General features: G+C 47.2%; 3 protein-coding genes across 17 annotated transcripts; 1 reads left to right on the forward strand and 2 right to left on the reverse strand.

The window, feature by feature from the left end:
• The first annotated feature begins 317 nt into the window (after window positions 1-317).
• Window positions 318-20,498, forward strand: SPG21 (SPG21 abhydrolase domain containing, maspardin). Of its 7 annotated transcripts, none has more exons than XM_045449444.1 (10): window positions 343-601; window positions 2,603-2,976; window positions 4,124-4,210; window positions 6,925-7,086; window positions 11,281-11,361; window positions 12,627-12,772; window positions 15,220-15,343; window positions 16,157-16,264; window positions 18,325-18,465; window positions 19,800-20,498. In XM_045449444.1, exons 3-10 carry the CDS (start codon window positions 4,148-4,150, stop codon window positions 19,914-19,916), a joined length of 942 nt encoding a protein of 313 aa, XP_045305400.1. In that variant the 5' UTR covers window positions 343-601; window positions 2,603-2,976; window positions 4,124-4,147; the 3' UTR covers window positions 19,917-20,498. The 7 variants fall into 7 exon arrangements, with proteins under 7 accessions (XP_045305404.1, XP_045305400.1, XP_045305399.1 ...); XM_045449443.1 differs by having other exon boundaries at window positions 2,722-2,976; XM_045449447.1 differs by lacking the exon at window positions 2,603-2,976 and adding an exon at window positions 1,210-1,366 and having other exon boundaries at window positions 346-601; window positions 15,235-15,343.
• Window positions 20,499-24,375: 3,877 nt separating this feature from the next.
• ANKDD1A (ankyrin repeat and death domain containing 1A) lies at window positions 24,376-62,566 on the reverse strand. 9 transcript variants are annotated; one of them, XM_045449451.1, is made up of 15 exons: window positions 62,484-62,566; window positions 58,741-58,844; window positions 56,605-56,703; window positions 53,160-53,258; window positions 48,019-48,123; window positions 47,188-47,286; window positions 42,416-42,514; window positions 41,926-42,024; window positions 39,825-39,923; window positions 32,928-33,026; window positions 31,804-31,902; window positions 30,677-30,772; window positions 28,286-28,490; window positions 26,020-26,151; window positions 24,376-25,060 (listed from the first exon to the last, which is right to left on the reverse strand). In XM_045449451.1, exons 1-15 carry the CDS (start codon window positions 62,515-62,517, stop codon window positions 24,999-25,001), a joined length of 1,530 nt encoding a protein of 509 aa, XP_045305407.1. In that variant the 5' UTR covers window positions 62,518-62,566; the 3' UTR covers window positions 24,376-24,998. The 9 variants fall into 9 exon arrangements, with proteins under 9 accessions (XP_045305407.1, XP_045305406.1, XP_045305408.1 ...); XM_045449450.1 differs by having other exon boundaries at window positions 32,928-33,023; window positions 42,416-42,532; XM_045449452.1 differs by having other exon boundaries at window positions 26,083-26,151; window positions 42,416-42,532.
• A 42,344-nt stretch (window positions 62,567-104,910) lies between these two features.
• On the reverse strand, window positions 104,911-128,861 carry PLEKHO2 (pleckstrin homology domain containing O2). The gene is made up of 6 exons (XM_045449458.1): window positions 128,725-128,861; window positions 122,375-122,524; window positions 118,016-118,132; window positions 111,809-111,913; window positions 110,164-110,262; window positions 104,911-107,861 (listed from the first exon to the last, which is right to left on the reverse strand). The coding sequence occupies exons 1-6, from the start codon at window positions 128,734-128,736 to the stop codon at window positions 106,857-106,859; spliced, it is 1,488 nt and encodes a 495-aa protein (XP_045305414.1). The 5' UTR covers window positions 128,737-128,861; the 3' UTR covers window positions 104,911-106,856.
• Between the last annotated feature and the right edge of the window lie 3,932 nt (window positions 128,862-132,793).

Here is a 132,793-nt window from a genome sequence, read left to right on the forward strand (position 1 = left end):
TAGCGGAGAGAAAATGGTCCGCACCTGCTTCCTCCAGGAGGGCGCGAACTGAAGGCAGAGGGAGGTCCCAAGGGGCCAGGCGTCCCCTTCTGCCACTCGCACAATCTCTCCCTCGGTGCCCACATCAAATGGGTGACCTAGAGCTGACCCAAAGGGAACTCGAACCTCCTCCCCGCGCCCTCCACCACCTCCAGGGCGGACGCCGACTCCCAACCGGCAGGATGTACCGAGCCGGCCGGGAGTGTCTCACCTTGGTCTCCATCCCTCGCTGTCGTCATGGTGACCGCCGGAGCCACGCAGCCCCGCCCCTTCCTCATGACGTGGCCCCGCCTCCTCCGAACCCGGAAGCGCGAGGCTCGCGCCCACTGTGCGAACCGTTCGGGAGGGGGGAGAGCGGTAGCTGAGGCTCGCCGGGCCGCGCGCCCCGCCCCTTGGAGGCCCGCCCTCCAGCTCGCCCCCACAGCCCGCTGTGCCTGCGGGTGCTGAGCGCTCCGGCAGCCGGCGGTGACCCGGACCCAGCCGCCTCCCCGGCCCGCGCCCCTACTGGAGGGAAGAGCCGCCTTGGGGAGGAGGGAAAGGGACGTGGGGGAGGCCACGGCAGGTGAGGGGTGGGCGAGGCCCTGGAAGCGGGGTGTGGGTGTGTGGTGTGTATAGGTTTGCAGGTGGGTGTGTATGTACTGTGTGCGGCTGCCTCTGTTGGTGTGACTTTGTTAGTGTGGCCCCTAGTGGGCCGGTCCATGTGATCATGCACGTGACCGCATGTCCCTCTGTGTATGTGTATCTGTCTGAGGTCAAGTTTGACTTCCTGAGGTGGCCGTTGTACTGTGACCCTGCCTTGTTGTGGCTTTCACAGGCGGGACTGGGAAAGGGTGGGGTCTGTGTGGATCATCTGGGGTTGGGGGTGCGGGTCTCTTGACCAGGGCATACTATTGTAATCTGGTCCCGGGGATACACTGTTGCAGCCCAGGAATATGTTTTTCAACTTTTAAGAACTCTGAGCAGAAGCTAGTTATTTTGAAGATTGCACCTCACTCAGCCTGAAAGTGACAAATGTCTTTGTCATTGCTCAGTACCTGGTGTGAGACTTGTGAATGGGGGATGAGGAAAGTAACAGGACTAGAGTGCTTTGCTTTCCTTCTTCTGGCTTTCCTAGGGAGTTATAAATTCTGCATTTATGCTGCTGCTTTGTCTCCTTGTACAATGTTCCAGCTCCTGTTAGCAGCATGATTCAAGAGACCGAGGAGTAACTTAATAGCTGTGTGCAAATTTCCAAGAGCTTTTATACCAAGACAGTACAAGATGAGGTGTCACAGAAGAAATGTCAAGTTGGCAGCTTTTCCTCCCATGAGGTTTAGACAATAATGGAGTAAGTTCCTGAAGAAAAGAGGGATAAATGTTCCCCTAAAGAAATCTGGAGGAAGAAAGGATAGCTGTGTACTGGTGTGGTGAGCTGTTGAGATTTGCATTAAAAAAGCCAACTGCATTGCCTAGAGACTCTCAGGTCCTAATATTTAGTTACTGCTGGCATTAATAATCACAGACTGTCCATATGTGGATCAACTACAGATTGAGATAAAGGATCCAAAAACCTGTGACTAGTTAATCTGGTTATGTGACTTAAACATTTTTAAAGATGATTTCATTGACTGTAAACTGGCAGGTTCTGTTGAATCCCTGAGGGGTAAGTGCATGTAATTCCTGATGCACACTCACAATTGGCAATTTTATTGTCTAGCACCACAGGGCCAGAGAGGACTGACTGTCCAAAGTACTCCCTGAGGAGGGATTTCTTTAGGCAAGATTAAGGTTGATCTCTGTAGCCCTTTTCCCACCAGCATGAACAGGTGCTTTTGTTTTTGCGAAGAATTGAATTGTGAGAGATCAGATCAGTGTTGAGCTCCTGGTAGGCATTCTTTCTTATTTAATACTGACCAGTTTGGTCACAATCTCAGTTAACCTTTTTTTGCCATATACAGAATGTTCCTCTCATGACTTGGAAAAGTATACCCCTTTAGTGAATGAAAGAGAGCTCAGAGAACAGACTTCCTTTTCATACCACTCACAGCTGCTTTCTCTTTGCAGCAGTGAGTTTTTTTGTTGTTGTTTTTTTTTTTAACTTAGATGTCAGTTGGTCAGATGCAACATTTGGTATCTATCTTACCTTTCATGTATTGCCAAACTAACACAAGTGTTAAAATCACTTGCCGCTACAAAAGTTTAGTCACAGTTGGGTGGAATCTCTCCATCCAGTGAGATTAGTTATAAAATGTTATACTGAGGTGGTTGTGAATAATGCTGAGGACTGTGGTAAGGCACATCTTTCTACTTGTTGCTCTGGGAAGAAGTGGATGTCAGTGAATGTGTGTGCCTGTGTATGATCTGTATGTCTATGATAGTTTGGTTTGCACCTTGCAGCTGATTCCAAAACTGAATTAATTTATCCCAAGTCTGGCAAATCTAGAAGCTACCTTTCTGGCTTTAAGTAGCTTAGATGTTTTATAAACCTACTGAGTAGATTCCAGTGGCTTAGATTTTTTTTTTTAACATGTTAATATTCGTTAAGAGAAAATGGATATGCAAAGAACGATTTTCTTTATTCCAGGATGAATTATAACTACATCTGTGCACACTGATTTCAGCATGAGACTGGCTAATGATATTCTTGGTACTTTTGAGAACAGCTTATGATTTTAACAAACTTTTCTAAAATTACCATCCTAGCCTTGAGGGAACAGACCATTATTGCAATGTCAAGGTTGTAAATCAAGTTTAATAATGGATGCCTACGTCTCCCATCTCCTTGGGGTTTAGTAACCCCCCCAAGATTAGAGGTAACTGTTATGATTGCTAAGTTCCCTGAACTCCTGAGTTGGCAGATGTGGAGGGCCAAAAAGGAGTCCCCAGCTCCTGGCCAGTCCAGAGAACTGCACCCGCTGACCAACCACTCAAAATAACAATTCAGAGTCAGCCCAGGAGGTAAGTGTTATGGTCTTGAACACATCCTAGCCTTGTTAGGAAATCCAGACTTGCTCTGGGGGTAGAGGACAGGATACACAGCAAGTATTTGAATCCTTCCAAACCAGGGGGTGGAAGTTCCTCGTTTGGCAATAAGAATCTGCAACAGGGAGCTATAATTTCAAGTTCCTGTTACGACAATACAGATGCCTGAGCAAGGAGGGGCAGCCTTTCCCTTGAAGATGCCCAGCCATTCCAAAGCTGTTAGATCCCTGGGTCGAAAGAGACTCTAGGATTGCCTGATCCAGTCTCCTTAGGACATAGTCATCCATTTAGTCAACAGATAATGCCTGTTCTGTGCCAAGCACTGTTCTAGGCTTTGAAAATACAGTGGTGAAACAGTCATAGATGGGAAAGCAAGCTCAAAGAAGGTCAGTGACTCTTCCAAGGTCACGCAGCTATAAAAGCTAAAAATCACTAATCTCACCACAAGAGACTGCGTATTTCTTCTAAAGACCCATGTTTTGTTGCTGGTTATAGTGCCTTCAAGCCTGTCCTGGTATTTGATCATAGATCTTTCAGAGGAGGGTATATCACATTTAATCACATCAAGAACTGCATTAAGAACTACATGTGAGGTTCTGAAACTATGTTCTGCTAGAGTTAGATTTATGGCATTTTGTGACTTGATCAGGATGCAGGCTTCTATTACCCCCTTTCTCTAGTGTGGACTGTTCCCTGAAACTCTATCAGACATCTTTGTTAAAATGGATTCTTAAGATACTGTCAACACAGAGGCGATGGTACTGCAGTTTGGAATCATTTACCTAGGACAGGCATTCTGGTGTCAGAACACACTGTCCTACCTCTGGTCCTAGCTCTGCAATAGACAGGAGATCGCTGGTAAGTCATTTAAGTTTTCTAGACCAGGTTCTTCATCCGGAGGAACTAAGAAAGTAATTATCTCTCAGGGCCCCCTCCTGCTCTGTGACTATAGGACTTCACCAAATTGTTTTCTGTAGTTTAAGTATATACTGACAAGGTAAAATAGCCCATTTCTTTGGTTTTACCATTTAAAGTATTGTTTTTATAGCTAGACCAGACTCTACATTTGGTTCTGATGTAAACATGAATTCTTGACATGAAACATCACATGCTTTTATTTCAGGGTTAACCTCCATTTCAGCTAATCATGGGAGAGATTAAAGTCTCTCCTGATTATAACTGGTTTAGAAGTACAGTTCCCCTTAAAAAGGTATGTATGGTTTTCCTACACCTCTTATTTGCAAAATCTTTTATTGTTTTTGTTTGTGACTTAGATGTTATGCCTTAACAGTGTTTGAGAGTAAAGGTTATTGCCAAATATCAGGAGTCTGGGTTGTAGGGCATAAAGTTCACCCCTTCTTTGTCAAGTGCAGTGAACACTTGAGACGCATTCAAGAGTAAAAGTGGGTATAACTGTACTCATTATTTTATAATTGCTTTTGTGTATTCAAGCAAACAGGAATATGTGTACTCTGTAGATAGTGGAAAGCTTGCCGCAACAGCAACTATATAGTACGTGCAGTCAGATTCGATTATAAAGCCTTTTCCTGTTCCTCAGATTTAAGATTTTCAATGGGCCACATTATAGATCCTCTGTAATGGTAGCCATTTTCAGGAAATCTTATTTGCCTGAGATGTCATTCACAGTGAAGTTTGACTGTCGACTCTGAGTCCCTAATTAATCCCAAATGTTTGGGGATCGTACTGAACAAAAGCTAGTTAAGTCATAGAGCAAAGTCTTTGCTGATCCCTTTGCAAAAGTATGAGATGAAAATCATCTATGTCTCTGTTATAGTTATTTTTTCAGGGTAGACATCTGTGGAAGTGCCATGCAGGTTTGAATTAACAACAGAACTATTCTCCATATAGAGATTTGAGATACAGTTCTCCAAGTGTAAACAGAGTATCTGCTAGACAACTGGCACTGTTGTAGGAGGTCAGCAGATACCTTATTTAATTCTTAACAGTTGAACAAAGCTGGTAGTGATGTGCCCCTGTTGCAGATAAGAAAACCAAGGTCCAGAGAGGTTAACATGTTAAAGGTCACTCAGCCTGGTAGAGTCTGCCCATTAAAATCAAATTAATCTGACTTCAGAGTCAGAAGTACTTGACTGCTTACCAAAGGGAGCTGCCCTTCCTTCTTGTTCCCTGGGAAACTCCTGCCCATACTAAATGATAATTGTGTCTTGCAGTCCCTCTACCTTGTCCCATCCCCTCAAATAATTCATGTGCGCTCATCTTGATAGCTCACTTTCTCAGCAAGCTGATCACCAGACCCCAAACAACCCACACTTCTCTCAATATTCTTAGAAGTAGTTATAGGAGGTAGTATGGTTGATGTGATTTTCTCCAGTTGTGAGATCAGTTTGGTCCACAAGTCATGATAAGTTTGCTTGAAATTTCGTGGTGCTAGATTTTAAATTATCAGGTAGATATTGCATCTTCTAAGGGATTTCTGACAAAATTGCCATTCAGAGAACTCTGAGAAAATTGAAGTGATAAACAGCTTTTAAGTATTTATGGCTTATATTCAGAACATACTATGTCAATTATATCTCAGTAAAGGGGGGGAGAGAACATGCTATTTTTGTTACTTTTCTCCCAAATAGATTATTGAAATAACTTCCTGGAAAATTTCAGAGATCTAAATATTCTTACCTCATATTAGTTTTATTATTACAAGATTGGGATTTACTGTGTGCACTGTCAAAAGCCATTAAGAGATTTTTACCACAATCATAGCCTCCCAAAATAAAATCAGAGCAAAATTGTGTGTGGCAAGATGCCAAGGGCAGAAACATGAGTATGAGATATTACTGTCATCATCTGTGACCTGGGGATGTCTAAAAGGGAATTGTTAGGTTACTCTGGACTGTGCCTTGCCCCGTTTGTCTGCTCCCAGTGATACCAGTGATCCCAGTCAGTGTGTTTCCATCCACAGTGACACCAGGGGCCCACAGCACTGCCAGCTAGGAGCTCTCAGAAAATAGAACCTGGAGGCCTTGAATTTTTTAATGTAAAAGTAGGATAAATAATTGATTTGCACTGGCAAAAGTTCAGGAAGTTCAGGTACTTTTCCAAATATCACGAAAAAGTCAGCCACAGAAGACAAAAAGTAAACTATCATGCAGTGAATAATACTAATATCTAACACTCACTGAAACTCTCACTGCCAAACTCCACGCTGAGCCCTTGACTTGTCTCAGCTCACTTAATGCTCATCTTTTTTCCCTTTGGGTTAAGAACTACTAATTCAGGAAGGTTTCTGATGCCCTTCCTCCTCCCAACCCTCTTTTCTCAAGAAAACCAGTTTTTTCCTGTACCCATTCCCTACACCTGGCTGACTGATTTGAAACATTCTTCCAGAACAGGGACACCTACACCTGCTGTGTCCTTCCTCTTTAGCAAAAGTCTCCCCCTCAAAGACGTGGTGTAGATCAGGTTCCAGAACCATCTCCTGAGTGGTACCATCTCTCCCTAGTTTGTCCCTAGAGCCTGGAGTCTTTCCTCCCCTCCGGACAGCACTGGAGAATGACTCTGCAAATTGCCTCCTACACACACACAAAGCCAGAAGTATGGGGAAGAAGTAAGATGCCAATTACAGGGTTTACTGTTTAATGGTAAACAAAACAGGCTTTTATAATCATGGATGGGAAGGAAAATGAAAAACTGATTTTAAAAAAAGCTTTATAGTCTTTGGAAGGATATAAGGCAATTCTGTACAGTATGTTAGCACATAGAAGAAGGAAAAAGAGACCAAAGCAATTTATTTATTATACACGCTAGTCTGGTGTGATCCCCATGGTACCTTGTAACAACCAAGGCGGTGGCATTAAAATTGTCACAGAAATTATAGTGTAAAGTAACAATATCAAACCAAATCCATAAGGTTTTCCATTTTTTTTCTTACAACTTTCCCTCCAGATTATCGTGGATGATGATGATAGTAAAATATGGTCGCTGTATGATGCAGGCCCCAGAAATATCAGGTGTCCTCTGATATTTCTTCCCCCTGTCAGCGGAACTGCAGATGTATTTTTCCGGCAGATTTTGGCTTTGACTGGATGGGGTTACCGGGTTATAGCTGTAAGTATTATTGATTCAGTATTACAGTTCAAGTCCACATTTTTTGGGTTTGGTTGTGGTTTTTTTTTTTTTTTTTTTTTTTTTTTTTTGTATGTGGGTACTTCTGTTCCTGATTAACTATCATAATGGGCTTTTTTTTTTTTTTTTTAGTTGAGGTAAGATTGTTTTCCTTCTTTAAAATGTGAAATGAAGCCTTTCGAAGGAAGGCGGTGTAGTACACGGACATACAGAGATGCAGAGGGTACAAACTTCTATGGAAACCTCAGTGCCCAGCTTTTATGTACATTCTCTTAACTCTGAATGGTAGGAAGCATTGTCCTTGTTTATAGATGAGGAAATGGAGGTCCAGCCATTTTGGTGATCGTGGCAGGGCATGACCACTAGGTGGTGGAAGGAGAACCAGTCTGAGTCTTCTGACTCCATTTCCACTCCTGGTTCATTACACCACTGCCTGCAAGGGAGCTGAATGTGCAATATTATACAGCAGAGGGGTCTGCTGACATTCAGCTGACTGAAAGCTTGCTTTAATGTAAGTCTTTGACTATTGGGATGGCTCTTATTATAGCCCATACTCTCAGCATTTACTTAAGAAGTTTTTTGTTTCTAATTGTTATTTTATCACTGAGTTTGGTCTAAATCTAGTTTCCCATTGGTCATTCTTGAATCTCTTCTGGAAGAACAGTGTAGGTGAGGAAGGCACCGTTGTTCATGACGCCTCGACTGTGTAACAACGGAGGCTGGCCAGGGGCTCCTGGGTGGCTCAGTCGGTTGAGTGTACAACTCTTGATTTCTGCTCAGGTTTGTGAGATCAAACCTGATCTCACAATCTGCCTCTCTGTCTCTCTCTCTCTCTCTCTCAATAATAAATAAATAAACTTTAAAAACGAAAAGTATTGGAGGCTGGTCTCCTTACTTCTCAGGAAGGAGAGACTCTTGGGCTTTGGAGTTGGCACTTGTTTCCGGGAGCCAGAACAGTAACATGTAAAACGGGTCTCCCTGTGGGAATATTGCTGTTACCGTACATTTTATTTACTATCTGAAGGAGAGAAAATGTGGACCAGATCTCTTTTCTCGGAAGGTAACTTAAAGTTTTACTGGGTTTACCACCAACTGGGGCCACATGGAACAAATCCAGTTCTTCCTCCTGACAGCCCTTCTCGAGAAAACTAGTTATTGTCAGCTTGCGGCCTTCCCCCCAGGTCTTTTCTTTCAGGAGAAATTCTCCACATTCTTTGATCATTCTTCATGTGGCATGTTTTGAGTCTCTGCAACATAATCCTCCCTTGTTCTGGGTTTTCATAATTCCTCTTGGTTGACGGCATTTCAGGAAAGCGGGGTGGCAAGCACACTCATCCCAGCCCTCCACAGCCTAATACACGACAGTACCTTTCCTGGTAGCCTCTGTTGATCAGCCGGGGAGGGGAAACTGAGCGGCCACAGACGTCTCTCCCACTTCAGAGCACTGTCTGAAGTTGACTGTGTGTTTTTTGCTCCAAGCTGGCAAGTCCAAATTGCTTTGCCTTTTGGCTGGATATTTCTTCTTGCCCTCAAGCTTCTTGATGTGGGATTTCCTTATTTCATTAGCTAGATAATGAATCAAGAAAGGGCCAGGGGCACCTGGCTGGCTCAGCTGGTGTAGCGTGTAACCCTTGATCTCAGGGTTGTGGGTTTGAGTCCCATATTGGGTGCAGAGATTACTTAAAAATAAAACTTAAAAAAGAAAAGGCCAGTGATGTCTTCAAAGTTACTTTGTCCTTATGTGCCTAACCCCACGAGGTTTGTTTTATTTATGTAGTTATTAAAATGTATGTATTCATTTTTGAGAGAGTGAGAAAGGGGCAGAGAGGGAGGGAGGGAGAGAGAGAGAATCCCAAGCAGTCTCCACACTGTCAGCAAGGAGCCCAGTGAGGGGCTTGAACCCATGAACCGTGAGATCATGACCTGACCCAAAACATGTCTGTTTTGGCTAACCAACTGAGCCACCCAGGTGCCCCTACCTCACAAGATTTTAAAACTTATTACATACTTATCTAGCAGTTGAAAGGTACCAGTCCTTTTGTCATTTACGTTTTTATTGAGATCATTATAGGTTCACCTGTAGTTTTCAGAAATGATACAGAGATATCCCTTTTATACTTTGCCCAGTTTCTCTCAATAGTAACATTTTACAAAACTGTAGTAGGATATTGTAACCAGGGTATGATATTAATACAATCCACCAATCTTAGATTTCCAGTTTTACTTGTACTCAGTGTGTGTGTGTGTGTGTGTGTGTGTAAGTTGTGTACAGTTTTATCCCCTATCTTGGGCATAGATATTTTTAAATTAAAGGCTTCATAAAAAAAATATTTTTACAATATAGGTTTCTTTTCCTTTTTTGTTTTGTTTTTAATGTTTGTTTATTTTTGAGAGAGAGAGAGAGCACAATTGGGGGTCGGGTAGAGAGAGAGGGAGACAGAGAATCCGAAGCAGGCTCCAGGCTCCAAGCTGTCAGCATAGAGCCTGACGCGGGGTTCGATCCCACAAACCGAGAGAGCACAATTGGGGGTCAGGTAGAGAGAGAGGGAGACAGAGAATCCGAAGCAGGCTCCAGGCTCCAAGCTGTCAGCATAGAGCCTGACGCGGGGTTCGATCCCACAAACCGAGATAGCATGACCTGAACCAAAGTCAGACACTTAACTGATTGAGCCACCCAGATGCCCTATAATAGCTTTCTTTTCTACCATCCGACTCCAGTTCTCAGATTATCTGCTAGGGAGCAGCTGTTCTTCATCCTGTCAGAATAGTGGAATCTCATCCACAAGTGAAATTTTTAATAGTAAAAGTAACATAATTAGAGCAAATCTAAAGTTATCCTATTATATACATGATAGTATCAATTCCAGCAACTTGTTAATGACAAAAGGAATCTAAGTTCTTAAAACAACTAGCCTGTCAGACAGGTTTTGCTTATTATTAAAGAGCGTGGAATTCTTTGGTGACAAACTGGAGTCCTCTAGAAAGGAGGTAGTAACTTGTATTTCTTTTCCTCCTCCTCCTCAGCTTTTATAGGCTACTTAAGGTCAAGCACCATACTTTTTTGGCCACAAATAAAGGTACAAGAAATCAGATATAATGTCTGAGTCAATTAAGAAAAGAGGAACAATTTTATTGAATACACACTTCAAGCAATGCTGCCAAAAAGAGAGGGAATTCTCCTTAGGATTTTATTTCGAGTTCTCCTGAGCCATACTTTTAGAATTAAATTGGATTAAAGGGAAAACAGTATTTTTTTACTTGAAAGGGTTCTGCTCCTATTCACCCTTGAACCTCAGAGTTTCTTAGCTATTTGGAAAGGAAACAGACATGAATTGAAATTATTATTCACATAATATCTCTTGTGTGCTATTCTTTTTTTAAATTGGTCTGTTAGGGGGGCACCTGGGAGGCTCATTCGGTTGAACAGCAGACTTCAGTTTAGGTCTTGATCTTGCCGTTCATGGGTTCAAGCCTCACATGGGGCTTGCTGCTTTCAGTGCGGAGCCTGCTTCAGATCCTCTGTCCCCCACTCTCTCTGCCCTTGCCCTACTTACCCTCTCTCTCTCAAAAAATAAATAAAACATTGAAAAAATAATAATAAAATAAATTGGTCTAGGGGCACCTGGGTGGCTTAGTTGGTTAAGCGTTTGAATTCAGCTCAGGTCATGATCTCATGGTTCATGGGTGTGAGCCCTGCATTGGGCTCTGTGCTGTCAGCTCAGAGCCTGGAGCCTGCTTCAGATTGTGTGTCTCCCTCTCTCTCTGCCCGTCCCCTGCTCATGCTGTGTGTGTGTGTGTGTGTGTGTGTGTGTGTGTGTGTGTGTCTCTCTCTCTCTCTCTCTCTCTCTCTCTCTCTCTTTCTCAAAAATAAAAGGAGCAGAGCTTGAGCAATTGAGAAATGCTATTATGGGAGTCCTAAATTTTGCATATATATATTTTTTTTAATTTTTTAAATATTTATTTTTGAGAGACAGAGTGCAAGTGTGGGAGGGGCAGAGAGGGAGACACAGAGTCCGAAGCAGGCTCCAGGCTCTGAGCTGTCAGCACAATGCCTGACATGGGGCTCAAATTCACCAGCTGTGAGATCTTGACCTGAGCCAAAGTCAGACGCTTGAATTGACTGAGCCACCCAGGCTCCCCTATATTTATTATTAATTAATAATGTTATTATTTCAGTTGCAGTATCCAGTTTATTGGGACCATCTTGAATTCTGTGATGGATTTAGAAAACTTTTAGATCATTTACAACTGGATAAAGTGAGTACCCTAAAACTAAATATTTACATGTGATTTTAATGCAGCATTTACATTGTAAAGCCTGGTATTGTCTTTGTTTTGTTTTTAAATGATACTTCTTTTGAGATATAATTCACATACCATTCAATTTATCCTTTTCAAGTGTGTGAGTATGGTTTTTAATATATTCATAGATAGGTGCGATATATATTTATATGTAAACATAAATATATTTTATATATAAATAAATATAATATATTCACAAATAGGGTCAATTTTAGGTCATTTTTTTCACCCCAAAAAGAAACCGCATATTCATTACTAGTGACTCCTCACCTTTCTTCTCCTACCCCTGGCAACTTAATCTCCTTTCTGCCTGTGTAGATGTACCCATTCTAGGTATTTTATATAAATGGAATCATGCAGTATTCATCTTTTTTTTTTAATTTTCTTAGTGTTCATCTTTTCTAACTGACTTCTTTCATTTAGCATAATGTTTGCAAGGCCCGTCTATGTTGTAGCGTGTATCAGTACTCCACCTTTTTATTGTCAAATAATATCCCACTATATAGGTGTACCCCATTTTATTTATCCCTTTTTCAGTTGATGCACATTTGGATTGTTGCCATTGTTTGGCTATTAGAAGTAACACTGCTGTGGGGTGTCTGGGTGGCTCAGTTGGTTAAGCATCTGACTTCGACTCAGGTCATGATCTCACAGCTTGCAAGTTTGAGCCCTGCATCAGGGTCTGTGCTGACAGCTCAGAGCCTGGAGCCTGCTTCAGATTCTGTGTCTCCCTGTCTCTTTGCCCCTCCGCTTCACTCTGTCTCTCTCTCTCTCTCTCTCTCAAAAATAAAAAATAAAACATTTTTAAAAATTAAAAAAAAAAAAAGAAATAACACTGCTGTGAACATTCGTGGACACACGAACGTGGACATGTGTTTTCAGTTCTTTTGAGTTTGTACCTAGGAGTAGAATTACCAAATCATAGTTTTCTTAAATATAAATTACTGAGTGGTTTCATTTTCTAGTGTAATCTGTAGATAATATTTTCTTACTTGTATTTGCATGCACAGATTGTTTTCTTGACGGGATGTATAAATTGTACTTAAGTGCAGTGTTTCCTAAATGTTGAACTGCTATTGATATTTTCATCTAAGGACTATGATGACATTATGTATTCTGTGGTTGGTGAGAAGTAAAACTACTTTTTTTTTTTTTTTTTTGTATTTATGTTCAGGATTGATTGTTGTTGTACTATTCTTCTTGTGTTTGTTTGCAATTAGGTTCACCTGTTTGGGGCTTCTTTGGGAGGCTTTTTGGCCCAGAAATTTGCTGAATACACACACACATCTCCCAGAGTCCATTCCCTCATCCTCTGCAATTCTTTCAGTGACACCTCCATCTTCAACCAAACTTGGACTGCAAACAGGTAAGAACATGAACATTTGGCCAAAATTCTTAGGATTTTCATTCAGTGGAATTTTGACAATGTTGGCTTGGCAGGGGGCGGGGGGTTGTTGCACTAAGCGGTGGGGGTGTGGGGGTGGAAAGGGCTTGTATCTACCTCTGTCTTCTGAAACTGTCCTGGCTTTTAAAACTAGAAACAATCACCTTTGCCAAAGAAAAGAATGGAATGAACTCTGAATTTAGCTATTTCTATTACTCTGAATTATGGGTTAGCTTTGTTTAATATACATTCATGTGATCCTAACAGGTCCTCTTCAGTTGCATATGTAACTAATACGGTGTTCTGCTTGTTCCGCCTACTATGTTGTTAAACAGTTCTGTATACTGACTGACACAGTGTTTTTAGGCATTTTGTCTTCCCCCAATTTTTCATCATGTTCTGCAAATCATTGTACACGTTGCTTTTTTCCTTCCCTTTCTGGGTTATTTCCTTGAAATGCGTTTCCAAAAACAGAGAATACATTTCGTCTGCCAGCACATCTTGCACATCATGACACTTTAGTGTTAGTCTGCTTTCAGAAAGATGGAAATGGTGGCCTGCTTCGTGGGGCCACCCATGGGGCGCTTGTTTCCTCTGAGTCATCCTTTCATTGAAGATTCCACTTTAGGAGTGCCTGGGTGCCTCACTCAGTTGAGTGTCCGACTCTTGATTTTGACTCAGGTCATAATCTCACAGTTTGTGGGATTGAGCCCTGTGTCAGGCTCTGGTCTGACAGTGTGGAGCCTGCTTGGGATTCTCTTTCTCTTCCTATCCCCCTCCCCCTCCCCCCACTGGAAAAAGAAAAGTTATTGAAGATAACATTTTGTTTATTTTTAATTTTTTTCAATGTTTATTCATTTTTTTAAGAGACAGAGACCTAGCATGAGCGGGGGAGGGGCAGAGAGAGAGAGAGAGAGGGAGGGAGACAGATACAGAATCCAAAGTAGGCTCCAGGCTCTGAGCTATCGGTAGAGAGCCTGACACGGAGCTCGAACCCACAGACCTCAAGATCATGACCTGAGCTAAAGTCGAATGCTTAACCGACTGAGCCACCCAGGCACCCTGAAGATAACATTTTAAGTAATTTGATAAGTATCTAATAGTACCTTAAAGCTAATTTAATGTGATTTTTTTTCATTGCTAGCAAGGCTAGACTCTACCCTAAAAGACAAAGCTCCATGAGTAAACATACCTGTATGATCAGGTTGATTTTTCACAGAATTCTCTAGGTAAACATTGTGTTTGTTATTTTCACATTTCTTTAAAATTGTAGATGGAGCATGCAACTCTTGATCTCTGGATCATGAGTTTGAGCACCACATTGGGTGTATAGCTTACTCAAAAATAAGTTGTACTCTGTTCTCTTTAAAAATGTTTTCTGGTGTTATCTCAGTAGTTTACTCAGCATTTGTGCAACAATTTCTTACATACATTAGCTACAAATGGTTCATGTCCGGACAATGCACTAAAGCTCATTGATTATTTTTGATGATTTTTAATGTTGTTTTAACTGTCACAAGCCAAGACTGCCCCTACTTTGTTTGTGCCCCTGCATATGAGCTACATTTTATCAAATATCTGAGTGTTTACTTTGTGCCACACATTGAGGCTACAGGGGCAAGCAAAGCCAACAGGGTCTACCCCTCACAGAGGGTACCTAGGCAACATCACCTTGAGAAAATAAGGAAACCCATGGGCGGGATGGAGAAAGTTAACTGAAAGAGGGCCCACTGGCCTTGTGAGGGAAGCTCAACTTCCAACAAGCCAGTCCATTGAGAACACGCATCAGAAGGTGGTCTGCACTTTTTATAAGTCATTTCATAGGTTTAAAGAAAGTAGTGTTTACCGTATATAATGGCTCTCAATTCTTGTAATTAATGGAATAAATATCAACTAAGAATCACTTACAGAAATCCATAGATTGAATTGCCTTGAATTAGCCTAATTGAATCTACTAGGAGAAAACTTTGGCAGTATAACAGCTCCTTCATTTTGCTGTTTTGAAATATCAATCAATCAAGGTGATATAAACCTGAAGGTTGGGATCTTAATTTTTCAGTTTTCTAAAGGAAATAGTTTAGCCATTGGAAATAAAGCCAAATAGTAAAAAAAGAAAAAAAAATAGTAATAATAATAATAATGATAAATAATAAATCCTCAGTATTATCAAAATGTCTACCTTGGCAAAGAAACTTGAAATACCACTTATAATTATTCTAAATTCTCAAATAAAACTTTAATCATATTAAACCGTATCTCTTTGGGAGCTCGGGAAAATGTATATAAAAACAAGATGCTTTAAAGCTAGCTCTTTGGAAGAAGAGATAGGTCTTTTTATCTCTAGATCCCAAGAACATAGCTAATACAAAGCTTCAATATTGAATGAATATTTGCTACTTTTGTGTAACCTTGCAAATTTAAATTATCAGGTCCTTGTTTTACAGCTTTTGGCTGATGCCATCATTTATGCTCAAAAAAATAGTTCTTGGAAACTTTTCATCTGGCCCAGTGGACCCTTTGATGGCTGATGCTATTGATTTCATGGTGGACAGGGTAAGGATCATGGCGTTGGGGTGGGGACACCTTGTACTAGAAATTTTTGTGTCTCCTTGCTTCCTGATGATATATCTGTCTCATTGAGTATGTATTAGAGATGTTTGCTAAACAGCCTTCCATATTAACTTTAACACAGCCACACAGATTATTACTGTTGGTAAGTAATTCAACAGAGTCACTTGGGGGAAGCTTTTAAAAATACAGATTCCAGGGGCACCTGACTGGCTCAGTCAGTATAGCGTGGGACTCTTGATCTGGGGATCATGAGTTCGAGCCCCATGTTGGGCATGGAGCCTACATTAAAAAAAAAAAAAAAAAAAAAAAAAAACAAAAACAGATTCCAAGGCCTCTCCAGCCCATTGGACTGGAATCCCTGGGTGTGGGAACTGGGAACCTGTATTTTTACTCTGTTCCCCCTCTTTCTCCTTGAGGTGAATCTGAAGTAGCAGGTCTACAGACTTGGATTTAGGGACTACGGGGCTAGATGGTTTTTCTGAGGTCTCTTCCAGCTCCAAAATCTCTTAAAAATGTTTATCTGTCACTTGTGAGTTATAGGAAGTGGCTTGCTGCCCACAGGTACCTGGTTGAAGAAGCAATTCATGTTGAGGGCTATGGATGCCAGGTTCCCACAGTAGAAAACTGCCACCACCTGGGAGGCCCATGGTCTCACAGATACATTATATTTCCTCCTTGGTGATCTTTCTGGACCCACCACACGTGATACCGCCTTTATAAGCACAAATATTACACTTAATGGAAATGTGGGAAACAAAATTAATTCAAAACCTTTGCCTGTGTTTCTTCCTACAGCTGGAAAGTTTGGGTCAGAGTGAACTGGCTTCCAGACTGACCCTGAATTGTCAAAATTCTTATGTGGAACCTCATAAAATTCGGGACATCCCTGTAACCATTATGGATGTAAGCTTCCTTTTAAGTCAAATAGATGCTTTACCGTTTTAACTGTATATATCAAAATCCTCATAATTATTTTATAATTTTTCAGTGTACCTCTTCCAACGCTGCCTTGGATTTTTTTTACACCCTCCCCCCACCCACTTTTTCAGTTCTAAAACAATCAACGTATTGCTTACCCTATTTTTTTCCTGATAGGAATAACACCATTGAAGTAGGAATAAACATAAACAAACGTGGTAGTCCTTACCCATTCTGATATATTTTTGCTACAGTCATCAACAGATATTGCACTTTAGCTATTACACATCTATGTAGCAAAGAAAAGTTGCCTCATGGAGGCAGAGAATCAAGAATTCCATAAAATCTAATTAGCACAAAAGCTTGCTTCTTATATGCTCGAGTTGTGGTAAAATACATGTTACAAAATTTACCATTTTAACCATTTTTAAGTGTACATTAAGTAAACTTAAGTGGCATTAAGTACATTTACAGTGTTGTGCAATCATCACCATCATCCATTTCCAGAACTTTTCATCATCCCAAACTGAAGCTCTGTACCCATTAAACACTAGCTCGCCATTCCCCCTCCTTCCAGACCCTGGTACCCAACATTATACTTTCTGTCTCTATGTATTTGACTATTCTATGTACCTCACGTAAGGTACATAGACTATAAGGAATCACATAATATCTGTACTTCTGTGTCTGGCTGAATTCACTTAGCAGAATGTTTTCAAAGTCTATTCATGTCATGGCGTGTATTAAACGCTGAATAATACTCTCTTGTATGCAGGTACCACATTTGGTTTATCCAGCATCTGTTGATGGACATTTGGGTTATTCCACCTCTGGGCTATTGTGAATAATGCTGCTGTGAGCATTGGTGTACAAATATCTGTTTGAGTACCTACTTTCACATCTTGTGGGTATATACGGAGAAGTGGAATTGCTGAGCCATATGTAATTCTGTGTTTAACTTTTTGAGAAACCATGATACCATCTTCCACAGTGGTTGTACCATTTTACATTCCCACCAGCAATACACAAGGGTTCGAATTGTTCCACATCCTCCCCAACACTTGTTATTTTCTGTTTTTTGATAATGGTGATTCTAATGGATGTGAAGTGGTATTTCATTGTGGTTTGGCTTATTTTTTTTTAAATCATGTAACTATTTTGCCTCATAAACGGGTTTATTCCTAGATTCAAATAATGTTTTTTAAGAATTGATTTTTGTCCAGAAATTTACAAGCATGTAAATAATAACTTCTCATTCTTCACTGTAATCTCTACATTCCGACATTGACCATGACACAGAACAAGCTTTTCAGTACTGTTGGTAAAATATTTGGTCCTCACAGTGCGTTTGCTCTGTTTGCCCATCTTTCAAAGCTGAGCTCATGTACCCAAAGCTTGGGTCACTGGAAACTGTTTAAGCTTTGGCAAGTTGGAAGTGCTGTGTGTGTGTGTGTGTGCGTGCGTGCGCGCGCGATTAAAAAAATTACTTTTTGAAAAAAAATTACTTTCTGAAAACTTGCTTGAATGTGTGTGTAAACATAAGTTTATGTGGGCAGTAAATGATGTCTAGAATCATACACTCCAAACTGTTAACAGTAGTTCCCCCAGGAAAGGATCTGGACTTTTTCTTATACTCTTAAAAATTTTGTTTTTTGTTTTTGTTTTTGTTTTTCACTAAGCATATAGTATTTATGTAACTGTTTTTAAGTAGTAATAAAATTTACACGTTCTTTTGGGATTTTAGTGATCTTTTTGAAATTAACTGGCATTTTCAATAATGATTGTTCACTATTAATATTCTTTTAATTCAGTTAACTCTGTTTGAGGGGAAAAAATTCATGGTAGACTTTTCTCCCAAAGAATGCAACAACAAATTCTGTAGCTTATGTTAGAAATCACCAGGGATCAGTAGGAGGAGGTGGCCGAGGCTGGCCAAGGTTCAGCAGCATCTCTTCACAAGAAAGAAATGCTTTGGGAAGCATTTTCCATGATGTGGAAAGAACATATTAAAATACCAGTAGGTTTCAGCCTTTTTTTTTTTAAAGGTATTTGACCAGAGTGCACTTTCAACCGAAGCTAAAGAAGAAATGTACAAACTGTATCCTAATGCCCGGAGGGCTCACCTTAAAACAGGAGGCAATTTCCCATACCTGTGCAGAAGTGCAGAGGTGAATCTTTATGTACAGGTAAGTCCCAGCTTGGAAGCCAGGGCACTTTGAACCCACAGTGTATAGTTTGAAACACAAAGCTTGTTTTTTTTTTAATGGTGGAATAGGAGAACTACAGAATTCTCTGTAAGAATGAGGCACTTGCTTGATAAAAGTGGTTTACATTAATAATTTAAAGCAGAATTCAAGCAGGTGTGTTAGAGACAGGTGTCTCTCTGCCTACCATCTCTTTTCTAAGAACAGCAGGCCTATATCCACATACCTAGAAGTAGCCATTTGGTATGATGTGACCTTGCCTCCTGGATACAATGAATTCAATCAGAACAGGATACCAGATTCATGAAGCAACTTCCTGATCCATTTTTAGTGCATTAAAATAATACACGCAAAAACTGACAAAAACTGCCACTTTGTCCTCTACCTTAAATGGATATTAAAATAGCAGTGAGGGGGTGTGTGGGTGGCTCAGTCGGCTAAACGTCCAACTTGGGCTCAGGTCATGATCTCATGGTTCATGGGTTCAAACCCTGCATAGGGCTCTGTGCCAACAGCTTGGAGCCTGGAGCCTGTTTCAGATTCTGTGTCTCCCTCTCTCTCTGCCCCTCCCCCACTTGTGTTCCCTCTCTCTTTCTCAAAAATAAATAAACATTAAAAAAAAATTTTTTTTTTTTTTTTAAGTTTAAATAGCAATGAGAAATTACTGCTTTGGCAGTTTGGCAAGAAGTATCAAGAACTTCAAAAAACAGTCATGTCCTTTGGTCCTGTCATCCACTTGTGGCAGTGGATCCTAAGTAGAGGACCCTAAATTCAGAAAAACTTGATGCCTGGAGCCCTTCGTGATGATCTTGCTCTGAACAGCAGAGGATGGGAAAGACCTGAGTCACAGCAGCAGGACAGGAGGGTAAACAACAACTTATGGAGTGGTGTGCCACCATTTAAGATGATGAAATTTATAGGAACTTGGGAGAGACCTGTTACATGTTAAATAAGGAACAAAGATCCCAAATTGTGGGTGTTATTTTTTAATGCTTATTTATTTTGAGAGAGGGGATCGGGAGGAGCAGAGAGAGAGGAAAAGAGAATCCCAAATGGGCTCTGCTCTGTCAGCACAGAACCTGACGCAGAACTTGAACTCAAGAACTGCAAGATCATGACCCAGGCCCAAAATCAAGAATCAGATGCCTAACTGACTGAGCCACCCAGGCGTCCCTCAAATTGTGGTTTTTAAAAATACTTGTTTGACTTCTCTGTGTTTTCCAATTTGTCTCTTATTAGTACATATTACTGTGTAATTTTAGAAGTATAAAATATGCCATAGTGACATTTAAAAGAACAATTCTGTGTTTCTACAGATACATTTGCTGCAATTCCATGGAACCAAATACGCGGCCATTGATCCGTCGATGGTCAGTGCTGAGGAACTTGAGGTGCAGAAAGGCAGCCTCAGCGTCAGTCAGGAGGAGCAATAGTTGTGGTGTTCGTTGTTAATGATGCGTGATCCAGAGAGTTCTTGTACAATCATGGCGTCAGTGCCCGCCCGGCGGCCTCTCCATTCGGCTGTCAGGTTCACCGGTTATCACTGTGTTTGGAAGTAGGACTGATTGTCGTCTTTGTGACAGGCGGCAGCTCTTCTAAGCCAGTGTAACTGTTCCCTCTTCGGTTTTTTTAGCTTTTGAATTTGAGGAAGTACTTTTGAAGACTCCCATTTTAAGAATTGTGAAAATTTTGCTACCAAAAGTCATCACCACTGTGTTCTTAAGCGAATATTAGTTTCTGAAGTTTGGGATTTTGTGAGGGTTTGTTTCCTTTCTTTTCTTTCTTTTTATGTTATTTGCTGTAAATGCTGCACATCCAGATTGTGTATCAGAAGGACATCAGTTATTTTTATGAATTCTTGGTTATTGCCGTTATCAAGTGCCAAGCTGTCACCCTACTGTGTGCTCCCTGCCACATCAACTACTTCTACTTTCCAGTTATGCAGAATCATTTTCAGTTTTATCTGTTGTCTTTCTAGCCATTACAGTCATTTGGAATAAAAACTCACTTTCAGCAAATGGCTTTGGTGATTATTGTAGCTGCCCAACTGGGCTACATAGACATAGGACTTTCTGACAAGAAACCGTGGTGGTGTTGGCCAATTTGGTATGACATTACAGAAGTTACTTAATCTCTCTAAGTTGCAGTTTGCTCATTGTAAAGTAACAGTAGGTCTCATTTATTGAGCTGTTACTATGTGCCAGTTACTTTTCATACCTTCTTTCTTCCCCCTCAATGGGAATGTGTCTTAAATCTCTTTTAATTTTTTTTTTTTTACATTTTTTTAAAGTAGGTTCCATGCCCAACTTGGAGCTTGAATTCATGACCCTGAGATTGAGAGTTGCATGCTGCACCTACTGAACCAGCCAACTGCCCCAAATCTCTTTCAAACTATATATTCCTTTTTTTTTTTTTTTCTTGCCATTAATTTGTTGAAGAAATAGGCTCTTATGCTCTATGGAATTCCCCACGATCTAGATTTGGCTGATTGCAGCCTCATGGTGTCCTTTAACTTGTTTCTGTGTCCCTGGTATTTCCCATAAGCTGGTACATACATCTAGAGGGTCAGTCAGGCTCAAATTCAGTCTTTTTGGCAGGAATGCTTCATAGGGCTGCATGCTTCCCATTATGTCACTCAGGAGGCACATAACATCTGGTGGTTTCTAAGTGGTTAACATGATGGTTTAGCTGCCCCTGCTTATCACGGCACAGATGTGTTGTTTCATTGGAGGATGCAAAACAGTGACGATAACTCTAATTTTTATCATTCCATTTATTAACTAGAGTTCTCTGATTTAAAAACAAAAATCTTCCCTCATCAATTATTTGGTTTCTCTGAGGTACAAGTGAGACAGAAAAATCATCATGAATGCTTCTTTCCCTTTAAGTTTTAAGAATATTGAGTTAGCCATCCTATTTCTGACTTAATCCCCACCACAACCCTGATTAAACTGATTTTTACAGGTGAGGTCATGGAGACTGGGAGGAGCCAAGAGACTTGCTCATCATCACACAGGAAAGGGCAGAGCTGGGATGTTAACTTGGATCTGACCATCACAAAACCAAGGATCTTTCCACGTAGGCCAGTGTCTGCTCTGACTGTCTTGTGACTCGAGAACAGTCGTGAGTTATGGGAAGCACTTGGGAAGCCATGAAGGTAGGAGCTTAATGTTTTTAACTATTAGTATCTGAGACTACTTCCCAACCAACAGGAACTCCTGTGGGCAGAGCCAGGCCACACATGGCCAGTAGCCCCTTCCTCTCCTGGTATAGCAATGAACTGTGAGACTGCCCTCTGCTTTCTTTTCACATTCTCCCCGTGGGAGCCATTTTCCCCTAACAGCTTTAACTACTCCCTGGTTCTATGCCCTGAGGACTGCCATTTCCAGCCCCAACGGATTCTGAGCTGGCCTTGAATGCCTGTACATCAGGCCAGCCTTCTACAGGCACACCAGACTCCACCTGGCAAAAGCCACACCCATGACCCCACTGCCCAAATCTAACCCTTCTCTCCATAACCCCCCTCCCCAACTCCCAGCATCACTGTTCCCCAGATGCCCCAGCTAGAAACAGCCATCTTGGATCCCACCCCATCCCCAAGTCTCAAGGTGAAGCAGATACCAAGATGAAACTTTGGGAGCAAGATGGTTATTTAGGGTCAAAGAGAAGAGGTTGTGAAGGGAAGTGGATTGGGCAGGGGAGAAGCTGAGCTGTGACACAGGCGTCCCCAAGCACCGGCTAACCACATAGAGGACTCTTGAGCTAAGAGTGCCCATTGGAATAGTCTCCCGAGGGGCTGAAATAGCCAGGCCCTCCTGCCTCTCCAGCTCCTCTCTCCTCCTCTTTCCATGCTTCCTGTGTTCCAACCACACCATCCCCCAAATAGATACATCACACCTCCTCGCCATCACGCAGACTGGTTTTTTTGCTTGGAATGTGCTTCCCCCCACTTCTGCCTTCTCTGTGAGCTTCTCAGACCTTCCTCTCCTTTCCCTTCCCCTTCTCCTTCCTCTTTCCCTTTCTCTTCCCCTTTCCCTTCCCCGAGGAAGAACAAATCCCACAGTTTTCTGTATACACCCAACACATGATAGTACATTATTGTTGTCCCAGCCCCCCCTCACCCCATCACAAGGTCTCAGAGGGCAGGAACCGTGGCTACTCAGCTCTGCAGCCCAGCTCCCAGCAGACTGCCCGGCATGGAACACACTCAGTAAATATTGACTGGTGGTAGTGAGTTGAGTGGTGTGGTTACAGAGAACCAATCCACAACAGCTTGTCTGACTTGAAATTTTGCCATACTTCTCCCAAACAAAAAAACCATATTGAATGTGAAAGATGTATTTCAACATTTCAATTTTATTTTCTTTAAGAACTTGCTTTTTGGTCTCAAAACACAAAATCCATTTCACAAAATTCATCCAGATAAACAGTCTAAATCCCATGTGGTACAAAATACATTTCCTAAATGGAATATATAGAAGAGAAGGTTTCTCCCCCTCAACACAGCACTTGAAGAGGAAGGGCTTAGAGGCCACATGCTGCACTGGGGATCCAAATCATGCTGTGACTGTGCAGCCTCAGTCCTATAGGTGATTGTGTGTAAAATAGGTTGGTTTCAAAGCCTCTTTTTCTTTCTTTTCATAAGCCTCAGGTATTCTTTAAAAATTGTTAATAGGCTTTATTTTTAAAAACAGTTAAAAATAAAACCTGAGCAGGGATACCTGGGTGGCTCAGTCACTTAAGTGTCCAACTTCAGCTCAGGTCATGATCTCATGGTTTGTGGGTTTGAGCCTCGCGTTGGGCCCTGTGCTGACAGCTCAGACCTTAAAGCCTGCTTTGGATTCTGTGTCTTCTCTCTCTGCCCCTCCCCCACTCACGCTCTGTCTCTCAAAAATTTTAATAGTAAAAATAAAAATTTGAGCAGATAGCACAGAGTTCCCATACACCGCTCTGCCCAGCAATTTCTGCCATATTAACTTGCATTGGTCTTGGTATCTAATGTTTGCAGGTTTATCTGTAGGATAAATTCCTCCACGTGGGATTGCTGGGTCAAAGGGCAAATGCATTTGTAATTTTGGTAGATATAATGCCGCCTGCCTTTCAGAGGATTGTTCCACTCTGACCTCCCACTGGCCATGTGTGACGGTTGAAGCCCCTTTCAGCTCTTAACAGTTTTTATTCTGTCTCTCCCTCCTGAGACTCAGACCCAGTGGATAACTCTGTGGGGAGTTTTTCTAAGACAGGTGTCCCTGGGGCACCTGGGTAGCTCAGTTGATTAAGCATCCAGCTCTTGATCTTGGCTCAGGTCTTGAATTTAGGAGTTCAAGCCCTGCATCAGGCTCTGCGGTGAGGGTGTGGAGACTGCTTGGAATTCTGTCTCTCCCTCTCTCTCTGCCCCTCCCACCCTGTGCACACGCAGTCTGTCTTTTAAAATAAATAAACTTAAAAAAAAAAAAAAAAAAAAGAATGACAACTAAATGCAAGGTGTGATTCTGGACTGGATCCTGGTCCAGAAAAAGGACATGAACGGTTCAACTAACAAAATTGGAATAAGGTCTGAAGATGAGTTGATAGTATGGTATCAGTGTTAATTTCCTGGTTTTGAAAATTATACTGTGATTACGTAAGATGGTAATATTTGGGGAAGCTGTATTGTGAAGCATATTCAGAAATTCTTCATACTGTTTCTGCAATGTTTTTGTAAGTCTGAAATGATTTCAAAATAAAATTTTAAAGTTAAAAATAATTCTAGGGGTGCCTGGGTGGCTTAGTCGGTTAAGCATCCAACTCTTGATTTCAGCTCAGATCATGATCTTAGTCGTAGGATTGAGCCCCACGTGGGGCTGTGCACCGAGCATGGAACCTGCTTGGGATTCTCTCTCTCCCTCTCTCCCATGCATGCGCGTGCTCTCTCTCTCTCTCTCTCTCTCTCTCTCAAAAAAATAATAAAAATAAATTTTTAAAATTAAATTTCTAAACAAAATGGGAAAAAAAGAATGTGTGTACCTCTTAGAACTGTCAAAGCATATAAATAAGCTTGTGAACAGAAACACTGTTTTTGTAAGCACAGCATTCATTAAAAGCCAGTGAATGAGTTAAAGGAGGTCCGTTTTGTAAGTGACAGTTGGAGTCCTTTTGCCAGGTTGGGGAGACAGGAATGCTGGGTTTGGCACCTGACCCCAACAGCCGATTAGCTGCTTATCCATTCTGAGCCTCAGTGTCCTTTCTGAAAAGATGGCCCTTGAATCTCAGGGGACTGCTGTGATGCTCCAAGAACTGCAAAGGACTGCACCTGTGGGAGGGGATTACCTGCAAAACCTGAACTGGCCCCTGGACTAACCCCTGTGAAAGAGATTACAAACAGTGCCTGCTGGTCCTGCAGGGCTGGGTGTTTCAGTACAAGCAGCTGGAGGTCTGTTAACAGTGATTTTTTAAAAGCCCTTAAATGGTGGTCCTCTTCTGTTCAGGGGCCCCCATTCTGAGTCTCCATGCCCCTGAAGGTCTGGCCTCTCCAGTTACATGGCTGTACACCTCCTGGGGGTACCCGGGTCAGCATTTGCTTTCTTCCTGATGCTTTCTGCAAGACAGAAGAATCCTATTGCTTCATGTTGCCTAAGCTCTGCCTCACAGAGCTGGTTTTAAAAATGTTTTAATTGCCTGCCAGAGTTTGTGTTAAAAAAAGATAGAGCAATAATATTTAAGAACGTTTTGAAAAAGAAAAAGTCATCCCTAATTCCTCCACTCTGAAGTGACTGTTTCCCACTTTGCCTGCAGCAGCTGTGAGATACTACAAAGGGGGGCTTTCCTTTTTCCTCTCAATAACATGCTACCCATGTTTTTACTGTTGGTGCGTGACTAACCTAGCCTTCGTTATTATTGGTGACCGCCTAACACCCTGTCCTGTGGTAGCCCCGTAATGCACCAGGCCAGGGACGTGTATTACAGTATTTAAGGTTCTTTCATCATGAGATGATTTTGTTTTTAATGAGGGATTAGTACTGAACCTTTTATCTCGCTTGCCTGATGATTCCACAGGGTGCCATGAATCTCAAACCAGGCTTTTGGAATTGACAGACTCAAAAGGTCGTGATGGCCTCAGATATTTTATTTATTTGACCAGCTCTGACTGGTTCAACTCATATTAAGCTACTTCTGGCCTATATATATTACTGCTTGTGAAAAAAGAAGTCTATAGGCTGTTCCAGCCTTATTTTAAACTAGAAACAAAAACAAAAATCAAAGTACGGAGGGCCAGAGATGATAACACCAGTGGCTTTGGGGCTGTGAAAGTTGCAGGCATCATCTGAGCCCAAACCCTCATGGCACAGATGGGGAAATGGGGGCCAGGAGGTACTGTGGTTTGCTCAGGGCTCTGCCTGAATTCCAGTAGACAAGGCTAGGACCAGCAATCTGGAAGGTGCTGCCCCACAGCATTATGGCCTGGGCAGAACTTTGGGGACCCTGTCACACTCCAAGGTGGGCCATGCAGCTCTGACTCTGGGGCCCAGTATTGCCCTGAGCAGAGGACACTCTTACCAGCCAGGTCCCTCCTGCCAATGGCCACGAGGCCCTCGAACAGTGCTTTGTTGGGGTTCTCACCAGCTATGGCCACACCATGCAGCCAGATAAGCAGCATCCGGTGGCCATGCTCCTGGTAGCTCTTGATGCCTGAGGACCATGAGGAGAGAAAGAGAAGGAGCCAAGTCTGAGCAGATGTCTGTAATACACATGTCCAGGTGGGAAAGAGCCAAGAGGACCTTTTCCAAGCTCCGGTGGAGCTCAGCCCAGAGATGGGGAGAGGAGGGAAGAGACAGCCTCAGATGGGGTGAGGGTGGAGGTTTTGTATCCTAGGACGTCCCCAACCCCAGGCTTTCTCCTGAGCATGCACCATGCATCCTGTTGGTGTTGCTCTGAAGAGAGAAAGATTTGGCACTTATTGTTGTGATTCCATGATGCACATGACTGTTCCCTTCATCTCTGGCTGCTCATCTGTGCCTTGCACGCTAGCGGCCCTATTTTACAGATGAGAAAACCAGCATAGTGCGAGACACAGGTGGCCATGTTCTCTCCCCTGCACCAGTGATTCTTAGCTGTAACTGCTCATTGGAAACCCTTGGGAAGTCTTAGAAAACAGTGACACCTGGGTTCCATTACCCTCCCCAGAGATTCCAACCTACTTGGGTCTGGGTGCAGCCTGGGCGCTAAGCAGTGTTACATCTTCCCAGGTAATTCCAATGTACAGCCAGGTTTGAAAATAATTGCCCACACTCTTCAGTGCCGGAGGAGGGCGTTAACTTGTTACTAAACTCTGTGACAAGATCTGCTCTCCCAGTCGGGGACACACATGTTTGGGCACAGCCATCAGGGCCGAATCAGTCCATTCACTGGCACATTCAGCAGGCACTTCCTCATGGTGCTGCCCTTGGTGTAGCTGTTTCATTTGACCCATTTATTCACTATTCCTTGCCCCAGCCCCATAATTTACCAGTACTCCTTTATCATCTGTGAAAGTTCTTATCCATCATAGATGCTACTTTTGGACTCCCTGCTCTATTTCACTAACTGGTGTGCATATTTTTATGTTTGGGAAAACATATGTCGGGTATCTGTCTATGCTTTATTGGAGCTTTATAAAAGGTTGGGTCTGGTTGGATTAGACCTTCTTCACTTTTCCCCCCAGAATATTCATTTAAATATTCCCTCTTTATTCTCTCAAGTGAACTCTAGAATCCTTTAGTCAAGTTTCAAAAACTTTCTATTTTGATTTGATTTGATTAAAACAATCAATTTTGGGGACACCTGGGTGGTGGCTCAGTCGGTTAAGCATCTCTTGATTTTGGCTAAGGTCATGATCTCATAGTTTCATGAGTTTGAGCCCCACATTGGGCTCTGTGCTGACAGTGCAGAGCCTGCTTGGGATTCTCTCTCTCCTCTCTCTCTCTGCCCCTACCCTGCTTGCTCACTCTTTCAAAATAAATAAATGAACTTAATTTAAAAGTTTTAAAAATAAAGTAAAATATACAAACATTAAAAAAAACTTTTTAAAAAACTGATTCAAATTTTTAATCTAGTTTGGGAAAAATCAATGTCTACCTGACACTTTCTAGCCAAGAATACAGAATGTCATTCCACTTACCCAAGTCTTTTTTTAATAGTTGAACTAATTTTTACTGTTTTACTCATATGCCATTCATACTTATTTTTAGAAACACTATTGTAAATGGAATATCTTTTCAAAAATACCCCTATATATTTTTCCCCACTTACTGAGAGTACATAGGAATACTATGGTGTTTGTATACTTTATCATATCTTTAGCCATTTCACTGAATTATTTTATGCTAAGTTTTTCAGCTGATTCTTCTGGACTGCTCATGTATAGGATTATAGCACCTGAAGTTAGTAAATCTCTCTTCCTTTCCAATATTTTCAGTCTTTATTTCTGTTTCTGTTTTCTCCCTTAGTACCAGAGCCAACATTTCCAAGTAGAAGGTAAATACTGGTGGCAAGAGCTGGTCCTCTACTTTTTATGGAGAGTGCCTTTAGTTTGTGTGAATGATGAGCTCATTCACAAAGAATGTGAGGTTCACAGGTCAAGGGAGAGGGAGAGGCAGAGGGCTCAGCCTGAGCAAAGGCCTGGAAGGATGGAGGAGCACACGGGATGTTGGCAATGACATGTGGCTTGCCATCCAACTTTGCCAGGTTGCACTGGCTTTTCCCCCAGAAATGCAGAAAACTGAACACACAAGTGCCCCCCTTCCACCCACTGGTTGCTCTGGGGTGGGGAGAGGCCGGGTGGTACCTGTCCACTGCTGCTCGATGGCATGGACGTGGGCCTCGGTGAACTCCCAGCAATACGCAAGCTTCTTCCACTCTTGAGGCCGCAGATGCCTGGAAGCCAGTCGCCACAGCACAGAGTGGAATTGCTGCGTTTCCTGCCGATGGTCCTGCTTAAAGGTCAAGTTCTTCCCAGAGGGATCCCTGGGGTCCCTGCACAACACGTGATCCTGTGGGGCAGATCCCAAAAGTGCAGCTGCCACCCGGGGGGACATCCCTGCCAGGCTCTCCCTCAGGAGCCTGGATGGGGTACTGGCATCATCACAGGCCTGGGGTTTCTGGTTTCTCACTCTGTGCCTTGCTTTGACCTCTACAACCCCAGCTGCTCACATTGTTCCTCCATCCAGAACTCCTTTTCTCACCTCCCTGTCCCTCAACCCCATCGCCACAGTCAAGAGACCATCTACATGCCATCTCTTCCAGGCAGCCTTCCCAATTCCTCTCTTTTCTCTGTGTGCTCACAGCACAAGTGCCAGCAGAAGGACTCAGCAGCTGTGGCTAACACCAGTCAAGCCAAGGATCAGGTACTTAAGCAGATTTGCAGAATCTCAACAAGTAGTGAAGGGCGGGGTTACAGAATTCTTCTATGCAAAGCAGGTGATAAAATGAGAAGTTATAAAAGAAGTATGTGATAGCATCAGTTAAACCCACAAAAGCCTAAGTAAGCCCCTCTAAAGGATGCGGATACAGAGTTCTGGTTGTTAAAAAGCTCAGGTGAGTTCTGGTGTCTGCAGCTGCAAATCTTACATCCTGGTCAACAATGTTCAGTCACCTATGACATGGTGACCAGGGAGACTGGTTCTCATGTGGGTGGTTCCTCAGAGCAGTGTTCTTAGCCGCATCTGTACATTGGGATCATCCAGGAGCTTTAAGAACTACTGATGCTTGGTTCCCACACCAGAGATTCTGAATGAACTGGCCTTAGGGTGAGAGTGGGGGGCAGGCTGGGATTCTCACCACCCCACCACCTTGACGTTGAGAACTTTTGAAGTCTGAGGTGTTAGAATTACGCACAGAGATGAATCAATTAATCACACCCTTGGTATTAATATTTTGGGGTTACATTGAGGAGTAACCCGTTAGACATAAAGGGGCTATAATGTTTTTGAGAATCTAGCATGTCCATGAAAGAGAATATCTTATGATTGCTATTGAAATGTGTTATTAACTAATTTTGGAATAGTGATTTTTTTTTTTTTTAATTTGAGAGGTATAAGAGAAGTTTACTCAGTTTGCAAACAATATTGAAATATTTAAGATATTTGAGACTCACTTTATTTATAGGTTTAATTTACTGGATATACTAGGATAACTTAAGAATTTAGGAAGCATTCAAAGTACTTTTAAAAATCTATTATTCACTCAGTTTAGAATGTTTAAGATAGTTTAAGTTTAAACATGGATCCAAACATTAATCAAAAGGCTTCCTTGAAAGTGGAAATTCCTAAAATTCCTAAAATATAGTAGCTGTATAAATGGAATAAGATTTATAAAATGAGGGGTGCCTGGGGGGCTCAGTCTGTTGAGCATCCGACTGCGGCTCAGGTCATGATCTCACGGTCCGTGAGTTCGAGCCCCGCATCGGGCTCTGTGCTGACAGCTCAGAGCCTGGAGCCTGCTTCAGATTCTGTATCTCCCTCTCTCTGCCCCTTCCCCACTCTCATTCTGTTTCCGTCTCTCTCAAAAATAAATACACATTAAAAAAAAAAAAGATTTATAAAATGATTTTAAAAGTTTAAGGACAACTAGGTTTTAAAATTCATAATAAATTTAGTATTAATTTTTAAAACTCAAGTAAATGCAAAAATTGTTTTCTGTATACAAAAACGACCTTCAAAGATGTCAAAAAAAACCCCACCCCACCCCCATTTCCTGAGGACTGGAAAAGCATAGCCTTAACACCTGCTACTCTTCCCCAATTCTTCGGCAGACATCACTAATTAATCCCAGCACACTTTCCTTCTGGGCTCAGAAAGTTGCCTGAATAGAACACCCCGAACAGCAATTCCAATCACCTGAAGATGGCAGTGAGCTAAAACCAACTTGCCATCTCTTTATTCATGCATGCCGGCATGCACACATGAATCCATCAACCAGGGGCTGTAACAGAGTCCAGTAACATCTCCACATTGGCACGGACCTCAGTCTGCTTTGTTTCAGTGTGGTTTAGGTGCTCACTCATCTCCAGATGCTCACAAACAACCCTGGTGTTAGGTAAGGCAGGGATTATCACCTCCTCAGAAAATGAGGGTGGTCCTGAATTGGTCAGGGCTGGAGTTCAAAGCCAGCCCCACCTAGAGCCAAGCCCACACAGTCCCTTTGCAACATGGAGAGACCAAGTGCAGGGTCTCAGTACCTTCTCCCATTTGTAGAGGCGATCAGCTTTTATAATCATGTCCACCAGGCTGATGTGGTTGCTGCGGGCGGCCACTGCCAGGGCAGTTTTCCCTTGCTGCAAGTAAGAAGTAAGAATGGAAGCCAAAGTTGCTACAGGTGGGGCGTAGGGTAGCCTCTAGTACTGACTGCAAACATTCCTGCCCAAAGAAAGCAGTTTCCAGCAGTCTACACCGGAGAGCAGAAAAGTTTTCTGGGCATGGGGAAGGATTGAACAAGGCAATAATAATAATTCCAGTAACCACCTCTTGTTTCTTTAGAATTTAGAAAGTCTTAGAGCTTATGAAACTCAGCCTACACAACTCCTCAACATTACCTCTGAAATAGCGGTTACCTGCCCCACTTCTCAGATGAAACCAGAGCCCAGGGAAGGGGACCGGGTTCATTAGGTCCATTTGCCCTCCCCACTTCATGCTCCCAGGCCCTTCGCTCCAGACCTCCGGCACAGGGCTGGCCTCAATCTCTCCAGGCACCTGCAGGGAGCTGGGAAGCTCCTCTTTACATATGGCCAGCTACCCTGGGGCCCAGCTCAAAGCAGGGAGCCCCTCCCAGATTCAGCCTCAGGGCCCATTTCTGCCCCCAATTCTTCCCCACACCATACTGGGCCACAGGTGCAAGCCCCTTCCACTCATGAGCCTGTGACATTCTCGGCCTCAGACCAAATCTTCAGCTGGTCTGGAACCTCCAGCACCTGAGGAAGTAGTCAGCCCAGAGGCACAAAGAGCCAGGTAGCTTCCCCACCCCTGTCCTATATTTAGGGGGCTGTGGGACCCTGCTCCTCTACTCCCTCTCCCCCTCCCCACCAGGCGACTCAAGGAGCTCAAAGTCTGAGGAGCCATGAAACAGAAGGTGACCACATCACAATTCTAGACCAGGAGAAGGGCAGGCCAAGTCCTGAGGGACCTCAGAGGAGGAAGGGGAAAGTAATGGAGGGGCAGGAAGACTTCCCGGAGGAGGCTGCTTTTGAGCTAGTATATAAAGGATGGGAAGCCTTGAATAGTCTGAGAGCACGAGGCATTTGTAATAGGGTCTCTAGCAAAGAGGGAGCCATGAAAGCTTGAAAGGGAGGCTGGTTGGGAGGAGAGGTACCTTATCTCTCAGGTTTAAGTTAACCCCAGTGACGAGGAGCATCTCTGCTATGTCCTGCCAGGCGTGCTCAGCAGCAAGGTGGAGGGGCGTCTGCTGCCTCTGGAGAAGCCAAAGGGACAGGGGAGTACAAAAGCATGTATGAGTGGCCCAAGACTCAAAGCCAGGACAGTTCCAAGGTGAGTACACTCTTACCTGGGCCTTAAAAAGTCTCTCTAAGAAGTTATGGGAGAGGGTAAGCTGGGTTTAGTCATAAGCCTAATACCAGAGAAAACTTGGTAAAAACAAAAAGCAGAAAGAACAAAGGAAAAAATACCACTTGCTGGCTAAGTCAACCTCTGTAATGATCCTAATATATTTCTTCTAGTCTTTAATGCAGAATGCTTTTGGTTTACTGGTTTTATATGAGATCATCCCGTATATACATTTTGCATCCATTTTTCTACCTAACATAACATTTCCACATATTATAAACACTGTTTTTAACAGCTCCATAGTAGCCTACGTCTATAACCATAATCTACCTGACCACTTCTCTCTTATTAAATATTTGGGCACGATTGATGTTGAAGATTGATAAGCAATGTTGCAATAGATATCTTTGTGCATGAGCTTTTAATGTATTTCTTGAGGCTCAATTTGCTGAAGTGCAAATACTGACAATTTTGAAGGTATGTGATATATCCTGCAAAGCTGCTTTCCACCACTAGTGGCTGTACGTGCTGGCACTGAGGACTACTAGATGGTCAGGGGGAGAGTGGTGGGGATGGGGAATTAAAAGGGTGCCTGACTGAGCACAACTTCAGGACTCAGAAGCTTCTTGTTACACAAGACTGCCCCAGTCACCCCTGTCCTGGGAATTTTCCCAAAGGAAAATAGAATCAATAAAAGGAAATGGTTGAACACAGGAAGATGTTTACTACAGTGTTATATAGACCATGGCAACAGCTTGAAAACCACCAAAATGTTCAAAATAGAGTGGTTCATAAAATGATCTCTTCAACAAATATTAGACAGCTTTTTACAAGCTCAAAAAATTAATTCCTCAATTCTAGGCCATGCTAGGAGATTACAGCCAAGCCCTGCCCACCTGGGAGGGTGCCCAGATGGTTTCTGCAACCACTTACATTGTCAGTGGCATCCAGGTCACTGCCTGCGTCAATGAGGAGCTGGACCAAGGCGGGGAAGTTGTGCCTCACAGCGAGGTGCATAGGAGAGGCTCCCTGCTGGGGGAGAAAACACATGAATGAATTGAACGGTCCCTCCCAGGACTGTCCAGCACAGCTTGGTGCTGGGGGATCGAAGTAGGGAGGGGTATATAGATATAGTGCTTCTAGGTTTGTCCCTTCTTGCTCCTCAGAGGACATGGGTGGCTTGAGGAATCTATAACCCCAAAGGCTGAATCCCTGGAGCCCAAAACTGATCCTCAAGGTGGGTGGGAGCTTGAAGACCCAAGTTTGAGACCTTGCTATGCCAGAAACTCACTGTGGAACTGTGGGCAAGTCATTTCCCTTCTCTGCTCCTCTTCACCTAGCAAGTAATGTTTGCTGAGGTCCCTTGTAGCAACAACACTTAAAGTTCTCTAATATCTTATTGAATCCACACACGAACCTAGGAAGTATATATAGGAATGGTGTTACTAGTATTTTCAACTTACAGACAAGAACACTGAAGTTCACAAGACGTAAGTGACTTGCCCAACAGCTAATAGGAACCTTATGTTATTGGAGTCTCTCCCTTCAATACTCAGGTAGGTGCCTGATTACTGTTTATGTGTGGAAGGAAGGAACGAGGGAGCCAGCCAGGACCAGAACAGAGACCTCACTCCAAGGCAACACACATCCAAGGCCTCACTCAAGGCTGGAAGACTCCTTCATCAGTCGTCCCCTCTGATGCCTGACCACATGGCAAAGTAGAGATACTGCAATAGCATCCTTCCCTCTAGGTGATATAGTGACACACACATAGTGGAAGAGTACAAAGCCAAAAAACTGATGGTGGAAAAACAGGCTCACATTTTAAGTGTAAAAAGATTACAGAACAGAGTACACACACACACACACACATAGACACACACCCCAAAAATGTCCACTACCAATGTCTATTAGTTTAGGCCAGCAAATTAAAAAAAAAAAAGGTTTATTGATATTGGAAAAGAATATTTAAACTATACAATTATTTGTAGGCAATGTGATTGTATATCTAGACAGGTTTAAAAAAGCTATTACCACCTAAAAAAAAAGAACTCTAGTAAAATTAAAAGTCATAGAGCATTCCTATATTGAATGCTACAAGAAATGACATAATTAAAAAAAAATATTCACAACAGTCAAAAAATATCAAGTATTTATGTAGAGTATAATTGGAAATGGACATATCAAAGGCAAACTAAAAGCTATATAACATCACTGAAAGATATAAAAGAAGACATAAAGAAATGGCAAGACTTCATGCTCCTAGTGAAAATATATTAGAGAGGCTCCTGGGTGGCTCAGTCAGTTAAACATCTAACTTAGGCTCAGGTCATGATCTCATGGTTTGTGAGTTCGAGCCCTGCATCAGGCTCTGTGCTGACAGCTCAGACCTAAAGCTTGCCTCGGCTTCTGTCTCTCCTTCTCTCTATGCCCCTCCCCTGCTCACGCTCTGTCTCTCAAAAATAAACATTGAAAAAAATGTATAAAAAAACATATTACAAAGATGACTATTTTATATTATTTATAAGCTTAACGTAATCCCAAACTCAAATTTCAATAAATACCAAAAATTATTCTGAAACACGTCTAGAAAAAAAATTTGAACACAGGTAAAAACTACCATAAGAATTTCAACTTCAACATTGGCCTCAGGTCATTGCCAGATAATAGAAATAAAAATCAGGCCCCAAAAAGGTCTGCTGTGACAGTGAATGGGCAAAAACTAGAAACTGGCTCAAATGCACGACTCAGGTGAGCCTGGAAATCTGTCCAGAACTACAAGTCTGGGCTTTCCAGGAAGCAGAAGGCCGTGGAGATAAAACAACCAAATACACTGGATATAGCCTCGGTCGTCCTGGAAACCCATCTGGGGGAATGTGGTCAGAAAGGGGAGTGGAAAGAGAGCAAATATGGCTTTTAGTTGTTTTACATTTTATTTATAAAAACCAAAAGAACCAAAAAGTACACAGGTATCTAGTGAAAAGCTTTCTTCTACCTGCATTCACACACCTGCTTATACCCCCTACTCCTAAACCCCATCGGTAACCTAAATCTCTGCTTTTATGTGTGTCCTTCCAGAGACTTTTAAATTTTTTTAACGGAGCAGAACTTTCTATTTTTATTTTGAAATAATTATAGCGTCACATGCAATTAAGAAATAATATAGAGAGTTCTGATGTATCCTTCACCCACTTTTCCCCAATGGTAATATCTTACAAAACCCTAGTAATATCCCAAGCAGGATAATGACTCTGACAACATCCACCATCTTATTCAGATCCCCCAGCTTCACTTGTAGTCATTTGTACATGTATGTTTAGTTCTACACCATTTTATCACATGTGTATGTTCATGTATCCACTACATAGTCAAGATACACAACAGTTTCCTCACAAGGTCCTGTGTTGTTCTTTTTTTTTTTTTTTTTAGGATCTTACTTTTTCAAGTTTATTTATTTATTTATTTGTTTATTTTTGAGAGCGGTGGGGAGAGAGAATCCCAAGAAGTCTCTGCACCATCAGTGCAGAGCCCAATGTGGGGCTTGAACCTATGAACTGTGAGATGATGTCCTAAAATGAAATCAAGAGTCAGACACTGAGTAACGGACTGAGGCACCCAGGTGTTCATTTTTTAAAGTAATCTCTACACCCAACGTGGGGCTTGAACTCATGGCTCCAAGATCAAGGGTCCCATGCTCTTTCTGACTGAGCCAGCCAGGCACTCCTGGGGCCTTTTTTAATTGGGAGAAAACGAAAAAGCTAATACACACTTTGGGTGAGAGGACTAAGAAACAAGCAGCCTGGACACTGCTAGTGACTCTGCAGATTGGCACAACACTTCTAGGAAGGGTTCGGCTTACATATCAAGAGCTAGAAAGATGCTCACAATATTTGACCTCAAATTCCCTATTTCTGAGAATCTTGCCCCCAAAGAGGTCATAGGCACAAAACTATGCTACCTGCATTAGCAAGTAAACCTGATGCTCTACCACAGTTGAGGAGGTTAATAAATCACGGTGCCTCCATTCATCAGACCAAATGTCATCATCAGTAGGCTCTGAGGAACCTCCATGCTGTTCTTCACAGTGGCTGCACAGTGTGCATTCCCACCAACAGGGCATGAGGGTTCCTTTTTGTCCATACCCTTGTCAACACTTATTTCTTATGTTTTTGATTTTAGCCATTCTGATTGGTGTGAGGTGATCTCTCACTGTAGTTTTGATTTGCATTGCCCTGACAATGAGTGATGTTGAACATCGTTTCATATGTCTGTTGTCCATCCATATGTCATCTTTGGAGAAATGTCTGTTCATTTCTTCTGCCTGTTTTTTAATTGGATTATTTATTTTGGGGGGTGTTGAGTTGTATCAGTTCTTTATATATTTTGGATACTAACCCTTCATCAGATATGTCATTTACAAATATCTTCTCCCTTTCTGTAGGTTCCTTCTTAGTTTTGTTGACTGTTTCCTTCACTGTGTAGAAACTTTTTATTTTGATGTAGTCCCAATAGTTTACTTTTGCTTTTGTTTCCTTTGTGTCAGGACACCTAAGTAGAAAAAAGTTGCTATGGTTGATGTCAGAGAAATTACTGTCTGTGCTCTCTTCAAGGATTTTTATGATTCCAGGTGTCACATTGAGTTCTTTAATCCATTTTGAGCTTATTTTTGTGTACGGTGAAAGAAAGGGGTCCAGTTTCATTCTTTTGCATGTGGCTGTCCAGCTTTCCCCACACCATTTGTTGAAGAGACTTTTTCCCATTGTATGTTCATTGCTCCTTTGTCAAAAACTAATTGACCATGACATTGTGGGTTCATTTCTGGGTTTTCCTTTCTATTCTATTGATCTTTGTGTTTGTTTTTATGCCAGTACTATACTGTTTTAATTACTACAGCTTTGAAATACAACTTGATACCGCCCGTTTTGTTTTCCTTTTTTAAGATTCCTTTGGCTATTCAGGGTCTTTTGTGTGTCATACAATTTTGGGGATTTTTTGTTCTAGTTCTGTGAAAAATGCTGTTGGTATTTTGATAGGGATTCCATTAAATCTGTACATTGCTTTGGGTAATATGGACATCTTAACAATATTTGTTCTTCCAACCCATGAGCATAGAATATCTTTCCATTTCTTTGCATTGTCTGGAATTTCTTTCATCAGTGTTTTATAGCTTTCAGAGTGTAGGTCTTTTATCTCTTTGGTTAAGTTTATTCCTAGATATTTTATTGTTTTTAGTGCAATTGCAGATGGGATTATTTTCTTAGTTTCACTTTCTGCGGTTTCATTATTAGTGTATAGGAAAGCAACAGATTTCTGTACATTGATTTTATATCCTGTGTCTTTACTGAATTCATTTATCAACTCTAGTAGTTTTTTTGATGGAATCTTTTGGGTTTTCTATATGTAGTATCACGTCATCTGCAAATAATGAAGGTTTTACTTCTTCCTGACCAATTTGGATGCCTTTTATTTCTTTATGTTGTCTAATTGCTAGGGCTAGGACTTCCAGTGCTAAGTTGAATAAAAGTGGTGAGAATGAATATCTTTGTCTTATTCCTGACCTTAGTGGAAAACTCTCAGTTTTTCACCATTGGCTGTGGGCTTTTCATTTAAAGCCTTTTATTATGTTGATATATGTTCCCGCTAGACCTACTTTGCAGAGGGTTTTTATCATGAATGGATGTGTACTTTGTCAAATGCTTTTCTGCGTCTATTGAAATGATCATATGGTTTCTATACTTTCTCTTACTGATGTGATATGGGATTTTTTTTCTTAATTTCACCCTGCTGTTTCATTATGAGTATACAGGAATGCAACAGATTTCTGTACATTGATTTTGTATCCTTAAGTTGAATTTTTTAATTGAAAAAATACTTTAAATTTCAGCTGGGGAAAAAAAAACATTTGAGAATACAAAAGGATAAAAGATTATACTAAGAGACAAGGATAATTAAAGGAGACTAACTTTATATGCCTTTAAAATAAATTATAAGGCAATAATAATTAAAATAATATGGTACCAGCTCAAGATTAGATATACAACTTACCGAAAGAGAATCACTTGCCCAGATATAAAGCCCATCATATATCAAACTGCAAATATGTGATAAAGGAAAGAAGGAAAAAGCACTAAGAAATGTTATAATTATTTAATAAATTCACTTGACATAGAAGTATTAAAAAATTGGAGGAGAAATCTATTGAGTAATATATCACACCATATACAAAAATACACTTTAGGAGAATTAAAGAGTTAAACATAAAAAATCAAATCATAACTACAAGATACTGAATCCTGCTTTGGGTGAGCTCAAGCTCCGCTTTGGGTGAGCCCCACTTCTCTCTCTCTATCTCTCTCTCTGCCCCTCATGGGATTCTCTCTCTCTCCACCCTCGCTCACTTGCACCCTCTCTCTCTCTCTCTCAAAAAAAAATGTTCATAAAATCATTATTTATCCTGGCAAAGTTAGAAACAACTTAAATACCAAACAGTTGAGGTACCGTTAAGTGTGATGTGGTCACTGAACTACATCTGGCATTAAAAATGGTTGCTAGAGGGGCGCCTGGGTGGCGCAGTCGGTTAAGCGTCCGACTTCAGCCAGGTCACGATCTCGCGGTCCGTGAGTTCGAGCCCCGCGTCGGGCTCTGGGCTGATGGCTCAGAGCCTGGAGCCTGTTTCCGATTCTGTGTCTCCCTCTCTCTCTGCCCCTCCCCCGTTCATGCTCTGTCTCTCTCTGTCCCAAAAATAATAAACGTTGAAAAAAAAAAAAAAATTAAAAATGGTTGCTAGAAAAACTCGTAAACTTTGATACCTGAGCTGCATAATCTCCACTGGACTGTAATCAAACTTCTGATGTCTTTATGGGTAAAAACAAATAAGCATCACCCTTTCCAGAATTCTGCCTTAGCCTAGTTACCACACATATGAGGAAAACTGGTAGGGAATAAGTAAAAGTCATTGCTTTACTAGGGTGCTGGGATTAGGGATCTCTATATTCCAAAGAATTGTGTTATACTGCTTTTACAGTAATTTTTTTTTTTTATTAAAAAAAAATTTTTTTTTAACGTTTTTATTTATTTTTGAGACAGAGAGAGACAGAGCATGAACGGGGGAGGGTCAGAGAGAGAGGGAGACACAGAATCGGAAGCAGGCTCCAGGCTCTGAGCCATCAGCCCAGAGCCTGACGCGGGGCTCGAACTCACGGACTGCGAGATCGTGACCTGGCTGAAGTCGGACGCTTAACCGACTGCGCCACCCAGGCGCCCCTACAGTAATTTTAAATATAGTGTTTATTTCAGCTACAATATGACCTCTTTCTAATCTAAACAACAGATAGTTCCTCATTTACATAATGGGAATAATAAGAGTGCCTATAGATAAAGAAACAAAGGCCCAGGGAGGTCAAAGCAACTTGCCCAAGGTTGTTCAGTGCATGGCAGGGCTAGGCCTCCAAGCCAGGTTATCTGACAAAGTCCATGTCTTAACCACAGGATATACTGTCCCCTGTGAGTATACCACACAATATAACAGGACAAAGTGAACAACCAAGAGGCTAGATTTGTAATATGAAAGATCATCACTAGGTCCCAATGGATAAATGAGTGGAGAACACAAGCAGATAATTCACTTGGGAGGAAATGCAACTTGGTTGCTAACCCTGTTCTAGCTAGAAGCTTATCTGGCCCACCCTCATGTGGCCAGGTCCCCCAGTCCTGGCCCCCATCCCAACCCCAAGGACCTAAAGTGCCCATCTCTGCCTGCTGTGCTTCACCAGTGAGGTCATGAAGACTTTGCAGTGGGGACCCCCCCTCAACCCAAGCCCCCACACTTACATGATCAGCTATGTTGGTGTGGCCTCCTGCATGGATGAGGGCCCGGGCCACATCCTCAGAGCCACCAAGGGCTGCGTAGTGGAGGCAGCTTTGCTTTTTCTAGAGGGAAACAGGCATCAGTGCAATGTCCTGAAAGCCCCTCACACTGGGGCTTTGGGATCCATTATTCCATTTATGTCTCACAACCCCGGGACTATTACCCCATTAAACCCTGAAGTTGGAGAAATCAATGCCTTTCCTAGGCCTGGTGACTGGTAAGAGGAGCTCACTGTGGTCTGAGCTTTTCCGTGACTCCTTTCACAAACTTGAGAATGTACATCAAAGAGGGGAACAAATAAGATTTGCCAGTACAGAGCAAACCCCACCTGGTGCACACCTGCTGGAGTGGGTCTCAACGTGCCCAGGCAGGAGCCTGGCAGAGCCAGTGCAAGGGCTTCACCTTGATGGGCTTTCTAAGTGCTCTTCTTCAATCAGAGCACGCCCCTGGCCAAACGACGAGCTCATGTGAAATACCCCTCCACTCCTCCAGGCAGACCCTGCTAGGTAGCCAACTGTTGCAGACTTCCCAGACTGTTCCCCAGGACTTTCACTTTCAAAACCAGGCCAGTATGGGGCAAAGTGGGACGAGCTGGTCGTCCTCCCAAAGTCCTATCTGACCTGAGTGCACAAGGGTGAATGGGAACCAGTCCATCTCCCAATGGGAAATGTAATCGCTTTGGGTCAGCCCCCTTCTCAGAGAGCCTGCAAGGGGTGGGAGTGTCCAAATAGAATGTGCCTTCTGCCAGAAACCTCAAGCCAAGGCTGGAGCACGAGGCCCAGTGCAGTGGGCAGCTCCAGCCCTGCCAATGACCGCCAGCTGGACACCACCTCCCCAGTCTCTCAACTCCTATGCTGCTACTGCTGGCGAGATAGCCTTGACATTTCACTTCTTTTGCCCCCTCTCAGTACTGAGCACTGTGCTGGGCACAGAGAAAGGGCTGCTGACCAAAGAGCAATGTCGGGCAGATGGAAGGACATAGTTGGGTGCCCTGGGGCAGGTGCTTTCCCCCTCTGGGTGGGCCTTGGTGTCACCCCGACACCCTGGGGCAGAGGGTGCTACCTGCTAGGGAAGTTCTGCAAATTAAGTGTTTTGTGACTTTTAAGCATTATTCACATTCAGGGAACTTTAGCACTGATATCATTATTAAATTTACATTTGCCATTTTTCTATTTATTTTCTATATGTCTCCTGTCTTTTTTGCTCTTCTGCTTCTCCTTGACTGCCTTCTTTTGTGTTAAACATTTTTAGCATATTTTAATTCCTCTGCTTTTTAACTATTTTTGCTATTATTTTTATTTATTAGTATTATCGCCTTCTGATTGAAATTTAGAACAAATAGAGAATTCCAGATCCTGAAGCCATTCAATCAGCCAAGAAAGATTATTGGTCATTGATCTAAAAACAAAAAGCAAAAACAAAACAAAACAAAACAAAAACACCAACTTCCTACCTAAAGAAAGGCTACAACCTCCCTTCTCCCAGAGGAGAATTTCCAACAGCTGACTTAAGGAATACAGTAGTGAGAGAGAGGAGGCCTCTCCCAGGCTCCAGCTCTGAGGGCTGGTATGGTCCCTTCACAGACAGGGCAAACTTTCCAGGCCATGAGCTCTGGAGTCAGGGCAATGGGCTTTTCAGACTCAGCTTTGCTTCTTACCAGCTTGTGACCTGCAAAGGCACTGAATCTCTCTACAGCTTCAGCTTCTTCATAGGTAAAAATGGGGAAATTTTTCTGAAGTAATAGTTATAAAGGGGACTCATGAACTACCAAATACCCAGCAATAAGAAGACACCAACAGGTGTTGAGCTCCTAATACATCCCAGACACCATGAGGGGTATTTACTCCTCAACAGCAGTGTAAAAAAAGTAACTACATAGCATCTCCATTTTGGGAAATGAGGCTCAGAGAATTTAAGTAACTTGCCCACTGTCACAGTGCTCAGTAGTGGAGAAGCCAAGACCACACCCTGGGCCTGCCCTCAGGGCCTCTATTCCCACACAGTTAGGGTCAGGGCGAGCTCAGTAGCCAAGGGAAGACATTAGTCCTGGGGAGGCCTGACTACCTGGGTGAGGGCGTTCACGCTGCTCCCAGCCTCAAGGAGCAGCTGCACACAGTCAGGGTGGCTGCCTTCAACCGCTGCGTGTAGGGCAGTCAGACCTTCCTGAAACACAAGGGGAGAGGTATGAGGATGGCAGGGAGGCTGAGGCCAGACCCTGAGATGAGAAGGCCCCCCTGGCACTATGGCTCCAGGGCTACTGAAGCTCTCCACCACCATGCTACTCAGGACAATGACCTGGGTTATTTGTGGTTCCCTGAGCCCCATACCTGATTTTCTCACCTTGAGGAGCATGTGATATATTCACTCCCGCCCCCACACCCCTGCTCATGTTCTCACCCTCCAAGCTGCCTCACCCCCTGCCCTCTGTCTATTCCCTTTTACTCCAGAAAGTCTCTAGCAGGGGAAAATCAGGCTGCACCACAGGCTGGGGTTCCTTGAAAGCAGGGAGTGAGCAAGCATCACGCATCTCTGCATCTTCGGGGTAGTGACTCACCACATTCTGCTCCTCCAGGTCCAGCCTGATGTCCACGAGTCGCTGCAACACAGTCAGGTGGCCGCGGCTAGCAGCCAGGTGAAGGGCTGTGTTCCCCTCCTGCAGGCAGAAGGGCTCCTGAGGGACCAGTAGAATCATAGACCCTTGAAGGCCACGGGGACCTGCTGGAAGCACCCTCATTTTATAGATATGGAAGCTGAGTTCCAAAGAGGGGAAGTGACTTATCTAGGGTCACAGAGCAAGTGTATAACAAACTGCAGCCCTGAACACTGGGCCACTATCTCCCTGCCCCTGAGAAGTGTGCCTCAAACTACAACCAGGGGCACTTACAAGGGCCAAGTCCTGGTTTTTCCTATTACATGTCAAGGCAGATACATTACTTGGGGAAAAAAAAAAACAAAAAAAAAAAACTTTCCACGCTCCTCTCTAAAGCCAGTCCCTCCTAGATCCATCCCCTCCCCTGCTCAAGGCCAAGGCTCTCCTCTGCGCTCAGGCTGTGCCCAGGCAGCCAGCCACAAGGCCTGGTTCAAGATGGTAGCTTCTCACCGAATAGTGTGGCCACACTGACCACACTATTTAAAACCGCAACTTCCACCCCGTGTCCTCCTGATCCCCTGATCCTGCTCTGCTCTTCTTTCCCTCTTCCCCCATAGCACTGATAACCTAACACACTCTATAATTTGCTTATATACTTTGCTTATTGTTTATTGTCTGACTCTTCCTGCTAGAACATAAATGCCTCAAGGGCAGGGATTTCTGTCTACTTTGTTCTTCAATGTTTGGGGCCTGGGGCACGTGCCAGACATTCAATAAAATAGTTGTTCAATGAGTAAATACTATGGTGGAGAGACTGACATGTGTCTCCTGGAACTTGAGAGCCACAGGGCTGGTAGTTGTCTCACACTTGAGAAGTCTAAAGGTGACAGCAACAGAGCCAAGAGAGGTGGTGCCACTGGGTGGGGCAAAGGCTCCCCAACTTCTTTGTATCACAATTGGCTCCTGTCAAGGGTAGTCAGGTGGGGTTGTCCTTTTTTTTTTAATTTTTTAAAAAACGCTTATTTATTTTTGAGAGAAAGAGAGCAAGTGAAGGGGGGGAATAGGGGAGGGACAGAGAGACAGAAAGAGAGAGACACAGAATCCGAAGCAGGCTCCAGGCCGTCAGCACAGAGCCCAACGTGGGTCTTGAACCCACAAACTGTGAGATCATGATCTGAGCCAGACTCAGACGCTTAACCAACTGAGCCACCCATGTGCCCCTGGTGGGGTTGTCCTTAAAAGGATCTTTCTGCGGAGGGCAAGTGGATGGTAAAGGGGCCCAAGCAAGAAGGAGAAGAGCTGGAAGGGACCAGCCAGAGAAGAAGTATGTCCCTAAGGAAGAACCACAGATGGAAGACCAGAGCAGTGGCCCCTGAGGGAACCCACAAAGGCATGAGAAGAGATAATCCAGCTTTAGCCATTCATCATACCCACAAGGGCTCTGGGACATATCTAGCTCTACCAGTCATGGGGGCTTCTAGCTCAAGGTCTTTTCCTCAGCCCTGGTCTACCTCAGCACCTTCCTGAGGAAGGAATCAAGATATTCACATCAGGCACAGAACTCTTTTTGAAAAAACTTTTTTAAAGTTGTTATTTATTTTTGAGAGAGAGAGTGACAGATTGTGAGCCAAGAGGGGCAGAGAGAGAGGGACACAGAATCCGAAGTAGGCTCCAGGATCTGAGTTATCAGCACAGAGCCCAACAGGGGGCTCAAACTCACAAACCATGAGATCATGACCTAAGCTGAAGTCAACGCTTAACCAACAGAGCCACCCCGGTGCCCCAAGGCACGGAACTCTTAAGGGCCCAATGAGGGTGTGAACATATGCCAATGCCAGAGGGGTACTTTAAACAGATATAGACATACCTCCCCTCAAGGTAAGTCCACACATACATAAAACAACTATAACTACCTTCTGGGCTGCAAGATGAAACATTTAAATTTCTTCTATGATCATTACCATTTTGTGTTAATAAATAAAAGTTAAGTTTAAAACATCCTCTCAACAACAATGAAATATCCCCTGGAAAGCTTTGTTCTCTCCTTTCTCACCTTCTCTGCAGATGTGCACACAGCTGCCTGGCTGCTGCAAGCAAGGACCAGGCTGTGGGAAGGTGGCCACGCTGTGAAGTCTGTGTTCAAAGAGACACAAAGGAAGCGGTGAGCCGTGGGGGGCCAACACACGCCCCAGGTAGCAGGACTGTGGAGACAGGGGCAGAGTTGTGTCCTCCTTCTGGGTTATAAATATCCACATCATGCTCTTTGACGGTGCAGGTGGCACAGACCCCCTAACAGAGCACTCAGCTCTCTATCTGAGCAGGGCAGGGGGGCTCAGAGGCAGGGGAGCTAGGCAGAAGGAGGCCATGGCCTTGGGCCCAGTGCCTGCCGTCTTCTCTCCTCCTGTGAGGATGCCCAGCCTGTCCACCTCTGGGAGGCCTTGTCAGCAGCTCCTCCTTGTTCCCAGTGGAACTAATCACTCTCTCAGGCTCTCAAAGCTTCCTTATCATCACAAGGCCTGTGGTGTGCCCTGTGTTGCTGCTGGGGGTGGGTGGGGGGGGGGGGTGGTTCTCAGAGGTCTACCTTAGCAGGCCGTGGGGTCCTAGCAGGAGTCAGACATTCAGTGGCCCAGAGCCTAGAGAAGCTTACTATGCCTCCTCCCTCAAAGAAATTCAAAATAAAAACACTTTTCACCTGAAAATACAAAACATAACAGGGGCATGCAATTTTAAAATCTTCTTTCTAGAATTTCTGATTGCAAGATTCTGGGTAAGCTCATCAAAGCTGGGCTTTGCTTGGTTTCCGGTTTTGGTGCTCTAGCCTTCCTGGCACCCTGAGTACAATCATGTTTTTGCCTCCTGGGTAGATGGGTCCTGGCAGGCGCAGTCCTTTACTCCTCTCTGTACTCCCAGTTCCTGGCCCACAGCCTAGTCCAGAGCGTGACCTGCTCAGCCCATGTTTCCAGAATGAAGGAAATCAGCCTGATCTGATTCTCAGGACCAAAAGGATGAGTGTGGACAGCTGGATTGAGTGCAGACCCCAAGGGCTTAGTGCCTCATGAGGCAGCTTGAAGAGAGGCAGCAGCCCAGGGCTGGACATTAGGTTACTAATTCCAAACCCAGATGAACCTCTGTCTTTGCTGTGTGACCTTGGCTAAAGCATCCCCCTCTCTGGACCTTAGTTTCCACATCTATAAAATGAGAATGTTGAATTGGCCCTTAATGGAGAACACTTCCAGTTCTAAGACCCTGTGGTGAATTTATCTATGAGCTCTCTGTCACTAACTTATAAACAGAACTCCTTTATGCTGGCCAAGCACATTAATCAGAAGATTAATAATGAAGTCGGTCCCAGGGTGCCTAGGTGGCTCAGTCAGTTAAGCTTTCGACTCTGGGTTTCAGCTCAGGTCATGATCTCACAATTTATGTGTTCAAGTCCCACTCCTAAGCCTAACAGCATGAAGCTTGCTTAGGATTCTCTCTCTCTCTCTCTCTCTCTCTCTCTCTCTCTGCCCCTCCCCCACTTGTGCTCTATTTCTCTCTCAAAATAAAAAAAACTTAAAAAAAAATTTTTTTAATAAAAAAATAATGAAGTCTGTCCCTTTGTTGGAAGCATTGTTTAGGATTTGCTGCAATATACTTGCCTAATGATTCACAATGGCCCCTGATAGGAGTCATTTGCAGGGTCACCTCTTCAATCCTCAGCCCTCCCCTCTTCTCAGATTGGTGAAATCCTGCTAATAAACTCTCCACCCTGAACGAACTGCTCCCTCCTCCGGCTCTCATTCTATTTTTGCCATAACCATAGTAGATGACTAAATCACAAAGAAAGTAAATAACCAGCAGGTGTGGGGCCACCACCACCCCCTAACTCTTCCCCTCACCCCCAACAATAGACATCCTCAGGGGCATCACAGTGCTGCTCAAAACCACTCCAGGCAGCACCACCAGCCAAAAGATGTGCCATCCTGGCTCCCCACTCTGATCACAGGTTTCCACTAGGACTGTGGCATCAGGTTCCTTGAGTGAAAAACTATGTCTTAGGGGGACGCCTGGGTGGCTCAGTTGGTTAAGCGTCTGACTTCAGCTCAGGTCATGATCTCACGGTTCGTGGGTTCGAGCCCCGTGTCAGGCTCTGGGCTGACAGTGTGAAGCCTGGAGCCTGCTTCTGATTCTGTGTCTCCCTCTCTCTCTGCCCCTCCCCTGCTCGCTCTCTCTCTCTCTCAAAAATAAATATAAAAAATAAAGAAAAAAAAAAAAACTATGACTCTTGGATATCTGTGCTTCTCACCAGCAGCACAGGGAGGACCCATAGCATGTGCTCAAGAAATGGCTGCCGGGTGAACATCAGACACTCTCTGATCCTTAAGCTGCCTGCCCCTCCAGAACACTGGAGTTAGAAGTAGGTGCAGGTAAGGGACGCCTAGGTGGCTCAGTCAGTTAAGCATCCAACTCTTGATTTCAGCTCAGGTCATGATCTCATGGCTCATGGGTTCAAGCCCCGTGTCAACAGTGCGGGGCCTGCTTGGGATTGTCTCTCTCCCTCTCTCTCTGCCCCTCCCCAGCTTGCATGCATTCGCATGCGTGATCTCTTGCACTCTCTCTCAAAATAAATAAATAAGCTTTTAAAAGAAGAAGACGAAGACGAAGACGAAGACGAAGAAGAAGAAGAAGGCAGTACAGGTAAGCCGCCAGTGCCACACTGGTCACCTCCCTCCCCTGGGACCCAGTTACAGTACCTTGTCTTTCACACTGTGCTCGCAGCCAGAGCCCACAAGGAAGTCCAGAGCGTCCAGCTGCCCATGCTCAGCAGCCCTGTGAAACGCTGTCCTTCCCAGCTGACGGGGAAGGGGAAGAAAGTGGCCCTTCTGCACCCTGCAGTGGGCACGCCCACCCTGCCCACCTAGCCAACTACTCTGGGCCTGCGGAGGGCCTCTCCTGACCCAGAAGCTCTCCCCTCCCCTTACCCTACATGCTTTCCTGGAAAGCCCACACTGAACTCTCCAACAAGATCCCACTGGGTGGGGTTCCTCCCCCACTGAAATCCTTCTGTGGCTCCCTGCTGCATACTGAATAAAGGACAGATTTCTGAGGCTTGAAGTCAGTGGAGATTTCCATGCGGGGCTCCCAACAAGCCCCCTGGCTCTCACTCCCCAAATCCCAAACCATCCAAACTCACACACAAAGGGCCCTTTTCTACCTCTAAAGCTTTAGCAATGCTCTCCTATTTATAAAACCTCCCCGCTTTCCAATCTTACCAACAAAACCCAGTTCATTAACCCAGTTCATTCACCAAATGCCACCTCTTCCAGGAAGCAGAAAGCAGTGGCTCCTTCCTCTAACCTACCTAGTTAGTCCTTATCAGAACCTCTCTGAGGGAACTGATCACGTTCCTCCTTTATCTGACTCATTTGTGCCCTAATGCCCCTTCTAGGCCCGCAGTTCCCTGAGGGAGGGTCCAGTCTGCACTACCCTCATAGCTCAAAGGATGCACTTAAGGAATGGGCAGGAGTGGCCCCAGGAGCCCCAAGCCCAACGGGAAGGACAAACAGCCTTGAGGCCACTCTTACCTTGTCAGCTTGGTCCAGGGGCACATCCTCCAGGTCTTCCATTATGAATGCGAGCACTGGCACGTGGCCTTTCTGGGCTGCACAGTGTAGTAAGGTCAGGCCGTCCTGGAAACAAGCCCAGGGTGGTCCCTACAGTCTACCAAGGAGGACCCTTCTCACCCACTGGCTGTCTCCCAAACAGTGAATGTTTGCAACCTAGAACACAGCTTTACCATGGAAACAACACAGTATATAAATGGGGAAAACCACAAGTGCCCACTCAGCCTCACAGAGCCTGGTAGGAATTGGGACGCCAGAGTTCAAATCCCAGCTCCAGCATTTATCAGCAATGCAGTCTGGTCTTGACCAAGTTATCTGTACCTCTATAAGCCTCCATTTTCTTATAGGTCAAATCAGGATAATAACCCCTGACTACCTCAGTGGGTGGCTGAGGGGGGTGGACAGCATCCTCTACAGCAAGTTTTGTTATACGCTGAAAAATAATTCGGGATGTAAGGTGAGGTTGTATAGCACTAATAGTCCTCAGAATACTACCCACCACAGGACATTGTTATAAGGTTCTAGCATCTGCTTACCTTGACACGGCCCCAAAAGAAGAAGGAGGTGACTAAGCACCCAGTGTCTGTCTCTAGGTGGTAACCTCCTAACCTTCTGGGGAGGAGTGAGAGCTGATGGGGTCTGCAAGGACTAGGAGGTGTTAAAAAGGAGAAAACAGACCCCAAATGGAGTCACCTGTGCTAAGGCCCACCCATCACCAAATCGAGACTTTAATACCTAAGCTAACTGCAGCTTCAGCCTCTCCCAGATAAGTCATCTTAGCCAGTCAGTCTGGATCTTCCTGGTCAATAATACATGGGCACCTGAGTGGCTTAGTTGGTTAAGGGTCTAATGGTTCATGAGTTGGAGCCCTGCATTGGGCTCTGCACTGACAGTGCAGAGCCTGCCTGGGATTTTCTCTCTCTCTCTCTCTCCCTCTCTCTCTTTGTCACTCCCCCATTCTCCAAATAAATAAACTTAAAAAAAAAAAACAACCACCTGATAGACCACCCCCACTATCCCCTGAAGGAAGGTGATCTTGCCTAAAACAATCCAGTCTTTGCTGGAATAACTTTTTTGCCCCACTTCCTTTTGCCTATAAAAGTCTTTCATTTTATACAGCTCCCTGGAGCTCCTTTCTATTTGCTAGATGGGATGCTGCCCAATTCATGAATCATTGAATAAAGCCAATTAGATCTTTAAATTTACTCACTTGAATTTTGTTCTTTAACAGACAGAAGTGGCCAGGGTGGGAAAAGGGGTCGGCAGAAAGATGGTCTCTTGGCTCCAGAAGCAATATTTTAGTGAGGAAGGTTTGCAAATCCTGTTTATAGCCCAGAGCTTCTACCAAGGCATTGCATTATAGCTAGATTGTTTAGAGCACTGTTTTTCAAATGGATTGCAACCATCGATAGATCATAAAAATCAACAGAATGATGTTGTACATCTTGACAGTAATTTGGATTACGCTGAAGTAAAATTTGTCAAATCCCAGTGAATATAAACTTAAGACTTGTATATTTCATTTTAAGCAAAGAAATTGAATTCTAGTGAATGTTATGCATACGGAGTATTTAGAGGGAAGTATAGTGATGTCTATAATTTATCTTGAAACACTTCCAAAATTTATAAAGAACTCTAAAAACTCATCGATGAGATATTAAACAACCCAATTAAAAAGTCATTTGGACACAAAGAAGATATATAGGTGGCAAAGAAGCATATGAAAAGATATCTAACATCATTAGTCATTATTGAAATGTAAATTAAACCACAAAGCATTTCTGACAATAGAGTTTGGGAAGGGAAAAATGCTAACACTCCAATGGAGAAACCTGGGCGACACCACTTAACCACGTGATCAAGCGTGAAATTATGGTTTATAATAAGAAATATATATTTGGGCTTGGTCCTGTTTCTGGCACATAGGTCCTAAAACCTTTGGAATTTTCCAAGTGTACAGAGCGGTTAAGACGTCTATTGTTAACGTTAATTTGGTGACAAGGGAAGCCCCAAGGTAACTGAAGACTTGGTGGGGGGAGGGGGATGGGGGACTGGTTGCCTGGGGAACCAACTAGACCAGAGGGTTGGAACTTTCAGCCCCACCCCCTGACCTCCAGGGAGGGGAGAGAGGCTGGAGGTTGAGTCAATCACCAATGGTCAAGAATTTAATCTATCCTGTCTATGAAACGAAGCCGCCGTAAAAACGGGAAAGGACCGGGTTTGGAGAACTTCCAGGTTGGTGAACTCAAGAACACATCCACGTGCCGGGTCCCATGCTCCACAAGGACAGAAATTCCTTTGTTCAGGACCTCACCCTATGTATCTCTTCATCTGGCTATTGATTTGTATCCTTTAATATCCTTTGTAATACATTTATGATCTAGTGAGTAAACTAGTTTCCTGAGTTCTGTGAGCTGCTCTAGCAAATTAATCAAAACTAAGGAGGGGGTGGTAGGACCCTCTGATTTATAGCTAATCGGTCAGAAGCCCAGGTAACAGCCTGGACTTGGGATTGGCTTCTGAAATGGGGGTGGTCTTGAGGTCTAAACCCTTAACCAGTGGAATCTGACACTATCTTTAGGCAGATAGTATTGGAATTGAGTTAAATTTGTGGGAAACCCAGTGTCCATGAAGAATTGGCTTAATTGCTTGGTGGTGTGGAAAAAAGCACATACATTGGAGTTGGTATCAGAATTGGATCAAGGTAACATCACCAGTGACAGGCCATGTTGGTACTGATAAAGTTAATTCTTATATTGAGACCTACGAAATGAAGGCTGCCCCAGTGACCTGGCCCAGGTCACAAATCTAAATCTACCTCAGCCTGCACTTACAGGAAACCTAACGTAGAACAATGACAATCTAACATACACTCTGCTGTACTAGCTCCCCTGACCCTAGAAAACAGGACCCACTAGCCTTACAAAGAAATCCCCCTAGCAGCCAATCCTGCCATTTCTGTGTTGCTGCTTTGGGGGCTCTATAAAATTCGCTCTTACCCAAAATCTCTCCAGAAGAGTGTTCAATTGTTGTGAAGGGCTGTACTCCCCCAACCCAGGGACTGTTTTCTTTCGAATAAAGGACATTAAACTTGCTACAAAGCTGCCTTTTGGGGGCACCTGGCTGGCTCAGTTGATCTTTAGGTTGGGAGTTCGAGTCCCACACTACCAAGGCCTTGCATTGGACACTCAGGAGTGCCTGGGTGGCTCAATGGCAGAGAGTTTATTTAAATAAATTATTTTTGTTTTGCCACTGGACAGTATCATATATCCCCTGACAGGAGGCAATGAGGGACACTTAACCTCTGTGGTTTTCTACTCCAAATTCCATGACCCCATTCTAATCATGAGAAAAACATCAGACAAACCCAAATTAAAGGACATTGTGCACAATACCTGACCAGTGCTATTCAAAAGTGTCAAGGTCGGGGCGCCTGGGTGGCGCAGTCGGTTGAGCGTCCGACTTCAGCCAGGTCACGATCTCACGGTCCGTGAGTTTGAGCCCTGCGTCAGGCTCTGGGCTGATGGCTCAGAGCCTGGAGCCTGTTTCCGATTCTGTGTTTCCCTCTCTCTCTGCCCCTCCCCCATTCATGCTCTGTCTCTCTCTGTCCCGAAAATAAATAAACGTTGAAAAAAAAATTTAAAAAAAAAAAAAAAAAAAAAAAAAAAAAGTGTCAAGGTCGTGAAAAACAAGGAAAGACTGAGAAATTGTCATAAAATTGGAGGAGAGTAAGGAGACAAGATGATTAAATACTTTGTAGGACATTAACAGAAAAACTGCTGAAATGTTAATACAGCCTATAGTTTGGTAAAACTCTAGATATCACCAGTGCCTGGCAAAGTAGAGCCAGGTAAACAGTGGGGGAAAAGAAAACTCCAGGGCCAAACAGAGTGTGGCGCAGTCATGGCCTGGCTCAAGGTTCCTCTACAGGTGAGATAAATACCTCCAGGGAGGTCCTCGAACAAGGAATAGAAAAGTAGTGGGTGGGACTGCTTGCAAAGATGGACACAACTATTCCTCACACCTCTGGAAACACCCAAAGCAATGGGATTGTGTACTCTTCTCATTAAGGGGGAGAATCCAATATTCTCTATCCCCTGAATCCAGGCTGGCCCTGCAAGGGGCTTCAAGCAATAAAATATGGTCGAAGTGGTATCGTGTGACTTCCCAGCCTTGGCTTCAAAAGACCATGCCACTTCCACTCTTGCATTCGCTCATCATTGCAACTAATACTAAACCTTTAAATAGAAGTTTGTAAAAATAAAAATGTCCCTTTTTTCCCCACCCTGAGTTCTAAGGATCTCCAGATTGAGACCCCCTGGCTGACAGCGTTTGGTCCAGAAATGTTTGCATTTTCATAAGGGCCAATGACCCCCTAAAAGGTGAGACACCAGTGCAGAGATCCCCAGCAGAGATCTGACTTGCTGGGGACCCTCCTCCCTCATACCACAGAGCACACCAATGAGCCGGGAGAGACTGCCAGTTTCCCTAATGTGCCAGGCACTGAGCCAGGTACTTTACACAGAGTACTGAGTTTCTCCCTCAGCTCAGAGGTGGGTACTAGCATCCCCATTTCCCCAGTGTGAAAACTGAGGCTCAGGATGCTGAAGTAATTTGCCCAAGGTCCCAGGGTTTGGTAACCAGAACTTTCCTCCTTCCACCCCACAAGGGAGACAGGGCCCAGAAGAAGAGGGGAGGAGGCCCCAACCTCTCTCATTAAATCTTCCTAACCACCCTCTGAGGGTGTTACTTGGACTCCTCCTGTGTGAATAAGGAGGCTGCCCAGAGGGCTAGGGACTGTTCCAACATGGCAGAGTGGTAAAGGGTCGGGGGCATTAGAAGAAAGAGGCTTTTAATGCTGATGGAAGAACCACCCCAGCAACTTCTCCCAGCCCCAGTGGAAACACTGAGCGTCCCAACTTCACGGGGCTGAGCTCAGCTGCGACTTCCAGAGGGTTCTCAGAAGGCAGGGGCAAGCTGGGGCAGCAGAGTCACCTGGGGAGTAGGAGGGAGCAGAGGTGGGGGCAGACCCATGCTGCAGGGGCAGGGCACAGAGGTGGCAGAGACTCCAGGAGCAAGGGGTCTGCCATCCGAGGCCTTACCTTGTTCTTGCAGTGGATCTTGGCCCCAGAGTTGACCAAGATCTGCAGGATCTGTAAGTGGCCGAACCAGGCAGACAGGAGAAGCGAGTTCATCCCAAACTGGGGGAGAGGACACAGGGAGGAGGTGAGAAGAATGTAAACAGGTATGGCTGTGCCACCTGGGCCCATGTCTGCACTGAAAATCATACAACCATAGGGACCATAAGTGCCACCCAGGCTGGGGAGCACCAAGACTTAGGAATATAAAAAAACCATGGCATTTTTTAAAAATAGGGGCTGAGACAAAATATAGAAATAGGACTTTTTAGTAAAGCCCAAAATAGGGGCTGATTATTGCAAACTTTTGTTTTTGCTAAATAAAATTTAAAAAGAAAACAGCTACCATCTATTCTCCCCATCATGTAATAAACAAGGAACATTTTAGGGATGCCTGGGTGGCTCAGTCGGGTGAGCGTCCAACTTCAGGTCGGGTCACGATCTCACAGTTCATGAGTTCAAGCCCCACACTGTCTGTGCTGTCAGCACAGAACCTGGTTTGGATCCTCTGTCCTCCTCTCTGTCTGCCCCTCATCCCCCCCTCAAAAATGAATAAACATTAAAAAAGTTCTTTAAAAAAAAAAGCAGGAACATTTTAATACAAAAAGTTGGGGAGAAACTAATTAGAGAAGATGCTCTTTCCAAATACAGCTTCATGAAAAACACACTACATTCTTCTTATTTTCTGATTTGCTGTGACTGGTAAAGACCTCACCCTGGACTGGTGTTTGAGAACCAACTGTTTGAATCTCCTACAGGACGTCCTCCAGGCAGATGGCTTAAGCCAGCAGACGCCTTGCCACCTTACAAAGACATCCACTGCACTGAAAAACACCACTCACTGTTGGAAAGTCCCTCTTTCCGCTGTACTAAAATCTGAATCCCTGGTGCCTTCCACCCCACATGCCCTTTGGAACAACTGAGAATATGTCTGGGCCCTTTTTTGATGGCGGCTCACCACCTGTTTGCAGGAGCTCTTCCCCAGCATCTGTGAAGCACTCTGAGATCATCAGAGCCCCTTCCCTGACCTCTGCTCTCATGGGTTATGCGGAAGACCCAGCACTGGGTAGAATATCAGTAATTGTGGGCTGGCTGGCTAAGGGAGAGAATGTATACTCATCCCCAGCCCCGGGCGGGTGGGGGCGGGAAGCCCACAGGAACCTGGGAATGAAAAGGATCAAGGCTCAGGGCTGGGAGAGGAGAGTCATGAGAGCCAGAGCCTCCTGTCAGTGGGAACCCCAGGGATACTTCTGCATCCTAGTTCCAAGAACTGTCCAGGACAGAGCCCTGTGGCATATCCCTAGAGACCTTCCCCCCAACAGCAGGATTTCCCTCTCTTGTCTCCCTCACCCTTCTGTTACTAAAGTAGGCATATCCATCACCTTTCTTAATTTTCAAAATACATTTATTACTATTTGCAAAGACAATAGAGAAGAGTTATAAAAGCACTCTCTCTTACTATTCTTCCTCATACCTTCTTTTCTCACTCATTCCCTCAAGGAAGAAATAAGAAATAACAGAGCACAGTGGTGACAGTGGAGGGGTCTTTGGGGGCAAAGGCCTATCGCATGACATTCCAGTATTTTATTGGGAAACTCAGACTAAGGATCCTAGATATTCTCCTTTTAAGAGATTTTTTTTAAATTTATTTATTTTTGAGAGACAGAGAGAGATATAATGTGAGGGGGGGGGGCGGACAGAGAGAGAGGGAGACACGGAATCAGAAGCAGGCTCCAGGCTCCGAGCTGTCAGCACAGAGCCTGACGCAAGGCTTGAACCCACCAACCGTGAGATTGTGACCTGAACCGAAGTCAGACCCTTAACCAACTGAGCCACCCGGCACCCTGATACTCTCCTTTTAGCGTCAGCTCTAAACGAGGAGATGGGGCAGGAGTGGGGAAGATGTTGCTGTCGCACCCCCTAGCCCCAGTTTGTAATTAAGCTCCCCCTCATGCTGGGGCCTGGGAGCAAAGAGAATCCAGGGCAAAGAAAAGTATTTCTGTTAAAGGTAAATCTCTGCAGGGAAGTTTATAATGCCTTAAAATTTATTTATTTATCTACTTATTTTATTTAATTTTTTTAACGTTTATTTATTATTGAGAGACAGAGAGAGACAGAGCGTGAGCATGGGAGGGGCAGAGAGAAGAGGAGACACAGAATCCGAAGCAGGCTCCAGGCTCTGAGCTGTCAGAACAGAGCCCGACGCGGGGCTCGAAATCATGAACTGTGAGATCATGACCCGAGCTGAAGTTGGATGCTTAACTGACTGAGCCACCCAGGCACCCCATTATTTAATTATTTTGTGAGAGACAAGGAGAATGCAACGGGAGGAGGAGCAAAGAGAGAGGGAGAGAATTCCAAGCAGGCTTTACACTGTCAGCACAGAGCCCGACACTGGGCTCAAACTTACAAACTGTGAGATCATGACCTGAGCCAAAATCAAGAGTCAGATGCTTAGACTGAGCCACCCAGGTGTCCCTTTTTTTTTTAAATTTTAGAGTGAGAGAGAGAGTGAACTGGGGAGAGGGGCAGAGGGAGAGAAAGAGAGAATCTTAAGCAGGCTCCACACTCAGCATGGAGCCTGACATGGGGTTTGATCCCACAGTGCTGGGATTATGACCTGAGCCAAAATCAAGAGTTGAGCACTCAGGAGTGCCTGGGTGGCTCAGTTGGTTGAGCATCTACTTTGGCTCAGGTCATGATCTCACCGTTCTTGAGTTCAAGCCCTGCATCCGGCTCTGTGCTGACAGCTCAGAGCCTGGAGCCTACTTCAGATTCTGTGTCTCCCTCTCTCTCTGGCCCTCCCCTGCTCACACTCTCTCTCTCTCTCAAAAATAAATAAACATTTAAAAAAATTAAAAATAATAATAATACATTAGGAGTTGGACATTCAATCCACTGAGTTACACACGTGCCCCTAAGTTTAGATCCTTAAGTGTATCCCTGTCAAATGTCATTGTCAGACCCAGCCCTTTCCTCAAACCTAGACCCTGTTATTCTTTAGTGCTCTCTCTATGCAATGTGTCACCTGCCAATTTGTTAGTAAGACTGTTAGTCTTCATTCCAGTCTCTGGTTAAAGTGTTAAAGAGCAGAGTCCCGTGGCATATCATGAGAGACCTACCTCCTGAGTATTTTACTAAAAAGTCCTTTATCAATCCACCCAATTATTTGTTCTACAGCCCATATCTCTCCCTGTTCACATGGTATCATGTGGGACTGAAAGGCTGAGAACTAAAAAGCTCTTGAAATTGGAGAGGTCCTTATGGCTGTACAGGGGAAAACTGGGATCATTGCAGTGTCACTGGCCCTTGAAGACTGAGGGGAGAGGGGTGAGGGGAGAGGCAGAGAGGCAGAGAATATGATCTCAGGATCATTTGGAAATATTAACCCGAATGAGGGGTCCCCTACCGCATCCTCATCGTCCACAGCAACCTCATGCTCCAGGAGCAGCCGCACAGCTTGCTCATGCCCTGCACCCGCAGCCCAGTGCAGGGCTACCCTGCCCACCTGCCAGGAGGGAGAGAAGAGCTGTGAGGCACCAGCTGCCTGCCTGGCCCACCTCCCCACCCCCTCCCACTTCCTTAGCTGCAATTCAGCTGGTCTGCAGGGTGGAAGGGCCTTTGCTGGCTCTAGTGACAAGAGGGCAGGGCCCCAGCCCCACTCAGGCCCCTTTCTCCTCCTCCACATGACAGCAGCTGAAATGAACATAGTCAAACACAATGACTAGACCCATCTGTCTCTCACCTAAAACTGCACAGCTTCCCACTGCTCTCGGGACAAACTCCTAACCCTAGGCCCTGTGAGGCCCTGCCTGCCACAGCTTAGAAATGCCAAACTACTCCCCCACGGCCTGTCTTTGTTCCTGCTGCTCCCTCTGCTGGACAGCCACCAGTCGGAGGATTATTGTCCTAGTCCTTGAGGGCCCCTGACTACCTGGGTCAATCCCCTTCTTCCTTCAGAATGGGCTGAAGGGGCCTGGTCCCCCACGCCTTTGTCAGACTACCCTGGAAGTTCATCATGGTCTTTGGCCTCAGCACATGTGAGCAGAACTGGGGGAATCCTCCTTCCTCCAGCTCATGACCTGCAGTTTTTAGCTTATAAGGGAACAACACAAGGAAATGCTAATTTTCTGTGTGGTCTTCCTTCCTCAAGGCTTCTGCCCACACTATCCCCTCTTCCTGTCTTCACTCAGGCTCCTGCAAAAATCCCTGGTTGCTACAGGTATGGGGGCCCCCTCAGACCCTCCACATGCTCTCAACTTAATCACAGTGGGAACGAACTGTTCATGAGACACATTGTTTAATATCTGTTCTCCCCACCCGGACTCCAAGAGGGCAGGGACTCCATCTGCACAAGTTCTGCTCTGTCCCCAGCACCTAGCACAGTGCCGGCACAGAGTAAGCCCTTCAGAAATACTGGCGGATTGAATGAATAAACAAACAAGTAAATGAGTGAATCTGGCATTAGCATCCTATCATCCTACAAGTCCATGCTTCCTTGCAAGTGTTTGCCCAGGAGCTGAGACTGAGGCTCCAATTATCAATGAAATGTGTGACCTGAGGTGACTTGTTGACTGTCTGTGCCTGCCTTGATCTATAAATAGGACTAATCCTTCCTGCCCTCCTCACCTCTCAGGGGGTGAGTGAGGACCACCAGGAAACAGGTGGATGAGCACATCAGACATCCCTGGGAATTCCTCTTACTCTTACTGGGCCCCAGGCAGGCAGGCCCTGAAGACCCAGGTCATACCCTTGTCGTGTCACCCCAGACAGAGCAGCCTCTGCTGCAGGCAGGAATCCTACATCCAACCCTTTCAGCCTCCGCTGACCTCCCACCCAGGCTGACATCCCCCAAGACAAGCCTGGCAGCCAGAAGCCCCAAGGTAGGGAAAAGCTACCCTGAGTGGCACCCAGGACTATCCCCAGGGCTCCCCATCAGAAGGAATGGCTTTTCTCTGTCTCCTCCCCCAGCGGGGCTATAGATCACCCCATCAGCAGCCTTCCCTGAGGTCTGATCAGTGGGCTAGGTCTGCCTCCCTGTCTGGTCTTTGAGCCTCCCAGGACCTGCCTGGGCCCATAGTGGGCTTTCAGAGATCTAAACTAAATTGCTTCCTCACACATGCTCAGCCTGTCTTGGTCTGGCCTTTCATGGTCTTGAACCCCTGGATTTCTGACCATAGGCATCATTTCATCTTTCTCCCTCCAGTCTTCTGCCCCTATCTGCCTATCTGTCAGCCTCTGATTCCTGACCTTCAACCCCCCTGCCCTCCTGACTCTAACCTTTGTTCCTTGTGTGTGCCTTTCAGGTGGGGGATGGGGATTGAGCGCGTGAGTTCTCAAATTGCCCAAGCCTGGCTAGGAATCCCTGACTTCAGAGAGGCCCCAGAGACCTTAAGCCAAAGTGGACAATCTGAGCCTCCCCCAAGTAACATATGCAAATGCTCCTGCCTCCGGCTCCAGGAACTGTTCCTCCTGCGTGGAGGTGTCATCATGCAGGCACTATTCCTATCCAGGCACCCTGATTTGGAAGAGCCCCTTTACGAACGTGGTTTCTGGCCCTGATGTTGACTTTCCTCTCGATCAGTTCCTTCATCCTTCCGACGTTGTTCCGACGGGCAGCTTCATGGAGCTGCCTTTCCAGAGGAAGCACTAGGGGCAGAAAAGGGGATATGGAATGAGGGGGAGAGCACCCCACACTGCATACAGAGGAGAGGTGAACAGCTCCTCCCTGGCCCTGAACGTGTCCCAGACAGGGGGTCTTCCAGCTGGAAATGGTGGCAGGGATGCCTCTCCCCCCTTTTAGGGGACGTCCCCAGACAAGCTGCTTTTCTTCACTAACTCAACCCATGTCCACACAACCAGGACTCAGCAAAACCCTAAAGATGGAACAGCACGGCAAGACCATCCACAGGAGCCAGGTGTGTGCCTGTCATGGCCCTCAGAGGTGCCCCATCATCCAGTTTTCACGACCCTAAGAGCAGCTCTTGAGGAAGGGAATGGAATTCATTCCCACTGGAGTTGATGACTACCTTTCTATGGCTTTGTCCAGTGAAGAAGCAACCAGGATTTACTGAGCCACCTACTTCATCAGGCACGGGCAAGGCCAGAGGCATATTACCCGGCTTCTCTGTCCTCGTCCCTCCATCTCATCTCTCTTCATCCCCAATCCTAACCAGCTGTTGCCTCCCAGCTGTGGGGCCCACCCTGATTTGCCTTCTCTCAGGGCTCCTCTTGCCTCAATGCTGCACCATCATCTCAGACTAGAGGGAGCCTCAGAGCTCCCCCTGCTGGTCTCCTGCCATTGGCAGCGATGGGCTCTGCTCAGAGGGGTGGTGGCCAAGCCAGGAGGACCCAAGCCTGGTGATGTGGTCCAGGGCACCTCTCACCAGACCCCCACACTGCTGTCATCCTGACTGCTCTTGTCTTGTGAGGATGTCTGGTGTCCTTGGCTGGACTGCAAGCTCCTTGGGGCCCTGGCCACATCTGACCCTTGCTGACCCACCTACAGCTCACAGCAGGCCCAAAGCTGGGCATAAGGAAGAACCCATAAGATTCTGCTTCTATCAGTGAGACAAAAATCCTCAGACTAATAGATACCTGTCCCTCCTCCAGAAAGGTTTAGATACACTAGCACAAGGCACAAATATTTGCTGGCCCTTTGCACAGTCATCACAGGGCAGGTAATCTGTGGTTTGATTGCCCCCAAACCCACATCATCCTACATGTTTGGTCCAATGTGAATGTCCAGATCTAGCCCATTGGTGTATCCAGGGACAGGTGGCCAGTGACTTGTTAGAGAAGACTGGAAAGCACTGAGGTGACAGGCCTGCCATCAATTTGCTTTCCAGATATGGAAGAGGGTCTTGTGCTTTCCTGGGCCTCATAGATAAAACCTAAGGACCTTGGAGCTGCTGCCCTTGGGCGATCACATGGCCCTAAGTTCAGCTCTGAGTCACTTCCCGGCCATGTGACTTGAGTTACTTAATTATCCTGTGCCTCAGTTCCCTCATCTGCAAAATGGGGAATGTGTGCCACCCTGTAGGGTTATTGTAATGATTAGATATAAGATATGAAAAGCCCCTAGCATGGTATCTGGCAAATAGAGCCATCATCATCATCATCATCACTATTATTTCTCCAAGGCAAAGGGGTCAGAGAATAAATTCTGGTGGCCAAAGACATGGAAGTGGTAGGGCCTCCTTCACTCAGGGCTCTCTAAGCCTATGAAATCCCAACCAAAGAAAGCACCTTTCCTACCTGCCCCCCTGCATTATTTTTCTCTATAGCACCCCTCACCACAGACATATGCTATACTTACATATTGATGAGGTTTATTGTCTGCTTCCCCCATTATAAGCCCATGACAGGGGAGGTCTTATTTGTTAATTGCTGAATCCCCAAATTCAGGCCTTGGCACACATTTGTTGAATGAATGAGTGACATACAAATCATTAAAACTCTTCACAGGCATTGGAACCATAAGATGTTGTCCCAATTAAGACTCATTAGTCCCCTGGAAAATCAAACCACAAGCTCAAGTAAATGGCAGGAAAGAGGCTTTGAGGGAGAGGCAGCTTCAGGTCAATATTGCAGGGGAGTGGGGAAAACACCATCTTCCAAGTGTGGTCTCCACTGCTAGCTCCACCCTTTCCCACCCCCAAAGGGGATGCCTTTCTTAAAGGTGAGAAGAGGGCTCTTCTGGAAGAACCCTTCTCAGATCTCAAACACCTCCAAAAGCACTAGGTCCCGAGCTTTTGTTTCCTTAACCTCTTGGCTGAACAACACCATGATCCAAGTTCAGGAAAAAAAGTTGGCACTTTAGATGTGAGTTTAGAGAAGCTGGGGATCTAGTACCCAGTCTGCTACTTTGTAGCAGCAGGTTCCTAAGGCTAGCCATGTGACCCTCAAAGGCCTTGGTTTCTTTGGTTGTAAAACTGCAGAAGGGTGAAGAAAGGTATCTGTAGAGATCCCTTCCAGCTCTGACTCCCTTTCTCTTAGTGGAAGCCTACAGGTGGCCTTTTATTTTTTTTTTTAATTTTTTTTTTAATGTTTTTATTTATTTTTGTGACAGAGAGAGACAGAGCATGAGCAGGGGAGGGGCAGAGAGAGAGGGAGACACAGAATTGGAAGCAGGCTCCAGGCTCTGAGCTGTCAGCACAGAGCCCAACGCGGGGCTCAAATTCACGAACTGTGAGATCATGACCTGAGCTGAAGTCGGATGCTCAACCTACTGAGCCACCCAGGAGCCCCTACAGGTGGCCTTTCAGTGGCTTGTTTGTGTCAGCAAACAGCCAAGGGTCTGAATGGGAGCAAGCAGACCCTGCATGACCCCAGTGAAATCAAGCCTAATCTCTTTACCATCCACTTCAACCCATGCATCCTCTTTCTGGCCACATCAAATATACACTGTACCCTGGCCTGGGAGACCTTCCCCATGATGCATGGTCTGCCCAGAATTCCCTCCCCCACACACGAATGCTCCATTGCTGTACATTCTTTGAGGGTGGGTTCAAGAGATCCTCTGACCCAGGTAGAACCCTGCACCCTTTGAAACAGCACCTTGATAGAGCCCCTTAACCCAGTGTGAGGACATTGGCACAATCTTTCTCTCTCCCCCTCCCAGGGTGTGCAGCCAAAGCCTCCCAGGCTGGCTGATGCCCACATGGATGCTGTCCGGCCCAGAGACACTGGCACTGAGCACACTCCTTGAGCAAGACTCTCAGGTGCCCTCATCCCACCTGCAGCACACCACAGCTCCCCTCCTGTGGGTTTCATTTTCCCCATGTGCTATGGTCTTCATTCCCCAACCAATCTCAACATTCTGGCAGAGCTGGGGCCTTCAGCATTTCTACCACTTAACGGCTGTGTGACCTTGGGTAATGTATTTAATCATCCTGGGCCTCAGCTTTCTCTTCTGCAAAATGGCGATAACAATATGTCTTACCCATAGGGCCTCTGTGAAGATCAAATAACATGCCTGTCCTGGCTCTTCCCGGCACACAAAGTAAGTACTCAATATAGGATCGCATAACCATCTTATTTCTAGCTAATGTCTCCACCGCAGCAGCTCCCTGCTCTCGGGACCGATGGCGCCGCCAAGTCCCAGACGCGCAGCCAATGCTCCCCCCACCCCGGTGTGCGTTCCTCTGGGTGCCACAAAGAAGCCCGCGACCGAGGTGGCCACGAGGACAGCGCCAATCGCAGGCTTGGTCGCTCCCCGCGGGGGTTCGGGGATCCTCTGGGCTCTGCCCGCGCCCGCCCCCGGGTCCCGCGGCGCGGCTGACTCACGGCCGTCGTTCTCCCACGCCGGGGGCTCCTCCATGCCGCCGCTCCGCAGCTCGGGCGCGCGCCTCTGCCCCACCGCCCGCCGCCCGCCGCGCGTCCGCCTGGGCGCGGCGCCGCGAGCGGAGGGAAGGGGACGCTGAGTTGGGGTCGAAGGGCATGAGTTCCCAGGAGCGCCAGGGTGCGCGCGAAAGCCGCTGCTCCGGACCCTTCGGTCCCTCCTGGCCCTTGAGCATGATGTGGGCGCAGCTGCACATCACCTACCCCCGTCCCCATCCCCGACCAGGCTGCAGGTGCCTCCTGGAGCTCCCTCGACATCCCATGCCGATGTCCCCGCGCCTTTCACATCCAAGTCTGGGGGGTCGGGGCCACACTGGGCTCTGCAGGTCTCCGTGGACGTGGGGGGGGGTGGCTGTCCCAGCCTCCAGGCCCTGGACATTCGTGCAAGGCCTCTGGCAGGCCCCATCCTCAAGACTCTGGAGCCTGCTCAGCTGCCCGGAGAAGCTAAAAGACTCCAAGAACTTAGGCGGGCATTTAAGGAACAGACACCCCAGCAAGCCTGTAAGCATATGAAGAGATGGTCAGATTATTTATGATCAGAAAAATACAAGTTAAAATGACAATGAAATATAATTTTCAATTAGACTGGCAAAATTAGAAAGGTAGATGTTGGTAGATAGGGGAATGAGGAGCTGTGACAGTCAGGTGGACTGCTGGTGGGAGTACCCTGGGGCAACCATTCTGGAAAAACAGTCTGGCAGTAATGAGGGAAACTAAACACAGCGAACTTTGGCCCTAAAATGCAGCTCTTTCTCTTACAGCCTCAGAAAAGGACATGTAAAAGGATGTTCTTTGCTGTGTTGTTGTTTTGTGGTTGCTGGGAGTTGGAGGTGACTTGAGGGTCAGCATTGAGGGAGTGGATGGGTAAAATGTGGTAGTATACAACCAGAGATATCAGTGTGACGCCTCCGGATTGGGTGGGGGCTGGGGGCACAGACCATGAAAGAATTCACTCAAGGCAGAACAAAAGAGATAGAAGTTTCTTGGATACACTGCAAGGGAGCAGGGGGCAGGACAACAAAGGAGAGACTGCAACAAGGCGATGGGCGGGGAGGGTATAGTTATAGGGTGGAATGAGGGAGTATGGGAATATATGGAATTTTCCCCTTTTTTGATAACTGTGCCTGGTTGTATACAAGTAACCCATTGGTCATTTAGGGCTGTTTCGAGGTGGGTCACTTAATGAGCCTGTTTGTATTCAGCCTGGTGGTCACTGTGGGTCCTTTTGCCTTGCTCAAGTTTCCATTGCTCAAGTCTGTTACCTAAAAGCAGCCTCTACAACCAGGTGTGTTCATAGCAACAGGGATTCAAACAAACATCCAGTGCTGAGCTGAAAAAGTAGAACCCAATGAGACCCTTAACACAATACCAATAAATGCATGCACACAAGACAATACAGATTGGAAAGACACAAACAGAAAGATACACATTAAACATCAGAACGGGTGGCATATCAGACCCCTGAGGGACTGTCCATGTCTTCTCTTCTTTGCCTTTTTGGCTTCAAAGCATTTACAGCCCCTTTAGATTTAGGGATAGTGAAGTCCCAGGCATCTCTACCCCAAGGCAAAAAGCTGTTACTAGTTCTGGGATCAGAGAAGGAAGAATATATTTTAGTCGTTAGTGTAGTTCAGGAGGGCTTCCTGGAGGAGGAAGTATTGGGGATGGCTTTTGAAAAATAACATAATGAAAATAGCTAATAATTAATGAGCCTCAAGCTAAGCGCGTTGTGTGGATTATCTCATTTTGTCTCCCAAACCACCCTATATGAAATGGGCATTACCATTTTATGGAAGAGAAACTGAAGCACAAGAGGGTAAATAACTCTCCCTACCTCACATGGGTAAATGCTGGAGCCAGGGTGGTCTGATTCAAGAGCCAGAGCAGGAGCATCTGGCGGGTGGAGAGGACTCTGATGGAGTCAAAGCACTGACAGCAGGCAGTCAGTCACTCTCTAAGCCCTGGCTTCCCAGATGGATGCAGAAGTGCCAGGGAGCAGTTGGCTGGCATGACTGTCCACCTGCCATCTATGATATCCACTGCCCTGGGCCAGCAGAAAGAAGTGGCTGCTGCTTTCTGCATCTCAAACAAGGATGCTCATATCTTGGGATACACAGTGGTGAACGAGGGCCACAGAAACCACGGTCAGGACTTCAATTTTACATGATGCCCGGGAGAGGATAGAAAAGTTGCATTTTTATTAAAACATAAAAATGGTTGGGGCGCCTGGGTGGCTCAGTTGGTTAAGTGTCCGACTTTGGCTCAGTTCATGATCTCACAGTTCATGAGTTTAAGCCCTGCATCCGGCTCTCTGCTATCAGTGCAGAGCCATCTTCCAGTCCTCTGTCCCTGTCTCTCTGCCCCTCCTCTGCGTGTGTGTGTGCATGGGTGAGTGTGCTCTCTCTCTCTGTCTCTCAATAATAAATAAATATTTTTTAAAGTTTTAAATAACCAAGGTTATATGAGCAAGAGAGTAAGATGCAAAATCCAGTGGGCCACTTTGGACAAGGGCCGCAGAGTCTTGGGTGTTCACCCTGCTCTATCTTTGGGAATATTTGGAGGGAGATATTTGGGGGAACCAAACCCTGGCTCTGTCTTTTTCCTGTCTCTGAGGGTATGCAGAGCCCATTTTCACTCTGCTTCTCCAGTCTTCAACCTGACCCCCCTACCCATCCTCCCCCACGCACTCACTCACTCTGGTGACCCCCAGGTCATTCTCAAAGAAGACAGTACCCAGTTCCACACATACATGCTGCCTCCATCCCTTTAGCATTAGGGGCTGTGGGGTCAGAGGACAAGAGAGGTAAATCAGAGACCAGCACAGTTGACAGGGATAGAGAGAGAGCCTGAGAACACAGTTGCTGGAGCTCGGGGTAGGGCATGTGGGGTGGCTCCAGGACCCGTGTGAGTGTGTGTGACAGGGGGACATGATTGACCTAAACACTGACTAGAAAAAGTGAGGAAATATCAAAGTGAGGAAACACAGATGGAAAACCTGATTTGACTGTGGAAAAATAATGTCAATTAGAGTCATTTATGAACTCTATATATCGTTTTAGCTTTTTTGTAGCTTAGTAATGACGCACATCATTTCAATGTTTTTCAATCCCCATGTAACTGAGGCACAGGGGTGCAAGAGCACGTGGCTCTGGGGGTCCCAGACAGACCAGGCCCGACCATCGCTGCAGACAAAATCCAAAGGCAGAGAGACAAGTGGTGGTGGAACAAGAAAGGAATTTATTTCAGTGAGGCCAACACCGGGAAGATAGCGGACTAGCATCTCCAAAGCGCTGAAAATACTTGCAGGATTGTATAAGGAAAATGTGGGACAAAGGTTGGTGGGTACGTGCAGGTGGGCAGTACAGGTCAGGTCCATCATTGTCCTGGGGTCAGTCACGCTGGCTTCGAGCAGTCCCTATTGCTTGAGGGGGTGGTTTTGGTTCACCGGATGCTTTGCCTGCAGGGTCTTTTGCCTGAGTTAAGAGATAAACTGGAAAGAACTTAATCAACAAATCAATCAATCAAGAACAGATGGAGTCAAAGGGAGGTAGTTGAAGTCCTCTTTCTGGGGGAGGAAAAAAACAATTAAACTTGCTAAAGTTCCTTCAGTAGAATGAAATTTTCTCTGCCCTGCCTCAGGAGCTTTGCACTTACCATTTCCTTTTACGTGGAACAATTCTTCCCCATTCCTTTTCCATAACTAGCTCTTTGTCATTTTTTGACTGGCCTAAGTGTCAATTTCCCAATGTTAGTTGTGCCACCACTACCCTCACTGTCCCTCTCATAGCAGCCTTTTCCTCCAGGACACAGCTACAATTTGTAATTCTGTGACTCACAAATAACACTGGGACGGGGCACCTGGGTGGCTCAGTCGATTAAGCATCTGACTTTGGCTCAGTCATGATCTCACAGTTCATGAGTCTGAGCCCTGCATTGGGCTCTGTGCTGACAGCTCAGAGTCTGGAGCCTGCTTCGGATTCTGTGTCTTCCTCTCTCTCTCTGCCCCTCCCCTGCTCACTCTCTCTCTCTCTCTCTCTCTCTCTCAAAAAAACAATACATATATATACACGTATACATACGTATAAATAAAGATTTAAAAAAGATTTAAAAAAAACAAGCTGGGGGGCGCCTGGGTGGCGCAGTCGGTTGAGCGTCCGACTTCAGCCAGGTCACGATCTCGCGGTCTGTGAGTTCGAGCCCTGCGTCGGGCTCTGGGCTGATGGCTCAGAGCCTGGAGCCTGTTTCCGATTCTGTGTCTCCCTCTCTCTCTGCCCCTCCCCCGTTCATGCTCTGTCTCTCTCTGTCCCAAAAATAAATAAACGTTGAAAAAAAAAAAAAAAAAAAAAAAAAACAAGCTGGGTCTACCTATTCCTACTCAGAGTTCATTGCCCTGTCATTTCACGCACAAAAGAAACACTCGTCTGGTCCAAAGCCTTGAAAAATAATGAAAGTCATTATTTTTAAAGTGGCAGGGAATTCAGGACAGTTCAGACTGTTAAAAAGAAAATCACAGGTCCAAGATGGTGTCACTTATGCTAGGCCGAGTCACCAAACAGGAGCTTAATACCTAAGTGCAATTTTGACCTCCCACCGCCTCCCCCAAAAGTAGTCCTAACTGGTCAGCCAGGAATTTTCTGGTCAGCACCAATGAGGTAATCCGCCACAGGAGCCCTCTCCTTGCCTGGAACAATCCTTTCTTTTCTTCTGCTAATAATTTCTTGTCCCACCCTCCTTCCTATAAAAACCTTCCCTTTTGTAGCACTCCTCAGGAGCTCCCCTCTATGTGCTAGATGAGCTGTGGTTTGATTCTTGAAGCGCTTAAGAAAGCCAATTAGATCTTAAAACTTACTCAGTTGATTTTTCATTTTTTTAACAAGACACAGCCAAACTTCCTGAAAGCCATACTTTAGTATCTCTTTCCCCAAAGGTCTACTGATTCCAGTGGGGCCCCCATTTCTCCCAAATCTCTGCTTCTCTTCTAATCAGATTCTCTGTTTGTAAGGTCCAAATGTTCACTGCACAGCCTGATTTTTCATATAGAATAATTTTGTCTGCTCAGCTAGTCCTGCCACTGGGATCTCCCCCATCAACCCAACAGCCCTATGGGGTGTCCACAAGCAGCCAGTCACCTCCTTCAGACGCTGTAAAGACTTATAGTTTAATACCTTTGAACATGCCGTGTGAATATTTATTTGTCTACTTGCTTGTTATTTACCAGCCCCACCCTTTTTTTTAAAGCAATTTCTATACCCAACATGAGGCTTAAAGAGTAATCCCAGGCTCCACTGACTAAGGAAGCAAGGTGCCCCCTCCTCTACTTCTTTAATTACTTCTATTCACCATTAAATCATGGGGAGAGAGGGAAGGACAATGAGAGGGTCAGTAGAAGGCAAGTCTTAATAGCACACAACTCCACTAGTTGATGGAAGCTCTGACATGTAGATTTGAAGTTCTAAGTGCCCCAAGCAACATTTAGAAGGAGTCCAGAGACTCCTAGATTTTACTCCTCACTCTGACCTTGCTGGGTTTGGGGGCTGCTCCATTTGGTGGTCTGTGACCATAAGACTTCTCTCAGTTCCAAAGAACTGCTCAGAGTGGTTCATGGGGCCCCGAGGTCTGAGCTGTGAGGCCTCTAGCTGAGATAAAAGGATCAAGACAAAGAGACGATTTTTTTCTCCTAATGTTTTACTTAGAAAAATTTCAAACTTACAGAAGAGTTGAAGGAATAGCACCACATATTAATATTTTGCCATATTTGCCTTATCTAAGAGACAGAAATTTTGTAAAACACACACACACACACACACACACACAAATTTACTATAGAAAATTTCAAATGTACATTAGAGTGAATGATATAATAATCCTCATATACCTATCATCCAGATTTAGCTGTTAACAATCCTAACTTCCTTCTCTCCCTTGCACTATTTTGAAAAAAATTTTAGTGTTTAGTTTTGAGAGACAGAGCATGAGCATGAGCAGGGGAGGGGCAGAGAGAGAGACACAGATTCTGAAGCAAGCTCCAGGCTCTGAGCTCTCAGCACAGAGCCTGACGCGGGGCTCGAACCCATGAACCGTGAGATCATGGCCTGAAGTCTGAAGCTTAATGGACTGAGCCACCCAGGCGCCCTCCCCTGCATTATTTTGAAGTAAATTCATATTCAACCATATTCAATGTGCTTTATCCATTGAAGTTATTTTCCTTATTGATGCTCAAATTATGTCCTCTTTGGCCAACTGGCACCTAAACCTTTTTACCTCAACCGTAGTCAGCTTCCCTGCTTCTGGTGTGACAAGATACTCCAGATTCATCTAGCACATTCCTCTCACCAGACCTGGAATCAGCCATCTCTCCAGGGAGTCTTGGGTCCTTTAATGGGAAAGATTTTTCGAGACCAGTCTGGGCTCTAGAGATGGTCACTGCTACTGGGTTGGTCTTATTTCTAGGACCTTTCAGTGGATAGAGCTAGGAAATGTTTCATTTGTTTCCTGATAAAATGCATCATTTATCATTCCTGATGAAATGCATTCATACTCATGACTGAATATAAGCTCAAATTCAAGACAACAGGGTTTTACCTAACATTATCAAAATTACATCTGTATTTTCTTTCTCCCATGTTGGAAGTCCCACTTCTCAGTGACTCCAACATAATTCCTCATTCACTTTACCTATAAAGTACTCACAACAGTCTGAGAATAACAATTCCAGCATAGAAAACAACAACACGATTCCTAAAAACTGTTTAGGTATTTTTAAGTTTGTCTTGTTGGGGTGCCTGGTAGAGCATGCCACTCTTGGTCTTGAGGTTGTGAGTTCGAGCCCATGTTGGGTGTAGAGATTACTTGCAAGTAAAAAAATGTATAAAAGTTTGTCTTGTCATTTGGATATATCCCGCTAGGGGCATATAATCACATCACTATTTAAAGTCACTTGGGGGGCGCCTGGGTGGCGCAGTCGGTTAAGCGTCCGACTTCAGCCAGGTCACGATCTCGCAGTCCGTGAGTTCGAGCCCCGCGTCGGGCTCTGGGCTGATGGCTCAGAGCCTGGAGCCTATTTCCGATTCTGTGTCTCCCTCTCTCTCTGCCCCTCCCCCGTTCATGCTCTGTCTCTCTCTGTCCCAAAAATAAATAAACGTTGAAAAAAAAAAAATTAAAAAAAATAAAATAAAATAAAGTCACTTGGAATAGTTCCTGTGTGGGTATGCCACCAACTCAATGTGCATAGGTTTGAAAAAAAAAAATGCATAGGTCTCTTTCATTTTTGCTTTTTTTAAATGTTAATTTTGTTTATAATATGTAAAATATTTATATAGTTTCAAAGTCAAGTCTGTGAAGGTTGTCATGGTCAGTTGTCATAGACCAGCAGCTTCCAGCTGGTTCTTACTCTCCTTCATTTACGTCTAGCTTTTCTTCCCACTTGATGGCCCTACTGACCAACAGTGGCCCTAGGCCACCACAGATGCTCAGAAGCAGACCGACAGGCATCCTCTATTGAGGAAAGAGCTTCCTATAGACCTCCCTGCAGCTTCCCCTGTAATCGTTGGGGCGGCTGGACATACTTGGTTTCTCAGATTGGCTTGCTAGTGACTTCTCTGATCCCCCAACTCCCCCTTGCAGTCACTATCTTTGCCAGCTCCTTCCACAAGTGTGCAAAGCAAATTACTATTAAGAAAGTCTGCATCCTAAAAAAAAAGAGAAAAGAAAGCCCCTATCCTGTAATGTCAGAGTGATTCTGCTCTCCAACTGAATCCTAATGGACTACAATAAACTTTTTTGTTGTTGTTGCTTACCCTTATATTGTTTAATTCAATCATATATACGTATATGTAACATGATGTAAACATATATTTTTCTCCCTTTCCTACGATAGCATACTATATATAATTGTCTCACCTTGCCTTTTTTTGAACAGCTTTATTGAGACCATACAAGTCACCCATTTAAGTGTTCATTCCAATGGTTTTTAGTATTGTTCAGAGTTGTATTATCATCACCATTCAATTTTAGAACATTTTCATCACCCAAAAAAGAAACACCATACCTTATAGCTCTTGTTATCCCACTACTGCTGCCACCATGGCCCCGGCAACCACTAACCTACTTTCTGTCTCTACAGATTTGCCTACTGTGGACACCCACATTGCTTTATTCATAGAACCCACCAGGGTGATCTGTCTGCAGGGGTATGTCGCGATCTTCCTCATTCTTTTTGCAGTCCGAGTCCTTCATTGTGTGGCTTAGTCAACCAGTCCCTGCTGATGGATACGTGCCCTATTTCCAATCTTTTGCTATTACAATAGTTATAATGAATAGCCTCATGCATGTATCATTGACATTTTTTTTTTTTTTTACCAGCGCATCTATGGGATCTATTCTTAGAAGCGGGGTTGCTGTGTTAAAGGGTAAACGCACATGTGATTTTGCTAGCAATTGCCAAATCCCTTCCATGGAATCTGTACTATTTTGCACTCTATCAGCAATGTATGAGAGTGCCTGTTTCCTCACAGCTTTCCCAACAGAACATGCTGTCAAACTCAGATTTTTGCCAATATGATAGGTAAAAAATGGTAACTCCGTGTAATTTTAATTTGTGTTTTGAGCAAAGTTGGTTATCTTGTCTATGTTTAAGAACTATTTTCATTTTTTTTCTGAGAAGAATCTGTTCTTTTTTTTTTTTTTAATTAACATTTATTTTTGAGAGAGAGACAGAATGTGAGCAGGGGACAAGCAGAGAGGAAGACACAGTATCTGAAGCAGGCTCCAGGCCCTGAGCCGTCAGCACAGAACCTGACTCAGGGCTCGAACCCACAAACTGTGAGATCATGACCTGAGACAGAGTAGGACACCCAACCAACTGAGCAACCCAGGCACCCCGAGAACAATCTGTTCTTATTTCTAGCTCATTTTCTTTATGATTGTTGGCCTTTTCCTTAAAAGAATTTTAAAACAATTTTTATTTCCTGTCTTATTAATGAAGAAACGTTTGTTCATTATCAAAGAAAATTTAAAGTACAGCTTTAAACAAGGAAAACTATACCCACAATTCATATACCCAAAAATGACACTGGGAATCACTTGCTGTATATTATGCTAGCCCCTTTATTTCTCTTTCTCTCTTCCTTTCTTTCTTTTTTCTGAGTACAGTTTAGCTGACACACAGTGTTACATTAGTTTCAGATGGACAACATCATGATTCGGCAAGTTTAGACAAGTTTATTTTTTTTTAATTAAAAAGCATTTTTTTAAGGTTTATTTATTTTTGAGAGAGAGAGAGAGAAAGAACGACAACGAGTGGGGGAGGGGCAGAGAGAAAGGGAGACACAGAATCCGAAGCAGGCTTCCAGGCTCTGAGCTGTTAACACAGAGCCCGACACAAACTCACAAACTGCGAGATCATGACCTGAGCCAAAGTCAGATGCTTAACCAACTGAGCCACCCAGGCACCCTTGGACAAGTTTATAAGCTATGCTATGCTCACCATAAGTGTAGCTACCATACCTAGCTCCATTCTAACAAAAGAAAGAAGATACTCGCGCGTGCACACACATACGCAACGGCAAAATATTTACTGGTCATGTGCCAGCACGTGGAAGCCAGAGGCTGCACTGGTCTCTCTGCTTAGAGCATCAGCCCTGTTGGGGGAGAGAGGCCTGGAATGCCTGGGAAAAGAAGAGAAGGGTGATGGCAGAAGGTTCTGACCAAGTAGGGTCAGGAGTGGCCAGTGGGCAGCCCCTGGAGAGGTGCCAGTACTGAGTGGGTAGTTTGAGTGTTGCTTACCCAGAGGGGAAGGGTAGGGGAGGCAGCACAAGGTTAGAACTGGGCTCCAGTGCTGTTCTGCAGTGCCCATCCGTGTGACCCTGGAAAAGTCTCCCCATTTCTTCATAAGGAAATAGGCCTGGATGGTCTTTTAGTTCCCTGCCCACGCAAGCATCATACTAAGATGGGATGAATAATTCATTAGAAAAAGAAAGCATTGATTAAGGACCCAAAGGAAGGCAGGGCTCTTTTCTTTTTCAGGCCCCTGGGCAGCCCCTCAACTTACAAACCTTGGACCCCACCCACACTTCCCAACACTTGTGCACTCATGTCTTCCTGAGGCTAGTTCCAGCTCTGCCACTCTCTAGCTGTGTGACCTTGGGCAAATCACTACATCTCAATTTCTTCCCTCGATTTCTTCATCTTTGGGTAATACTTTTTTATAGGGTCATTTCAAACTGCCTAAAGCAGTCCCCGGCACATACTGAGTGACTCATCACCGTGATAATTATTATCTCCCTGCTTTCTACCCTCCACCTCGTCCCACTGAATCATCACAGGACAATCCTGTGAGGCAAGAACTAGTAAATCTAAGCTCCATTTTACAGACAAGGCAAGTGAGGTTCAGAGAGGTTAATGACTTACCCAGGGGCACACTGCGAACAGGGGAGTTGAGCTTGGAATCCAGGGGTGCCTCTCTCTGAAGGCTAACTCGGTGATCCACAGGGCACTGTAGCCCCCAGGCGAGGCCAAGAGCGTCTCTTCCGTCGCGTCCCCAGAGGCGCCCCGACTCTAGGGGGCGCTCTCTCGCGGGGGTAGGAAAGCGTTTTGGAGGAAAACCTCAAGCGCAGTCACGTACTCCGGGGCGAAGGAGCCAGACGTGGGAAGCACGCAGAGGGCGCGCACGTCGCTTCTGCAGCTACGCAGCTCGTCCGACTGCCGTTCCTGTGGTCTACACGCGGGAGAACCAGAGCCGGCCAAGAGCTGCCGGCGGTGAATACTTTCATTGCCTCAGGTGTGCGCACCTTAGTGGGCCCCCACCGCGGGCACGAGCGTGACAGAAGCCAGAGTGGCGTGAGGAGGGAGCTGCCAGGGATGACGGGGTGGTAGTCTGACCTGAGGTTGGCTGGACGCTCCACGCGGAGAAGGGGGTTCCCGCCCGCCAGCTCCGAGTCTCTCGGAGCTGGTCCTTCACGCCTACTGGCTGCTGCTCTGTTTTCTGAGGCTTTCCCCAGAATCGAGGTGCAGGTCCTTAGGGGCGGGTGAAAGGGGGGCAGAGTTGCAGGGATGTAAGGACCGAAGGGGGAATTGCATGTTCAATTCCCCGTCCCCTAACTTACCCCTTCACTAAGGGCCTCTCAGAGAGCCTCAGGCCTTCATTCACCTGAGCGAAAAGAAACACTAACGCTATTCAAATAGAAAGTTTGGCAATTGACTATGGCCTCCTGTCAGAGTAATGGGCATTTAGAACACTGCAGCATGGAGCAAATGCTTCACCCAGAAGGACTTCTAAAGGCCCAATTTCTGAGAGGTGTTTCCCTGGAGGAGGGCTGGGATGATACGGTGTTGCGTGCTGGGAAGTGAGGCAGCGCGGCGTGACATGGGCTGCAGGGTGGGGCAGGGTGGGGCAGGATGCCACCTGGACACATGGGGTCTGCGTCTCAGCCTCTGTCAGAAGGTCACCCAAACACAGGCAGTGTCCAGACAGAAGCAGTGCTAAAGACCCAGGGCTCTCCCTGCCCTGCCAGCATAGCTCAGAGTCGGGGCAGGAGAGGCTGGGGCGGGTGGGATGATAGTGGAAGCACAGTGATGAGAGAGGAAAAGGGAAGTTAAGAGCTCAGAGGCTGGAGCTAGGCAAGACCTTCATTCTCCAGGCCTCAGTTTCCTTATCTGGAAGATGGAGATAATAATGCTAAGGGCTACTGTGAGCATTCAATGAGTCAGTGTTCTAGATAATTCTCTGTAACCAGTGCAAAGGCTAGGCAGGAAACCTCTTCCATAGAGGCCTACCTGATTGCCTCAGACCCTGAATGCTGCTCTTTCCTGGGGGCTCCCAGAGCACATGGTCCAGCCTTCCATACCAGACCTATAGCCTTGATGGAGTGACTGTTTATTTTGCAGCTACCACCATCCCACTATACCGCTTTTCCTGCCCACATCCCTGCCAGACTGAATTTCTCAAGGCAGACATGGTGGCTGATTCATCTCTGCATTAATTCAAAAACAAGGCCAGATAATACTTTGCAAAATGATACTAAAGTTCATTAAAAAAAAAAAAAAAGTACAAAGAGACAACAGAGTTGTGAAAACAAATACAGTGGGGATGGGGGATGGGACCAGATATTGAGACAATTTGAAAAAGAGCTATCGGAATTTTTTTTAAGTGTACATATACTTTACACTCAATAACTCCATTTTGCAGAACCTTCACACAAATAATAGCAGTGATAGGGCCAAGATAAATGTGCAAGGGCATTTGCTGCAGTATTATTTGTAACTGCAGGAAAGAACTGGAAACAACCCGAGACCACTAATAGGGATTGGTGGTCATTATATGTAAATCAAACCATCACACTGTGTGCTCTAAACTTACACAGTGATTTGTCAGTTATTTCTCAGTAAATCTGGAAAAAAATAGAGGACGGTCAAGTAAATGGAGATGCAGCCATACAGTGCAATATTGAGCAGTTGTTAAAAAGAAATGAATGGGTCTATAAGTGCTGAGGTAGGAAGAATGTCTAAGAGACAGCAAGAAACAGAACAGGAAGTATAGTATGAGTCCTTTTCTTTAAAAACGTTCTCCCACCACTGCCTTCAAGTTGTCACATCTCCCTAGCCCATCTCAGGATGGCAATCTGGCAGATCCTTTGCTTTGTGGTCCCTTAAGGACATTAAAAGCCTGGTCCAACCCACTTAAAAAAATTTTTTTTATGTTTATTTATTTTTGACAGAGACAGAGCATGAGCAGGGGAGGGGCAGAGAGAGAGGGAGACACAGAATCTGAATCGGGCTCCAGGCTCTGAGCTGTCAGCACAGAGCCTGACGCGGGGCTCAAACTCACAGCCCGAGAGATCATGACCTGAGCCGAAGTCGGACGCTCAACCGACTGAGTGCCCAGGTGCCCCCATGGTGCAACCCACTTTAAATTCAAGCTCTTTGCATCTTCAAAGTACATATAGCACCGATCCATACCAGGCTTATCATTTCAAAACATTTCTTTCCTGCCACAGCCCTCTGAAATAGGCACTATGAGTATCATCCTCAATTTACAGATAAAGAAATTACGGGATAGATAGGTTAAACAATTTTCCCAAAGTCACAGATCACAGATGGCAGAATCAGTGTTTACAGTTTCAGAACCTATGCCTTTAACTACTGTTATGTCACTCTAGGCTCATAGGGCCACAAATGGTGCCTTTTCTTGGTTCAGGCTTTCCATGGGTACAGCGTATACCATTATACCATTATTAGCCTTTCCCCTAATGAGGACAGATTGATTGTTTCCAGTCTTGTGCTATCACAAACATTGCTGCAGTGAACGTCTTTGATCAGGTGTTTTTGTGCACTTATGCAAACAGTTTGGTAGATTAGATTCACAGAAGTGAAATTGCTGGGTTAAAGGGTAAATTTAAATTTGGATAGCTACTCTAGACACCTATTGCTGTATGACAAACCACTCCCAAACTCAATGCTTACCACCATTTTATTTTATTCATAATTTTGTAGGTGAGGAATTCAAGAAGGGCCCAGTGAGATGGTTTATCTTTGCTTCTGTGCCAGGCTGGCTTCATCACTCACAGGACAAGGTCTCAGTACTCTTGACCTCTCTCTCCAAGTGATGTCATACCCTCCGGGGCTCCCCCACATGGTTTGGGCTTCTCACAGCATGGTGATGTGAGGTAATTGCAGTTCAGGTAAGAGGCGGGAAGTGGAACCTGCTGGGCAAATTAAGGGATATGCTTCAAACTAGAACAGTATCACTTTTGCTAGATTTTGTTGGTCAGAGAACTTACAGACCAGCCCAATTCAAGGGAAGGGAACATCAACCCCATCTCTCTATGGACAAAGTGTCAAAGAATTTGTGCCCATCTTTACTCCACCATGGTAGCTATTCCCAAATTGCCCTCCCAAATGCTGGTCAATTTACATTCCCACAGTGTTTGGGTCTGTCTTTCCCCATCCCCTCACCAACACTATACATCGTATAACATTTCACTGGTGCTAATCTGGCAGTGGAAAATGGCATTTCACTGTTATTTTGTTATGTGTTTCTTTCATTATGAGTGAAGGTGAGCGTCTTTTCATGTATTTACTGTTCATCTGAAGCTTTTCTTTCCTTGTAAATTGCCCATTTTAAAATTTGGGTACTCTTTTTTTCATGTTAATATCTAAAATGTGTATACTGAGGAAACTAGCTCTTTAGCTGACATTATGTTACAAATAGTTTTCCCCAGTGTGTAGCCTTTTGACTTTGTTTTTTGATAATTTTCTCCGTTTGGTTTAATTAGTTACATGTTCAAATGGTCAGTCTTACTTTAACACTTCTGGGTTTTGTGTGGTGTGTTCCTTTCCTTTTTCACAATTTTTCTGCTCATTTCAAATGTTTATTTTTCCAGAGGAAGATTAATATCATTTTCTGAGGCTCCCTCCCCCATCTTATTGGTATTTGGATTGAAATTACTTTCAGCTGATAAACCCGTTAGAGAAAATGCACAACTTTAGAATTGGAGGGCAGGGCTGATTGTCACCTTGTTTTGAGTCTTCTCTTCTGTAGGACCTTGAGGCGTATTGAGAGAGTGAGAGTGCCATCTCAGGAATGCCCCAGTACCCTGGGCACCTTGAGGGAGGGCGCCCAAGAGCCCAGTAAAGGCAGCCCTGGGGTCAGGCAGGCCCTGCACAGGCCTATCCCTGGGAACCCAAGGGTTGGCCAAGGGAGGCCTAGAATAGAACCCCACACTACAACTCTGGACCTCCATGCATGGTGAGTTCAGGCCTCCTTAAAGGAAACATTCCTTAGAGGCCAAGGAGAGGGGCCAGATGTTTCCTCAAAGAGCTGATTCATGAGGTAGGAGATTTCACAGAGTGGCGCCTTGTTCAAGAAACCAAGTAGTAAGGCATTTGCCAAGGACAATCCTACTGGTCTCCACATCACAGCCTTGGGGAGAGGCAGGGATCTGCTCTGCGAACCACAGGTACACGTGGCTGCTATGAGCACAGAGTTTCAGGCTTGCCTTCCCAACCCTGCTGGGCTCCGCTGTCTTCTCTCCACCCCCTCCTTACCAAGGCTTACCCAAAGGCTTTCCCAGAGGCACCCAGGGAGCCTGAGTGGGCACTCATTTATTCAGGATCATTTGATGAGTGCTTGGGATGTGCCAGTCCATGTTCTTGGGATGCAGTAGACCAAAATCCCTGCCCTTGTGGAGTTTACAGACATAAAATAACTATGTTGATATATAAAATGTTAGGAGATAGAAGCCACGGAAGAAAATAGGGCAAGGTAAAAGGCCTTGGGGCTTGGGGTGGGAGCAGCAGAGAAGGCAGTCAGTATTGCTGGGGAACATCCATTTGCCCTCCAGCCAAGAAGGAAAGCCAAGAAGATGACGAAGGTGCTCACTCCCCTGGCTCCCTCCCTGCATAGTCTCAGCTCCTGTCAGGTGGCCCTCTCCCACAGTTCTCTCCTTCCTATTTTCAGCAGCCATTTCCTTCCCTCCCCCTCAAGCCTGGGAGTAGTAAAGGTGCCCCATGCTTCTGGGCCTGGGCATTACACTCTCCCTTGGGACTTCCTTACATGCACATCTTTGTGAATATTCATCAAATAATCTTAATCTGAGTTCTGTATTCTGCTGGAACACTGGAAAATACAGTGGCATTTGAGCAGGCTGGAAGGCAGGAAGGTGGTCTGCCATGTAGGTACCTAAGGGAAGAGTGTTCTGAGCAGGGGGAAATATCAGGGCAAAGGCCTGGAGAGGGGAAGGCAAGTCTGAACGTTTTGAAGAAAAGCAAGAAGCCAGGGTGGCTGGAGCAGAGGGAAGGGGGGAGGAGTATAACATGGTATCAAAGAGGTGTGTGTTGGGAGGCAGGGCCTGAGGAGAGACTGATCTTTAACACTATCATTCTGGCTGCATACGGAGAACCAACTGTGAGAGTTCAAGGGTGGAAACAGGGAGGCCAGTGAGGAGGCCTTTGCAGTATCCCTGGTGGCTCGGATGGCAGCAAGGAAGGAATGAGCCCCCAGGATTTGCTAAAGGGTTGGATGTGGGCTGCTAGAGAAAGGAGGCAAGGATGCTTCAAGGTTTCTGGCCTGTTGGATTTAGCAGGGCTGCTAGGCTTCTTGTGGCTTCCCTGCATCCACCCAGCCTGGCCTTCACGTCTCATCCCTCCGGGTACCACAGACCCATCTCTTCTCTGAGAGGCCTGCCAGCCGCTGCCAGGAGGGATCCTTGAACAAGTTGCAGTGCCCTCTGCTTGGGACCATCTCTCTGCCAGTCCTTGGTCCAGTGTTAGGAGTGGATTCTGCCCCTGGGGCACTGGGAACAGAGGCTAAGCCAGATCCCAAGAGGCAGTCCCAGTGAGTTGACTATTGCCGCTTCAGTGACCTGCTTTATGGGGTACTCCCAGATCCACACTCTTCAGCCTGAGCCCTATGGGTCAGCCAGACCCAATATGACCTGCTTCTTCTTCCATCACTCTCTCGGCTGGCTTCTTCTCAGGCTCCAGGTCTCTGTGGGGCCATCTGAGGCCACAAGTGAAGAGCCTGCCCACGGCTGGCCCAGCCCTTCCTCAGGGACATTGTGATGCTTGGCCCCTCCTGCTGGACATGGTCTTTCAGAATTCCGGTTTGGAGGGCCTCCTCCCACAGCATCCTGTGGGGTCACTTGGTGAAGCTCTCACTGCCCAGCCACTGGATACCAGCTGAGTGCCTTCTGGGCCAGCCAGGCCTGGCGTCCATTGATAATAGAACCACCATATAGACTTCCGCTGAGCCGGCTCCATGCCGAGCTCTCCTCAGGCTATCCACCCAAGTCTGCTGGCGTCCATCCAGCACAGAGGGCTGGTTATAAGAATGGGTTCTGGGGTACATACTCTGTCACTCATCTGCATATGAGCTTGAACAGTCACCTAACTCTCCAAGCCTCCATTTCCTCAGCTGACCTCCTGGTGGCCCTCCCGCATTGGAGACCCTCATAAGCACTTTCTGAATAAGCCACTGAATGCAATACGCTTAACACAGTGCTTGACCCACAGTACGTACTTGGTAAAAGTCAGCTATTTAAATCATCCTCATCTCATGGGGTGCCTGGGTGGCTCAGTCAGTTGAGCATCTGACTTCAGCTCAGGTCATGATCTTGCTGTTCATGAGTTTGAGCCCCGCATCAGGCTCTATACTGACAGATCAGAGCCTTGAGCCTGCCTCGGACTATGTGTCTCCCTCTCTCTGTGCCCATCCCCTGCTTGTGTTCTCTCTCTCTTTCTCAAAAATAAATAAACATTAAAAAAAATTTTTTTTTAAATATCATCCCTGTCTCCAAATGAAGAAACTGAGACTCAGAGAGGATAGAACTTGTACAAGGCCACAAGGCTGGGAAATGGTGGAACCAGTTTCCCTGTGCCCTGATCCATCAGTCTATCCCCACCCATGTATTTGTCCCCTTCTTCCCTGTCTCTTTGAGGCCAGCACAGGGTGAGTGTCAGCCCACGAGGAGGCAAATGGAGAAGCTAGAAGCTTACACTCTGAGAATCCTCTAAGGGAGGGAAGACACCTGTCATTATGGGAGATACAAAGATGAATTAAACACAGTCTCAGCTCACAAAGGGCTGCTTAGTCTGGAGCTGGGAGCCACAGACCTCCAGGAGCAGCATCCTTCCCTACATAAAAGATCCAGGAAACCTCCAGGGAGAGGACACAGTTGTTGGCTCATTGAATCATATGGGTCACAAGAAATGGTGACCACACAATCTGAATTTTTTAAGACAGTCCAAGTTTTAACCATTCTAATCCATTATTGGATAAAGCTTCAAGTGCCCCCAAAGAATTCAATATGGTGGTACCTAAATGACCTCTCACAACAAAAATCTATGTTACTTCACATGTCCTCAGCTTAACTTGGAGAAATAGGGCCAGCCACACAGATGCCACCTGTCTCAGCTTCATGGGTGTGTGTACGTCCACACAGACTCTAACACCAGCCAAAGCTGAGGGTCACCCACTCTGGGGTCATTAAGTGACTCATTGGCTTGGGTAAGCACCCACTCCCCACTCAAGCAATGATCCTAACCCCAGTGCTGGGCACTGTGATGTCTGGTGGGGCTGTTTGAATCTTCAGAGAAAACAGACTCTTGCCTTGCACAATTCTTGTCAGGATGAGGGGCAAGGCCTGGCATAGGCATCAAAAGGTTGCACCTAGAGTGTCTCTGACTGCCTGCTGCCCAGGTACAATGGCTTTGTTCTCTCTGCACAGCTTTGCAACCTTAGCATTTTGCTGCAGACCTGCCTTTCACATGGACTGCTGTCAGGACTTTTGGTTTCAGTTTCTGAAAGTTGAAACAAGTCCTGCCCCTTCCCTCTGCTGCCCCTCACACTGTCCTTCCTCCTCCTCTGTCTCCGCCCTTCCTTCCCCTCTCCCTTCCTGGTCAGAAATGGCCCCCTGGTCCCTGGCTCTGTAGGGAAGGGTAAGGAAAAGAGGGGAGGGGATAGGGAAGTGAAGAGAATTACCAGAGACCTCACTCCATTTTCAAGGCTGCTCACGGTTGTACAAATCGTGCACTGTACAACTCTAGGGGGCGCAGTCCCTTCAATGCCACCAAAGTTTGCATTATTAGCATACTTTTCAGGAAGATAAAGTGTCCTGAGAAGAGGCATTTTTTTTCCTGAATTGTCTGAGGTGTTTCAAGTGAGATGAAGGGGCCAAGTGGATTTGGGCTCTGATTCCTCCAGAAGCCCCAGGCTGTCCCCTGTCCCCCCCGTACCTCCTCCCAGCTCCAAATCCTTGCATTCTAACCTACTTGTCCCTCACTCCTCAACTTCTCAGCTGGGCTAGAGTTCCAGTTAGAGACTGGTTCAAAATGGACTGGCCAATCACCTCCAGGGAAATTTGCACCACCCCAAAACAAGTCTCTTCCTTTCTAGGCCTCAGTTTCTACATCTGTAGTATGTGTAGTGGACAACATGATCACTAAAGGGCCCTCCAGATTTAACATCTTGAGTTTGTGCTGAGGGTGCCTGGGAAGCAAATAAGTTACAGTTGAATTCAGTGGCAGGGTCCCTTTCACCCTGAAGGAAGGAAGTGGAATGATGGTAGGAGCCCCATGAAGTCACCCAGAGAGGTTGTGTGACCTGGGCAGGTCCCCTAACGTCTCTAAACCTCAGCCCCCTCCCCCAATGAAGTGGGGGTGTTAATACTCACCTTGAAAGTGTGTGGAATAAAGGGAATACCCCATGCAGCTGTGAGGGCACAGAGAAGGTGCTCAGAGAGTAGAGGAGAGGGGCCCTGCAGGACTCAAGGAGCCAAACCCTAGAGCCCTGATTCAGGCTGGGCCTGTGGAGCACAGCAGGACCACCAGGCCTGGCCACTGTCTGAGCTCATGCTCCAGAGCAGGAAACCTACCTGGTTTCCTTTGGGCCTGACAGGCCACCCCCTATCCTTCCTCCGCTGTGGGCTACCCCACCCCCTCTTTGCATGACCACACTTCCGGCAGTATGCCTAGGGACTGCGCAGCTCTGCAGGAACCCCAAAAGGCCCAAACTCTTTAGCCTGGCATGCAAGCCCCACCCTCTGCCCTACCACTCCTTCTGTTCACCAGCGACCTTGAGTCACCTGACACCCCCAAACAAGCCAAGCATTGTCACACCTCCATGCCTTTGCCATGCTCTATCCCTTCTGTGTCACATGCCCTGCCTTCTCCCCTCTCCCTGCCTCACAAGGGAGCTAAATCCCATTCATTGTTTAGAGGCCAGCTCAAATGTCACCTTCTCTGGGAAGCCTTTCCCTGTCGTCCCAGTAAAGAAAATAATCACCCTTCCTGTTGGCTCCATCAACTCAGAGCTCACAGTGAGGAGTGCTGTGGGGCTGCGTCAATCGCGCCCCCCCCCCCCCCCCCCCCCCCCCGGGTCTCAGTGCCCTTACCTATGAAATGTTGGCAAATCACCTATTCCTAAGGGGGACGGTGTTGGAAGACTTCAATAAAAGGGGACACATGAAGCCCCTAAGCATAGGATGGGCATGCAGTCCATGCCCAATAACCCCTAGCTGAACGTTCAATTCCAGCCAGTCAACCCTGCAGGGAGCAGGAAGAGTGGATCAGGCATCCTTTCCATCCATTTATTCCTGCTCTTCCCACCCCGGGACGCTTCCAGCCCACTGCTCATTGGACACCAACAATGATTGACAGGCTCCAAATCCAATGATTGACCTAGTCCTTGCTGGAGCGAGTGTCCCGCCCCACTTCCCTTTTTGGAGCCTCTCTCTGAGGAAGGCAGAGGCAAGGAGTAATTTTGGGGAGATAGGTCTGATTTTCATGGGCAGCCTTGTAGCAGCCTGTGCAGCCTGCCACCCCACTGATGACTCAGGTCTACTCCCCACCCTTCCCCTTCAGGAAGAGGACATGTTATAATCGCAGTTGTGCTACCTAAAAATAGCTTCAGTTCACAGACGCTACATGATCACCAGTCCTTTCTACTTAGCAAAGAGGAAGGCCATTTCTCCACTGTATTCTCCCTCAGCCCCTCTTCAAAAGTGTATCCTCTGGGGTGGAGTCCTAACACTTCTCCACGGATGGCTTCAGCAGCTGTTTCCTCTCCTGCCTTGGTGCAGAAGACTTCTTGCTGCTTTACAATCAGCTTCTCACAGGTTCCTATTTGTCCTCTACGCCAGAGATACAGGGCAGAGCAGCAGAAGTTATTGTACCCATTTTGCAGATTCAAAACCCAGACCAAGAGAGGTGAGGTCTTGCCCAAGATCACACAGTGAGCTGGTTGTGGAGCTGAGGTGTGGGTACCTGACTCCTCCTACGATGTTCTTTCTCCTCTAGCATGTATTTCCTCCTTGGAAAATGCTGTGGTCGCATCCAAGGCAAAAAAGAGACAGGGGAAGACAGAAAGGTTGGACAGAGCGCAGATTTAAAGAGCAAGACATTCATGCAACAAACACTTATCAAGCTCCTACTATGTACCAGGCACCACACTGGACACTAGAGATATAGCAGGGAGCAAAAAGTCCACTTCCTGCCTCTATGGAGCTCTACAGTTAAATGGAATGAGAGTTAACTTTTATTGGGGATGGTTTTGTTTTTTAAGTTTATTTATTTTGAAAGAGAGAGTGAGTGCACCTGTGTGCTCACATGTGCTTGAGCACAAGCAGGGGAGGGGCAGAGAAAGGGAGAGAGAGAATCCCAAGCAGGCTCTGCACTGTCAGCATGGAGCCCTACCTGGGGCTCAATCTCATTGTGACATCATGACCTGAGTCAAAATTGAGAGTCAGAAGATTAACCGACTGAGCCATCCAGGCACTCCTGAGCATGTTCTTTACACCAGATGCTTTACAAAGCACTTTTACATGGAATATTACTTTAATTCTCACCGGCATCCCCATAAGGTAGCATATTGGACATTTGTCGTTTGTGTTGGCCACCCAGCACCTGAAATCCCTTCCTGCGTGTGGAGGTATTCTTCACTCATGAGGAAGAGCCCAGCTTCCACTACTGAGACTAAGTATGGCAGATACTCCATTTCCCAGCCTACCATGCAGCTTGAGGCTGGCATGTGACCAACTTTGACCGATTAGTACAACCACCCCAGACTCTGTATTGAGGCAGTAACTGTACTGATTCATCGTGGCAGTCAGTTAAGGACAATAGGAGCCCCATCTGGCTTCCAGAGGCACCAACAACCATTCATAGGGACAGAGTCTCTCATTCACTGCTGGTGGAGCCAATGTCTGTGCCCAATGGTGGCAGGTAGTATTGTCCTTCCAGCTCTGTGGAGAGATTGAACGTTAAGAGCTAGTGGAGAAAGGAGAAAATCCTGCCCTGCCTGTAGGTGGGGATCCCTGCTGCTTCCCCCCAGAGGAAGTGAGTTGGTGGGTAGAACCTAGAAATGGCAGGGGGTCTGGGGTGATGTTGAGACTTTCTCTGAGGCCTTCCAGCCTGAGCCCAGTGGCCTGAGCTGGGGTGGATGTGGGCACTGGGTGGTCTCTGAAGACTCCACCTTGTGGCTGCATAATCATCCCTGCCTGAATCCCTGGAGAGCCCCTGTCTGTTCTCATGCTATCTCTTTTCTCCCACCCACCCTCCTCTCCATCCTACTGATCCCTGCCTAGTTCTAGCCCCGTGACCTCTGCCTGAACACCTGTAACAGCTCCTAGGTCTCCCTGCCTCAGCTTTGTGTCTTTGCATCCACTCACTACCATCCTTCTTCCTGGAGTCAGGGTGAACCTCTGGGACACAGGACTAATGGAGTCCCACCTTTCCTTAAGTATTTGCCAGGATATTCTCACCCACAAATGCCATGCCTGGCACCCAAGGCCCTTAAAACCCCCATGACTATGCATGTCAGTCCTCCAGCCCTGTCCCAGAGTTCTGGCTCCACACCTGTTTGTCCAGTCTCCCATACTCCATTGCCTCTGTGCCCTGCCCCTCACACTTTCTTGCACTGCCTTTGCTTGTGCTGTTCCCTCTGCTAGGAATGCCCTTCCCTATCCCTTCTACTCTTCTCTCTAATAAAGTTTCATTCGTTCTTTTTTTTTTTAATTTTTTAAATATTTATTTATTTTGAGAGAGAGAGAGAACACGAGGGGGGAAGGGACAAAGAAAGGGAGAGAAAATACCGAGGAGGCTCTCCGCACTGCCAGTGCAGAGCCCAATGCAGAGCTTAAACCACAACCTCTGAACTTTGAGATCATGACCTGAGCCAAAACCTAGAGTAAGTTGCTTAACTGGCTGAGCCACCCAGACACCTCCAAATCCTTAAACTAGTTTCAAATGCCAACTCATCCATGAAGCTTCCCTCAACCCTACCTAGACTCCCAGTACTATTATTGATTCCTTTATTTTGTTGTTGAGAAGTTCTGTGGTATTTTATAGGTACACAAGTTTGCTACTGCCTGGACCAGGTACTTTGTTATGACAAAAGTTTGGTTGTGGGACCAAGAACTTGGGCTCTTGGTCAGAGAGACCCAGATTCAAATCTAGGCTTTGCATTTGCATGCTGAGCCATTGTGGGCAAGTCAGTTAACCTTTCCAATGCTCCATTAATTTTTTTTTTAAGTCTATTTATTTATTTTGAGAGACAGCACATGCTAACATGCCTGTGAGTGAGTGGGGGAGGGGCAGAGAGCAAGGGAGAGAAAGAATCCCAAGCAGACTCTGCACTGTCAGTGCAGAGCCAGACACAGCACTCAAACCCATGGACCGTGAGATCATGACCTGAGCTGAAATCAAGTTGGAAGCTTAACTGACTGAGCCACCCAGACTCTCCTCCAATGCCCCATTTCTTCAGCCTCGTTGGGAACCTGTGACAAATTGGTGGTTTCCCCATCAGTCTGCCCTGTGAACTATGAGCAGCCCCTCTAGGCCCAAGACTGTCTGGGGCATGGGGGCCTTTGCTACCTGCTGAAGCTGTCCTGGTCTCCATGTCTCAGCTCTCTGCCTTTCAAATCCACTTTCCACTATGGAAGCGTGAGGCAGGTCAGAGGGGACAAGCTGGGAGCCTCTAGTTTGGCGTCTCATGGCACCCAAGAGGAAGTGCATAGGTGTGTCCCATTTGTGTGCCTAAATGCTGATGAGTATAAGCAAGTGGCTTTGTGTACACAGAGCTGTGTACACATTTGGGGGTGTGTGTGAGTGTGTCTATGTGGGGGCACGTGTGCTTGTTTGTGTGTATGTGTGTAACTGCTGTGGTTGTCAACTCAGAGCAAAAAAGCCCACACTTCCTGTTGAGTATCAATTAGAACATTTTTTATAGAAGCCCCACATCTCCCTAGAAGTGTCATCAGAGTTGGGGGAAGAGAGGTGGGAAGGCAGGGCAGGAGGATGGGAGCAGAGGGCAGGAGTCCTAGGTTCTTACCTATTTCTGCTGCCAGGTCATTGCATGACCCTAAACAAGTCACTGTACCTCTCTGGGCCTCAGTTTCCCTTTCTGTAAAAGGATGGGAGATTAGACTGGGTGATCTCTGAACCCTCCTACTCCCTCAGTTTTGGAGACCCAGATTGGTATCCAGAGTATACTCTTCAGAGGGAGACACCACTCACAATCCAGATATCCCACGGAGTGTGTCCCTCATTCTGTTGATCTAACCCTTCTCAGGCCACCCTTGGAAACACCTAGACTCTTCCTTGTGGTTTTATAGGGGAGGGGACAGGAAGGAAGTTTCCACTGGGAAGGAGTTGGTGGTAGCCAGTCTCTCACCCTCATCAGTAACTTCCTCTTCGCCCCCATCCCCACCATGCCCTGCTCCCTCCCAGTTCCCACATCCTCAACCAGAAGAGAAACAAGTTAGTTCCTCAATAGGAAAAGGCAGGAGTCCCTGCCCCTTCCACCCACCCCATCTACAGTGGGTGAGAATACATGGGGCAGAGTCTGGTTTCACAGTCAAAGCTGGCCCCCTCGTTTAACAGATGAGAAAACCCATATAACAAAGAGGACCAGTGACTTGCCAAAGACACACAGTTGAGATGGTGGCAATGCCAGAATTGCCACAGGCAAAATCCCACAGGCTTTTGTACACCATCAGGCCACCCCTCCATGAAGAAGTCTCCCTAACTAATTCTCATTTCTACTGAGGGTAGAGCACAAGAAAAGGAGCTGACATTGCAGCACAGAGACTTGGAGTAGATGCCAGGAAGCACTTCTATACCTAGGATTTATAGACTTGGACAGGTGCCAAAGTAACACCTCTTCCCAGATGTGTTTTTAAAGTAGAATACACTGGAATGCAGTAGCTCCTTGTGGTTAGGAAGATGGCTGGAGAGACCAGGTTTCCTGCTTAAGTTATCTTGCAGGGAAGGGGGCAAGATTTCAGAAGGAGGAAGAAATCTAGTTTGGCCAGGCCCCATGTTCAGGACTCACACCTATGCCTATGACAGCTGTAGAAGAGAGAATCCCTATTTTTAGATGAGGAAACTGAAGCTCAGAGAGGTTAAGTGAGTTTCCCAAGGTCACACAGCCAGAAAGTACAGTTGATCCTTGAATAACTCAGGGGTTAAGGGTGCTGACCATCCCCGCACAGTTGAAAATGCAAGTATAACTTTTGATTCTCCCAAAACTTAACTACTGATAGTGTACTGTTGACCTAAAGCCTTACTGATAAGTTGATTAACAGTTGATTAACATGTATTTTGGTGCTTTTTTGTTTAGGTTTTTTTTATTAACATGTTTTTTGTATATTATACATATTATATACTGCAGTCTTACAATAAAGTAAGCTAGAGAAAATAAAATGTTATTAAGAAAATCATAAGACGGGCACCTGGGTGGCTCAGTCAGTTAAGTATCTGACTCTTGATTTTGGCTTAGGTCATGAACTCACAGTTAGTGTGTTTGAGCCTCGCATCGGGCTCTGTGCTGGCAGCATGCAGCCTGCTTAGGATTCTGTCTTTCTCTTCCTCCTCCCTCTCTGCCTCTTCTCCACTCACACTGTCTCTGTCTCTCAAAATAAATAAAAAAATAAACAAATAATTTTTTAAAATTAAAAAAAGAGAGAAAATACATTTACAGTACTGTACTATGTAAAACAAAAAATCTGCATATAAGCAGACCTGCACAGTTCAAACCCATACTGTTCAAGGGTCAGTTATTGTAGGACCTGTGTGGTACAACGCCAAAATCTTTGTTCTTTCCACTAAATGACTTCCCAAAACATGGACCACAAGATGAATTTCAAAACATGGTCCGTTAGATGAGTTTAGGTGATAGGTGTGTGAACTGTTTTTTGTTTTTTGTTTTTTTTCTTTTAATAATACATTGATCCAAATGCAAGTCAGTAAAGATGAATCAACTCATCGGGGCGCCTGGGTGGCGCAGTCGGTTAAGCGTCCGACTTCAGCCAGGTCACAATCTCGTGGTCTGTGAGTTCGAGCCCCGCGTCAGGCTCTGGGCTGATGGCTCAGAGCCTGGAGCCTGTTTCCGATTCTGTGTCTCCCTCTCTCTCTGCCCCTCCCCCATTCATGCTCTGTCTCTCTCTGTCCCAAAAATAAATAAACATTGAAAAAAAAAATTAAAAAAAAAAAAAAAGATGAATCAACTCATCAAACTGAAGATTTCACAGATATTATTGCTTAGAAATAGGCTGAAAAAATGTTTCGTTTATCTTTTGATGCCCTTCACCCATTTCTGCCACCCTCTAACCCCCACTTCTGGCAACCACCGGTCTGTTCTCTTTCTATGAGCTTGGGGCTTGAGGTTGCTTTTGTTTTTGTTTTTTTAGATTTCACATGTAAGAGAAGTCATATGGTATTTATCTTTCTCTATCCGACTTATTGCACTTAGCATAATGCCCTTGAGACCTATCCGTGTTGTCACAAATGGCAAGATCTCATCCTTTTTTCCAGTTTGACAAGCAATGGTTTATTAAGGGGACTTACATACAGAAGTGTGTCTTAGATGGCAGCAAGATGAGCAGATCTTCCTTCCTTTTTGTGGCTGAATGATATTCTGTTGCATACATACACCCCAATTTCTTTATCTATTCATACATCAATGGACACTCAGGTTGTTTTCATCTTGGCTATTGTAAATAATGCTGCAGTGAATATGGGAGTGCAGATATCTTCTCAAATTAGTGTTTTCATTTTCTTCAGATAAATACCCAGAAGTGGAACTGCTGGATCATAGGGTCATTCTATTTTCAATTTTTTGAGGAACCACCCTACTGTTTTCCATAGTGGTTGCACCAATTTACATTCCTACCAAGAGTGCACAAAGGTTCCCTTTTCTCCACATCCTCATCAACACTTGTTATTTCTTGTCTTTTTGATACTAACCATTCTGATAGGTGTGAGGTGGTATCTCATTGTGGTTCTGATTTGCATTTCCCTGATGGTTAGTGCTGTTGAGCAGCTTTTCCATGTACCTGTCAGCCATCTTGTTTGGAAATATACATATTCAGATCTTCTGCCCATTTTTCCATCACATCATTTGTGTGTTTTTGCTACTGAGTTGTATGAGTTCTTTATATATTTTATTTACTTTTTTTTTTAATGTTTACTTTTCTGAGAGAAAGAGAGAGCTTGTGCACAAGAACAGGGGAGGGACAGAGAGAGAGGGAGACAGAGGATCTGAAGCAGGCTCTGCACTGACAGCACAGAGCCTGCCAATGTGGGTTCAAACTCACCAACTGTGAGACCATACCTGAGCCGAAGTTGGACGCTTAACCAACTGAGCCACCCAGGCACCCCTATATATTTTAGATACTAATTCCTTATCAGATAAATGATTGGCAAATATTTTCTCCTATTCAGGAAGTTGCCTTTTTCTTTTGTTGATGGTTTCCTTTGCTGTGCAGAAGCTTTTCATTTTGATGTAGTCCTAACTGTTTGTTTTTCCTTTTGTTACTTTCGGTGTCAAATTCAAAAAACCATCACCAAGACCTATGTCAAGGGGTTTGCCTCCTACGTTTTCTTTTTTTTCTTTTTTTAATGTTTATTTATTTTTGAGAGAAAGAGAGAGAGACAGAGACAGAGTGTGATTGGAATAGGGCAGAAAGAGAGGGAAACGCAGAATCTGCAGCAGGCTCCAGGCTCTGAGCTGTCAGCACAGAGCCCAATGTGGGGCTCGAACCCACAAACCGTGAGATCATAACCTGAGCCAAAGTCAGACACTTAACCGACTGAGCCACCCAGGTGCCCCAACCTCCTATGTTTTCTTGTAAGAGTTTTATGGTTTCAGGTCTTACATTCAAGTCTTTAATCTAATTTGAGTTAATTTTTGTATGTACTATAAGATAACAGCCCAGTTTCATTCTTTTGTATTCTGTTGTCCAGTTTCCCTGACACCATTTATTAAAGAGACTGTCCTTTTCCCATTGTATATTCTTGCCTCCTTTATTGAAAATTAATTGACCATATATGCATGGGCTTATTTCTGGGCTCTCTATTCTGTTCCATTGATCTGTCTGTTTTTATGCCAATACTGTACTAATTACTATTGCTTTGTAATAGAGATTTAAATCAGGGAGCATGATACCTACAACTTTGTTCTTCTTTCTCTAGACTAAGTTTTGAAAAGGAGTTGATTCAAAGAAAAATATTAAATGGATAATAATTTAGGTAGCAAAAATCTGGAAAATGATGAGTGAATGGCTGGAGATTTAGAAACAGTGCTTGAAACTACCTGGTCAGAGGCCTGTGGGTCTTTGCCTGGCCACCCTAGTTGGCAAATACCTGAGTGATTCCTGAGCGTGCCCCTCCCCCCCCCCCCCAAGTCCTTTGGGCCATGCAGGCGCAGGCCTGGGATCAGGTGTGTGTGTGTGTGTGGAGGGGGCAGTTCATCCTGGGTAACACCACTCCCAGGGAGATGTGAGCTGGGGAAGGGGATGGGCCCAGCTTCTGGGGAAGGAGGCACTGTGCAGGAAGAAGGGCAGGCCTGTGGGGGCTCAGAAGTATGAGATATAGCCACAGAACACCTGCAGTCAGCTCTGAGGAGAGGCTGAAGCTCTCCACTTGGCCTGCCCGGTGTGGGTGTCCCTTCCTCCCTCAGTTTTAGGTCCTCGTTTTTGAGTCCCAGTTCCTACTCTCCTCTGTCCGTGTATCAGTTTCAGCTTTGCTCATTGTCTGAGGAGCCATCCAGGCAAGAGGGAAGCTCTGGGCCTCCCTAAGGAGGCAACTCCATTCCTGGGCCCTCCATTCGGGGCCTGGCCAAGGGAGCCAGTTCCATACGGCCGAACAGCAAGCCTGGCAGCTGGCCGGCCTCCTGGACCCAGGGGACTGAGGGAGGATGCAGAGCCCAGCGAGGGCCTGCCTGGCTGACCCTGCAGTCTGGGGGTCAGTCCCTTGGGGGCAGGTCATCAAGGAGGTCGAGTGTCTCGCTCCAAAGCTAACATAGAAGAGCCCCCGGGGCAGCAGGACAGCATCTTCCCTGTCAGTAGAAAGCTGTGGTGTGGGGTATGGGGAGGAGCTCCATTTCTCCTTAAGCCCCCTTACCATTCTAGCCCTCGGACCTGCTCAGTCTGCCTTAATCACTCATGACCTATTCACTCACTCAGGATTGGAACACTGAATAATGGTATTTCAGAGAAGTGAGCTATGTTGCCCAAGGCCAGACATAAGGCAAGAAAGAGCCAGGATTCAATCTGATTCTAAACCTCTGCTGTTTCCCCCATCCCTGTGAAAGGAGAGCTCACCATTGGAAAAGAAGTCAGTCCTTCAACTTAGACTTGACCCCCAATTTAAAGTGGTGTGTTTTTTTGTTTGTTTGTTTGTTTGTTTGGAGAGAGGGAGAGAGAGCAGGGGAGAGGCAGAGAGAGAGGGAGACAGAGAGTCCCAAGCAAGCAGGCTCTGCGTTGCCAGCACGGAGTCCGATATGGGTCTTGAATCCATGAATTGTGAGATCATGACCTGAACCAAAATCAAGAGTCAGACGCTTAACCTACTGAGCCACCCAGGCACCCCACTTGATCCTCAGTTTAAATACAAAGCCCACCCACTGGTGGGCTTTTTCACTGGGAAAAGCCACCCTTGAAGCTTTATCACTTTTCTCTACTTTAGTGTGAGTTGATGACCATTGTGACCTTAGTATCATAAGTGTTTTCGTACCATCTCATTCAGTCCATGCCAACAAGAGCAGATATAATGTCCATTTTACAGAGGAAACCAAGACCCAGGAAAGTGGTGATGGGTCCTGCAGTGCCCTGGCCAGCCCGTCTCTCTTTGGACCTTTCTCCCAGAGCACATTTTGATAGATGGGAGAGGAGCTAGCAGGAGGGCCCAGGGCCCCGGGAGCGGGAAGGTGGGGGGGGGGGGGGGGAACAAGTGGGCTGTAAGGAGAGAACAGAGACTTTCTGGACATTAGGGCTGTCCTGAATTTTAAACCTCACGCCCTTCCTAGGCTTCCAGAGGGACCTGCAGGAATGTGAGGACGACCCTTTGTGAAAGCTAAACAGCTGCCTTTGTCCTCTTCCCCCACTAGCTCTCCCACTGTCAGCCTGTTTTCTAGCCAAAAGACCTTCAGTTCCTTAACCATTCCTCTTAGGACATTGTCTAATTATGGTGAGTGTACATGTAAAGGAAGAAAAATGTACAGAAGACTCAAGGCTGTTTCGGTTAAGTTCAACAATGTAAATGCCTGTTTGGGGGAAAGATTTTTCGGCTAATGGACTATTAGAAGCGTTCAGCTGGAGAGCTGTGGATTGCTCACTGTCCAGTGATGGTGGAGAGTTGAATTTCACTTGATTAAGTAAAATACCCAGATCAGTGTTCAACTTTCCAATGTAACTGGAAAATAATCTTTAAAAAAATCAGGATCCACTTTTTAAATGTGGGTATCTCCTAAATATTGCAGGACAGGCCTACATCAGGGGGTCATACCCTTTGTGTGAGAACATGCCATAGCCTCCTTTGTCATCTGGTAAAACCTATAGACCCTGTCTCAGAATAATGTTAAATGCACACAATAAAATAACATAACATACAGGAAAACAACTATATTAAAATATATTTATCAAAAATTTATTTAAAAAAAACATTGATATAGTAACAGTGCTTCCTAATTGATGCACGAAATACCAAGATCTAGCAATAGGTCCGATAACTACTATAATTTTGAAATAGTGATGAGCGTAAACCATATTGTGAAATATCTGAAAAAGCCGTAATGGTGATTTGAAAATATCAGTAATTCTATCAGTGACACCATCCCAGGTCCTGCCTACAGTGCTGTGGTTTGTTGCCACATCATTGAAGAGAAAAAATTCAGGTAGAGTTCAGTGAAAATAAAGATGTATTTTTTTTCTCTTCCAAATTGTTAGAGTCCTTGAATTCTATTCTCAGATCTTTGAGGATCCCACAGACCCCAACTCCCCAACTCCTAGACTAGAACTCCTGGTCTAGTTCTAGCTTTTATTTCATAGCATGTATATGTAATTGTATCATAGTTTTTTTTTTTTTTTTAAGTTTGTTTATTTGTATTTAGAGAGAGAGAGAAAGAGGGAATGAATGGGGGAGGGGGAGGGAGAGGGGGACAGAGAATCTGAAGCAGGCTCTGTGCTGACCAGAGAGCCCAGTGCAGGGCTTGAACTCACAAACTGTGAGTTCATTACTGAGCCAAAGTTGGACACTTAACCGGCTGAGCCACCCAGACGTCCCTATATCATAGTTCTTAAAAATCTGATTAAATTTACAAACAAAGTGCCTGGCAGATAGTAGATTTCAATAACTGAGAGTCTCCTCAGGCATCTACTGTGGTTACTCCACTCAGCATTCTTCTGGGGAAAATGCACTCCTAGGGCTACATTGAAGCACTGTGCCCCAGATGCCCACAGACTGCTCAGCCCTGAGCCAGACCTTCCTCCACCAGAGTGGCTTATGTGTCCCTTCTCACACTGATACCAATCAGCTGGAGAGGAATCGAGTTAAGTCTGGGGTTATTTTGACTTGCCCTCAACCCAGGGAGAAGGGTGGCTTCACAGCCCAGCCCTGGGAACCTCCAGCCTCCCGGGAACTCTGAGGCCTCTCAAGGCCTTCTGCACCCAGGGCCCAGAGCTGCCTGCATCACGGGAATCCCCCGGAAGCCTTTAGGCGCCTGTTTCCCCTCTTGACTCATTCGCGTGCAGGAGGAGCACAGTCACGAGCCAGTGTGACTAGGTCAGCGCTGACAGGCTCACAAGACACTTGGCTGGGAATCAGGCCACAGACATTGGCAGCAAGCTGGGAGGCCCACAGAGCCCAGGGAACAAACAGAAGCCTAGAGAAGAGGTCCATTCCGGCCCCTCAGGCCTCAGGAAGTGGCTCAGCCAGAACTCAAGGCTCTGACTCCCCAGAGCTCATCCCCCACTCCTTTGCAGCCTCCTACCCACCGCTGGGACACTCTTCCCCATGCCCACATTGTCAGTGACCTGGGGACTTGTGCCCATCCATGTGACCCAGGTCCACCACCATCCTTGCTTGCTCCTGAACATCTTCCCCTCATCCTTTCCTTTCTGCTTTCTTATCAAAACCCACCTGCTCAAACAATGAAAAATAAAAAACAGTTGTTTTGTGTCCCTTCAGCCCCTGCTCTCCAGAACAACTCCCAGTTACCTGAGGTACATGGAATTTGGAATTAAAGATCTGTATTCAAGTCTTGGATCTGATTAACTACAAAGTCCACTGCCTCTTGGATTCTTGTTCAGTGTCCTCATCTATTGCATGGACAAGTTTAAATTGTTATCCATGTTTAAATTCATAGCTGTTATGAGAATCAAAAACATTTTTAGATGTGAAATCACTTTATAAACTATAAAGCACTTTTATGGCTATAATATGGGACTCATGGCTGACAAGTTCAATTAGCAGGGCCTTTCTGGAGAAATGACACAATGGATGGTGTTTCAGGTGGGTGGTGGTTGGTGGGGAGATCCATCTAACCAGAGGGCCCTACCACATATTCCTACCCAGCCCTGAAATCATATCTCCACACATGTAGGCAGAGTCTGGTCTTGAATATGGGTAGGAGTTTGAAAACTCCCAAAGAATGACCACTACCACCCCCAACCCAAAACAGGAAATTGACGGAGTAGATACTGGGGTTGATAGAGACTTGCTTCTGCTTTAGATGTGATTCACCCAGCCTGTCTCAACCATTGTTGAGGGGAGAGACAATGGAATAATGAAACATCTGTTTCTGAGGAGGAAACCCTGGGAGGTGCGGAGCTGTTGGCTCACAGGAAGGCGTTTTCAAACCAGTTGTTGGCTTGGGTGCTTGGAGTGTGACCTGCTAGGAATCTTGCAGGGTTTAGCCCAGAATGCCTGGATGGCAGACCCTGCTAAGCCACACCCAAACTGTGTGCCTGTGGGTAGGTTGCTGGTCATCTCTGGACCTAGATTTCCTATACAAGGCCTGTGATAATCCTCAAGTTAGCAGAATCTTCTGAGCATTTATGGGTTCCCAAGACAGGTGAGTTGCAGGGAAAGGTGCACACCCACCCTGCCTCCCAGTGTTTGCAGGGCCAATGCTTCCACCCAGCACAGCCCTTGTCTAAGCTTCCTACATGTCTGTCTCCTTGTTGGGCTGATTCCTGCGAGAGAGCAGCGCCTTCCCATCTTATACTCACATCCACTGTGCACACTGGCCAAGTGGAGGCAGGGAAGGCGGTGCACCTGTGATTACTATTCCAGAACTGACATTGCAGCAGGGCCAGAAGCTCGGGAAGGCCCCTTCCTCCCTGTGAGGCTATGATCACATGTCTGCATTTGTGTTGCTTTCAGAAATTTCATTTAGCATTCTCCTCTGGGGTCACAGACAACTTCGGGCCCAGCTAGCGGTTGCCCAGTGTCTGGGAATGTTTCATCAGTGCCCTTTCTCCTTCCTTAGAGCCAGTCTGATTCAAGCCCCAGCTCTGTTACTTACTAGCTATAACCTTGGCCAACTCACTTAACTGTTCTGTGCCTGAGTTTCCTCTTCTGTAAAATGGGAATAATAATTCAATCTACTATTGGATAGAAGTATATTTAGCCTTTAAGAAATGTCAGGTTTTCTTTTTTTTTTTTTTTTAAGTTTATTTAGTTTTGAGAGAAATAGAGCATGAGTGGAGAAGGGGCAGAGAGAGAGGGAGACACGGAATCTGAAGTGGGCTTCAGGCTCTGAGCTGTCAGCATAGAGCCTGACACGGGGCTCGAACCCACAAACTGTGACATCATGACCTGAGGTGAAGTGGGACGCTTAACCGACTGAGCCACCCAGGGGCCCCTGTCAAATTGTTTTCTGAGGGGGTTGTGCCAATTTATATCCCCAATAACTGCCTAAGATATGTTATGGTCCACATTCCCTTCTACCTTTGTATTGTCAAACTTTGAAAACTTTGTCAGCAAAATGGATGTACAGTGGTATTTATTATGGTGCTTATTTGCTTTTCCTGAATGCTAATGAGGTTAAGTATGCCCTCACATGTTTATTAGCCATTTATATTTTCCCTTCAGTAAAATGCCTATTCATATCTTTGGTTCATTTTTCTCTTATATTGTTTATGTTTTTTATTAACTGATTTGTAGGAGTTCTCTATTTTTTCTTATATATTCTTACTACTAATCCTTTGGTTATATAAAATAATTTCTCTTCTCCCAGGTCGTAGCCTTATCTTTTCACTTTATTCAACGTATCTTTTGATGAGAAGTTCTTAATTGTAACAAATTAAGATATCGGATTTTTTCTAAAGGGCTTCATGTTTAACTTTGAAGTTCTCGATCCATCACTCCAGTCTAAAGTAATTTTTTTGTATGTGGTGTGAGGTAGGAGTTCTTTCTCTTCCATATGGATAACTGAATTTTCTAGGTTGAACAGTCTTAGAGCCAATCTTTTTCTTTTTCTTTTCCTGGAACCAATCTTAACTGATTTTGAGGGGGTAGGGAGGAAGGGCCCAGAGAAGTCCGACTGACACAGAATTCCCTCTAAACCTGACCAAGGACTTCTTGAGGGGGTCATATCCAAGGAGTCTAGAGACAAAAAAAAAGGCCACATCACATCTTTGCCCAAGTAACACCTGCCTGCTTCTGAGCTCAGCATTAACTATTTCATTAGTAGGCATAACATACATATATGGCAAATAATAATACGAATGGTAATAATTCAAATAGTACTGAAAAGTATCAGATAAAGGGTTAAATTCTCCCACTTCCAGAACCACTGCCCAGAGGTACCACTTTAGTAGTAAGTGATTTTTACCTTTTGTGAATTCTCTCCCTATCTGCAAGTGGTATGTTTAATGCCTCTGTTTCTTGATGTATCCACCCTAGAATAACTATTCATTCTCTGCTGGAAAAGTTAGTTTCCTTGCATCTGCCCCATCTCTCCTCCCTTCTTACCCCATTCTCAGTATTTGACTTTTTAAAAACGAATGCTAAATGTTATGCCAATTCCTGCAGCTGCTGCCGCAGCTATATTTCAGGAAGCCCAGCCCTATGGGGTTGCCGCCAACCTCCCCCCCTCCGCTCCCCGCCGACCCAGAAGGATGTCAGAAAGGACATCCCATCACCCCATTTCCTGACTGCAGGCATCAACACTGAACTGGACAGAAGGAAAACAGCCTTTTGGTGTCTGGGGCTCTTGCCAACAAGGGTGCAAACGAGAAGAGTGGGAGTGGGAAATGAGAGCCTTGGGAGAGCAGGAGAAGAGTGTTGCGCGCAGATTCCACCTGGTTGATGCCCTGCCACAGGGTCCTGTGTGACCTTGGGCAACTCTCTTCCCTGGCCTCTCCATCTGTAAATTGCAGGTTATCAGGGTCATTCCCACTGTAAACTTTCCATGCTAAGAATTAGAGTGGCAGCTCAGGGGAGGACTTTCTGATGAGGAGTAGTGATGCTCTCCAGAGAGACAGGGCGACAACACAGTGATAGTAAGAACAGCTGCTGCTTCCTGGGTTCTTCCTGTGGGCCAGGCACTGTCCAGATGCTATGCATGCACGATCCTACTTAATCCTCGCAACCCTCAGCTGGGTGTTATTCTCCTCATTTAACAAATGAGGAAACTGGAGGATCAGAGAGGTTCAGCAACTGGTCAGAGGTCACAGGGCAGAAGATCTGTACCACCAGTCAAATCCATCACCCAGTCCCGTTGAAGAGCTAAGATATTTGAAAATGCTGAAAACCTCCAGAGTCCCTCTGGGCTTCCAGAAATAGGTTGGAAGGTGGGAGATTAACCCTTCCTAAGCTCATGGAGGCAGTGATTCTCAGGCCCACTGAAAGGATTGGCCTAGCCCAGGCCCAGTGGGTCATTCTGAGACCAATTCCTTTCAGGGGACTTTTTACAGCCAGACAAGAGTGGGGGGCTCTTTGGCCTGGGGAGACCTTTGCTCACCCATAGCAAGGACCCCAAACAATTCAGAATGGCTTGGAGGCTATTCCTTTCCCAAAGCCCTCCCCAGAGACAGAGTTGTTCACACACTCCCCACCCCACTGATAGGCACACTCTCAGCCATACCACATCCTGGGGATTCTGGGGACCGACAGGCCTCAGCATGGCCTGGCACTGGCCCCAGCTGGGGCAGGTCGGCTTCCCTTCAGTCCCAAGGCCACAGGCCGGGAAGGAAATGAAGGTGGGAGGGGCCCAGAAATGCTGACTTGGTTGGAAGGCTGACTGGGAGGGAAGAAGCACAGAAAGGCCCAGCCCAGCACTATGGGCAAAGCCAGAAAAGCTGCCTGGGTATCTCTGTGGATTCAGGGCCACAAGAGCCTCTCCTTGACCACCCAGCACTGTTTGTGGCCAAGAGGCTGGGGGAAGAGTCCTGAACACTGAGTCCTGTGAGAGTCCTGAACACACTGGGGGAAGTGTCACACTGAAAATAAGGGACTGAACCAGAGTCTGGCCCTGGTGGCCCAGTGTATAGGGCTTTCCCCCCACCAGCAGCCAAATCGGGTTGGTGGGCAAAGAAATGCCCATATGTTAAATAAGCCCCTTCCCTGAGAGTCTAGCCTGTAACTCTGCACTTCTGAGCTCACTATAAAGAAATGAATGAAACAAAGAGGCACAAACAAAGCTTCTTTGCTTTTCTGTGAGGGCAGGAGCCCCACCAAGCTGGGGCAAATCTAATAAATGCCCAGAGCCTAAGTCTGAGCTGCTGAACTGCCCTGATATTGTGGCCTGCCAGGGACAGGTGTCTTACACGGCCACAAGCAACTTGTCCACTCACTCCGCATGCTCTCCTGGTTACAGCAATGAGACTAGAAATTGTCCATCTAGGTCAGGGTTTCTCAAGCTCAGCACCACCGACATCTTGGGCCAAATGTTGTGGCATGGGGGGGGCGCGGGGTGGGGTATCCTGTACATTGTAGGACGTTTAGCAGCATCCCTGGCCTTCACCCACTGGATGCCAGTAGCACCACTCACAGTTGTGACAAACAAAAATACCTCCAGATTTTGCCAAATGTTCCCTGGAGGGCAACATGGCCCCCAGTTGACACCACTGCTCTAGATGCATTCTTCTGTCTTCTTTGGTAATAGGACTTTTGATTTCCAGCTGGCACACAGTCACCAGGGAAAAAAAGACCAAGAAAATGCAAGATCACCCCTGCAGCTAGGTGTGGCCATTTGTGATCAATGAGAGGTCGGCAAAGTGCAACTTCCAGGAAGTGTCTTTTTTTTTCCAGGAAGTGTCTTTAAAGGGAAGGTGTATGTCCTTATGATCCCTTCTCCCTTCCCAGAAGTTAGAATACAAGTTATGTGACTGGCATCTTGTTGCAGGAAGTAGGAGTCAAGTGATAAGATGGCAGAACAGTAAGAGAAGAGGTGCTATAATAGATGATCATGGAGCTGCTATAATAGGGATGGACTCAACTGCCGGACTTGACTCACATGAGAGAAAATTAAACTTGTGTCACTGTTATCTTGGCCTAACACCCCCAGAGCCCAGATTCTGGCCCCTGATGAACTCTCCTGACACCATGGCCTCTAGCCAGTCACAGTCAAATCTAATCCTACAACATCTAAGATATAACTCTACCATACTCATGGCTTCAATCACCCATTGTCTGCATGCGCATGATCTTCAGATTTGCTCCAGTTCAGTTCTGGTAGTTCACTGGACCCCTCCATGTAGCTTCCATCCTCTCCTCAACCTGCCTCTTCCCTGGTGCTCCCCATCTCAGGAAAGGGCACCTCCATATCCCAAGTACTCTGTGAGTCATCTGATTTTCCTCCCTCTCATTCTAGCCCTCCCACATCCATGAGACCCAACACCCACCCTCCCCACCCCAGCCATCATGCTTCCTAAAATATTCTACTCTTCCACGAACTTGTCCATTGCCACCTAACTGGTCTCCCTGCCTCTAGTCTCCACACCACAGCCTGTCTCTACCCTCTTTAAAACCCACCCATAGCTCCCCTCGGTCTCTAGGACAAAGTCCAAGCTTTCTGAATGAACATAACAACCTTCTGCCACCCCGTGTCCCAGCCCCCCACCCCTTCCTCAGCATCTCCTCCTGCAGGATACCACACAAAGAATTTGCTCTAGAGCCAGTAGCCTGCTGTTCCCTCTGTCTCAAACGCCCTTCCCAATTTCCCTGTTTGGTAAACTCTTACTCTTCCTTCAAGGCCCAGACAAAAGTCACCTCCTCCGGGAGGCCTTGTCTGATTCCCTCAGCAAGAGCAGCCTATTGAGCTCTGCTCTGTGCTGCTGCAGAACTTGCCTATCTAACACAGCTTATCCCACTGCACTCTCTGAGTGGGGGTGCCTGTCTTCCTGACTGGCAGTGAGCAACTTGGGGAGGGATCCCATTTTCTCGGAATCCACAGCACCTAATATAATGTTGGCATAGAGTAGGTGCCCAGCACACAATATTGTTACCCATTCACTAAGCCCATACTGTGCCAGGCCCTGGGCTAGATGCTTTTTATAAATTGCCTAATTTTATCCTCAAAATCACTCTGCTGGGAGAGATGAGACTGAGATTCGGGGAGGCTGAGCAACTGCTTCAGGTCACACAAATTGTGCATGGCAATGTCAGAGACCAATTCACCAGCTGCCATACTTGGTTCTCTGGTGGTCTTAGGGCTTCACCGCACTGCCAAGCCCAGATATGGTCTCCAGGGAACCACTAATCCCCACAGCTAACCAGACCTGGGTGTAGATCAAGTCCTTTGTCCTTTAATTCAGTTAACATGTTGGGGTTTCTTAAAAAAAAAATTAATGGTTGTTTATTTTTTGAGAGAGAAAGAGAAAGAGTGCTAGCCAGGGAGAGGCAGAGAGAGAGAGAGAGAGAGAGAGAGAGAGAGAGAGAGAGAGACACGCACACACAGAATCTGAAGCAGGCTCCAGGCTCTGAGCTGTCAGCACAGAGCCTGACACAGGGCTCAAACCCATGAACCATGAGATCATGACCTGAGCCGAAGTCAGACACTTAACTGACTGAGCCACCCAGGAGCCCCCAAGTTGGGATTTCTTAAGAAGGAACTTTTAAGAGGAAATGAAGGGAAAGTCCCTCCCCCCAAGTGTGTGTACACACACACACACACACACACACACCCCTATATGTACACACACATATTTTTAACACAACCAATGGGCAAATTCAGGTCCTCCCTCTGAGCTATTACTTCCTCTTCTCTAAAACCAGTGAGAGGGACTAGATGGTTTCAAAGATCCTTGTCAGTCCTGATATCTGTGATTCCGTGGCTAGTTTCTCAGGTGGATAGTCAGCTGGTGAATTTTGTTGGGGAGAGCAGTACCCTAAGAACACAGCTATGGGAGGAGGGGGCTAGGGTCATGCTGGGCTGCAAGCAGACCAGCCTCCTCCCCTTTATGACTTGACTTGAGGGGTCCAAAGGGAGAAAGGCACTTGCCCAAGAGCCTTCTCCGGCCTCCTCTCCCAGGCCCTAGGATGGCCCTGACTAATATGAAGACTGCCTGCTACCTGCTGGGCCTTCAGGAATCCTGTCCCTTCTCTTGGCCTCAGTTTGCATGTCTTCCCTTCCCTGGGCCACTGGCTGTGGTCTCCCAGGCCCTGGCTCTTTCTCCCCCCTCTAGCCAGTGGACCCTCTGGAAAGCCCCACATAGCGCAACACAGGAAGGGGAGAGAGGAGGCTGTGGGCGAGTTCCTGTGGAGGCTCGAGCTCAGCTGTAGCTGCTGGAGCCTGTCATTTCCCTTCCTCCGCCCACCCAGCTGGGAGGCTGAAGAGTTTCATCACAGCTGAGTTGTTGTCCTTATAAGGGAAGGGCCTCCTGAGCCTCTCCCTTGGGCCATGGCTGGCTGGTGGAGAGCCCAGCCAGCCTGGAGTGTCCTCCAGGCTCCAAAAAAGGTGGGGATGCCCCAAGCCCCAAGTCAGCCAGAGGTTCCCTAGGCTGAGTGTCCATCTGAAGTCAGACTGTCCAGAGAAAAAGCAGGAAGCCCATGGTGGCCCCAGGCCAGGGCCCCAGGGAATCAGATCCAGATCCTGGCACTAACTTGTCTCCTAGGCAAGTTGTTTAAGCTTGAATTACTAACCTGTAAATGGAGTGAACATAAATACATCTTCCTCATGAGGCCACTGTGGTGACAATGGGAGGTGAGTATAGGCCTGCTAAATAGGATGTGTCCTGTGAGGCCAGGCCACCAGGGTTTGTTAAACATTTTTTATGAGGCAGGCCACAGGCTAAGTGTTTCACAGCAACTCTGTGAAAAAGGGAGAATTAGCCCATTTTATAGACAGGAAAAACTGAGGCAGTTTGTCTAAGGTCACTCGTTCTAGATGTGTCTACCTCCAAATCTAAAGTCATGGTTTTCTACCTGCTGCTTCCTCCAGGATCTTTGTTCCTTTAATAAAATTATGACAACAGGGAGGAATGTTCACCATCATCTCTCTACCCCCATGTTCCCCCCCAGAGCCTCCTCATAACGACATAGAAACCTCCACCTGAGTGTGTATGTGGCCTTTTCTGACAGCTATGTCTCATATGTCTCTGACATGTCTTGTGTCAGGGACATGAGAATAAAGGTCAGGAGGCAGGAAACAGGATATGGAGGAGGGACAAAACACAGTGGCACCAGAAAGACACAGGGAGCTTCTAGGGCCCAGGCTCAGGCAGGGGCAGAGGTAGGGGCAATCCAAATGCCACCCCCCTCCCACCCCAACATTCCCTTCCCCTCTGTCTGAATATGGCCACCTTGTGGTTTACAAAACCCTGCATTGTAACTACCCACAGGACTTCAGGCCACTGAGATATTGCAGCCACTATTCAAATGAAAGGCCTCCCCTTTTCCACATAGGCCTTCAGCCTCCAGAACCAGAGGGAAAGTTCTCACCACATCCTTCCTCAGCCCTATAGCTGGCCACTAAGACCTTCCCAGCAGCTGCTGTCTCCAAGGTGACCTTCCAGAGGGAACCTCATTCCTGAGCAAGGGGCAAGTGACACCCCTACCAATAAAGGGGTTCTTCTCCCTTACCTTGATTCCTCCTCAGAGATAAGGGACCTGTGAAGGTGAAATGATTCACCTAGGGTCTGCAGGCCACTCTCCAGCATGGCTATGACAGTGGCAGGGGAATTCAGGCAGGACTCAAGGGTCATTGCCAGTCAATAGACCCTGAGTCAGGTGCTTCCTGTTATGTTGGCCACTGGACTTGTCTGGCAGCCCTCACAGAGGAGGAAGGGAGCCAGCCTTTGGGGAGCACAGCAGTGCTTTTTCACATCAGGGAGTAGGGACATTGTAAATCTTCCTTTCATAAGTGAAGAAACTGAGGCCCTTGAGGCTGAGGAGTCACCAAGGTCTCTGGGTGGGACCTGAACCTTGGCAGTTTGACCTGGAGCTCAGTACACTGGCCCAGGGGCTTCCAAAAAGCACTCAGTGAAGCCCTGGGATCCTGCTGAGATGCATTAGGGGTTCCATGGGCACATGGCAAGGCCCAGGCTAACCCCTAATCAGGACCAGGCTCTGAGGTTAAAATAACAGCTGGAATCATTTTGAATCATTATAGGGAACACCTGTTCAGGCAAGACTCCTCAATGAATACTAAATCTAGGGGGAAATTTTGACGAGGTGTAACATACTTGTGCAGTCTTAAAATATCTCCCAGATTGTTAGTTACAAGAGAAAAAAAAATCGTAACTATACAATAGAAAAATCAGACACCTTGACCAGAAGATCAAAATTGACATCACCAATGAAGGATGAATGAAGGTCATAGGTCTCCAGATGTGATGCCCTGAGAAGGACCTAGTATCCCCTATACAGTTTTCTGGCTAAGAATCCATAACCTCAATCTAATTCAGAGGAAACCTCACAATGAAAAATCCCAAGTGAGGAATGATCTATTAAAAACAGTGGGGAGAACTATATTCTTCAAACATGTCCACATCATGAAAGATAAAGGCTGTGGAAACACTTCAGATTAAAGGAGACTAGAGAGACATGTATACAATATTTGAGCCTCCACTGGAGGAAAAATATGAGATTATCGGGTCAAATGACAAAACTGAAATAAGAGCGATAATAAGTATGCCAGTGTTAAACTTACTGAAGTTGATAACTGTATTATGGTTACATGAGAGAATATACTTAAGAAATACTCACTGAAGTATTTATGGATAAGGGACCATGAAAACTAATTCCCCAATGATTCAGAAAAAAAATTATATATGTTAAAGACACAAAGCACTCAAAAGATAAACCAATGGGTCAATCTGATAAAGAATACGTGGGTGTTCTTTGTACTGGTCTTATTATTGCAACTTTTCTATTCGAAATCATTTCCAAATTAAGTTTCTAAAAATTGAAAAGCATTGTGCCTTACGACACTTAGCTCCCAGCCTATAGAAACATGTAGGTAGGGGTGGGGAGGGGGTAAAATTGGAGGGCCTGGCTGAGTTTAGCAAAGATGCAGCCAAGCCTATGGGAAGGAAGCACTAGAAGGAAGGTTAAAGGACCACTGATGCCACTGACCACCCACTGCTTGTCCTCTGCTTCCTTGAGGCCAGCCCTAGAGCTGGTCCCCACACCAACAAACAGGCTTGCAGCAGAGAAGTTCCATAAAAAGGGATTTATTGCCAAACTTCAAGAAAGGCGCTTCATAAACAGAAGACATGGAATGCTATCCTCCTCAAGGAGGCAGGCCAGGCAGACCCTGCATATTCCCAATTCTTCTACCCCTCCCCTTGGGGCCCAGGTCACCAAGGCACAGGAATCCCATAAGAACCCCATAATGGCATTAGGTCACTGAGATGGCCCCAGAGCTACTTGCTCAATCTGGTCATTTATCCGAGGAGGAAACTGAGGCTCTAGTCCCTGGAAACGGGTGACTTGGCTAAAGCCCCAGCTGGTCCAGGCTGCTGGTGGGGGAAAGCTGTTCCCCAAAAGAAGAGTGCAGGGGGCCATGTGACTAGGCACCTGATGCCATTCTTGCTTTCATACTGAAGGCAGATGGAGGGACAGGCAGACCGTGGCATGGGAGCCTCGTTTGTCCAAAGAGTGTAGTTTGAGAAGGCCCGTGGGGGCTCATGGGTCAGGACATTGCTGTTTACCTCCACCTCTGCCCAGTATAGGCTGCAGAGTGGACATCTGCCCCTCTTGATCCCTGGCCACTACCCTCAAGAACAAAGTAGAAGTACAGTAAAGAAGGCATTGACCTGTACTGGCAGGTCTCAGTGGGCACGACTGGTGGTGGAGCAGTGGGCAGAAAGGCCAGGACATGCAGCTGTGACCCTCCCTGTCCTCTTCCAGTAAATAAAAGTGCACATGCTAAAAACCCCCTGAGCAGGCCTTTCAGAAGCTGCTCCTACTCCTATAGGTCCCAGGGAGAGTGGCCATGCCTTCAGGGCCTCTGCACCTAGATGGAGATTGGGTGTGTTCCCAGAGTCAGGGACAAGTGCAGGGAGAACTGGGGTGGAGGGGAGGCGACAGATAGGGAGAGGCCCAGGCTGCGGGCTTGGACCAGGAAAGGGACAAAAGGAAATGCCCCTTCCACTAGGAAGTTCAGGAAGAGCAGTCCATCTACGGCCTGAGCCAGAGGGGAAGAGGGGAAGGGAAGTGATTTTAGGCCCCAACATACCCCCATCAGCATCCAAAGAAATGATTGGGATGTTGGGCCTGTTTGGGTTCAGGAAGAAGCATAGAGAGCCAGATATAAATCCCATCTGGGGAGGCACAGAAGTTGAGGTGGCTTCTCCTCTGAAGGTTCATTTATAATGAAGTAGGTACAGGATTTTCTGATGTTGACCTCAGAGCCATTCTCGGGTTCACCTCTACAGGAAATGTGGAGGGCTGGACACAAGCTGGTCCAGGGGGAGAGACTAGACTAGGAGACCCTTCAAGTTCTTCCTCTACCCTGGAGTCCTCCAATCACAGTTCACCAGAGAGGAAGGCCTGCAGAATAGGAATCCCACACAGATGCCTTCCACCTGCCTTCACAGGCCCTGGCTGGATTCCAGGTCTCAGCTGACAGAAAAACCTATAACTTGGACCCAAGGCCTTGGCAGCTATTGCGAGTAGGTGGGTAGGGAAGGCTAGTTACGGCTCAAAGCTGCCTCTGCCATGACACTCTCTGCCCGGGAACATCTGGATGTGGGAGCTGTGGCGGGGTGGGGAGGAGGGGGGGCTCAGCTGTGCTCTATTCAGAAGTCAGGAATGTAAACTACTGGGGGTGGGAAGCAGAGATGATGCCACCCCCAGAAACCCCAAGTGCCATGCTAAAGCCCTAGGGCAGTTCAGAACAACCATGCAAGCAACCAAGTGTGTGCTCCCTGCCCAAGCCCAGAAACTGGGCCAGATAGTCAGATAGTGGTCCTGGGTGGCTCCTGGCACCATTGGCCAGGGCAGGGCAGGAAGGATACCAGGAATCTCCATAGTTCCTGGCCATACCCCCAACATGCCTGATGGCCTTTCTACGGCCTGAGCAGAAGCATGTTTTTTGGCAGGGCTGGGCTTTGATGGACTGGGTTGGCTAGGAGGGACAACACCCTGGCCTGGCAGGCCCTAGGGTGCACTTCTCCGGTAGAGGGTCACCAGCTCTTTCCGCTTTTCCTGTAGCCCAGGTGCTTCCTGGCTCATCTCTCCCAGATCTCTGATTTCCTGCAGGGCTTGGGTGGCCTGCCTCAGCTGCTCCACAGCCTGGCTGAGCAATGCCTCAGCGCTCACAGGGGCCGGCTCACTGCCCAGCACCTGGTTCAACAGTTTCTCCGTCTGTTCTGAGGCCACCTTCACCTCCAGCTGGGCCCGATACAGCCGTTCTCCAGGCTGCCGTGGACGCCGGGGGCCTTCCCCAAGCAGGTTCCCCAGGGAGGAACAGCGGGGATGGAAATGAGATGGCAGGTCCCAGCAGGGCAGTGCTGTGGACGTTGTTGCATCCTTTGGGGTTGTTTCTGGGATGCCCGAGGCCTGGGGTGGATTGACAGGCTCCAGACTGTCATCCACGCCATTCACTGACATCTGTGCTGGATCTGGGGCCGAGGTTTCAGAGGCCTCAGGACTCTGGGTTGGCCCAGAAGCCGCCATCCCACTCATGGAAGCTCTCAGTTTCTCTGATAAGATCTTGGGTGGGGGTGTAGGAGGCTTCCCACCCTCCTTGGGCACAGCCTCAGAAGCCTCAGAGCAGGGCACCTGGAGTTCTGTACTCTCAAAGTCAGGGGCGTCCTCAGGGCTGGGGTTCTCCCAGCTCACCTTCAGTTTGTCAGGCAGGACCACGCTGGGGGTCTGCTCAGGGCCACTGTCCTCCTGTACTGGAGTCTCTGAGTTCGCTTGGTGGGACTCAGAGCTTGCTGAGACAGGGGATGGGGCTCTCTCCCCGGCAGGAGTCTCCACTCTGTCACTGAGGCTGGTGGTCTCCGGCAGTGGGGAAGGCTTGGTAGGAGGCATAGGGGGCCTGAGTGTCTCTTGGGGCTGGGCTGCACTGACATCATTGCTGGGGCCAAACACTGGCGGCCCACTATCTGGCACGTCGAGGTCCAGGCGCGAAAGCCCATCAGAAGCTGCATTGGCTACCTGGTAAGGGACAGTATACAGGTGTCATCTTGGATGACTGGCATTTGGATCTGTGCCCACCCATAAGGTACTCAAGTCCTCCCATCCAGGCTGCCCAGGCCCCCAGCCTCCCACTCTCCACATCCTCTGCCCTGGCTTCCAAGGTCACATGATTAGATGCTGAAGTGATTCTCTGATGAATCCTCTCCTCTCCCTCACTCCCACAGAACTCCCTGTTTTGGAATCACAAGCCAGGTCAGAGATAGGGTGTCGTCTTGGTGCCCCAGCCTGTGAAAAAGACTGCTTTTTAGTGGCAACTGTACTGGTCTGGGCAGCAAGAGACATGGCTCCAGCCCTGTTTTTGACCCCTTTCTGGCTCTATGGCCTTGAGAGAACTCCATCTGTGCAAGCACCCATCCAGGGGGGCAATGGGACCAGGACTCAAACACGGCCTCCCAAGTTGTCTCGAGCCCACTTACTTCTGCTTCCCCTCTCTGGAGACCGCTGTATGACCTGCCAGCCTCACGCCCAGCCCTCCAGCCCACATCTCTGCAGCCTTTGCCTGCCCAGCTGCTCAGCAGCCAGTGCCTACTCTCCTCATGCCGTCAGATGTGACCCCAGACACAGGCAGCCCCATACTGCAGCTGACCGCCAGAGAAGAACAGCTGCACTGAGTTGGCAGCTGCCCCGCACCTGGCCCGAGGGACCTACAGAGACACCCAGCAGCCCCACGGTCATGGAGACCCTCCCAAGGAGCCTCAGAGGCCCTGGAGCAGGGCTGGGCAGGAGGCCTCTTCAAGGTCCCTTACAGTGAGTGGCGTCTTGGCTGAGAACCCCACTCCCATTTACCACAGGGGATCTGGCCAATACATATACTTGCTCAGTCACTGGGACAGGAGTGCCTCTCTGAATTCTTCTCAGGGGGTCCTTCTTCCCAAGACTGGCCCTTCCCCAACACGTAGCCCTCCCCCTCAGGCATTCCCTTTCTCTCTGGCTACTTCAGGCATTCCCTCTGTGGGCTTTATTCCCTCAGCTGACAGACGTGTCATTTCAAAAACAACCAAAAACATTTCAAAAACAATCTCCCCAATGACCTCGGCCCCTTCCCTTCTCCCTCTTCCCTACCACGGTCCCCTTCCCTCTGGCACCCCCAGCTCTGCACCCCTTGGGAAACCTAAGCTGAGCCCTTCTCTGATGGGGTCACCGCCTGCCGCTTTCCCCAGACCTGCCCCTGTGACTTGTGGATGCCAACCTGGCTGATAACACATCCTGTGCCCTTCTCTCTCTGGAGGTGCCATTCACCTCTCTGGCTTTCTCTTCCTTGGCTGTCTACTGCCTGCCCCACCCCCCCCACCACCAAATGTAGCATTTGCCAAGGTTCTTTCCTGGCCTCCAAAATCTTTCCCCTCACCATCCACCCGCCATCAACAACATTGGTCAAAAAAGGGCTCTTCCCTTACCCTCACTGTGCCCATAACTTCTCCCAATTCCTGGTCCAGGGCCTCCATTCGCCCAGTCAGGCTTGGGGCACCTCTGACAACCCTCCCCTTCTGTCTGGCCCACCTCCCCTAGCCCTGTATTCAGTGGCAAGCCCAGATGTCTCTTGCTTCCCAGGGTCTCTCCCATTGGCCCCTCCTGAGCCCTGGAGGGCCCACCTCCTCCCTCTTCTTCCTGGCCCCCTGCCTCTCTCTCCCTTAACCCAACCCATGCTACCCTGGGCATCAAACTGACCTCTGGAATGTACCCTCCTATCCATCCCATCCCCAGCTCCTGCACACCCCAAAGGGATGTGTAGTCAAAGGGACTCAGCACGCCCTAAACCCTCCTGCCTCAGCTCAGGTCATTCCTGTGGCCAGAGAGCTCCCTCACATCAAGTCTGACAACTGAAGCCCTTCTTGTCCTTCATGGGTCAGCTCAAGTGCCAATGGGCCCTCTGTGGTCTCTCTTGCCTGGCTTCTGAGAGCCCTCCTCTATATAGAAGTTAGTCATAACTCTGCTTGAAGCAGTCTGTGGACAGGTCTTTTCTCCATCTGGAAGCTGAGCTCTGAGAAGCAGGGACCAGCCTCAGGGTCTTAGTGTCCCTTAGGGACCAACTCTGAGTAAGGGCAATGTGCAGACTCAATAAGCAAAGCAGGTACATCTACACCCCAAGCACATATAACACATGAGCCTCCACACACAGACACCCCATATACCACTCAGAAAGCCCCAGCTCCAAAAGTCTCCAGGAGAAAGGTGGCCCCAAGCTTGGCTACCACCCTAAGGAGCTGTGGTCCCAGGCTCACCTGACCTCCTACCTGTCTAAGCTGGGACAAAGTCTTACCTCCTTCAGGTGGACTCTTGTAGGTGGCCGGCGCCGCTGGCCCCCACGCACCCGGTCCCGTGTCACATGCTCCAGTGCACAGCTCTTGTCCACTTTTACCTGGGAAGAGGGAACAAGGTTAGTGCCCAGCAGGCCTTGGGGAGAGGAAGAAATGCCCAGACATTAACCTGACTCAGAGGCACGGTCTACACCCACATCTTCCCTTTATAGGGTCAGGGCCCTACCTCTGGCCCTCTCTTTAAGGCACCTTCCTGTGTCTGGACCTCTGCTTTGCTTCCTGTCCCTATATTGTCTTTGTCATCTCTCTGCCATCTGAGGCTCTCCCTTTCTCTGCAGCCACGCTCTCTGCCTCAGTCTTCCTGCCTGGATATGGGCTACCAGCCCTTGCCCTTCAGTATACTTGCATATATATACAAACAGCCCTGAGGCTGTTTTTATGCTTAGCTGTGGGAGCAGAGACAAGGCAGCCTATGATCCCCTGGTGCCTGCCTCCCAGAAAATGGACCCAATCCTTCTCCCAGGTCCCTTGGGGATAGCCCAGGAGAGAGCAAGTCCTCTGCCCCTTTTGGGCCAGGGTGTCTAGAAGACAGAAAATCCTCTCTGATGGTAAGGAAAGACAGTCAGGAGTAGTTGGGAAGAGTAAATAAGATTTGCATGGGAAATCCAGACTCTGAACCCCGAAGTAGCTTGTCCTTGATGGGGAGTATGGCTAAGACTCTTCAGCCCTTAGGTCAGATTCAAAGTCAGGCCCACCTTGGGTGGGGATGAGGGTGAGGTTCAACTGTCTCTGTTCCTGACTGTTCCACCAAAACTGGGCTGACATCCAGCCCATGTTTCTGGGGCCTCCAATACCTACAATATGCTCTATCACCCCTCACCCATGAAACGGGGACAGTTTCTCTAGCTAGTGAAGGGCTGAGCAAGATACAGTCTCATAAAACATGACATAGAAACCACGGCTGTGAGTCAGGAGACCTGGGTGTTAAGAGAGACTTGCTTGGGAAGATTCCTCCCCTCAGGTCTTAGGCTTCTGCAATCCAAGGGGTCAGTTTAGGTGGACCCCAGGTCAATTTTAGCTCAAAGAGCTACAAATCCATGATGTCAGAGAAAATCCACCCTAGGAGATCTGGCCCCATGGGATACCCTGCCTACCTCAAACCTAATCACAGCCACTGGTGCTAGAGTCACACTACAGTACAGGGGGCTAGGTAGTCATTGCAGACAGATGGGGAGGCCCAGGGCCAAAGCCAGCCCAGCCTGGACTTTACAGCCAAACTGAAAAGAGAGCTTTCAAGCTCTCAGACACCCCCCGCCCAGACCCCTCTGGCCTGGGCCCACCTGCTATTTTCAGCTGAGGCTGGGTTGGAAAGGATGCATGGCTGCCACCAGTTAAATTCTACTCTCTACCTATTCACTTTTTACTTTAAAACAAATTAATTTCCTGACACCTCAGTTTCTTCATCCTTAAAATGAGAACACTTTGAGGGGTGTTGTGATTAAATGAGGTAACAACAGTAGATGTCCCAGTGTCTGTAGCATAATCTCAGGGTTGTCTGAAGTGGGGGGGGGTGTGGGGCAGGATCCTCTCTGAGATCACACATGGCGGGAAAGGAGACACAGAGCCATCCATAGGACTGCATCGCACCTCATCAAAAGCCTTGTTCTTGCCTCGGTTGATCCCTTCATTGAGGGCTTTGATCCAGGATTCCTTCTCCTCCCCACTGGTTGCTTGAAACTTGATGTCGCTGACCTGCAGGGGACATGGATGGGGTGGATGGCAGATGTTTAACAGAGTTCACATTTGGGGTCTTAAGGAAGTTTCCCATCCCAGATCCCAAAGCCTGTGATGGCACAGCTGGTCAGGAGCAAACTGAAATGACCCCCCACAACAGGTCTGACAAGGGGCTTTGAGGGAGGGGAGGAGATAGATCAAGCAAAGAAGGGGCTGGCTCTCAGCATGATGCTGCCAGAGATTTGGATTCAAATCAGCCTTGCCCTGTGGAAAGAGCCAAGATCTGGTCTTATTCCATGTGACTTCCCCAGACCAACTGCCTGTTTTTTCCATAAAGTAGGAGCTGTCCCAGTCTACATCCACACCAGGCTGACTACAGTGACAGAGGTGACAGATGTGAAGGGTGTCCATTGGTGAAGGCCCACTGGAACCAGGGCCACATGCAGCTCTCCAGAAGGCCCCACACTCAGCCCTGGCCAAGTGAAAAAGTCCCAGGGTAACCTTTCTGGCCTTGAATCATAGGTTGTATGAGAGAAAGGGCACTGAGGGTCAATTTCAACCCCCTCATCTTACAGATGAGGAAAACAGAGGCTCACAGATGGGATGAGACTTGCACAAGGTGACATAAAGTAATCCCATGACTCAGGACTCTACACCCCATCCCACCCCAGGCATCCCTTCTCATCTCATGCAGGAGCTCCCAGTTCTTACATTAGAATCAGAGAGGGGTACCTGGCCAGCTCAGTCGGTAGAGCATGTGACTCTTGATCTTGGGGTTGTGAATTCAAGCTCTATGCTGGGTGTAGAGATTACTCAAAAATAAAAAAAAAGGGGCACCTGGGTGGCTCAGTCATTTAAGCATCTGACTTCGGCTCAGGTCATGATCTAGCAGTTTGTGAGTTTGAGCCCCACATTGGCCTCTGCTGACAGCTCAGAGCCTGGAGCCTGCTTTGGATTCTGTGTCTCCCTCTCTCTCTGCCCCTCCCCTGCTCACACTCTGTCTCTGTCTATCAATAATAAATAAATGTTAAAAAAAGAAACTGCTTAAAAAATAAAAAAAATTGGGGGGCACATGGGTGGTGCAGTCGGTCAAGCGTCCTATTCTTGATTTGAGCTCATCATGATCTCACCATTCGTGGGTTTGAGCCCTACATCGGGCTCTGTGCTGGTGGTGTGGAGCCTGCTTGGGACTCTGTCTCTCTCCCTCTCTTTCTACCCTTACCCTCCTTGTGTGCGCGCGCTCTCTCTCTCTCTCAAAATAAATAAATAAACTTTAAAATAAAATAAGGAACCTGGGTGGCTCAGTTGGTTAAGCATATTACTTCGGCTCAAGTCATGATTTCACAGTTCGTGAGTTGGAGCCCACGTTGGGCTCTGTGCTGGCAGCTCAGAGCCTGAAGCTTGTTTCAGATTCTGTGTCTCCCTGTCTCTCTGCCCCTCCCCTGCTTGCGCTCTCTCTGTCTCTCAAAATTAAACATTAAAAAAATGTTTTTAATAAAAATAAAATAAAATAAAGTAAAATTAAATTAAACTTTAATTTTAAAGTGTTTTTGGGGTGCCTAGGTGTCTCAGTCAGTTAAGCATCCGACTTCAGCTCAGGTCATGATCTTACAGTCTGTGAGTTTGAGGCCCATGTTAGGCTCTGTGCTGACGGCTCAGAGCCTGGAGCCTGCTTTGGATTCTGTGTCTCCTTCTCTCTCTGCCCCTCCCCGGCTCATGCTCTGTCTCTGTCTCTCAAAAATGAATAAATGTTTAAAAAATTTAGGGGCGCCTGGTTGGCTCAGTCGGTTAAGCGGCCGACTTTGGCTCAGTTCATGATCTCGTGGTCCATGAGTTCGAGCCCCGCATCGGGCTCTGTGCTGACAGCTCAGAGCCTGGAGTCTGTTTCAGATTCTGTGTCTCCCTCTCCCTGACCCTCCCCCGTTCATGCTCTGTCTCTCTCTGTCCCAAAAATAAATAAACATTAAAAAAAAATTTTTTTTTAATTAAAAAAAAAAATAAATGTTTTTAATCCTAAAAAAAAAAAAAAAAAAGAAGAAACAGAGAGCAGCTCAGAGAACCCCCTCCCTGCCAGGATCCAAGATCAGACAAGAATTGGTAGAAGGAGCAAGACCACACAAACAGAGGGACCACTTTGCATGGCAGACACAATAGCAGTAGGTGAGTTGGACAGAACACTGCTTACAGCTGGCTGACCTTGAGCCTTAGTTTCCTCATCTGTAAGGAACCTGTGAGGCACCACAACCTGCCTCATGGAGCTGTGAAGATCAAATATGTATCTGAAGTGTTGACTGTAGAGCTGGGCATAGAGTGAGTGCTCAGCAATAGGCATTATCACTGTTGGGGGCTCAGTGTCCGACTCCTGATTTCAGCTCAGGTCATGATCTCACAGTCCCTGAATTCGAGCTCCGTGTCAGGCTCTGTGCTGAGAGTGCAGAGTCTGCTTGGGATTCTCTCTCTCTCCCTCTCTCTGTCTCTCTCCCGTTTGTGCACACACTTGCTCTCTCTCTCTCAAAAAGAATAAAGAAAAAAAAAAAGGAATTATCACTATTGCCTTCCTTCTGACAAAAGAGTCCCAGTTTCCTCATCTGGGTAAAGGCATAATGCCTAACCCAAACAATGCTGAGGGAATTAAACAGGACTGATGCCAGGGTCCCCGCACACAGTAGGTATTCAGTAAATAGTTACTGAATGAATGAGCCAGTAAATGAATGAACTGGCCCAAAGTTCCTTTCCTTGCCCCGTTTTTGGGTCACTGCCCACTCTGACCTCAAGATGCCCTAGTTCTTTGTCGGGCGGGTCGCCAGCATGCCCATCCCCCACCCTGGTGTTAGATAGCGCCTTCCCTCCGGACACCTTCAATGTTATGTAACACCACAGTCTGCCTGGCCCCTGCAGCATCCTCGTTATATAACTTCTTCCTGGCTGCTGCCGCCTCCTCCTCATACAGGGCCCTGGGTCCCACCCACCTCCCCATGCCAGGCACAGCCAAATGCTCATTTGCATGACCAGGGTAAATTCGATCCTGGCAGCAGATCTGCAGTTAAGTCAGAAACCCCAGGGCACCTTGGCAACTGCCTCTTAGCCCAGCCATCAGGGCTGCAGGGGGCTCAGGGAGGGACGGTGGCAACATCCAGGCTCTGCAAGGGCCTACCCAGCCCTGTGATGGGGACTGCCAGAAAGGCAGCCCAGGGCCAGCCCCTTGGAGCCTAGCTGCTGCTCCTTCTTGCAGGCTCCGAGATGGTGGGGCCCCTGCTCAGTGGAGGATTCAGCATGCCGGAGAGCTGCAGAGGCATACCCTTGAAATCAGCCACAGATGGAGCAAGAGTAGGGCAGAGAAAGAGCACTGGCCTGGGAGTCAAGCTAAGAGTTCTAGTCCCACAAACCCACATTGCACAGGCTTATGCACTACTTGGGGCCTCAGTGGGACAAGATCAGAGGCCCAACCCAACCTGCAATCCTTCCCCAATGACCAGCCCACCTGAGGCAGGCCTGGGCATGGAAAAGGGGTCAGCCTGTGTTCTCTTATTTATTTATTTATTTATTTATTTATTTATTTATTTATTGAGATGAGTGGGGGAGGGGCAGAGAGAGAGGAGATACAGAATCTGAAGCAGGATCCAGGTTCCTGAAGCAGGCTCCAGGTTCTGTCAGCACAGAGCCTGACATGGGCTCTAACTCACAAACTGTGAGATCATGACCTGAGCCAAAGTTGGACGCTTAACCGACTGAGCCACCCAGGCGCCCCAGCCTGTGTTCTCTTCTGCTCCCTGTGAAGGAGGTGGCTTCAGGAAGACCTATTGTACTGGCCAAAGGAACCCCCTAGGAGAGGGAATGCAAGGTTAAATGGGACCCAGTCCCACTCTAAGGAACCTTGTTATCCTGGCTGAATGAGCCAGGCATCCCACAAGGGGGACCAGAATGGGGACAAGTGAAATACCAAGAAGTTGTTCCTCTGGCCCTGCCCCTGGCCCTATGTCCTAAAGAGCCACAGGCTACACAGGTCCCTCTCAAGCCCTTCCAAGAAGCCCTGGGGCACAGGCCCTGCTTGGAGTTTCAGAACCAACAGGACTGGCCACAGAATAGGCCCACATGGCCTGGGAAAGAGGGGAGGACAAAATGGCAGAGAGGAAAAAAGTGGGAGGGGGAGAGAGGCAGCAGGAAAGAGGAACAGGCCAAGCTGGCCGAGACCAGCAGGGCAGCAAGGGCCAGCTAGGCCACCCTGCTTCCTGGCAGCGTCCGCCTGTGACCTCATGGCAGGGGTGTGGGGATGGGAGGCAGGGGGAGAGGGGCATGCAAGACACTGGCGTCTTTGTTTATTTGATTAGGGGGGGGGGGAAAGGCGGCCTCAGGACCAGACAGCCAGGGTCATGTGACCTCCTGGCCAGCGTGTGGCCTCACTGAGGATGGGGAACACCCAGGGCGATAGGAAAGGAGGGTGAGAAGACATGGGAGACCTGGTGCTCCGGGCGGTCCACCATCTGACCTCTGGGGAACCCTGCTGTCTGTATGAGTTCCTCGGGCGCCGAGAGTCAGGGAGAGCTGGAACTGGATGTGCTGTCCTCCCACTGCCCTGCAGCCCCCACAACTTGCTCCACAGACTCATCTCCCTGACTTATCATCCTGTTCCCAGAGTCACCCAGAGCCAATCTGAACTCTTGGCAGGATTGGGGGGTGGAAGGCAGGGTGTTGGCCAAAGCAGCTAAGAATGCAGCTGCACAAATAGGCCTCTCTGAAGGTAAGTCCCACACTGAGCTAGGCCCCACCCACCTAAGCCCACCATCAGCTGATTGTCAGAGCTGGGAAGAGAAGAACAGCACTGGCAGAGGACAGAGAAGCATGACCCCATCTGCCTCACATCCATATAAGCTCACTCAGAGAGACACACGAAGACCCAGGCAGACCCATGGTCAGGTGAACACTCACCTCTACATAATGTACTCTGCATGTCACTCACACACATACACAACTACAGTGCCTGCTCAGAGAGGAACAGGCAGGGGCTAACTGGCCTGAAAGACCAAAATATGGCTTTCCTCTTCTTAAGAGCCCTAAGCAGCAGATGTCAAGTGAAACCTGGGCTCAACCCCCAATTCCCAGAGCTCCACAGTTGTTTCTGTGCTCCACCCACTGCAGCGTAGGACAAAGGGTTAGTAAATAACGCACCACAGCCTCCTCCAGGGCCCCAAGCCCCGAGCCCCAGCACTCAGAGGACTTAGGCTCCTGGGCCTTAAAGCTGGGGGAGAACAGAGTAGCCTCCAGCAGGCCCAGACCAGATGCTCCCCAACCCCCAGCCTCTGTGACTCAGCCTGACTCTGCGAGGCTCCACATGATGTGCAGGGGTTGGGACGAGGCGTGGCCCAGCTGCAGATGGGCGCAAGCTGGAAAGAGGTGCTGTACATGCCTGCCTCAAATCTAAACTCTCTCCTGACATCTGTGAAACTATACCATGCATCAACACCCACCCAGACTCCCTGCCAGAGAAACGTGCAAGCAGCAAACATCATCTGCATACACAGCATGTCCCAGGGGGAGAACCTCCCAGGCAAGAGACTTTCTCCGGCTTCAGCCAAAAAAGGAAAGTGCAAAGGGAAGAAAGCTGGGGGGCCGCAGGTCTCTGAGCACTGAGTCCAGGACGGAGGCAGGATGGGTGGCCCACCCAAGAAGGCCTGAGATGAAGTGGAGGCCAAAGCCTCCCCTCTGCCCCAGACTGTATCAGTGCTGCAGGCCTGGTGGGCTGAAGGCCTCAGTCCCCAGCTTTCCTGTCTCAGCCCCTGTGCCTCATGTGTCCAGGATGTGGGGAAAGGCCAAGGACCCCACCTCCAACTATAGCCTGGGAAGGAGGCCCCAGTGCCTGGAAGGGGAGAGGGGACCAGACCTCAAAGCAGTGCCCCGAATGCATCTCCTATCAACCAGGCAGTGGGGAGACTCCAGGCCAAAATGAGCAAAAGGTCTAACCTGTGGCAGCCTCTGGGTGTGAGCCTCAGCCATAATCCAGAGACCCTCCAGGGGCTACATCCAGGGGCCTGGCCTGCATTAGAAAGCCTTCCAGGGGTGATCTTCCCAAACCAACCCAGGTGGACCTGGAGGAACGTCAGACAGCAGTGGGCATAGCCCTACCTTGTTCCCCGGGGATCGCTGCAGGATAAAGCGGTGTTTACGCTTGAGGAGGGCACGAAGGTCCTGGCACTTCTCATAGCTTCCCAACTCCACTGTCTCCACACACTTCTGCTCGTCCTGAGGAGGGAGATAGAGGGGCCATGAACTAGTGAGAGCCAAATTCACCCAGACCCTCCAACACCCAGGCCCCACCGCAGACCCTGTTCTCAGTCAGTGAGGGTATCAATCCATCAGAAGGCAACCTTGAGCTGCCAATCAATCACAAGATGTGGTATTCAAACCCCGGCAAGTAGACAGTATTCAGTCCATGCTGGCTGGAGGGAGGCTCAAGGCTCAGCATCCACATGAGAAATGGGGCAGCCAGCCTGGAGGTGGGTAGCGGGGCGGACTCAAATGTGCCTAAGGCCAAAGGAAGAAACAAGGGAAGCTAGAGAAGCCTGCCTGGCGGTCCATGTAGGCCCCGAGGCCAGGCAGAGATTTGTGGAAGAGGCAGCCTGGAAGAGGGAGTAAGATATCACAAAATGAGAGAAAGAAAAAAAAAATAAAAGGGCTTTCCAGGCAGAGCCACAGAGGGAAGTTTGGGGCTGCATGCCTGCCTTTACCACAATGATCCTGAAGTGACTTCCCCACTTGGCATCTTCCTCTGCTGACCCCTGGCTAGGTGAAGAGGCCACTCTCTGTGGCCTACACAATGAAGATGGCAAGGGTTCCTTCAAAAGCAATCCCCCCACTAGCCTGCCACCCTGAGGCCTCATCACTAAGAAGACCAGTGGCCAGGACAGTGGGCCAGCCTCTTCTAGGCCACCGAGGACACTGGCAGGGCTGCCTTCCTGCCCAACAGCCCTGGCACTTGACTATTTTCTCCATTTGGGCTCCACCTACCAGGTGCCTCTCCAGCAAGCTGCCTGGGACAAGCTCCCCAATGTTGGTCAGTTGCTTCCTCTTCCAGGGGAGACCCAGATGGAACAACTTCTCACTGTGCTGCATTCTCACCCTTGAGCATCCAGGGAAGAAGAAGCCAGCCCTGGGGGTGGGAGTTAGAGGGGAGAGCTGCCCTAGATGCTGGCCAACAAGTTAAGGACATGCTTGCTACTGGACATCACTCAGAGAGCCAGCAAAAGCATCCCCAGCGACTGTGTTGGTGCTCTGCCATTTTGGGTGGAATATCTGGGAGGCAGTGACTCAACTGTTTGCAGAGGAAATGCCCTGATTTCCCTCCATGATCCTGATTTCCCTCCATGATAATCTGCATATTTTAAGAAACCTTGACACTTAGCAAGCACTTTTGCATCTCTGATTCTCCTGAACCTCTCAATCACCTGAAAGCCCAGAGCCCCAGAATTGACCTCACTGTATACAGAAAGAGAATGAGGCCTGGGGGCGAACTGATTTGCCCACGAAGCATGGACACAAATGCAAGGGGCAGAGCCAAACTCAGACCTATATCCTGATGCCCAGGCCGGAGCTCTTTCAAGCACACCACACTCCTCCCAGCCAGTCAGAGGCTTGGTGATCAATGCCTTAGCAACAGGTTGCTCTATAGTAGTGGTTCTCTACATGTAGTACCTGGGCCAGCGCAGTAGCACCACCTGAGAACTTGTTAGAAATGCCAATTCTCAGACCCCATCCCACTAAATCATAACCATAGGAGAATGGACCTAACAATCTGACTTTTAGCAAACACCTCAGGTGATTCTGATGTATACAAAAGTTTGAGAACCTCTGCTTTACACCATAGAATCTCAACCTTGTTAGCACCTGGGAGCTTTAGAAACCCCAATGCCCAGGCAACATCCCAGACCAATTTCATCAGGACCTGGGCATGTGGAACCCAAGCATCAGTATTTTTCAAAGGAAAGCTAAGGGTGATAACCACTGACCCGCTCTCTGTTTGGCCCCTCAAGGGAAGGAGAACAGACAGATGGTCAGGGTGGCCTGATCTTTCCCATCCAGGTTCAGTTAAGTGTCTTTTCCCGTATTTGCCTCCAAGCATGTCTTTGCAGCCCCTAGTCTCCAATCCTTTTCAAGTTCCTCCACTCAACATGAAGACTAGTAAGATCCAGGAAACTCTCCCGCCATACCCACAAGCCTGAGCCCTGATGCTTTCTCTCCTCTGAGGTCCCCCATCCACAAAGCACCTGCCAGGAGCAGGCACCATACTAGGTTCTAGGGACACCGTGCCATGGGGAAGAACAGTCCTCTAACTCCCTGCTGGGCATTTCTCTCTACCCTGTGCTGCATGTGTCTGCTCTCTTTTCTGCCCTACAAAGGGCAGCCCTCAACAGGGGCACACATAGGACCAGTTTGCTGGACTGAATACCTGACTCAGAGTAAGACCCCAGGAAGTCCCCTCCCACCTGCATCCAGAGAAAGGAAGCTGCCTGGGGAAGGATGCCCAGTCCCAGAGAAAGTAGCTCCCCATGTGCAGAGGCCTCCCTCAACTGGACGACTAGTAGCCCAAATATACCCTCCTCTCTCTGAGAACAAAAAGTCAGTCCATCCCCACCACCCGGCTCCCCAGGGTTGCCTGACCTGGGTCTCCTCTCCACCCGAAACGCTGAATCATCTGGCCCTTCTGCAGCTCAGAAAAACGGATAAACCAGCAGGCACTGGGCGGGGGCAGCATTTTTGGAATGTCAGCCTCACTGACAGCAAAGAAACAGCCAAGAGTCATTTGCACTCGCCTAGTTCCTTACATCAGAAAGAGGAATTGAACTAATAAGCATTTCTCAATTCCTACTCCTGGGCCAACCTCCCCCACCCCTGAGTGCAAAGTTCTTGAAACTGCACTGAGGTTTTTAATAGTGATTTTTTTTTTAAGCCTGATTTAGATGTTTCATGTTTACGGGATGTAAAATCCTTCCTGCTTCCCAGCTGTGGCCAGGTGCAGAGACACAGCCCAGGACAAGTCTAGCAGCGCCTGACAGGCTGACAGCTTGGGGGCTTGTCACTCAACTATTATGGCAGCTGGGACTGGAGGAAGGTGTGACAACTGCCTTTATTTATAAAAATATCGCCCTGCTGCCGCCACAGCACATCCTAATTTGGTGACGGCAGCGGTTGAGAACATCTGGGGGGCTCCCTGCATAATTCATTCCCTTGCCCTCCTCCAGCTGCTTCTCTGACACCCCAACTCCATGAGCCTGGGGACTCAGGCAGGAAAGGCAAGGTGCTTCTCAAAGGCAGCTCCTCTAAACAGTTAGATCTGGTTGCCCAACCTTTCTTGGCCTGGGTCAGTTATGAATTTGCCAAGATAACCTGAGGGATGCTCAGAAAGGATGAGAGGACAGGCAGAATCCCTCTTCTGCCCCCAGACCAGTTCTTCCCCATGTATTCCATCTGTCAGAGGCACACAGTGATAGCCCACTTTCAGTGGATGGGCCTTCTAACAGCCTCAGTGCCAGAACACAAACAGCATCCACAAGCAAAATTCATCTTTCCTCCTCAGATCTCACCCAGAGCTTCATCGACTCTTACTTAACACACAATTTTAACATCCTTGGTGGTCCAAGTTTCAAGCCTACTGAAATGAGTAGGGGCACAAGCCTGAGGGGGGAGCTGAGGTCTCTGAGAAGCACAAGGACAGCAGAAGTGGCGACTGGCACTTGATGTTAAAGGAAAGAGAAAAGCTGAGAAGTACAGTCAGGCAGTATAGGATAATCTGATGATAGGGGACTCTGAGCCACGAAGGAAAGACTCACTTTAGTCCAACACCTTCTGTTGAATAAGGCAGAGGATATTCAACATATTTTAGAGGATTTCCACCAAAAATAAGTTTCAGAGTTTACTCGCCAGAATCTATGGGTAGAAAGAGCACTGGATTTGGTTTGGGTCCCAACTCCTTCATTCACAGAGATGCTGAACAATCATTTGGCCACCTTGGGCTTCAATATCTCCCTCTATAGAATGTGATGTGATGACGCCCTCACGGGACTACTATGAGCCTCATATGAGAGGTATGCAAGAACTCCAAACAAGCAAAGTTTTGGTTGAATGGAAGAAGCTCTAGTTTTCTGGAACACTCACTCATGTTGAACCTAGCCCAATGACAAGGAGTTACAGTATAGAAGTACACTGAGGAGACACACACATTTCTATGTACATACAGTTCAAAGGGCCCCTCATGCACGAGCCCGAGACTTGCACCTGGAGGTATCGTCCCCATACCATAGAGACCCAGAGAAGATTAGGCACTTGCCCAAGGCCTCAGGTCTCAAACCAAATCCAGTTGCACAGCATGTCAAAAGTGGAGCAGGTGTTCCAGTCCCAGTTCTGGGATCCTTCTGCTGGCCTGGGCTGCCATCATCCCTTTGCCTCCTGCCCCAGTAATCCCAACCTCAGGGCCAGGTGAGTCCTTACCTCATTCTCGTAGACCAGCAGCTGGGCCTGGCAGAGGAGCAGATATCGGTCTTTCCAAAGCCCCAGGAGGCCTCCACTGCTCTTCTTGATCCAGCCAGCCTTGTCGGCCATCCTCGCTCCCCGAGGCTTCTCGCCCCCTTCCTTCACACCCTGTAAGATAGCAACAGGACATGCCGTGAAAGCTGCTAACATGGGGTCACACAGTCCGATGGCCACACAAGGGATATGTCCCTCTGCTGGGTACCTACTTATATCATCCCACATGAGCTTCCCCACAACTCCCAAGGCAGGTATCCTTCCTTAATCAAGTATCAGAAATAACAGTAATAGAGGTGCCTGGATGGCTCGGTTGGTTAAGTGTCCAATTCAGCTCAGGTCACAATCTCACAATTCATGGGTCCGAGCCCCACATCGGGCTTTGTGCTGACAGCACAGAGCCTGCTTCAGATTCTGTTTCCCTCTCTTTCTCCCCCTCCCCCGCTCACATGCACTTTCTCTCTCAAAAATAAATAAATGTTAAAAACAGTTATTAAGAAAAGACTTAACAGTAATGACAACAGCAACAACAATAATAATAGCAATAGCCACCTCAATACTGAGCCACACATCATCCCATTTAAACGATATAACTACTCTGAGGTGGAAGCATCATTATGCACATGGTACAGCAAACTGAAGCTCAGAGAGGTACAGCAAACTGTGTGACTTCCCAAAGTCACACAGTGGGACAAACAAACCCAGAAGTCAAACCGGGTCTCTGACCCCAGGTTCTTCCAGCTCCACCATTCTGCCTCATGGATTCATTCAACCAGTCCACAAACACTATACTGAGCACTGACAACGTCACTGGTGCTGGAGTAAGCAGGAAACAATAAAAATAATGCATCTCTGTCCTCATAGAGCTGGCGATGCAGGGAAGGAGAAGCTGAACAAACACCAGACATAAATACATTAAGGAGCATGAAACGCTATGAAGGGAACAGTGAAAGGGGCATGAAGAAGGGAGTGAGAGTGGACAGTGGGGCAGCTGGCTCAGGTCTGGATGGCCCAGGAAGGCGTCCCAGAGAAGGACAATTCAAGCAGGAGAAGAAGGATGGAAGGAAGCAGGCAGGCAGTGGTAATCTGCCTCTCCATCCCTGCCCTTCAAGAGAATCCATTCTACGGCTTCCTGCTCCAAAGCAGGGGGTCCTCTGCTCTTAGTCCCACCACAGGCCAGGACTTGTGGGCGGCCATCCGTCTGGTAAGGGCTCCAAGGACTCTGCCTTCGACCACAGGCTGGTACAGGAGGTAAACTCGAGTCCTCTTCTCAGACATGGGCAGCCACCCTGGAGCCTCCAGGCCAGCCCTCAATTACCTACTTTTAGGTGGCTGGGTGTCAGGTACATGCCTTTCAGATGGGCTCATTTCACCTCTGGTCCCCAGCACCTAGCACTGTTCCTTTACACATAATGGGTGCTTGAGAAATATCTGTGAAATGAAAATAAAAATACACCGATTTGCTAACCACTTTGCTTCAGTGACTGGTGCCCACAGCAGTGAGTGTGAAGGAGAGGGTAAAAGAGAGGAGGTCAAGAGCGTGTCGAATCTAGAGGATGCTAGAAGGAAATTAGCACTGACTAATTTTGAGTACTTTATAATTTACATAAAGTTCAAAAAAGGGGCCCCAGTTAAAAGGAGCATGCCTCTCCCCAGGGATACCCTGTGGCCACAGCTGGCTTTGGAAAGACAAGCCCAGGCAGAAGCCTGGTGAGTTGTCAGGGGCTGGGCAAGGGGCTGAGCACCTCCCTGCTCGATATCATGGCAAGGGAGCCCCAGCTTGGCTCTCACTGTGGCCCCACCCCTCTGAACTGCACACTCCAGTGGTTGAGAGTCTGAGCTTTTGACACCCAAGTCACACAGACCATAGGCAAGTCACTTAACCTCTCTAAGCCTTAGTTTCTTCATCTGTGAAATGGTGATAATAACAGAAGTTGGAAGGATTTTAACTCCATGAGAGCAAAGATTTTTGCTTTGTTTCATGCAATATCCCCAGTGCCTAGATAGCATCTGGCATACAGTAGGTGCTCAATAAATGTTTGTTGAATAAAGATATGGCATATAAAGAGGTGCCTAGAATACCCTAAACTTGGGAAATGGTATCTGTCATTGTCACTGTTGTTGTCACTGGCATCCCTTCCGGCTCTCAGGGATGTTTTCCCTGGGCCTGGTTCAGAATTCGGGAGAAGGCCTTTATGGGCTTAGCTGCTGGGTCTCAGTACCCTAAGAGCTTTAGGAATGTGGTGTGCCCCTCAGCATCTCTCCCTAATTTGTAGATGACTAGAGAAGTGGGGAAGTCAGATGGTCCCAAAGTATCTTCCCAGATGGGAGGAGTGTGGAAGTGGGAGGCTTGCCTATAGGCCAGTTCTGAGCCACCCTGACCACGGAGAGAGGAGACTTCAGGGACCTTTGAGAAGAAGGGGGAGGCTCTCACATCCTATCGTGCACCACTCCCAACACCAGAGACCCTGTATTCAGCCCCCATTAGCTACACAACCATGACTGGCAGGGGCCTCATCTCCTCAGTGAGCCCTACAGGCTGGCCCAGGCCCAGGCCCAGAAGGGAAGAATGGGAAACCCCACCCCACATTTCACACATCACACCCCTCCATCAGCAACTACAGTGGCGCTGTTGGCCACCTCCTCGGCCTGCAGACTCTCAGTGTCTCTTGCACAGAGCAGTAAGCACTGGTCTCCCACTGCTGAGCTCCAAGCTTGCCTCCTGCTTTTCAGGGGCCCACCCACCACCCCATGGGATCTCACACCCCTTTGTAAACTCCTTCCCCTTGTGACCTCCTAGGCCTGCCTCACCCACTGTCTGACACATGAAAACTTCCTGTCAGCTGGAAGCTCCCAGGGGGCAAGGCTGAAAGCTTGTGCCTTAACCACTGTCCTCTCAGGGTGTAGCAGAGCAGTGCCCAGTGAATACTGGGACTGAGTTAGCTAAAGAAGCCTTTAGGGCTGGGTGGGAACAGGGTGGGACTGAGGGGAGAAGGCACTTTGGGGATGTGGGGGGAAGTGACAAGGGGCTGGAGATGGCATGAACCAAAGCCCAGGAAGGGTCTCCTTGTCAGGAATTAGCCACAGCAACAGCCACCAAAGGGAGGCCTGGCTAGAGGCCAGAGTCCTGCTTGCCTGCTACCCTCCACCCTGCCCCTCTCCCTGCCCTCAGACACTTCCACCAGGGGGCCTGGCTATGCCCCAGTAAGTTTTAATAAGTGGCCCCTCCTCTTGGCAGGGCTCACAGGGGAGGTTTTGTCTTGCTCAGCCCAGTTTCACGGCCTTCTCTCCTCTTATTGACCAGCTGACCACTGTTCTTCCTGTTTCACCCTCTCTCTTCCCACCCATCCTCACTCAGACCCTCCCTTGCCCACTGTGAGCAGCTCCTGAGGCACCCCTGAGCACGAGACTGGCTCCCCTTTGCTTGAGGTGGGAGGATCTCTGTGTCATTCCTTTAGGACACGAAAGAAAAGAAAAAAAGAAAAAGATGTCAGGTCACCCTAACACTATGCACAGAAGGGAAGGGAACAGGTGGAAAGCCACAACACAGGCCATGGTGGAAAGACAGAGACAAGCAGAAGAAACCTTGTTGGCACCTCACACCTCAGGGAGCTTATGACAACCTTTGCCCTTTAAGCCCAATGATGTGCTGACCAAACTCTGTTAAGATCCCACCATGTCAGAGCCCTGGGATGGGGTTATCAGAGAGGAAGCATAGACTCTGCCCTGAGGGAACTTGCAGTCTGATGGGGGCAACAGAGACCCTACAAGGTAAGTCTTCAGTCTGAGGGTGGGGAGGGCATCCCTTGCTCTTGAGGGCCCCAGCCTTTTGGGAGAACATAGGACCTACCCGGAAGGAAACATGAGTCCCAGCTCTCTGGTGCAGTAGGGGTTTGGGGTTAGTTTAGGAAGTCCTTGCAGAAACTAAGGTTTTAGTAGGAGTGTGAGGCAGGCAAGAGACACACACCTTGGCCCAGAGGAGAAGGGAGGACACAAAGGGTATCAAGAGACCCTTCATTCAACCCCTTCATTATGGAATGAGAAAGTATAGCCAGAAAGGGCAAGAGATTAGCTCAAGGTCACAAAACCAGGGCTGGACAGGACACTGTCCTGCCTCTGTCTAGATGGACGTGGACAAATGAGTCGCCTGGAGCCACTAGAGGCCGAGGCAGGGAAAGGCATGACTGAGAGAGAGAAGGTGGGGGCGGAACCCCAGGGCAGAAACAGGAAAGAAACCCTAGGTTCTGGGTTTTCAACCTTACTCCAGTGGCTGCAACAATATCCCACATCTATATTCGCAGTTTTCAAAGCTTTTGCATGCATATCATCACATTTCTGGATTGCCCACCTCCCTCTTTTTGTGGATGGGGAAACTGAGGGCCTGAGAACTCAAATGGACAAATGCCCAGTGTCTGGACCCAAACTTCTTCACTAAGCCTCAGCCTCAGCCTGGTAGCCTCAGACTACCAAGTTATTGCACAGAGGAGGTCAGTGAAGCTGAGGGGGGTTGGCACTAGGGTAGCTGGGGCCCCCAGAGAGAAATGTAAGCTAGGGGAAGGGCTGCAAACAGCCATGTGGGAGTGAGGTGAGGCCAGCCTGAGGTCATGGGGCAGAGCAGGTGACTATGATCTAAGAGGTGTTTTAGAGAAACAAAGATGGGCAAGCACTGAGACCTAGAGAAACAAGAAGTGATTAGGAGAAGGAATGGGAGGACAAGAGTGAGGGATGCCTAAGACAAGGCAGGAGATAGGGAGCCCCTCTGTGTGGGGAGGAGGTGGGCAAGCCCTTAGATGGCTCAGGTATATGGGGAGCTCTTGGCATCTGGGAGTCAGTAAATGGCAATGTTAGAAACTCAGGACTAGAGGGAGTGCAGGGCTGGGCTGAGCTGGCCAGGAGACAAACCATTGGCCCAGGAGGCCCCAGGAGAACTTCCCTTAATTGGGGGCCAGAGCAGATCTGGAGATGGAGTAATCCTGTCCCACATCCTCTGGGAGAAGGGGAGGGGCCACAACCAGACAGTCTAACCCTCACAGCAGGGGCCTGGGGTGGGGGAGGGCAGCCCTACCCCTATCAGAAAGAAACCACAGCAAATCATAGTGGCCTGACTTTGCCCCCTCCTTCCACCCACTCTGAGAGAAGGGGACACAATCACACAGGACCCAGGGAGGAGGCCAAGCCCTATATTTTATAGAAGAGGAAACGCAGGCTGGGAGGGGAAGTGACTTATCTACCATCCCACAGAAATGCAGGGCCTGGCCTGGAAGGAACCCTGACAAACAGTGGCCCCAGGAAATAGGGAGCTGGACACTGATGGGGACACGGGCAGCCTGATCCCCTAAGGGCTTTCCAGCTGGCCAGGGTTACCCCAAGAGTGAAGCCTTCATTTTTTCCCTCCATCTATCCAGGCAAACACATCCCCATCCCTTGGGCTGGGAGGGACAAAAGCTGAGACCCCCTCAGAGGACAAGAAGCAAAGTCCTTGAGACTCAGCAGGTCCCGGCTCCAATTAATTCATTCCACATGTATACATTAAGTGCTCACTGTATGCTTCGGTGATGGGGCTGATGGGAGAACTGAGTTTGCAATTCAAGGGCAGGGGTCACTGAGTGCCAGAGCCGACTCCAGATCAAGAGGGTCCTGAGGGGGAAGAGGGAAGCTCAAGGCTGCCCAGCTCCTCCAGGGAGTTGGCCCTCCCAAGGATGTGGGGAAGGTAGGGACCAGGATCAGCCCCTATGTGGGCCTGATTCTGGGGCAAGGGAGAAGATAGGAGAAAGAGGATCACAGGGACTTATACAGGGGAGAAAAAGGCAACTTCTCCAATCCTCACCACCAGACACGGTCACAGACTCAAGATTCCTTGACGCAGGGACTCCAGACCCCACAGACTCTCCAGGACACTCAATCTACCCCTTCAGGATCAGACCCGGCCGACACGGGGTGTCAACGGTAACCAGGTTCGAGCCCAGTTCCAGGCCACTTTCAGCAAGTTATCAACTGACCAGAGCCTCAGTCTCCCCCTCAATCCAATGCGAACTATAACAACCGCGATGCCCACAGCTGGTGTGAGAAGCCAAAGAGATAACGTAGAAGGATGTGTCTGCGAAGTGCGGGACACGGAACACTACCCCCACCCCTGCTCTATCTGCCTAGCCTCAGCCTAGAGAGATGGGGGTGGGGTAGGGGTTAGGTGTCGGAGTCCGAAGAGAGAGGGCTGATCGGAACAAGGGCCTGAGCCTGCGACCCCAACAAATGTAAGGGGCTCGAAGACCCCAGCCCAGGCCACCCCCCCCCCCCCCGTCTGGCCTGGCCCTCACCTCCTCCTCCATCGCGAGTCCGCAGAAGTCCGGCCGCTCCGCCGCTCACTCCCCGCGCCGCGCGGGCTCCGCCACCTCCATCCACAACCGGCCGGGCGGCGGCTCTCAGCGTTCTGTCCCGCGGGCCGCCCGGGGCCCAAGAAACTTCGGGGGGGCGGGGTTGGGGGCGGGGAGAGGCTTCCGGGGGCGAGGGGGCGGGGCCCAGGGAAGGGACTAGCAGAGCTGGGAGGCCCAGGGCTGGGGCGGGAAACGGGTGGGGCGGGGCCGGGGCGGAGGGGTGGAGCCTGGACGGGGCCGGGTGGGGGTTTGGGGACTGGATGGTGGAGCCAGAAGGAGGAAGCAGGAGGGGCAGGGCGGAGAGAGGTTTCCCCGACCGCCGAGGGAGAGGGACTGGAAGGGGACAGAGGGTGCGGGGACCGGGCGGAGGGAGGGGGTGGGGGCTTCCGGCTAGAGGCCGAAGAGAGGGACGCGGGCGGGGCCCAAGGGCGGGATCGGGGTGGGGCAGGACCAGCGTGCGCCCGAGGCGCTGGCTGCTTGCGCCTTTGAAGTCTCCAGGCCCCAGAGGGCTGGGGTTGCGGGACTGGGCCACGCCGCCCTGGGCGGCCCAGAGATGGGAGCATCAAGAGGCTCCTCCTCTTTCCTCCCCGACGCTGGGGCAGTGGCGACGACTTGGTCCTCTTCTCCCAGGAGCCTCCTGGCAGGGCTGGGCCTGGACCTCTAGTCAGGTCCGGAGAGTCCGGTAACTCGAAGACTTGGGGCTGGGAGGCTGGACTTCGGGGGAGGGAGTCTTCCCTGTTTTTCAGGGATCCTCAAATGCAGTGTTCTCCTGCCTTCATTGGACATTGCTCAGAGCTGTTCTCTCTGGTTCCTATACCTGAGGGTCACCCTCCACCCACCCCCACCCCCATCCAGCGGTGATCTTGCAACCTCGACAGCCTTGCTGGGTGGGAGTGGAGTGTTAGTTATACCGCGCGCCCTCATTTTATACTTGGGAGAAAGAGGCCCAGAGAGAGAAAGTGACTGGCTACATCCCAGCCTCCAGCTCCCCTCCTACCCCCCACCCTTTCCGTCTCAGCTCTCATAGCCAACCCTGCCCAAGCATGCTTGTGCAGGAAGAATTAAGTATGTGTGAGATCAATGGTGACCTCCTTTGGCTCTAGCTGCTATAGCAGCAGCTGCACCAGTTGACCAAGCTCCCCTTTCACTGCCTTCTGCTGGTCCTCAGGCCCCCAAGCCACTTACAGCCCTGCATGGAAAAAGGTAGCTTGGGGCCCAAGGGGGAGGAAGATGGGGGCATACATTTTCTTTATGCCTGGGCCTGGGTTCCTTTATCTAAAAGGATAAGGAAAATCCAGGCTATGGATTTGAGAAAGTCAATGTATATGGCAACCACATGGTTTTATTCCCTCAGTATGGTTTATTCCCTCTCCAGAGCTGGGCACCTCATGCCTGAGGACTCAGAAGATCCTGTATCTGAAAACTCAGATTCCGCCTGCAGGAGCCCAGAGACCCTGAGGAATTTGTGTTGTTGCACAGCTCATGATTTGGTTGGGGTAAGGTCAGTTTTCATATCCAGTGAGCTCTGTCACTTTTGGGAGTGAGCCACTGATAACCACTTTGGCATCGGTTTTCCCATCCAGCGAGCCATGCTGGCCCTCTGGTTGTTGCTCCTGCACCACATGCATTCATTCAACACAAATATTTTCTTTGCCTTGATCATCAGTCCTTACACTAATATCTGGAAGATAATGGCAAGACCCAGAGTTCCTGTCCTCCATCAGCAGAGAAAGGTGTGTAAACAGATGAGAAAACCGTATGTTAAATGTGAGGGTAAATGCACATAGGAAGGGCACCAAAACCAGAACAAAGGGTCAACACAGGCATTCTAGACAGAGGGGAGAGTATAAGCAATGGCAAAGAAGCATGAAATAGTATAGTGTGTGTTGGCGAGGGGGGGGGTGGGGAGCGGCTAAGCTGGAGAAGCCGACAGAGCTCAGTGTCTGAGAAAGGGCCTTGAAGGCTGTATTGAGGGGACTATATTTTAACCTCAGGGTAATGGGAAATCATTGAAAGTTTTTGGCTGTGGAAGTGATGGAGTCTGTTTTGCACGTACACCATTTAATCAACAAAACTTATTGGGGGCCTTTTAAGTAGGGTGCCTTCCAATACTTCATCCTGGCATTTATTCACTCAAAAGAATTTAGGGAGCCTCTGTCATCTGCTCACTGTACTAAACTCTTCACACATATCTCCTTTAATCTTCACACAAGTGGATAATGACCCGAGAGATAGATACAATTGTTATATTCATTTAACAGATCTTGAATCCAAGGCTTAGACCTGTTTAAGGTCACTTGACTGGTGAGTGGTGGTTTCAAGGATTCAAACCTCCCTTGACTCCAGAGTATGTGCTGTCTACTAAATGTTTTGGCAGCATTGTATGACCAGGCCCCACAAGATCCAGGCCCTGCCTTGGAGAGATGAAGAGCCAGTAGGAGGGTAGACAAGTCCTTAGAAGGGCGCTGATGAAAGAATACTCAGTGTATGGTGAAAGCTGCTTCCCAGAGGAAGGGCTGGAGTGATTGAGTTGTATTCCACTAGGGTGGACATCTTACAAAAGCAGTAACTTTTGTAGAACATCGTGACTTGTTAGGGGAACTGTAGGCAGATTTGTGCAGTCATGTGTGTGTGGTGGTGGCGGCGATGGTGGGAGATTTCAGAAAAGTACCATCGGGGAGGCATCAGGAGCTAGAGCATTAAGGACCTTAAATGCTGACCTAAGGTATTTGAAATTCTTCCTGCAAGTTGCAGGGGGCCACTGAATCAGGGTGGACACGATTTTCACTTTAAAACCTCATTTTTGGGGTGCCTTAGTTGAGCATCAGACTCCTGATTTCAGCTCAGGCCATGATCCCAGGGTTGTGGGATGGAGTCCTGTGTCCACCGGTTCTGTGCTGTGAAGGCTGCTTAAGATTCTATCTCCCTATGCCCCTCTCCTTGCTCATGCACACTCTTTCTGAAATAAAAAAAAAAACAAACCAAACCAAACAAAGACAAAACTCATTTTCATGGCTGCTATGTGAAGAATGGTGACAGAGCATGAGAGATGGGGAGGCCCACTGCGTAGGAAACTGTTACAGAAAATCCAGGTTCAAGGTGATGGAACCTGAACCAGGCCAGTGTTTATGAGGATGGTAGGGACAGATAGAGATTCAAGAGACAGTAAGGTGGGGGTGAGGAAGGGGGTGGAATTGGGGGAAAGTGGTTAAAAGATACAAACTTCCAGTTATAAGGTAAATGAGTGCTAGACTGTAATGTATAACATGATGACTATAGTTGATACCTTTGTATGATATATAGGGAAGATGTTAAGAGAGTAGATCCTAAGAGTTCTTATCACAAGGAGAAATTTGTTTTCTTTTGTTTTTATTGGATCTATGAGATGATGGATGTTAACTAAGCCTATTGTAGTACTAATTTCACAATATATGTAAATACATGGATATTTCAGCTGAGACCTGAAAGATGAAGACAGAGACAGCCACAAAAAGAGTTGAGGGGGAATGTATTTTTTTCTTCCTTTAAACAAATATTTTTAATTTTTTAAAGTAAACTCTACCCCCATCTCAGGGCTCAAACTCACGACCCCAACATCAAGAGATGTGTCCTCTACCAACTGAGCCAACCAGGCACCCTGGAGGAAAGTATTTCACGCAGAGAAAAAAAAAAAAAAAGTGCAAAGACTCAGGAATAGGAATGGGCTTTGGGTGTACAAGGAGCACCAAGGAGGCTATTGTGACAGAGGCATATTGAGTAAGGGAGAAAGTGGTAGACTTGAGGTCACAGTGGAAGGAAGGGAGGGAGTTGGCTGTGGTAAAGACTATGGATTTTATTCTAAGAGGAATTGCCTAGAAAGGCACGGAGGGTTTTCCCATGGAGGGAAAAGCAACATGTGTTTATATGTCTGAAAAGATCCCATCTGCTGCTGTTTGGAGAAAGGACTGGATTGTAGGGGGACAGAGTGGAAGCCCGGAATCCAGTGTCATTAGGAGACTACTACTGAGATCCA

This window comes from Leopardus geoffroyi, chromosome B3, assembly GCF_018350155.1.
Source record: "Leopardus geoffroyi isolate Oge1 chromosome B3, O.geoffroyi_Oge1_pat1.0, whole genome shotgun sequence".
NCBI lineage: Eukaryota > Metazoa > Chordata > Mammalia > Carnivora > Felidae > Leopardus > Leopardus geoffroyi.

Coding starts and splice junctions, on each gene's coding strand:
- PLEKHO2 (XM_045449458.1), bottom strand. Junction 110,263..111,808: donor AGAACAAGGCTTTTGATGAG/GTGCGATGCAGT, acceptor CCCTCTTCCCAG/GTAAAAGTGGACAAGAGCTG. Junction 107,862..110,163: donor CAAGAGTCCACCTGAAGGAG/GTAAGACTTTGT, acceptor GTCCCTTACCAG/GTAGCCAATGCAGCTTCTGA.
- SPG21 (XM_045449444.1), top strand. CDS start 4,148: ATGGGAGAGATTAAAGTCTCTCCTGATTATAACTGGTTTAGAAGTACA. Junction 12,773..15,219: donor CAAACTTGGACTGCAAACAG/GTAAGAACATGA, acceptor TTAAATTATCAG/GTCCTTGTTTTACAGCTTTT. Junction 15,344..16,156: donor TTGATTTCATGGTGGACAGG/GTAAGGATCATG, acceptor TTCTTCCTACAG/CTGGAAAGTTTGGGTCAGAG.
- ANKDD1A (XM_045449449.1), bottom strand. CDS start 62,517: ATGGAGGAGCCCCCGGCGTGGGAGAACGACGGCC. Junction 56,704..58,740: donor ACATCAGGGCCAGAAACCAC/GTTCGTAAAGGG, acceptor CCCTCCTGGCAG/GTGGGCAGGGTAGCCCTGCA. Junction 53,259..56,604: donor CTGTGGACGATGAGGATGCG/GTAGGGGACCCC, acceptor CCTCTCCCCCAG/TTTGGGATGAACTCGCTTCT.